The sequence below is a fragment of the Platalea leucorodia genome (assembly GCF_965183815.1).
Source record: "Platalea leucorodia genome assembly, chromosome: 1".
Lineage (NCBI taxonomy): Eukaryota > Metazoa > Chordata > Aves > Pelecaniformes > Threskiornithidae > Platalea > Platalea leucorodia.
In genome coordinates this window covers 46,880,320-47,024,498 of record NC_138823.1, presented here as the reverse complement: position 1 = coordinate 47,024,498, position 144,179 = coordinate 46,880,320, and the positions used below count along the sequence as shown (strand labels likewise).

At 41.6% G+C, this 144,179-nt stretch overlaps 1 protein-coding gene across 4 annotated transcripts; it reads left to right on the top strand.

Annotated features, from left to right (window-relative positions):
• Positions 1 to 37,495: 37,495 nt before the first annotated feature.
• DTNA (dystrobrevin alpha) lies at positions 37,496 to 135,348 on the top strand (the record flags this gene model as incomplete). 4 transcript variants are annotated; one of them, XM_082306282.1, is made up of 22 exons in its annotated part: positions 37,496 to 37,562; positions 42,619 to 42,699; positions 67,865 to 68,078; positions 75,963 to 76,048; positions 77,622 to 77,776; positions 82,218 to 82,323; positions 82,885 to 83,051; positions 85,525 to 85,649; positions 90,984 to 91,064; positions 93,792 to 93,881; positions 99,486 to 99,563; positions 100,192 to 100,284; positions 107,249 to 107,336; positions 109,842 to 109,939; positions 111,298 to 111,411; positions 114,708 to 114,804; positions 116,292 to 116,309; positions 120,348 to 120,507; positions 123,325 to 123,414; positions 123,971 to 124,139; positions 124,886 to 125,018; positions 135,193 to 135,348. In XM_082306282.1, 22 exons carry the CDS (start codon positions 37,496 to 37,498, stop codon positions 135,346 to 135,348), a joined length of 2,466 nt encoding a protein of 821 aa, XP_082162408.1. The 4 variants fall into 4 exon arrangements, with proteins under 4 accessions (XP_082162408.1, XP_082162407.1, XP_082162409.1 ...); XM_082306281.1 differs by having other exon boundaries at positions 107,249 to 107,340; positions 109,822 to 109,939; positions 116,292 to 116,312; XM_082306283.1 differs by lacking the exon at positions 93,792 to 93,881 and having other exon boundaries at positions 107,249 to 107,340; positions 109,822 to 109,939; positions 116,292 to 116,312.
• Between the last annotated feature and the right edge of the window lie 8,831 nt (positions 135,349 to 144,179).

Here is a 144,179-nt window from a genome sequence, read left to right as displayed (position 1 = left end):
TCTGTCAATGCAAGATTTATTGGTTTCCAGTCCTCCCAAGGCTTATGAATGTGCTTAATTGGACTCACTGGATTCAAAAGCAGGGTTTCTTCCACGCTGTGGAGCAGGGGCACAGGAGCTGGCTAAGTTTCAGCACGTCCTGTGAGCCTCACTTGTGTCCACATCACCAGCTTTGGCTTCCCCTGCGCCGGGGCACAGTGACCTCCGGCAGTGTGTCTGTTCGGAGACACTTGCTTTGCTAGATGTGATGCTGGGCCTGTTAAAGAGGGAGTTTACACCTGATTTGCCTGCTTGAAGTCAACCAGGTGATGGAGATGTACTCTGCAAAATATGATGGGTCAAATGGCGGAAATTTAGGCTGGTACACATGGCCTTACATGTGCTTGGCTTGTCCGTGATGCAGGTGGAGACTGCCTTGGGCCAGCACAAGCAGCAGGCTGGTGGACCAGGTAAGGCAAGGTCCAGTCTGTGTTTCTCTAAAGTCCATGCCTGAGTGTAGGTCTGGATCCACTCCATAATGGTGGCAGCAATGAAATCCTGTGAGCCCCATAGTCAACGGGGCTCTTCTCCCGGTGTTAGGGCAAACCCACAGGGCAACGGTTGGCTCTGGGAAAGCAGTGAGGGGATGGAAGTATCATCTCAGACATGTTACTGCCTCCTACTGATTTTCCAGACTTCCGAAGGCAAGTTGCTATAAAGGACAGAAGGCAGCTATTGGCAAAGCACTATAAGTAAAAGCATTTGGGGTAAGATTATGAAGCAATAGGTAAAACTGTAGCAAAATCTTGCTCTTTTTCTCCCTTCAAAAATGTACATGGGCCATGAAGTGCAATCAAATATTAAAGTAAGAGTTAAAAATAGTTTCACTTAGTTCACTTCCCTTAATCTCTTGGCCATGTTTTTATTTCAAGATTACTTTTATTCTATTACTGCTTTCTCTCTCCTATGCTGTTATATTGAAAAGCTGCACAAACAGAAGTACAAAGTGCTGTTCAAACCACAAAGCAAACAAAAGAAATAAAAAATTATTTATTTATAGAATTGTTTTATTTGAAGTCATTCTAAGTATCACGTAATAATAGCATATTTGAAAGTCAGAGAAGTGATTTTTTTAAAAAAAAGGTTGATTTTATCTTTGGAGGACTGTTCATATAAATACTGTGGTTCTTTATAGTAAGAAGCTTTATAGTAGTCAAACAAAATCCTGTGCAGATTACTGTTGCTTGAGGGCAAAATAACTTTCATAGCATTCAGGAAGGCACGCTGTTGCAGCCCCACAGCAGAATGCACACGCTGCCTGGCAGCACGGTAACACGGCAGCAAGCTTGAGAGGACATGTATAAAAGCAGATAGGTAGGAATTTGTTCTCGTTGCCATGGTGTTTGGACACTGTTTACTTCACCTGTCAGCCGAGTCTGGTTCTTTCCCTCTCTTTTGGAAACCTGCAGCCCTAACCTGTAGCCAGGTTCAGCCCTAGATAGGCAGTCAGGTCCCAGTAGCATATGGACAAAAATTTTACTGATTTTTTTTTTTTTAATAATGTTTCTGGCATTTGTGGCCAAGGAGAAAAACTCCAGGCAGTGAAGTGTGCGCTATCTGTTCAGTGGTGCTCCAGGTAGCCTAAACCCTGCCTAAGCTCACTGCAAGCCGGCTGCTGGGGCTCACAGCCCCGGGTTAGCAGCAGGAGCCCCACAGAGATGGGTGCTGCTCCCTGCTTGGTCCTGGCAGGACCAAGTGGTGAAGGGTCTGGAGCACAAGTCTTATGAGGAGCGGCTGAGGGAGCTGGGGTTGTTTAGTCTGGAGAAGAGGAGGCTGAGGGGAGACCTTATCGCTCTCTACAACTACCTGAAAGGAGGTTGTAGCGAGGTGGGGGTCGGTCTCTTCTCCCTAGTAACAAGCGATAGGACGAGAGGAAACGGCCTCAAGCTGCGCCAGGAGAGGTTTAGGTTGGATATTAGGAAAAACTTCTTCACCGAAAGGGTAGTCAGGCACTGGAACAGGCTGCCCAGGGAAGTGGTTGAGTCTCCATCCCTAGGGGTATTTAAAAGACGGGTAAACGTGGTGCTCGAGGACATGGTTTAGTGGTGGACTTGGCAGTGCTAGGTTAATGATTGGACTCAATGATCTTAAGGGTCTTTTCCAACCTTAAGGATTCTATGACAGCCGCCTGGGAGGGTGGTGCCACTGCTGCTTCCTTTGTCCCCAGGGCCGGGGAGAGGCGGCCGTGATGAGATTCTCTGCTCCTGCGTGCGGTGGGAAGAGGGTTTGGGGGAGCTCAGGGGTGGTCCTGGGGTCTCACCTAGCTGGTGGCCTCTTTGCCCCAGTCCCACTCTACCTGCCAGCCCGCAGAATGGCTCTCAAATAGAGATGCTTAGCTGTTCTGGAATTTGTGGCAGCTTAATCTCAGATAAGGGGTGGGATGAGCTCTCCACATCAGTTTCCCTTGTAGTTTGTGCCAAGCTGTGAATATAAAATGCCAGGTTCTGGTTATAAAAGCACTCTGTCTGGTATATACGGCACATTTCCCTTGATATCCTTAAACTAACTGCAACAAAACAGACCAGACATGCATATCAATTTTAGCTTTTCAACTACTAATGTCATGGTACTATTTTCAGTGACTTTGGTTTTATCATGGTGCCATTACTGCCAGTGAACTATTGTAGTTGAAAGGTTGTTGGCATATCCTTCGTAATTTTGAAAATAAAATATCCTTGTCTCCCTCTGGCTGAGTGGTTAAATCACACTACAGTGGCCCTACTTGATAATTTTCTCATGAAAGACTCAAATCCTAGGGTTAATTAAAGCATGGAATAAGTATCTAGGGAGGCATACATAAATGCTAACAGGATTCCTACCACATATCTACAGAGGCAAACATCACCATGTATAGTTTATGCTAAACTAGGACAGAAAATCCTTAGATCTCTTACAAGGCAGGATTTTTATATTTTGTGACAGATGTAGCCAAAAAAAACCCGAACGATAACAAAACCACACAGAATTTTATAACGACAAGACGTAAACATATCCCTAATAATCACAGGGATTAAACATGCTGGAAGATTGTATAAAGCTTTGTATTTACTGGAATGTTAATACCCGTTGCTATCAGAGGAACCTGGATCTGGGGTCACAAAGCGAGGAAGACTGCTGTGTCCGACTGAAACTGCCGGGGAAACTGTAGCAACCAGAATTACCTACTGATAGCGTAGTCTGGCCAGTGCTGCAGGCCAGAATATTATGGGGAACTGCATGATCCATAATGATAGGTGATCAGAAATACTGTTCGGCTTCTTGCCTAAAAGCCCCGCTTTCAAGAACATCCGCTGGCACTCACCACCTGCCACCAGCACCACCGTGAGTACCGACTCGGAGGGAAGGGTGCCACCTCCTGACTGCCACCCTCCTCCTCGGCTGGCCTCCGTTTTCCCCCGAGGTTTGTTTTTCTGTACTGGCTTGGCCCTCTCTAGTTTATGCTGGTTAGCTGAGGTAAGGGGAAATAAATGGATGAAGTAACCTAGAGCTTTCGGCAGAAGCCCTCATCGCTCTTCTGTCAGCAGCTGTTGGGACCACTCTGGCATAAGGGGATTCTGCAGAGGGTCTCTCCATCCCCTGGATCGCCTGGATTTAGGTCTGCACTCCTGTAACTGATTTTGTTCATTTTTAAAGAGGTTAAGGTTTGTCTACTCGAAGCACAGCCTTAGGAGATGTACTGATACCATCTGCTTTAAGCATCCAACTTGGATGCAATTCAGAGGACAGTGTTAGGAGCAGCAATTCCCTGTAACTTCATTGTAGAGAGGCAGGTGTCTCTACACGGGCAATTCAGGTCATTCACGTTAGATGCTTAAAATAGAAGATATGCAAATTCAGATCGTCTACTCTCTTCACCTAGTCCATTGCTTACATCTATTTATGTCTTAAATGCGATTTATCATCAAGCCGCTGAAAGAAACCTTGCACTCTTTTAAAATTGCCTGCCCAGTGTAAAAAAAATATGCATGCACGTTAGCTGATGACTGCGTGCCCCAGCAGCCACGCACGCCTCACGCCTGAGCTCCCTGGGAGGTGGTGCAGCGGGATTGCCGGGTAGCCGGTGGGGGGGAGCGGGGGAGCAGGAGGCCGCCGGGCAGGACCGGCAGCAGGCACATGGCTTTTGGGTGAGTGGCGAGAGGCCGGTGGTTGGGCTGATTTAGCCCAGATGGTTTTTGAGGTGGTTTGAGCTATTCCCTTTGTAGAAACACGTTAAAATATAAATGAAGAAATGTGTTTTGAATAAACCCCTTTCTGCAGGAGCGTAGAAGTGACTGTAGTGGTAGGGAACCTAATTGCTAATTTCTTTCTTTTATTTATTTTTTTTTTTAAATGTGTTGTTTTGCAAACCATTAGAAAAATGCCGTTTCATCAAACCGCTTCGTGGCCCCTTGTGCTTGCATGTTTGTTCCCATGCTTTGGAAGTGCTCAAGCCATCACTCTGCTGCATAGTTGAGGTCCAGTCTTCAAACATTTGCTCTCCCCAGTGTTGTATTGCTGCTTCATGCGGCGATCGCTAGCCTTGTGTTCAGTGCCATAGTAACCGTTCCCTGGAAGGGCAGCAGGACGAGGCGAGGAAACATGTCAGGCATCCGAGAGAGAGAGAAAAAGCGAAGCCAGACCTGACAAAGTCTTGACATGGGTGGCAAATACTTGACAACGCTTTGTGGCAGCCAGTGAGTTGTCCTTAACTAAAGGAGAAGTAAATAAGCAATTCAGAATAGTAAGCCAAAAATTACGAGCAGCTCACCAGTATTTAACAAGGGATTGCACAGACCAGTCCTGTGTGGGAAATCAAGATGCTTGTGGCAGCACGGGGAATACAGGTCAAACCTCCCTGATCCTAGGTTGTTCACAGCCAGCGCATTCCTCTTGGGGAAGAGGTAGGAATGATGGTAGAGGCTGGAAATGATGTATATCCTTCTTGCTCGTCCCTGGTAGGTGAAACGCAAGGCTGAGCCCAGTCTCCAGATGGCAGAGTGTTTGTTCATTCTGACCAGTTTTGGTGAAAGTACTTTATTTTGCATTCAGAGTTTAATCACAACCAGAGGCATGCACGAAGCGAGAAATCCCACTCATCAGATAATTGAAGTAATTTTTCGGGGCACTGTGGGTTCTCGCACCATAGGTTCTCACACCGTAGGGCTTGCCTGGCCTTTTGGCTGCCACTGGCATGCACTGCCGACTACAGGATTCTTGGATCTTCAGGGAGAAGGGAGTAGGGGGAAGGAGGGGCTGTAAAGACTTCAGTTGTCATGACCCTTTTTCGGCTATTAGGAGATTAAGGCCACAGTTTTGTAGCACAAACTCTCTGCCTGCCTCAGTGCAAGGTCTCCCCCCATGCCAACCCCGCGGCCGCTTGCTCCTGTCTCTGCACGCCACCTCCCCAGCACTGCCAGAACAAAATATTTGCGGTGCCTTGAAGTGGCTCAGCCACGGAGATGTTTCTGCATTGCTTTTCCACCGCTCCAGACTGAAGCGTTGTTAATTTGAGAAGGGCACCCAAGTCAGTTTGAGTCCAGACGGGTTTGTTAGCGCGGGCGCAGCTGCAGCCATGCCAGGCGGAGGCTGGGCTGTGCAGAGCCCTCTGGCTGTCTCTGCCCCGCCGTGCTCCAGCTTGCGGGGGACCTCATGGGTTCTCCAAAGCCATGCTGGACCCAGGCTGTCCAGGGTTGGGTCTTGCAGGACCCAGATCTCTGAGGAGCACCTGGTGGTGACGTCCAAGCAGCTGTACGAGGACTTGCCTGGGTCCAGCACGGCAGGCTGGGAGCCAGAGCTGGCACAGCATCTTGCTGACACCCTCGGGAGCCAGCTGGGTGCCCCTGCACCGAGCCCACCAGCCCTGCTGAGACACAGAGGCTGGCTCTGCCAGGATGTGGCTTGAATCAATGGGGCTTAATAGTTCTGGCTCCTTGTGAAAGCAATTACATGAGGAAAAAAGAGTGAGTGCTGACCTCTATATAAAGGAAAGCCTGAACCTGTGATCATCTGTGGCTCAGAAATCAGACAGTGAACAGACCCAACCACAGGTGTTTGCTTTTAATATCTTGCAGTCTCCTGTGGTCTGCAGCCTGACCTTCGGCCATTTGGGCAGCACTAGGGAGGCCTTTTCTACTCACTGACCGGAGCAGCTGCCCGGCACATGGGGCAGGGGTCCTGCAAAGGCAGCGCGAGGGGAGTCATGCTGTCCGTCAGGCAAGTGGGGACGGCGAGATGTGATTCCCTATGCCGGTTTCTGCTCAGCTTCGGAAGTGCTGGAGCAGTGCTGGAGCAGTGCTGCTACTCCGTCTCTTGTGCTCACACCGCGTTTTAAAGGGAGAGTCAAGTCTTGATGGCTGCTGCAGGCTGAGTTCCTCCAGAGGGAGTCAGTTCTCATAGGATCCAGGCTTTACCTTCATTTTGTGTGGCTTGAGTGTTGCGTGAGAGGATCGGTTATCCCACAGCAATAGGAAGACAGCCCTCTAGAAGGCTCAGTAGCATTTCTGATGAGAAAATACTTTGATGGAAAAGTGGCCATTTGTCTTGCAAGTCCAATTAGGCTTGATGCCATCTGTGTAAGGTAGCCCCTGGCCAACAGGTGTTTAAAGAAGGGCAGAATAACCTTCCTTTGAGTTCATTTGACATTGGCTCAATCGCCTGTTGCATTTTCCCAGGTAGTGTATTAACTGACTCTGTTCCAGAACAGTAAGTACGCGACGATGCTTCAAGCCATGCTCGCCTCTCTCCATACAAAACTAAGTGCCACCTGGAAGCTGGTTCTCACCTTCCTTAGGAGCATGTTCCAGGTGCCTCCCTGTGTTACAGAAGAGTTCAGGGCTGTTCCCTATTACTGACAAGCACAATTTCTAAAACTGGCATGCTTTTCCTGCAGGTCCCCTGAAGTTCGCTACAAACCCATAGGACTGAAGGAGAACTGGGTTTGGGGGGTAACACAGCAGAAGAAATAAAGACTGTGAAAGCGTGAAATCGTGAGTGATACAGGAGTCTGCTTTTAGCCTTGGGACACCAGAGCAGACATGAATTATTGAAATTATGGCTCTGTTCATCTTTGTGTTGTCAGCCCTTCTCTAAACAGCGAGCAGGTGCTGTACGTCCGCAGGTCCTGTTGAGTGGGAAAGCCCTCTGGTCAGGGAGCGGGGAGGCTTCTGCTGGGGCTCCAGCCTGCAGCTTCAGCTGCGTGACCTGGATCATTTGTTGGTTCAGACAGAGGGATATTGCTCTTCAAAAGCCTGTGTTCATTTCTTTTAAAACAGGTGACATCCTTTAATAGTCCATTAGGATCCCTCAATGCATTTTCTTTTTTTCTTGTTTACTCTACACGCAATTAGAGTGAAGTCACTAAAAGTGTACAAGACAGACAGTAACATTAATAGACGTGCATGGAAGGTTTGCTTGCCTTTCAGCTTTTGGGGTTTTTTGCAATTGTTTGTGTGTGAAGTACTTATCACAGAGTTTGCAAATGACTGTGTAACAACTGAAACTCAATCACATTATACAACTTCAGGATGTGCTTTATGGCCTATCTGTTCTTCTGATAGTCAGTATTTGAGGAAGAAAATTCATCGTGTGGTAACAATTAAGGGGATACGCATTGAGTAATTGTAGAAGTTGTTTTGAGGAGAATTCTCTTGCACCATGTTTTGTCCCTGTATTCAGAATGCCAGACAGAATTTTAAAAGGGAATAAATGAATAAATACCTACTTCAAGGCAGGTGACTCTTCCAGGAGCCTGCATTGCTGTTTTCCATCTTCAGAGGTCTCTTAGAACAGCTGCAGCTCTGAACATCTACAAAACCCCAAAGCCAGCCTTCGCTGGCAGTTACAGTAGTATACAGATTCCACAAACAGCTTTGCAGATCCTGTATGAAAATAGGGTAAAATATTAACTTGGACAGAGTTTAACTCTACTCGTACAGCAGTAAGACAGAATGAATAAGTAGTTATCATTTTATTTTTATTTTTATTTTGGACTCTCTTAACAGGGTGGGTCGAGATCTGTGATAGGAGAGGCTGTTTTTTATGCATCTTCCATCACATTCAGGCAGATGGAAAACTGAGTAGGAAAGTTGACCTTTTGATGATACAGCTGCAGGACTACATTCTTATTTAAGATGCTCCTGGAGCAATAGTATCTTTCACAACTTGAACAGACTTATTATCTTGGAAACAAGAAGCAGTTATTCTGACTCAAAACACCCAGCAGGTTTTGGGGAAGGCTGGTTGCTGGGAAAACCCCATGAGGACCACTTCAGAAAAGCCTGGCACAGTTCGTGTGGCATGTATCAGGTTGCTGCCAGCGCAGTCCCTGCTCTTGAAGAAGCTTCCTACAGGTGAAATGCCTGGCTCCATGTTACGTTCAGTGCTTTTCTGTCTGCTGAAGCTGCTGGAGGAAGGCTATGGCCCTGCTTTGCAGGAAGAATTTGTTCTCAAAGATGCAGTTGCAAGACTGGGACCTTAGAGGTGGTAATTCCTGTATTCTAGTACACTTCCCAAGGCAGACTTTGAATTGTATTACTAAGACATCTCAGCAGTGCGAGAATTCATTTGAAGCTGTAAAGCATCAATATTTAACTCAAAAGGCTCTGCTATGGTTAGTACTCGTGTTTAATGCAGTAAGGCAGTGTTAATAATGATTATTTAGCATTTTCCAGGTAAATACAATTCTGTTCCACAAGCAAATAATTTTGTAAAAGTTTTTTTCTAGGCCAGGAGGGTGGAAGTATGTGGCCGTTTTGTTTCTGAAGGTGTAAATCTGGTGTTTGTCTGCGGCTATACCATTGCATTTTTGTCTGCCAAGCATGATTATGTGATTGCAATTCCTATGGAGATAGGGACCTAAATTTTGAACCTAGTGAATGCAGGAGCAGAAGAATAATGATCAGCTATTTAAGAGATTGGTGGTGATTTCATACTATTAACTCATTTGTTTTCTTAAAAATCAACCCCAAGCCCCCCAAAGCAAAACATATAGTTTGTGTCTTTCTTTTTAGACTTTGCCACAACTTAGCTCTCGCAGGTGGCATGAGTCTATCTGGATTAGATTTGCTGCACAAAAAACAACTCTGACTTTTACCGGGTGGGTGGACAGGAAAAAAAAAAAACAAAACCACAACTTTTTGTCAGTCTTTTGTGTGGCAGCAACTGGATTCATTGCTGCTATGGCAACACACCACATGATGAGGTGTATTAGATTGCTCTGCGCGGAGCACGAGGGGGAAAATGAGCACAGCTCCTTGCTGAAGGTAAAGGTTATGCTGGAGTTTCTGCCGGAGAGCTGGGGAAGGTCAAATGCTGCAGCTCCCAGCACACGTTGTGCTCAGCGGAAAGAAGTAGGGGCACGTGGCGGTATTAAACTGCAGAACCAGGTAAGGTACAACTGCATCGGTTAACCTGAGATCTTGCCCTCCTCGGTGTGGCAGCACAACTTCCCAGAGAGTTTTTTCTTAGTTTTTCCAAGTGTTTTTTTTTCATAAGTTACTCTGCTAATGTGGCAATGTGAATACATTGACAGTGGTTTAACCTGTTAGAGAGACTGTCTTACTGCAGAGGCCAGTCTTACAGATTAGGAGGTGATTGCCCTCGAATCAATGCAAAAGTGTATGTAGATTTTTGCTGTTGTTTCAGCTTTACTTCAAGGTATTTGTACAAGTTTTGGTTTTGTTACTCTCTGCACAGTGGTTCAGACCATCTCTCTTGTCAGTCAGAATCCAGGGCTTTACCTACTTAGTGATTTTTGTTATCAGTACTTTCTAACGATCCGCTGTCTTTAGCATTTATTAACATTTCTTCCTCCCTCTCTCCCTCTTGATCAGCTTCATCAGTGTGCCTGAGTCTTCTTGGAAATGAATTTTCATGTCATTTCCTTCTTCAGATTTCATGCTGTCTTCCTAAGTCTGGCGGTTTTGTTAATACAGTTAAGCAAACTTCAGTGCACCTGTAAAGACACGAAAGTGGAAACAGTGCCACAGGACGTTATGTTTTTTACCCTGTTAACCGTTCATCCACATACAGGTAAATAGAAATAATTAATGTCAGCATTGAATTTATCTGTTAATTCAGACTCATATCAAACTCAAAAAACTATTTACTCCCCCATGTTCTCTATGCACCTTTTTTTTTTGTTTTTACACATCACTAGGTTAAATGTGACAGGCTTTCAGGTAGCATTCATTAGGTGGAGGAAGACAACAGTACTTTAGAAAGGGAAAAACTGAGGGACCAAAACGGTAGTGGAGAGGGTGGAGAGCATGCCTGAAATTAAAGTTAGATGGTTCAGTACTTTTCCTGCTTCCCATGAGGTGCTTCCAGCATTTTGAATACTTTCTATTATCTGCACCTTAGAACATATTTCTTCCTTACCACTGGGCTTCTGTTTATTTCATCAAATAGTTGCTTTTCTCTCCTGACAGAATAAGAGGTGGTTAAGAGCCTCAAACTTTTGCTCCATTCTGCTTACACAAATAACAAGAATCAGAGGCAGAAATCCAAGCGCCTTTCATGCCGGTTTAGGAACAGTGGTGAGGCTAAAGCCTCATCTACTCCCTGGTTCTGTGAGAAAGCACAAGACGCACGGTATGGGTGTGTGCGCAAAGCCAGTCCACGGGAAAGGCTCCAGCGTGTTTCATGGTAGACAGATACAAAATACAAGGAAAAAGTGGCCTGGCCCACTACTTTTACATAGGGCATGGCAAGGGTTTGCAAATCTGCAGTCCTTTTCCACCGCTCTAAGTAAAAGATTTCAAGCAACCTTTCTCCAGATACATTTATATCTGTGGTAATCCAGTGTTTGAAAGCCCTCATTGCCACTGTAGGCAAATTGGAAGCATTCCTATGGAAGCTGAGGACTGGTGCGAAGGTCAGCCTTTCACCCCCACTCACCCCTTTTAGCGGCAAGAAGCGACAGCCTGAGTTACGGTATAACTAGACCAAGTCTGAGTGGTAGGCAGCTGTGCCACAAGCAAAGAGCATGGATGTTTTATGCGACACTGTCGGGACTGCGTGGTCAGAGCTCAGATTTAAATGAGGCTTCTCCGGCTGTAATGAGGCGACTTTAACAGAGCTGAAGAAAGAAGCAGCCGTCCTGCCCCTCAGCTTCCAGGAGAGAATTTGTGAAATAAAGAAATATGTAAATGAGCAGCCCGTTAATGATCCCAGAACAAGACAGGTTTGCAAGGAGTTGAGTTGGGATTCTTGAAAATAAGGGTTTGGATAGGGTGAAAATCTTTGAAGGGGAAGATTAGCTGCACAAGGAAAAAGTCAAGCAAAGTAGGATCGTGATTTAGCTCTGATTCCACCAGTTCAAGCAGAGCAAGGAAAATCCAGATCGAATTATCTAAGCAATCAAAGAAGCTTAATCTATCTAGATTTAGGGACCCTGTTCAATTGGGTGAATGAGAAATCTAATTCAAACGCCCAAGAGCTCTTTATCACTAATACAACACCTCCATTGTGGCCCAAAGCATAACGCACCAGGGATGCAAGTGATTCATAGCATAGTAGCACTAACATACTATCTAACTGACACTCACAGGGATGCATTAGGGGGGAATTTGTCCAGGGAATTAAAAATTAAGGAATCTAGAAAAAAGGAGACAAAGCACACTCTAATAAGTGCTTCCCTCTCCATGAGTTTCATTTGTCTTTGGAATCAGAGCTGTGATAACTTACTGCAAGCAAGGGAGAAAAGGAAGTAAGAGTCTTAGGGGCTTCGTTATTAAGCAATAACATCAAAACGAGATAGAAAAGAGTGTCTAGCTAGTTATCTTTGCTAGAGCAGCAAAAAGGTAAGAGATTATGGAAATATGGGTATGGAAAATCATATTCTCGGTGAAGCCTGGTGAACAGAAGGGACATGAGCACTATCAGCAAAAGTTAGTTTCCTTTACCAAGGGGTGTTCCTTTGCATGGTTTTTCTAGGACCATATTAGACTCTACAAATGTTCTTAAATATGACAATCCTGGTCATGATTTGGTGAAGAATACTGTGTTTTCAATACTGTATTTGCATATTCAATGGACATTTTGTCCATTTTTAGGATCTGTGAGTATATATGAACCTTCCCGCTTGGACTTGTACTTTCTACTGTCTCATTAATCCCATTGAATCTTTTATAAATCCTTCTAAACAAGGGACAGTGTCTTATATGTCTATAGACTGCTCGATGTATTAATACCCAGCGCTAACTGAAACCTCTGAAAGATGCAATAAAACAAATAATAATTCTTTATAACATATGGGTGCCTCTTGTACATGGACCAGCTGAGAAAGTCATGGAAGACTGCTAAAATGTACTACTGTACCATCAGAATAATGTCACTGCACCATTTTGCTATTCTGATTTTAACCAGCATTAAAACTATAACTCACTAATAATGTCAACAAATTTATGAAAGATCTCATCTGCCCACTCCTGCAGATTAAAATCATACAATGTATTAATATAATAATTTTTTTACTCATTTTGGATTCATGGAAAACAGCAGAAAAGCCAAACTGACTCCACTGGAAATAAAAAAAATGAATCCATTGGACTGACATGACTGTGTGTCAGCCTCTGAGAAAACAGAAATCTGGGATCTTGATTACGAGGAATCAAAACAGACACAAAATTTTAAGGCTACGTAATACGATGTGTATATGCCTTGTATGCAAATAATAACGTAGGCAAAATTCCAGTACGGAACAACTTGCACTGACTAATTGATGTAGGAATATGTGCACTAGTAGGAGCAGGCCGGTCCCTCACTCAGCTATCAGATGGCTGAGATGTTTTTCTAGGGATAAATATGTACAAGGATGATTACAGTAGCAGATGCTAACTCTAGGATCTTGGGCTCCACATCCAAATGTTCATCTGGCTCAAATCAAAATGGACAAAAGCATTTCCAAAAGGGAGTGCTAACATCTCCAGGGCCACATCTCGGAAGAAGAGTGGGTGTATTAACAGCAGTCCAGGGTGTCTTCTTCACCAGTTACCTCCAAAAGGTCCAGCCACTTAAAGCATTCAGCATGGAGAATTAAAGTATGTTCGCTTTGGAAGGAAGTCGGCTGTGAAATCATCCCAGTAGAACTTGATCCAGTTTTTCATAGAGCACAAGAGCATCAGGGTGTTTATCTTGGATGCCTGTAGGTCTAGCTCCGGTACCCATTTCAGCTTCAACGGTGTGCTGAAAAAGGTCAAACACACATAACAACTTGCGGAAAATGAGGCTGTGGCTCCCGGACTGCCATGGCCACTGAGCGAGGAAGGGAGGTGTGTATATGAATGCCTCAGGGAGAGATGTAAAGCTGCCACCTGGCCACATTTGCCTGTGGTCAAACTTCCTATAATTCTTCCTCCGAGGAACTTGCCGTCAATATTGCCAAGTCCCAAGTGCTCACAGATCACGAGTCCATGCTGCAGAACAGTCATGAGATGTTAGAGCTACCCTGCTTTCTGGCTCGTTGCATGTTCTCTTCTGCAGCTGTGAACTGTGGAGAACCTTTAAGTTCACTGCAGAGCAAAGGAGTCTGTTCAGCCTCCTGTTTCCAGTAGCACAGTCTCTTAAGGAAAAAACACCAAATGCTGTGACGCTCTGAGAAGAGACCCTCTTTTCCTGATGGAGCAGTAGAGATACAGCCAAAAGGAGACCTCTCGGAGGTGGGCAAGGTGGGCATATAGTGCAGAGACCCTAAAACCTAGAGACTCATTTTGGAATATGCGCAGATGATTACTTTCAGTGACAAATTAACATCCTGTGAAAGAAGGAGAAAACAACTCCTTTAACCAACAGCTCAGGGCATCTGGTTGGCCTTAGAGACATTAGCGCTTTGAGTGGAAAGGGAGCATAGCTTCTTCCTACAGATTTGTCCGTCAATAAACCTGCACTGAGATAGTCTCTGGCTCTGAACATCGACGACTAAAGCTGCTATCCAGATCCTGTGCTAAGGAAAAGCTCCTCTCTGTGATTCCACTACCTTCTCCATCAGCTTCAGGCTATACTAATTAATTAATCTATGATGAGAATCCTTCTCCCTCCCTGCCTGTCCCAGGGAACCTAACCCTCATATATATGCTTTTGTGTGTGCATATACACGCAGACGCACACACGGACACACTTAAAGTGAGCCGTGTATGCTTGCTGTATGTCATTAGACACAAACCATTGAATTTGGGTTGAATTACTTTGGTTTTCATGATTTCGAAAAAGAAAAATGACTGAAGAAAAGATTAAGTGCCATGAGATCTTTTATTAAAGATAAGTGACATAAGAAGTGCTATCACACTGGGTCAAGGAGAGTAAAACAGGCACAAACTGCAAGTCTCCCCTTTCTTTTACCGAGCAGGTGGCCACTAATTGTGCCAAATCGTGTCCTGATCTCCTAAGATGCTGAAGTAACTCTGGCTGGCTCTGAGGCTGACCGTCCCACACGCGTTGCAAGTTGCAGCTGAAAACTGAATTGAAAGCAACTGGATTTGCAGGGCTGAGAGGCACAGTGCCACCTACCTACAAACTGTAATTAAGAATGTTATTTCTCACACATTTATGTCACGAGGTGAAGACTAAAAGCCTGTTAGCTGCCTTCAGTTACGGGTATTTTTGTGTGGAGTGCTGCTTAGAATGAAAAGTGGCAGATTAGACTTTCAAGCACCCTTTAACAACGGCAGTGAAGCTGAGGGTGTGCTGAGGAATGCTAATACTGGAAAACTAGGAACATCTTGATTGTTAATTCTGCTGAAGTTAGCAGAGAAAAGCAGAAAAAGAAGTTGTTTTTTTTTTTCTTTTTCATAACCCCCAGACTTCATGAATGGATCACACTTCCTTATTGTCAATTTGCTCAGGAAATCGCTGCTGACATCTCACCTAAGAATTTATTATTATTCCAGTCAGACTATCTTTCACTTACATTGAAGATTTCTTGGATTTTTACCAGCTTTAAATTATATTGAAAGTAGGCAGATGAACATTTAAATTAAAAGGTTAATTGAAACTGAAATATTGCACTGGCACAGTTAATTTGTTTCAGTTAAAATGTTTATTAGCTTAATTGAATATTTACAGAACCAAGGCAAAAAAAGTTGTGCATGTGTTTCCACACACACAAAAGTAAATGTACTTGTATTCAAAAGTTAAATAACCACTAATAACCCTTAAAACCAATAGTCTATAAGAGTATATTTCCAAAACAAGGAACGTTTTTCTGTAGCCAAAGGCCAAATTTCTTATGGTTTCCTATCAGTCACCAGTTTCTTTTAGGATTCTTTAGAATTTCTGAGCACACTGAAGTCTTCAAAGGTGGCAAGAGAAAGAGCTTATGTTGCACAAATGCTTGGGCCAGCAAACGCTGGTAAGGTCTTCTGCCTGAGAGAAGATGACCAAATATATGATTCTCTTGTCTTCTTTGTGGACTCTTTGAGACTGACCAGCAAGATCCTCGTGAGGAAGAGTTGTTAGAGAAATCTGTCTGCTTTTCTTTTCCCTAATTGGAGAGGGGTCAGGCCCTGCTGGTGGCAGGAGAGGGAAACACTGATTCATTCCGGCTTTCCTGGAAGAAACCAGATTTCAGTTAGTTGGCTTTTCTAGTGTGCCTAATTTAACAGCACGGTCAAGTGAAGATTTTTTTTTTTCATTTGAAAGAACTGTATTCCCAATCTAGGGGGCAAATTCAACAGCAGTAGTAACACCAAAATTAAACTAATCAGATTATGTCTGTATGAACACAAATGGTTTTTTAGACAGAGTAAGTGCTTGCAGTATGTTCCAAAATAAGGAGTAACACATGTTATTTGGAATATGTTTAAACATGAAAAATGTGCTTTAATTGGATTATTTTAAAGAAGTTTATATTTGAAAACATCTAAGCTTAATAAAAATGATATTGTGTAATTTCCTATTCAAAGAAATGTTATGGCCCTAAATAGCAACACAAATGGATTATTCTTTTTTTTTTCAATATCTAATAGATGGACTATTTTAATTTCTACTTTATCCCCCGTATTAGTTTTCTGACAGGGTTTCCATCATCAGGCTTTAGGGAATACATTTAAGCACTGAGGTCTTGAAAATATGGTAATTTTTAATCTTTAGCAAGTAGCCAGTTAGACCTCATTGGCTTTATAGCATTCAAACCTCTCTTCAGATTTGACTAGGTATTTTGCCCATTGTAGCATCTGCCTCAGTTATACAGATGGATATGCTGGGACAGTATCATACCAAAACACCAGATTGTGACAAGTGGGAAGGGTGCTTTTACCCTCCAACATGATTTTGTGAGTCTGTGCATCTTAGTGGCACTGCAGCAGAGGAGACAGTAGGTAGTCTTGGGCAACGAGGTGGATGCGAAGGTCAGGATGCCTCCTGTTTTGCTGGAAGTGTGGCCGTAACTCTCTTCAAAGAGTATTATCCCACCCTATAACTAACTGCGTCAGTTCTGAGCAACTTAAACGTGCTGCTTTGTGCAGCTTAAGAAACAAAACCTAGTCCTTTGGCCTCTAATCAAAAGAGCTACTGTTTGATTTTGATCACCTTTTGTCAGCCGTTCATTGTTTTCCTCGCGCAGTGCACGCACGGCTCCCGCATCAGCAGCCACCCTGCAGATGCGAGGTGCCCAAATGCTCCTCTGGTGCCCTGCTTCGAACTGATGCGCCGTTCACGAGTAGGCTGACCAAAAACGCCTGTTGTTCAGGTTTGATTCTGTGAGCCCGGTGTGTTTGTTCCTTGTTAGAAATGTAACTGTTGACCTCTGAAAACTCTGTATGCAACAGTACAATTTAGTGTCTTCAGTGGGCTTTGAAAACACTTCCAACGCCTTAGCATGAAGGGCACTGAGAGGTGCCCCTTAGCTTCCAGGCTGTATGCTCATTGTATTTCCCTGCTCCTCCCTTATTCTTACTGCCGTCCCCTCCCTTCTCTCCCCCATCTCTCCTGGTCTTCCTCCATCCTCACTACGTGTGCGTGCAACTTTCTGCCTCTGTTGCACTGTTCCTTGGAGCAGACTCACAGTTTCTAACAGCCAGATGCTCTTCCTTCAAATCCGTTCTCTAACATTTAGGCAAGGAGTCTCTTTTTCTAGCTCTCATCACTGATAATCCGTGCTCCTTTTCATTCCCTTTGTTGCCCTATGTCTTGTCTTCTGTTTGTCCTGTCTTTGGTGGAAAGTTTTTCCTGTGTTCGTGAAGCACTGGTTGCCTGTACAATTCTCTGTGAATGCTGATTGTTACCAGCATCGTGGCTGCAGTTATGTTTACACTTCGCACAGGGCCGATTGCTGATGTTATTTCAGAGATATTAACTGGACTTCACCCACACTCTTCCATATTGTTGCTTTGTTGCCTGATAAAACAACCTATTTGGTGTCCTGCGTATCTTGATTGAAACGAGGCGTTGCTGGAGCACAGCACCTACTTACTGTCAGTTAGGGGAAAAGTACTGAAACCGAGGAGCTTTCCCTCTGGTAGACCTTTCCCATAACGAAGCCCACGTCACTCCTGGAGACAAGCTGTTCTCAGGAGAGGCTTTGAGCAAAGTCTGCGCCTTGATCCGCCTGCCTCTAGTTTACATGGCTGCCTTGTGTGCGCCGCCGGGCTGCCTAGGGGTAACAGCTTCTCCAGGTGGCCCACTGGGCACCAAGCGAGTTTGGAGCTGTCAGCATCGCTGGCCTTCCCTCCTGATCTGGAGGGTGACCTTTGGAGGTGCTGGGGGCTGTGGCACCACGTCTGGGCTCTTGCCTATAGGGCAGCCTCAGGAAGGCTGTCAAAGGGTGGTAGAGGCATACCCTAAAAATGCATAATACTTACTTCTGATGTACCCCTATGTGCTAGAAGAGACTTGGAAACTCCTGCCTTAACTGCTGAGATAAGGTGAAACAGGGAAGCAGGTGTGGTTTCTGCCCCTTGCACAGTGAACAATGATCTTTGGAAAGGAAAGGACATGGTGTAGTGGTGGACTTGGCAGTGCTAGGTTAACGGTTGGACTCGATGATCTTAAGGGTCTTTTTCAACCTAAACGATTCTATGATTCTGTGAAAATCTGTGGGTGAATGAGAGAAGGCGGGGGGGATCGTGGGCACAAGGGACTACCTGCTTGTAAAAGAAGAAACCTCTTACAGCTGCGCCATGTGTCAGGATATGAAGCCAGCTCTTGCCGTGCCTTCTTTTTCATGTTGTTGCTGCACCTCACTGCTGAGTCTCCTTTTCAGAGTGATTTTATTACAGTGATCTATTAAATGCAGGAAAATGGAGTAATCCTGAGCCATGATTAGAAGCTGAAGAAGGAGGATGTTTTAAGCTAGCCATTAGTAGTTTTTTTTTTTTCTCCCAGTTGACAATGTAAAAATCTGTAAATCGCATAAATAACTTAAAAGACTAAAAGCAGAATGAAATAATTATTCATTTTGGGTCAGGTTTTGATTTTTAAGAGCCTAAGTGTAATTATTCTGGCACAAGGGACCTTCTAATGGTTTTAACGCCAACAGAGCTGGCTGCAATGAGAAACCTTGAGCACACTGGGCTGGGCAAAGCGGTGAGGCAGAGTCCCATGAGCTGGAGCAGCACCAGCTCAGACCTGCGCCGGGGCTGGGTGGTTGCAGGCTTGGGTGGGTAAGTGTAACAGCCTTCCAGTTGGCAGGGGAAAAAAGATTATTCACCTCCATTTTCTTTAAGTGCCTGGGTTTATGACGAATATACGCTAAACTGCCATGTTTTACAACAGAAATAAGAGTTCTAAGTCAAAAGCTGAGGAGGGGGATCTTCCTTGCAGGAGAAATTGTGGCTCACCGCTCTCAGACCGTGTATGGCCAACAGTGAAGCATGTACTTTGTGGGGCTCTTTTTCCAGCCCACTCTCTGCTCCTTCTCAGTTAAACAAGGGGCAAATCTCAGCACATTTAACTGAGCTGCATGGTGAAAGAGAAGTGGTTTAAAACTCCTGAAATTGTAGGAGTCTTTTCTTGTAAGGCAGAGAATGTGTCAGGTAGGTGCAGAAATAGATCTTGCAGTTCAGAAATAGGTTTTGAATAGCAGAACATCCCAGGCCCTTAAGTTTTGGGCAAAGGTCAAAGAAATCCTTCCAGAAAGCCAATTCAGTATTCAGCCAGGCCATTCTGTTCCCATTTCTCTCTCTAAAGCCTAGGAAATAAGAAGGAGTTTAATCAGCAGTCCACCAGTACAATTAGTATTAGCTCAGAAAATTTTCCTCAGTTTGGAGTGTGACTTGGCAATGTAGAGAACAGCTACAGATCTGAAAATAGCAAGACAAGGAGCAGAAAGAGTTTTGCTCCCTTTTGCTAAGCTCACATCTATATGTTTTGAATTCTGACGAAAACCCAGGATCAGACAAAGTTGTAAACAGAATAAGGACAACGTTGCAATGATCTCAACAGTTTGTAAAAAAAAAAAAAAAAAAAAATTAAATTTTCTGTTTACCTGAAATGTCCTGCCCTTGTCCATAAAACCAAAGTTTTATGTGTAAATTATAATCTCTAATAGAAATAAAATACTCTACATAGTGTATTTTAAATTGAGTGCTACCATGTGAGAGAATATATGTCTTCATAATGATGTCTCTGATCCTGAGTTAACTGTCAACCCAGGACATTAATATTGTGCAATTGCAACTGTTGGAAGGGGATAGTAAAAATCTGAAGTCCCATTGCAGTTTCTGAAACTCTGATCTTTTTACCAGGGCTGTAAGTGCATTCTACCTGGGAAAATGCTGATCCATCTTCCCTTCTACTGCAGCTGGTCAGATGCGAACAGAAAGGTCCCACTGGTGTGCTGGAGGCAGAACAGACCATGACTCTGCTGTCTTCAAGATATTCCGCCTGGCTTTTGCTGCTCTTTGCAAAGGGCAGGACTTTCTGAGCTACTGCTAATTAGAGTCCTGTCCCTTTAAATTCCTGTTGTGTCAGATGAAAAATTGTCATGTGAAAACACCTGCCTGCATTTTAAAATAACTTTTTTTCCTCCCACCATGATTTATTGCATAAAAATAGCCAATATTTTAAACCTCTCTCTTCTGGGAGTGTCCCATGCAATCTCTGTGTCTTTTCTTCCCTCTTTTCTATATTCACTGTTTGGTAGATACACTTTTCCTATCAGCTAACGATAGACAGCTAAGGGATAGATTACTTTCTTTGGAATCAGTGACTGAAATTATTACATGAAGGTCATTAGGTTAATTTCCTATCTTTGTAAAACAGCATATAATTTTAAATCCAAAATTATCTAAAGTGGATAAAGATGTGGAAAAAATGAGCTGATATAATGATGCATAAAATCTCCCATCAGTGAGTATTTCACATCTGCCACTTAAGGATGAACAAGACTGTGTCATTTATAACAAATGCCACCTTTTTCATTGAGAATTTTACAGTAATTAAAGAAGAGAAGTGACTGTTGATCCACACATTGCCGTCATTCATTGCTTATCAATTGTTATTTCTGATGTTGCTGTTCTGTTGTCTTGGCTCCCCCTTGATTGTGAATCTGTTCACATTACAATTTAACCTTGCAGCATTCTAATTTTAACACTGCAACACTACAAAATAGACAAACATACACACTAGACTCCATTTTCAAAAGATGATGTTTATTTTTGTTGTCCAGCTTGATTTTTGAGGGGAGAATGAGAACTCTTCCTTTGTGAAAGGCAGACACCTAATGGATGTCTTACAATATATCCAGAAATAGAGGTATCCTAAATCACAGGTTACTTCTGAAAACAAGCCATTATGGCTAAAATTAAACATAGGTAAAATCCTGGCAAAATTTACTTCATTGTCATTGAAGTCAATGAAAGCCTTTCCACTGATTTAAGTGCAACTGGGATTAAACTCTGTGTTTTATATAGAAGATTAAGAGCTTTTACTTTTTTCACATGCAGACGTATGCACCCTTTCTGTTCCCCTTTCTGTTCCCTTTTCTGATCTAAATGTATGGTGCTGGAAAAGAGCCACTTGAAAGTTCACAACCTTTAGGAAAGATGGCGTGCCAGCAGCGGGGAAGCATTAATCGGTGCAGGCCGAGCATGGCTGAGCACCTCTGCCGGTGCCTTTAGTTCCCAAATGAAAGGGTATGTCACTTGACAGGGCTGCAGCAAAAAACTCCAGGTAGATTTCAACAGGCGTCAACTCCCAGTGTAAAAAGGAGAAATTTCAGATATATTTACTGAGGCTTTCGAGTTCAGTGCAAGACATTTTCTGTAAGACGGTGTGCAGGCTGCACTTGTGAAAGTATATTCGTGTAGCAACTTAAAACAATTCATTGGATTCATCAAAGCAAGGAAAAGTTGGGATGATTTCCCTTTCTGTAATAAAGAAGTCGCCCCTTGCCACAGATTATTTACACATCTTGCTCATAATACTACTACTGAAGAGAAAGTGTTTCATCTCTGAAGTCGACAAAATGTTTCCTTATGGCCAGGGTCCAAAACAATGCAGGATGGAGGAGAACTTGCAACCATATCCTCCCATTCTTCTGACATTCAGATTTCCTCAGCAAGTTTTTCAGGAACAAGATAATGTTGGGGTCCAACAAGGACACCAACAATACTTTTTGCTAAATACTGTTCCTTTTTTCAGTGTGAGGAAACAAATACATATCAAGGGAGTAGGTCTGCAGTGAGCTAAGCCATAGCAATACTCAGAGTAAATGGCTTCTGACTTTTAAAAGTGTTTGTTTCCACGGACAGATGTTAGTTTTGCCCTTTCTCTGCGTGGCAGAAATCTGAGGAGCAGGGACCAGTGTCAGGTCTGTCTTGTTCCAGGTGTTGATCCTGAGGAAGGGTGCCTGGGGGCCTGCAAGCAATGGAACAACTACTGTTGCATTTTACAGTGGACATCCTTAAGGGAGAAGCAGGGGTTGTACCAGAACGCCATGTTTTCAAAATAAAATCTGCAGTGTTTGTTCCAGCCAAGAGAACTTTGCCACAATATTTTGCTCCAGTACTCATGGTAACTCTGGCCAGGAGCCCTCAAATGCAAATCTCTCTCAGCGTCTGCTCTTCATCCTTCAGGGCAAAACTTTGGCCCAGCTCCTGAAAAAACCTAAAACCTTATTTTAAAGAACAAACATTTACTTTCCTACATGATTACCTGAGTGGAATATAAGATAATTGTTTACGGAGAAAAACAAAAAAGAAAGACCTTTTTTAAAGTCACCCTGTAAAAAGGATGGGAAGTGTATGCTAAAGTCCCTTTCTTTCCAAATCTGTATTTTTCCCCATAAATATCAGCATAAACTGATGCACATACTGAAGTTCATGTTTGTTGCAGATAGATCCATGACTTCAAGAACAAGTAAAACACCTTTGTACCAGGACGGAGATGTTCCAGATGCTGTATCTTGCCTGGAAGGACAGGAAATCTGTGTAGAAATCTTTTTCATGGATAGGGATATAGCAGAAAAGATTATTCTGAGTAGCTGTTGCTCGCGGGAAGCTTAAAAAGTTTAATTTTAAAAGGTTTTGTATCCCATATACATTCAGGTGTTACCTGTTTTGCAGTCAGTGTTTGCAATACTAGGGAAACATATAAAACAAACTCACCTTTATCCTGATGTAACCAAATGTGTGCAGATGTGATCTCTGTTTGTTTGGTGTGCATGAGGAGAATGGGAACATCTTTTCTTTGGACATTTGAGAGAGTACTGTATTTGCTTTTTTCCTAATCCTTTGCCATATCAAAAACTGAGCAGTCAGGACAAAGATTATGTGATGTGTCCTTTTGATCCTAGCAAATACATTATTCAGGTCTGATAAGGTGCCTTTTTTTTAAAAAAAATGTTTGTACCTAGCTTTTCTGTTGCAATTTTAGAGGTGAACAGAAAGCATTCACATATGAAGCCCTGGCTTTGGTGCTCAGTATTCTTCCTCTTCAGAGTAGCTCACGTAAAACTGTTCCAGGATCTGAGTTTTTGGCACTGTTCAAGAATTCAGCTGATGTCATGAGCTGTTGCTGGCAGATACAGCAACTTCCAGGGGCTTAAAAATGTTGATTCTCCAACTCGTTCTATTTTAAGTGTATTAGTTTATCATTTTTATGTGTACGTATTTTTACAGTTTTATAAATTTATAATCTTACAAAATTCTAAAGCTTTTTAATGATTTCTAGTCCCTCCCCCCTCAAGACAGTGACACCATTTCAGTCAGTACAATTTCAGCAGATCATTTCGGAATGATCTACTGAAATTTAGCTATTTGGGTCTCAACCTTGAGTATTTTTCTTATATAGCTAACATGATTATCAGAAATGCATATTGGTTTTCTTCCTAATGCGAGATCTTAGATGAAAATGAAGTTTGAAGGGATCCTGTTATGGTTTTTTTGCCCTCATTATTTTGACCTTGTTAATGCTGTGGGTTATTTATAGCTCCATGACTGCTATGTTAAAACCTTCGCAGGCAGACTGACTCTATCAGAAACTCCGTATTTGAAAGACTTTCAGGACTGCTGCTACTTTGGAGTAGGATCTGCTCCACCCTGGCTTCTCAGGGACCCTTTAGGGCTTCTGCTCTGGGAAGCCCTGCTGATGTAGCCAGCTCATACAACTGACACACAAAAGCTACCTCCAGAAGTGCTGTCCTGTAGTATTTTTCTACCTCACCCTCTCTGTGATATTGTGTATTAGATGATACAACCTTAAATAGCCTGTTGCTGATATAGCAAGGAATGACTGGCACTGGGTACAAACACATCTCCTGGCATTGGAGATTGCCGGTGGAAATCCTTTCAGTGCTTCTCCTCAGCTGCAGAAAAATGAGATGTACGCAAGGAACACCACCAAAAGGCCTTTCTTTGCCAAACATTTCAACACTTTACAACATGTAAGTCTCTTCCAAGCAAAGGTATTTGTCCTCTCTAGCTGCTCTACAAATAGGATTGAGTGGCAAAATTGTAAATAAAATAAATAAGTAAAATAAAATTGTAAGCAACTGGAGGAAAAAAAGCCTCTCTGGCTCTCTCAAGTCCCCTTTTCAACTAATTTGTGTTGTAAAAGCACACTTACACAGGCTTGCTTAGAACCAGGCCTGCAGCTAAATATTTACCCAATAGATTTTGTTAAATCTGTTCCAGTGCCTCTGGAAATGAATTCACACCTCTGATTCCTAAGTACCCTTTCCCTCTGGGCATCTGTAGTGAAATGCAGGTATTAGAAGAGCTGAAATTGAGTTGAGATAACTGATAACCTGAGTCAATAAGCAATGGATTGAGAAGAGAGAATGATCTTTTGTTTCTTCAGGGTTTGAAAATGGAAATTTTCAAGCTGAAAAGCCGAGCTGAATGGGGGTATTTCAGGTCCTTCAGGTGATGCTTAAGAAGTATTTTAGGTGCCTGTTGTCAGGCTTCCTGCGCCCTCCAGGTCAGCTCCAGCCCTTCCCAGGCTGGATCTCCTGGAGAGAAGGCCATGCGGGTGGGGAGGTGCCACCACCCCCTGCGGCAGCGGGAGAGGTGAAGAGGAAGGGCAAGCTCTTCTGTAGGAAATCAGCAGCAGCACACGGTGACAGCCCGCACGGCTGGCCCTACAGCTGGAGGATGAAGGACACTCTCCTGGAAGTGCCTTGGTCAGGGGACAAGGAAGAGCCCTGGTCAGCTCAGACAGCCGCTCCAAGACCCTCAGCCCTGCAATGGGTTGTATTCAGTCTCCTTGGCAGAACAGTTCCCTGAAGGCCGGACACAGGTTCGGAGGAGCTAAAGGTTGTCCACTCACCCCACCAGAAAGTGTATCAGATAACCACACCAGTTTTCTTGGCTGCTCGGTGTATTATGCTTTGTTAATTCATCTCACCTGTTCGTCCTGCCCCTTAGAAAAGGGACATAGTCCTGGTTCTCCTCTGCCAAGAAATTTTTGCTCTTCCCACCGACTTTGCTGCAGCTCTGTCTTGCTCTTGCCCAGGATCCTGGTACACAGGATGCACCTGATTTCCTGATGCGAGCCCCACCTCTGACCGTGTCCGCCCCTAGACCTGGGCTTGTTCTGTTCCTGCTTCTCAGGTTTCTGATCCTGAATGGTTTTGACTTGGCTACCTGGCTTTAATTTGGTCCCTAGCTCTTTGAAGTCGATACCTCGTAACAGTGCCCTGTGACAGCAGAGCAAGGCTGACCATTGCTTCTCCTTCCATCACGTAGGTTTGCCTTTCCCCTTTGCACATTGCAAAGGCCTTCACCAAAGGCCAAGGTGGGAGGGCGGGCGGCATTCTCTCGCAGAGCACTGAGCAAATGGGCAAATGTAGCCTCATCCATGGGCAGGTTTATAATTTGAGAAGTGGAAGAATTTGCTCCAGGATGTTCTCCTATGTTGGGATTCTGCATGTAGCTCAGGCACCTTGTAAAAAGTACCAGTTAATTTAGCCCAGTCCAAAAAAATCACCAGCCAGAACTTCTTTTAGTAGAAGGTGAAGAATATCTGAGGAGGCACTTGTGCCAAAAGGCTTTATCTGCTCCCTTTTCTAAGGGAGGGGCAGCTTCTTCACAACACTAGCACTGCTCCTAGTCACCTTATGGCTTTAGTACACTTCACTGATGTATAGGGTGCTGTGTTATTGTCATCTTTCTCACAGGTAGAACAGGAGTTTGGCATTTCTTTCATCTTTTTCATGTTTCAGCCTTTGGCGTCTGTTCACCACAAGGGAGAGATCTCCAGTGCCCAAAATCCAGCTGTGCGGTTTGCTCCCTTCCTTTGCTCTCTGTTTACACTGGAGGCTAAGGCAAGAAGCAAAGTCACTCAGCTGTCACTGAGCCGTCTGCTGTAGGACATCACAACTCCATGATACAACACAGGGGAAGCCTGAGAAACCAGAAGTCAGTAGAGGTGAATGGATGGTTTAGGAAAGAAGGGATAAAAGAAAAGTAATAGTGAAGGCAGAAAGAGCAATGAGAGAATAGGATGTGGCTGCTGAGCTAGTCTGTTTTAAAGGCTGCATGTCTAAGAAACTAAATTATGAAATATGTAAGAGGAAGAAACATATAAACAACTGGGGAATGGAAGATGATCCTCTGCTGATAAAACTTATTTTATACCGTCTGAGAGTCTGGCCCAGAAACACTTCTGGAGTCTCCATTTCACCTCATTGAAAATACCCTGTTGGGCCTACAATATATATTTCAAAGATTTATGGGGATAGTTTTAAAAGCCACAGACTGTAGGGCATTCACCACATCTCTTGAGAGACTGTCCACAGCCTCATACATCTTTCACTTCAGAGTTCCCCTGTCGAGATCAGACATTTTCTGTGTTTAAATATCATTCCTTTTATTGCTAATTAAACCCTGTGTATCAAACCTAATAATTCTCTCCTCAACATGAACAGCGGATAGCTCTTTTATTCCCAGCTCATCAGCATTTAACAAAACTGTACAGATTTGATGTTATTCTCTTCCAAGAAATCAGACCCTCCAAGTCTCCGCCCTCTGAGTATTCCCCCATCTCTCCTTCTCGCTCCTTCCGCTCTGTCAATAGCCTGCAGACAACTTGGTGCCTAAACCTGAACGTAATGGTGGAGTGTGGTTGAAGCAGAGCCAAACGAAGGGAGAAGGTATCTTGCTTCCTGCTCTGATGTGATGTGTTCGATAAGGCAGACCAGAAATACACTGCTGCTTTTTTGCCAGAATACTCAGAATTTTAGGCATGGTCTCAGAATTAAGCAAATGACACCTGAGGTGCAAATGCACTTATTCTTCTTTGCAAATATCATTAAGCAGTTTAGCTCAAATCTGCTTATTACCAACTTAAACAACTTCCATTTAGATGCCTCTGGACCAAGTTTTCGGTGGAAGATGACAGAAGCGCATACAGACGTAAAGTGCTGTGTGACTGTGTCTTGACTGTTTTGGCACCTCTTGTAACCCATCGTTAATGTTACAAAAGTCATTTTTCCATGCAAGTTGAAGCATTCTGTGCATCTTAGGGCAGTGCTTGCATAGGAGCATGTCTTCTGTCTTGACTACCCTTAGATGAGTGTTTCTAAGAAGCTATCTACTTCATTTTACGTGAAAAAAAATCTCTTTTACCAACCATTTGGGGATTTCATAGCACGTCAGGAGTCTTTGCAGCCATAGCTGCCAGTTTGATGAGCTGTGCTTCTTTTGGGCTTTCCTGTGCTGCCCTTGGCTTTCTTCACATTCTCTCCTCGCCACGGGAAGGGTAAATTCAGGACACTGAAATTTCTCCAGACAAAAGTCTGCTTACAAGTATATTTCTACTAGCTGAAATGTTTATGCTTCATTGGAGGGATTTTTATAACCTAAATGTTCTTTCACAATATAATTAATACTGTTTTATTAAAAATGTTCCTCTTCAAGCATATTTTGCATATACAACAGTAACTCGAGTTTAGCAGGTTCGATGTAATGTGCGTATCTGAGAGGAAAGAACAGGATCAGTGCATCATAGGTAGCAGCCTGTTTCTGCTGTGTCCGTTTACAAGCATCACCAGCCATTATCTTTGCATTCAATATTTCAGGCATTAGCTTTCTGTTCTGGCTTAGTGTATGAGCCTATTTGCTACATAATTATATTGTATTTCATTTTCTTTTGTATGCTATTGTAATAATGATATTGCCTAATAAAATAATGTCAGATTTTAATTAGGTTAAAAGTAATTTGGTATATTAGGTTTTTTATTTGAGAAAATAAACTAGCCGATAGTGCATATCAAGCTGTCCATTTTTTTTGTTTGCATTCGCTTTCATTTCCTGTTGTCCTTTACCTGTTGAAATAAGGGTGGTGTTTCTCTTCAGTTGTGTTAAGTTATTACAGCCCTTCACAGCCTTATGTCTAACATATTGATGTTGTAGTGAGGACATAAGATGCCTGACTAACTGTTTATTAAATGGATAGTTTTGCAAAAATTCCTGCTCCTAATAAATAGCTGCAGCTTATTACTCACTGAAATGAATTAGCTAGACTAATGTGAAAGGGTATGGTAATATTGTATGAAAGTAGTCCAGCAATGGGAGGCCTAAATTTGCTGGGAGGCAAAGACAGAATACATTTGCATCAAAGACAGTTCTATAAGAGAAAAGCTTATGCTAACCTTCTGTGGTGAGATACTTGAGGAATAACCAGTGATGTACGAACCGACATAAAATGTAGTTCTCTTCGCAGTTCACTTTTATAAGAGTGTCCTCAATAGCATCTCAACATACATCCAAATAACGGAGAGGAGAAGGATGAAAGGGGGAAAGATTCTTCTTGTGGTTCTTACACCCTTCTCTTTAATTCTTTAATTCCTTTTGCTTTCCCAGTGACCTTAGTACTCGGCAAGCTTCCACATCACATGTGGAGGAGGTGTGTTCTCTGTTAGATATATCACTGCATGTGACTAAAGCTTATCTTGTGTTGGGAGATATTCCGACTCCTCCTTGAAGTGCCGTTTCCAAGCACATTCCCTTTTATATACGCTGTTTGTAGGCTGTCCTTTTTGTTAGTCATTTATTAGGGAATAAATAGAAAAAACCTTTGAGCCTCGTTCAGCAGTCCATTCTTCTTCAGCTAAGTAGTCAGTCAGCACAGTGGAATTCAAGCATATGCTTTGAGTCCCGTGTGTGTGTAAAGGCTTTGCAGAATGAGGACAGATTGAAGACAGCTTTTGTTGAACTGGAGCCCATCTGAGTGTGCCTTTCCTATGCATTCACCATTCGAGGACTCGGAAATGTTTGTATTGGCCTCTGTTTTCTTGTCACTTAAATTTTTACAAGTTTAGACATCTCATTGCTTGGATTTTTTTTCTGCTGTTTCTTCTGTTATCACACGGTACTGCCAGCCTACCTGTTCTGTTCCTGTTGGATGTAGTGATTGTGTTGCTGTACTGCTTAGGTGATTCTTCATGGGTGTGCAGGCAGACAGTTGCAGAATGGGAGTGTACAATTGCTGATTTTAATCATTCTGACTTTGGCATAGTTGGTATCTTACCTGAATATCTTGAGCACTGAACTATTACAGCTAAGGCTGCCAGTTGAAATCATTTTAACAATGCACGTGGAACTTCTTTTCCCACCACAAACTTAGACTTAGATGTGTGTCCTTCAATGTGATCTGGTACTTGAAAACAGAATTAAAAGGAAGAAGTTGGCATCTACTTCAAAGAGTCCTCAGCTGAATGCAGCCACTGAAATGATCAAGTTGTATCATTTTTCCCCAAGCCATCAGGCCACTCACAGAAAGGATATGGCCAGGTATAAAAGAGAAAATCTCCTATTTCCTTATTCCCTGACAATAGCTAATTGCTAAAAATGCCTTCTTCAGCTACTAATTAGATCATCCTGTAGGCCTCTCTTACTTGCATTAAGGATCTGATTTCTCTCTGCATGAGATTCATACAGACTCAGTAATCAAAGCTTTTTTTGTCTCAGAAGGTATACTTAACCCAAATATGCTCATAAATTCGTTAATTCCCATCCTAGTGCCATTCTTCTGTCCTAGTGCCCGCTCTCACTGACTTTAAGACAAATTAACAGCTACCGCTGTGAAAGAACACATGTGAACAATTTCACATCATTCTTTCTTTTGTAATTTATTTTCCACCTTTCCCCCCATTAGATCTGGAGAGACTGGGATTTCCATGGGAATGTTTTTAAAGATTCTTTTTTTTTAGCTGTGTTGTTTAAATATAATTCGGACTACTTTTTCATGGATCTATTTGTTACAATATTTCAGAAAATTACTATGTAGAAAAAGGCCAAAGGGGTCTATTTCAGGCATAAAGGTGAAAAAGTTTAACTTCTTCTTGGTTCTCAGTTGAATAACGGAAGACTCTTCTTAGCTGATAAGGTCTTTTCAACTTCTCTAAAGCAATGGCTATTCAGTTAATTGTTTGGATGCTGAAACTTTTGATCAGGTAAGGTGACAAAACCAACAGCCTCTCTATTACCTAGTTTGTTTGACTACCCAACAATACTTAATTTTAGTGAAAGATTATCACAGTTCACACAAAGGAGCTCAATAATTTCAACTGCCTGGGAATGTATCTTCTCCCACAGCTACCATTTGGTTTATTTAGGTGTTTTTATAATTCTAAGGAGATGAAAGTACCTGCTATCCTACAGCAAATAATCATCAAATCCCTATTTACAAAAACTGACAACTTGTATTATTAAAATTGGCAGAAGCCAGGAAATGCTTCCCAACACAATTGTATCACTGACAGCTTACTCAAATGAATTTGGGTTTAATTATGGCAGCACAAGAAGAACTGAAAGGTCCCTTTGACTAAGTAGTTTAATTATATGTTAAATCCTGCAACCTCCTTTGTGTCTCTACAATGGCAAATAAAAAGACCTGAGAGAGGACCAGAGTACCAAAGTATCAGAGTATCAATTACATGCTTCCTGTGATAAAGTCCGTATAACTTTTTATCCCTTGAGTTTCATTACCATTTTCCCTATGAATTATTCTTTGCCTAGCCAACTGAAAGCAGTAGAATTGCAAATTTGAGTGTTTAAAGGTGATTGATACTTTATTGATCATGTTTTTTAGAAAAATAACAAAAAAAACCCCCACATATGTTGACAGAAAAACTATAGTTTGGGTGAAATCCAGGTCCCTGATGAGGGCATGACAAAATTCCATTAACAGATTAACGCATCAGACAATCAGATTTGGCATTGTATATCATCAGCTTTTGTGTCTGAGTTTTGGCGTTTTCTTCGTTTTCTGGAATGTGTTTTAAGTGTAAAAAAAAAAGAAATTACTGGTAGCAGAGGTTATTTCTAACTACCCCTCAGCTGAACTAGGGCTGTGAAACATTGTGCTTGTGTATAAAGGAAATCAATATCTCCTTTATTTGTTTTAAAATATTTAATAAAACTTAGGTGAAATATAATTTTAAAATAGCATTTGAATAGAACTTTGAGAAGCTGTACTTAAATCTGGACCAGTTAGCTAGAATCAATCCCTACTGTTAATCAGACCTGTTCATCAGAAGTGATGGCAACGAAGCACTAGAGAAAAGTTTTATGGAGCTGACCAAAATGATTTTATTGGATCATTTTATGCGCTCAAAGGATGACAACGTATTTGAAGCACTGAACGTTAGTTTTCTTTTTGTGTTTAATCCAATAGAGTAATTTCTTGTAGTGCCAGGAAGGCTGACTCTAAAAGAGCATGGTTGGAAATATATATCTAAGGAACTCTTCTAAGACAGTTTTGTAGAGTTTCACATATATATTGTAAGTAAGTCTCAAGTATTGGTTTTCTTAAATATCTTTCGTGTCTGGAGTAGTAAAATTCTCTGTTATACAAGAGAAGTCCTTTGTATTGCAGAGGAAAGCTGAAAATTGTACTCTACAAGCACCCATGAAAAGCAGAAAAACAATGATTTTGGAGTATACTTTGGCCTAGTTACTAACAGTTTGAATTCCTAGACTTGATAATGCCTAGTGCACATGGAAAATGACTGGTGGTTCCTTGTTCCCTGAAGCCAAACAGTCACGGCATCCTCTGTTAAAGGTCTAATTCTGTACAGAATTAAATATGAAATTAGTCTATTTTGACTCTCATGTTTTCTATCTTCAAATTGCCCTTTCTTTCTTTAGGGATTAACCTCTTCACAATTTGGTTTTTTAGACCTCACAGATAAGATTTGCATAGCATTCAGACTTCCTTGAAGACTGAGTGTTATGAAAATGAGTTGCAGTGGGTGCCTTATTAGGCATTTTTGACAGTTTTCTACTAAGGATACAAAGCTCCCAAAAGGGGAACTGATTAAAAATCTGTTGGAAAATTCTGTCTGAAAAACAAGAGACATATTTCTCTAAAGGAATAAATCAAGAGAGAATTTCAGTTTTTTGGTAATATTAAAATTGGAAAATACGACAAAAATAAGAAGAGGCAGACTTGCTGCGGCTCATGTTGGAGATAAGCTAAGCAACAGCTTTTATTTTCCTCCTTCACTGTAAATGCTCATCTAGATAAAATACAAACAAGCACTGTAAGTGCAATGCAATTATACCTAGCCTCAGGAAAGAGGATTGAACAATTTTATTATAGTGCCAAAGATTAGTCCTGGAATGCGAAGCTGAGAGAGACCTATTAGGGACCTGCTTCATTAAAAGATGTGGAACAGGACATTCATAAGGCACCAATAAATCCATTAAGGGGAAGAGGGCTCTGAAATGGCCTTTCATGATTCTCGTTATTAACTTCAAGGATTGCTGAGGTTGGTGACTTTGCAAATATGGTTTTAGCTAGCACTCACTGTGCCTTTTAACTCTCTATTCTCCAGTCCAAATTCTCTTTGGAATAAGCATCCGTAACTCTGCTCCAGTTGGCTGAGCAGCATCCACCTACCAGGCCTGAACTTGGACAAAATAGAAGAGGAAAAATCTATGGGAAACCTCCTGTTTCATATTGCTATGAATCCTGCATGAACAGCACTCCAAACCTAGCTGTTGACTACAGCTTTTAAGTTCCTCATAAAGTCACTGTAAGCTAGACCCTAGCAGGCGCTTTCATTTTCATAAGTCAAAATTTCTGGTGGTGGTAAATCCTGAAAAGGAATAGCAGTTTGTTATGTATGGAGGGCATTTTGATAAAACTGTCCGAAGCAATGGCAGACAAGAAGCCCGCGTAGCTGGAAAATGTTACTGTTGTCTGCTCAAAGCTGGATTTAAATATTGACCAGCTGCATAGAAAACAGCATCTGATTTGCCAACAGGATGAAAGTAGCCACTGAGAAACCAGCACATTTCTCTGCATCCTAATGCTTCCATTTCCCAGAGATACCAAAGCGAATATCTAACATTTGACATTTCACAGAAGAAAAAAAATAGCTGTTTATGTCAGGAGCTGAAGATTTCCTCGCTAGGGAAATCCAGACTGCTCAGAATAAAGGATGCTTGAGCCTGGGTGGTATTTTCTACCAGACGATGGTACTGTTTCCAAAAGTGATGTCAAGATACTCACTGTTGGTTTTACCAGTCTTCTGGAGCAAAACTTCCAGCTAGAAGTTGCGTCCCAGAACACTCCCAAGCGCTTCAGAGCTGCAGCGAGCACAACTTGGACAAGACTCGGGCAGAGTCAAGTGTTTCTCTTTTTCCTCTGTGCCTGCTGCGATGGAAAAAATGACTTTTTTCCAACCTGAGAGACTGTCAGGAATGTCACCGGTCAGGATTCGGAGCCTCTTTTGTCAAACACATGGCTGCATCACAGCCATCACATGGGACTTGATAAATTTTTCATGTCACAATTAATCAATTTCAGCAGACGATTTTCCTCACTGGTGTGCTTCCCACCACTCCGGGGCACTTCATCCGTCACGGATGAACGGAATGGGGATTTGTGGAAGTATTAATGGGGTGGCTTTTCTCAGAGCCATCAAACTGTGTGCGTGCGTGTGTCAGGTTGGGAATTTTTGACAGTCTCCTGGGAAGTGTATGGAACTCTCCAGAGGGGAGCTCCTTCTCCAGGTATACAGGCAATTACTTCTTTTGATGTTTTTTTGGAGCTAATGATTTAATTGTGGCAGCTATTGGTTTTACCATGCATAGAGATAGCTCAAGAAATGGAAACATACTAATTACAAGAAGGATGATGTAAAACAGGGGTTAATAAAATACGCTATTTACCCTATAAATACTTAAACAAGAAAAACACTTATGTGTGAGAGAGATTATTACAGTACTCATAAATCAAAGCAGCACAACAGCAAAGGAAAGAAAAATGAGGCATTTAGTTCTCACTTTATGTATATTATATGATATTCCCTCCCAGATTTTATAAACAAATAAAGTATATTAAAAAATAGACCAACTTTGCTTCTGATACATGATAAGCATGAAGATGAAATTATAATCAAAAGAGTTCAAATCAAACTAAATTATTTCTTTATTTATTATAGATAAATAGCACTTCTAACTAACTAACTTCAAGCGCTACTAATGTCATAAAAGTTTTCAGCTTGAAACACTGGTAGAAATGAAACATTCACGGTATCTTTTTTAGAGGCTGGAAACGTTATGCTTGGATTGGTTTCTGCTGTGGAATGTCTGTAATATATTGAAGCCATAATACCTTGCTAATTGGTACCTTACTAATTAGCCCGTGACAAGAATTTTAATTAGATTCACAGTAGGTGTTCTCCCTACCTGCAGTGGAGGAGCTGTTTCCTGGGGACAAAAGTGAAGGGAAAAAGATAGTGGAAGGGATCAATGGAAGACAAATATAATCTAATCCCTGGTATGGAAAGAGTGTACATTAATTAATATTTTTCAAAATTATGTCTCTGATAATTTATTCTGTTTTTTTAAAGTACATTAAAGTTCACTTTGTGATTTGCTCTTTTCCCCTGTAGAACAAATTGTACTTTTTTTTCTGTGACTTGACATGTGTTATAAGCAAAATGAGAAACATTGGAAGATGACTGTAGTCAGTTATGCTCATGGCCAGCCTGAGGGACTGAGCTGAGCACATCCAAGGCTCAAGCGTGAGTCTCTGTAATCTGAGTTAAAGAGCTGAGCTGTGTACCTGTGAGCTGGATCAAGGTGAATAAGTGTGAAAAGGGAGATGCCGGACACCCAGGAGCAATGGCATTAGTTGAGCCTGGGCTGTAGCATATTCCAGAGTTAAAAATGCATACAAAAAGCTTGGAAGACGCAGTTGAGTGAATTCCTATCAATGGCAACTCAAAAATAACAATACTGATGAGCATCATCTATCATTTTTCTTCTATCAGGAAAAGATGCGAAGGAGGGATAGAAGATACCTGTCTGAAAAGACTGCCACCGCTAATGTTCTCGTTAGCTTAATGGCATATATCCCATTGCAGAGGATTTTGGGATGAAGGCTATTTCAAAATCTGCCAAATATCTAGTGAAATGAGAGTCTTTTAAATATAAATACAAAGCTTCTTCCCTCTCCAAGGAAGCCTGAATTGTGTGTGTATAAAGTTATTTGTCAGGCCTGGTAATCCCCATAAGCCCCAGCAGTGCAAAGGGTGATTCAGTTTAAGTAGATAATGGGACATTGTGAAAAATGATGATCAGGTCCAGGGAACATTTTATATAAGGAGGTAAAAACATCAGTAAAAGTAAGGGGAGGATGAATTGCACAAAAGGGAAAACCAGTTAATGATTTTTACCCCACTGAAAGGACACTTTAGGAATGGGCTCTCTGAAGGAAGTGGAGAACTTGCTGTACAATTTGCATTATTTGCAAAATACCTTTTTTTTACTGAATTTTGACTGGGAAAATTCTTCCGCATGGCGAATAAGGTCTCAGGTGAGCCACGTTACAGTGGATGTGATATTTAGATATTTAAAAGCAATAGCTAAGGAATATTTTTATCCAAGAGGCAGTATGAGGGAAGGGAGAATAAAGTTGCACCCCTTTTGGTTTCGATAAAGTTTGCAGCAATCACTGTGAAACCAGTGATTATTTCATGAATGTTAGAGAACATGGATGGAATGAAAACAGCAAATTAATAAATGGAGAAAAATCTGTAGGATTTAAGTGTAAATTGTATCAAGACACTGAAAGAAGATGATGTAATCCTTGTGCCAAAATCAAAATAACCCAATCTCAGTCAATTAATACGAACAGTATATAGTCTGAAAACCAGTTGCACATTGTTTGTAGAATGATTCTGAATACAGGGAAAGTCAGAAAAAAGTACGATGGTCTGTGACCCACTCTACAAATAATAAAAGTTAATCTAAAATTGTATTTGCTCTGAAGTATTCACTCAGCTGCCCTGCCTGGTAAAAGATGCTATCATTTGAAAGGGCTTTATTAACCCACGTGTCCTACGAGATCTGGTCATTTGCCATGGCAAATTTGTCTCCTACTATGAGTTTGATTAGATACAGGAAGGAGTGGGGAACTCAAACTGGGGTTAGTGGGATTACATTGTTTTTCATCTTTTATGGGCAGAGATTTAAGGCTGATCCAGGTACAAAAGATATTACTACTTGCTGTATAATTAGGATGCGGGTTGGGTCTGGCGTATCTTGAGGTATATCTCATCTTGCAGGTAGGTGTGAGTCTTCCCTGACACCTCTAAGCTAGCAAGGCGCCAACTACCTCCAGGTCAGAGCCTGTGTGGCGGCTTCTGTAAAGCACTGTACTGAAAGCTGTTATCTCTGCAGAAAGGCAGTATATGTTAGCTCAGACTTAATGCCATGCTACGCACGTCTGTATCACTCCCGGCCAAATTAGAGTGTAAGGATGAACTTGAATATCCCTGCAAACAGGCTGCAGCCGTACCCTCTGTCCGCTTCCTAGTGGGACTGCTGCTCACATCACAAAGTGTCCACCCTCGACAGCACTTTAGCAGAGCCTTTATCAGCACTCTGAGAATTGAATAGGCTATTTGGAAAAGGCCTATTTGTAAATGTACCACCGCTTCATTTGAACAGTGCATTTTGGAAGGAAAAAAACCCCACACAACAGAACACCTCTTATGTGATTGCCTTTCTTTCTCTGAGAAATTAAAGGAAACTGGTTTTCTATCCTGAGTCCTTTGGTGATGGTAGACTTCAGCATCCAGTACTTTTATCCTTCCTGTTATATACATAGGTGAGTTTGCCATGGGATACGGTAGAATATTTGGGATTGTGGGCCCCTACGGAGCGTCTCCTTTATATCCCAGGTGGTCCAATGTTATTTCACACAGTCTAGTTGAGATAAGGATGTGGATTAAAATACAGGTCAGAAGCCCTAACCAGACTTGGTAGGGAGGAAAGGATATTGGTTTGCTGGAGTAATTACCCACAGGAAGTGGTGATGCTGACACTGGTTTCATTTTTTGAGTGCTGCTAAAGATGTTTATCTTTGCTCTGAAGGCTTTAGTCTTTTATGGTTTGAAAGCTGGCTGTGAAGGAAGCTGTCTCTTTTCTCTATGCTCTATCCAGCAGTAGCGGTCTTCAAAATATTCTGGAGATTTTTATATCTGAAAACTGAAGGAAAATATATTCTTACTTCTGAGCCTTTTACTGGAACTCATTTAATCAGAGACATACTGTCTTGAATTTGAATGAATATTTGGAGTGTATTTGCTTGAGTAAATAGAGGATATTATGTTGTAGAGTAGAGATTTAGTTGCTGTTGTGTTATTTTTTTGCCTCCTCCAGCCAGAATTGGCTACAAAGGCATTTTCTAAACTATAAAATAATATCCGAATCTTTTATGATTTCTTCTCTCTTACATAATTTAAACTGAAGATTCCTTATTTAAGAAAACCAAAAATGAATTTCAGAGCTTGTGTTATGTAAGTCAGTTAGTTACATCAAGCAGAAAAACTGAACATTGCCTTTGGGAGAGAGAGAGAGGGGGAAAACAAATGCTTGAAAGCAGAGTTTAGGGAATGGAGGACAATTTGGGGACCAGCTTCTCCTCAAACCATGCCACAGAGAGGCTGGCAAAAGGCACCGGGTACACATGGAGCACCAGTCAACCTCAAAGGTTCCCCAAGGTCGATTATGGATGCTTGTGTACGTATGCTCAGTCTGGGAATAATACTCAAAATTTTCACATGATTTTGTCTTCCAGAATGATTGAAGATTGTGGGAAGAGAGGAAATACCATGGCAGAAAGAAGGCAGCTGTTTGCAGAGATGCGTAAGTACTTCCTAGAAATGTTTTGCTGTGATAGACCAAGCCAGTTGCATTGCAGTGTCAGTAAAATTTATGCAAGCTTTCCACCTCGAGTAACTGATATCTCCATTTCACAAATGGTTTAATGTCGTGAGACCAAAACTACAGGAAAATGGGCTGATACGACCAAATAGCAGGAGAGAGGGATTTTCTACATCAGATTTTGTGACTGTATTATTTTAATCAGTAGCTTTTTGAGACAAAAATGCTGCAATACACAGGTAGGAATGAAGAGGGATAAAGGTCTCCGAAAGACAATATCTTTTAGTGGGGGTATCTGTAGTGGGTTGACCCCAGCCAGCTGCTAAGCACCCACACAATCACTTGCTTAATCCCCAAGCAGCCCCCAGCGGGATGGGAGAGAATATAGGGAGAGCAAAAGCAAGAAACCTTGTGGCTTGAGATAAGGACAATTGATTAAGTGACAGAAAGAGAGAAAAAAGATGACAACAAGAACCAACAACAAGAAGCGATGGAAAGGCAGTCACTCACCACCTCCCAAAAGCAGACCAATGCCCAGCCAGTCTCTGAGCAATGTCCACCTTGGAAGACAAAACTCCCCACCCCCTTCTTTCCCTACCCCAGTTTTATTGCTGAGCATGACATTATATGGTATGAACTATCCTTTTGGCCAGGTGGGGTCATCTGTCCTGGCTGTGTCCCCTCCCAACCTCTTGCCTACCCCCAGCCAACTCTGAGAGGGGACAGAGCAGGGAACAAAAAGGCCTGGATGCTGTGGAAGCGCTGTTCAGCAATAGCTAAAACATCGGTGTGTTATCAACACTTCTTTAGCCACAAATCTAAAACATAGCATCATGCAAGCTGCTATAAAGAAAGGTAACTCCATCCCAGCCAGACACAGTACAGGGACTCATATACTACATACCGCACTTCAGCACATTTTTTATAGTTTCTAGTGAAGCTTTGTGTTCCCTGCAGAATAGTGTGTCAGGGATGTACTATGCTAACAATGCTCCTGCAGTTCTCTTGACAGTCAGATCTTATTTCTCTTACAACCAATCCACCATTTCTCAAGGAAATTCTATTACGTATGAAGTCTGAGACTGTCACCCTGTTACTAGATGTACTTAAGTTCTGTCTGTACTTACTAGGTTTCCTATTATTTGTCCCCTGCACCATAGTAAAAAATGACAGAACATCTCCCCCATCTTCTGGGGGAGACTAAGATGAGGATTACTGGGACTTGAGCAACTGTGCACACTGAAAGGCCAGGTCTGTGCTGGTGAATTAAGTGTGCTCGGGACTGTTCTCCAGGGGTGAGCCCAGGGGTGACCGAATGCCCTACATCTGCCCTCCTGAGCTCTCCAAATTAAGGACTTTTCATTCAGATGGCCTACTGAGAACGGTCTTGGCTCGTTCCACTGTGTCCACTGGCTCTGCTGTGCCCTCTAATTATTTCAATATCACAGAAGGCTTGCTGTTGTAACTCCAATGGATATTTCTCTTGTTTCTTGTGTACAACATCTTGGACCTGTGGAGGGAGGCATTGTTCTTTGGCCAGAAGGAAAAAAAAAGAAAAACAAGAAAAAAGGATGATGCATTTGTCCGTTATAAGAACATACTATACTTCTAATTAGAGTTATAGAGAGGACTTGAGCTTGTATCAGATAAAGTCAATAGCACAACTTCCATTAACTTCAGTTAGTTTGAAATATTCCTAAAATGGAAGATAATTGCTTAAGTCTTTGCTGTGAGGATTTATGGTTTGTTCCCACAGTTCTGAAGGCTGGTTTGCTGTTGGGTTGTTTTGGAGGAGTTAAGGAGGTGTTGCGAAAATTTAGAGTTGGTAGTTGGAGGCGGAGGAGGGACTATTTTCCTGTGCTGTACACAAATAGTTATTGTCTACTATTTTTTCTTTCACATTTTAGTATTTTGACATATTTACTTGAGTCTCGTTTATCTCACATGTGCTTCCCTTTTCTATTTGCCTGCCTCCCTTCCTCCTCCTCCTACACATGCACGCAGAGAACTGGGTTCCAACGAGGTAAAAAGAGGGGAAAATATTATGTCTTTGTGAAAAACTAAATATATTTTAGGCAAAGAAATGTCCATATTCATAAAACACTGAATTTTGCATTTTGAGAGTCCCTTGGATTCCTGTGTGTGTAAAGGGCGTGCTTCACTGAAACAGAAGCTCAACCTGGCATTGCATTCAGGTGGCCTCAGCTGTGGGCAAGCCCAGACAACCCATCTTTAACAAAAACCATGTGCTCCACACGCCCTACATACTGCGTGCCATGTGAAGCTTCTTAACATTATAACAAATATAAGCTTCTGGTAAAAAGTTAAACTCCACAACCCGCCGATGTTAGAGGAAGAAAATTCATAATATAAAGGACTTTGCCAGTGGTTTAGGTTCTTGCAGTCATATCTGCAAGTCTGTGATTAAAACCCCACAATGCTTTTAAAAAGTGGGTCATGTTCCAGACTAGACAAGACAGCAAAAAAAAATACCAACTTTTCCTGCCTTTTTAGGTAGGAAATTTGTTCTGAACAAGGAATAGATGGATTTGACTCTCACTTTAGATTTGGGCCACTATGTGATTTTCTTTGTGTTTAAAGAAGTTTATTTTGACTTTTTTTGTTTCCTTTTCTTCAGAAGAGGCATCTTTCTAGTTCCAAATTACAAACTTCTGTGAATTAGTATCATAATCAATATAATCTTCTGGAGAGTCCTGTGGTTAAAACTTATATTGTATCTTGTATCTCAAAATGCACCATTGGACATCAAACCACTTGGCTACCTGTAGTCTTACCTGACATGCTCAGGTGTATCCAGACTGATGAAGAGAGGTCAAAATGTACATCACTTGTGCTGCCAGCACATATCATCCAGCAAGAAAACAGCAGCCAAAGCTTGCAATGTATCCCTTCATTATTTTTGCAAACTGCGAACAGTGTTGACATGAGATGAGTATATTCAGAGGAAACAGAGTGAAACACTGCCAGCGGGCGAAAGCAAGGAGAGGCCACTGGCAATCCTGTAGGCAAGTTACAAATTCACAGTCTCATTTGCCGTGCTCAGTCCCGCACATCTTTCCACTTGTTTTTCAGGACTGCCCATGCAAGTGAAGTCACTTTTCTACAGAAGTTATTTGACAAATACATCTCTGGCTGTGGCAAAATGTGAATCATGGTAAAATTAAATTGTCTGTTCCAGGGATTTATCAGTGAAAACACCTACTCCCAAAACAATATCAAAAGTGGATGGTACCATCCACTGTGTGTGTAAATAGTAAAGAAACAAGCAACATCATTGCCTACGAATTTGTTTATTATTTAGATTAATACTGCAACCTAGGAAGCTCAATGAGCCAGAGTCTCACTTTGCTTTGAATCTTTACATCGTGTTAAAAGGCTGAAGTTTTATAAAGGAGCACTGGAAGCTTTTATTAGTAGCTTTCGCTAAAGTTAAGAGGGAAGAAGTGAAATTCATTTCAGTCATTGGTCCTATTAAAAAAGGAAAGACTTAGTGTTATAAGCATTATCCTTCCCTTTACCAGTAAAGAAGTTTTCCAAAAGCTGTCAATAAAGTATATGATGAAAAAAAATTTAAAAAACTTTCCAGACCTGATGTTAAGTAGTTAAGGGTAGCTTCTCCCAGGAACAGATGGTGTTGAGACAACCCACTTGCAAAAGGGAGTAGCTGGGAGCCCTGGGAAGATGGTGTGGGAGAATCCGGTCAGGAAAAGAGCAGAGTCTGGGGAGAGGGGAGAGTATCATCCTCATTTTCATCTCACAGGTCAGAGCACATTTGAAAAATTTGGGTCCAAAGGATGGCAGATTGCTTAAGGAAATGTGGGTGAGCAATGCCAACATGGCCGTATGTACAGCAGTGCAGCTGAGTGGCCAATGTAATAATGTCAAGATGAATCTTAAAGAAGGCATTCTGGAAGCATGTGTAAAAGCAGAATAGGGCCACATTCCACTCCACTTCTCTTACAGCCTGATTGTACCTTGTTTGGATGTGCTTCACGCGGGCAGTTCCTTCAGAAACTCTGGGTTTTGTAACTTGGTACCTTGCTCAACTGAATAGAACAGGTTTTACTCCTGTTACAGGGCCAACCGCAGTGAAAAAGCAAATACACAAAAATTAATTGAATGTGTTTCTGTGAAATGTGTGGTAAAATCAATAAGCAGTCTTCTATTTCATAGGCCGTATTGTAACTATGAGGCAACACTTCCTTATGTAAGATACCAGCTAAGAAGGAGAAAGATTTAAATCAGAATCTCCTCATCTACTTTTTGAGGGTTTGGGGAAGTGTTATGAGTGGTACGCAGCAGCAGGAGGCGTAAAGACACTGTGCCACGTTCTGCCCCCATCCTGGTCCCTCTCTGCCATGCTGTATGTGAAGTAGCTACCAGCCAGTTTATACCCATCTCCTGGACAGCTGCTTTGGAAATGTTGCCAGATCTTTAAGTCGGAGCAGCCAGGGCCAAGCTATGTGTGAAGCAGAGCGCTGACCCTTTGAGGTCTCTGTTGCAGAGAACATACCTCTGCAAAATGGAGAAGGGCCTCACAGCCTTTGCATTGTTTTTGCCACCTTCTGCAGACTGCTGTCGGTCTTTTCATTACGGCATGATATTTTTTATAATTTGGTTTGCTGGCAGTACCTTCTTCTGATCTGGCATGTCAGCCAAAGATATTTCTTATGAGCCTTGTTGTTAAATGTTAAAATTAGATGGAGGTTTTCCCTGCTGTTGGGGCCTGGCCAGTGTGTCTTTTAGCCTGCAGCTTGACCAGATTGTTTTTCAAAGTGACAGACACAGTGGGCTGACTGTTCCTTGCCTTCCTCTATAAAAGTCTTTTAACACTGTAGCTCCTGCCATTCCCCTTCTTTCTCCTCACCCCTCTCTACTCTCCCTGCAAAGGAGAGAGCCTTGAAAATTATTAAACAGAGTCAGCTCATGTGTCCTCTTTGTTCCCTGGCTTCCCTGCTAGCAAAGATACGCACAGGTCATATTCCATAGAAATGTCACTGTTCTTCTCTTCCACTAGGGGCTCAAGATCTGGATCGCATTCGTTTGTCCACCTACCGAACAGCGTGCAAGCTTCGATTTGTTCAGAAGAAATGCAACTGTAAGTATGTCAGTGCTTCTTTCGTATCCCATTGTAACTAGCTTCCCACTGCACTCCCCGGTCTGTCCTTCAGATCAGTCACAAATGGGGACTGGTTGATTTGGCGTTGCAAAGGACACTAACCAGAGTGCCTGGGCAGATTTTAAATATTAACCAGTTTATGTAAGGAACTTACCTCAAACATGCCAGTGATTCAGTCATAGAAGGATGGGTCGTGATGCAGGTCACAGCTTTATTTAATAAGTCTGTTAACTAGATTCTCCAGTTTTCTTGTAAAGTAACATTTGGGGGTTCCAGCAAGATCCTGCAAATTAAATGCTTTTATAGCAACTCCTTGGAGAAGAAATGGTGGTTCCAGTCCTCGCCTATTTGGGGTGCAGCAAAGTAAGTGCAATGTCAGTCAGCCCCCTTTGTTCCAGAAGGCCAGCTAGAGGCATCTCTCCTAAGAGGGTAAACCTGCTTGTAATCTCTGTATGTCTGTCTTCCTCCGTTTAGGCTTCATTCTTGAGATATTTCCTACTTGATTAGTGACTTTTTTAACGTTTCTTTTGAGATTCAGTCTTTCTTCCTTTAGAGCTACAGTTTCTGTTAACAAAGTCATGAGAAAAGCTGTGAACTTTGAAAGGGAAATACTTATAAAATCTGTAATGGACTGTATCCTGTCTTCGTTATCAATGATTTGGATGAGGGGATTGAGTGCACCCTCAGTAAGTTTGCAGATGACACCAAGTTGGGTGGCAGTGTTGATCTGCTAGAGGGTAGGAAGGCCCTACAGAGGGACCTGGACAGGCTGGATCGATGGGCTGAGGCCAACTGTGTGAGGTTCAACAAGGCTCAGTGCCAGGTCCTGCACTTCGGTCACAACAACCCCATGCAATGCTACAGGCTTGGGGAGGAGTGGCTGGAGAGCTGTCTGGCGGAAAAGGACCTGGGGGTGTTGGTTGACAGCTGGCTGAACATGAGCCAGCAGTGTGCCCAGGTGGCCAAGAAGGCCAATAGCATCCTGGCTTGTATCAGAAATAGTGTGGCCAGCAGGGCCAGGGAAGTGATCATCCCCTTGTTCTCAGGACTAGTGAGGCTGCACCTCGAGTACTGGGTTCAGTTTTGGGCCCCTCGCTACAAGAAGGACATGGAGGTGGTGGAGCGTGTCCAGAGAAGGGCAGTGAAGCTGGTCAAGGGTCTCTAGCACAAGTCTTATGAGGAGCGGCTGAGAGAACTGGGGTTGTTTATCCTGGAGACAAAGAGGCTGAGGGGAGACCTTATTGCTCTCTACAACTACCCGAAAGGAGGTTGTAGCGAGGTGGGGGTTGGTCTCTTCTCCCAAGTGACAAGCGATAGGACAAGAGGAAATGGCCTCAAGTTGCGCCAGGGCGGGTTTAGGTTGGGTATTAGGAAAAACTTCTTCACTGAAAGGTAGTCAGGCACTGGAACAGGCTGCCCAGGGAAGTGATTGAGTCCCCATCCCTGGAAGAATTCAAAAGACGTGTAGGTGTGGTGCTTAGGGACATGGTTTAGTGGTGGAGTTGGCAGTGCTAGGTTGATGGTTGGACTTGATGATCTTAAAAGTCTTTTCCAACCTAAACAATTCTATGATTCTGCGATTCTATGATTCTCCATCCAAAATACTTAGAATGGTGGGGTTTGGTTTATGTGTTTTACCAGGCCTTTCCACAGTAAATGAAAAAAAAAAAAAATCCTAACCAGGGGAACTCTTGCCAGCAGTAGCAGTAGGGAGAGGACTAATGCAGAAAAAACATGTTTTTCAGTCTTCATATCTAAACTAGAATGACAGCGTGGCTATGCTTGTGCTACACACAGTGGTAAGTATGTTAAGAAATGCTCATTGCAGATAGAGATTAACCGCCCAGGAGAGAGTTCCTAGTTTTGAGGCTACATGTATCTGCGCTACAGAAATGTTTAGCTTATACTGTGCAAACATGCTGGAGAGGCCGAGTTGTGGTGGAAAAGACTTTGGAGAGTATTTGTTGGGTTGTTAGCTACGGAGCTAGTCTTTCAATCACTTCTGCAGCACATTTCTCATGTTTTTAATATGTGAAGTATGAATTGAAGGATTAGTATCACGTTATAAGCAGGCTGCCAGACACAAAACCCAGGAGGAGTTTAGTACCTGCCCAGCAGCTGTCTTCTGCCATTCAAAAGGAAATGCGTTGAAAGACACTATTATGTTGCATTCAGTTGTTTATTTTAATTTTTTAAATTTTATGTTTAAGAGGCTAAAATCTTCATTTTTTTCATGGTAGCTGAATACAATAGTCTGAGGTGACAAAAGTATCCAATTAAGTTGACAGTGATAGCAAAGTCATAACACTAATTGCTTTGATAACTGTATACAAAGCAAATGAAAAAACTTAAGGGTGCAGTAGCCTCATTGCTGGGAGTGGCTGACTGGCTAAAAACACTGGTTGTTAATCTTAACTTTGTTCCTCTTATTTATCAACTGTGATCTGCTTTTGTGGGACTATTGCTTCTCTTCATAGAGAACCAATACACATGCCCTTCAGTTTGCCAGCTTGTGCAGTCACTCATGGACCGTGCTTGCCTTCTGGTTGCCGTTGGTAACCTAGGAGAGGTGATTTGCTGATCTTACATCAAGAGTTATACTCTATCAACCTCTTCTGAAGAAATAAAAAGGGGGGGGACTTAAACAAAAATGTCATCCTAAGAATTAGGTTCTGTGCAACTTAAGGAATAATGTTTGTTGCTCTGGAATGGGCTGAATTGCGTGTGTCTTTTCACTGTCAAGTACAGTTTTCTTCTGGTTGTTTCTGGTAGACTGCTGGTCTCCCATATTGCTTTCTCTTATTAGTGGGAAAAGAAGTCATTCATTGACCTGATGTGATGTCAAGCAATGGCTGTCGAAGGCAGAGCTTCTAAACATAGAGCTGCTGAACCGAGCACTGCCCTGAAATGGTTAATATCAGACTTCTGGCTCATGTCAGCTACTCTTTTTTGGTTTTTTTCTCCTACAGAAATTGCCATTATGCACCACCCAATAGTAAGTTCAGGAGAGTTCAGGAGAAGAAAAAACAGGGACATGGGAAAAAAAAACCCTTTCTGTTGCATCTGAGCTGCTTCATTTAGGGGAGAATATAAAAAGAAAAAGCTCAAAGGCAGTTCTGCTCCACTCCCAGTGCATAGCACCTCCTGTCACTGAAGCCGTCCCTGTCTCCTCTCAGCTGTGCTCTCCTGCCCTGCCCTGGCACACTGGTCCAGACTTACTAGGAAAAAATTGCTCGGAAAGAGTGTATTTAAGGCGTTCTTTTAAAGAGCTCATTTAATAAATTGCAGGGAGCTGCTCTTGGCTACAGGCTGAAGGTGTATGAGGATGGAAGCAGAGAGCTGCTTTGAGTGCCAGAAGTGGCTGTTCCAAGAAAAGCAGAGCAGAGGTTTTATTAACACCATCTTTTTTTACCCGAAGGTGCCCATTAGCGTAGACAGTCAGGGGATATCATTTAGCGGGCAGCTACGGTTATCACAAACAATGCACTGTTTGTTTCTGCCGTCTTTAACGCAGACACAGGCACAGGTTCATCTCCTGGCCTCCCTTTGTGAATTCTTCTCTCAGTACAAAATGGTGTTTTGCTGAAGCCTTCAGCAGCCGGCTGGGTTTTACTGGTGAAGTAGGCAGTGTGCGATGGGCAAAGGTGCCTTCATATTGTAAAAGCCGTTCTCTCTTGCAGCATTTCTCCTTAAACTAGTGAAACTATCTGGCCAAAGATTATAGAGGAGGTGACAGTTTACCCCCATTTACCAGAATACTACTACCGATGTTGCACTTTGAGTACTAACACTGTTGGTCAAATTAATTGCTCCATGGAATTATTTCATTTTCAGAAAGAGAAGACTACTTTAAAGATATTTAGCAAAGAGTCTTCAAAATTGCAAATATATGTCTTTCTGATAATCCCATAAAACTTTAGGAAAACTACTAAGCATGTGAAAAGTATATTTCTTTTATAAAAATCTTTCTGAGCATTTAAACCAACAGGCAGTTTAAATAAAATCAGCAAAGTGAGAAAAATCAGTATCAGTCATTGCAATTATTTGTCAAACAGAATAGAATTGAATCCAGTTCAGCCTCATTCTTCAGAAAAGCAAGAAATTCTTAGGAACTCAGAAAATGGTAAGTAGATAAATTTGAAAAAGCTGTAATGTTATCTTTCAAACAAAAATTCCTTCAAATTTAAGCATTCCCCTTTGCCTATGTTAATGCCACAAATAAATAACAATAACATTTACAGATTATTGTTGGCACACCTCGGAATCTGCTAAGTGCCCAAACATGGGATGCAATATGTGACAAAAATCCCAAAAGCGAGAGACCCACAAAATTCTACATGCAGGAATCCTAAAGGCTGGGAAGCTTTGTTAGTGCACCATGAATATAAACTCATTTGATGCTTCTCTGTTTCTGCTGACAATTTCTAAAATTGGAAATAATGAAAAGAGCAACTCTGCAGGTAATATAGGTACCTTTGAGGATGTGGTGGGTTTAGAAAGAGATGATTGCAGGCTACTTGCTTATTACTTTGCAGAACTCCTGTAGCAATAGACCTGCTGTAAGAGCAATAGTCTTCTTTTAGTCATAAATACTAACACAAGATGTAGATACCGTTTCTGTAAAAAAAGAAAAAAATCAAAGAAATACTAAAGAAGTCTTGAGAAGATCTTGAGATTTGGGCATGAATATTCCAAATGAATGCCAAGAGACTTGGGCAGACAGACCCCAGAGAAGACGCTGCTGGTGGTTATGTCATCTTCAGATCTCAGAATATAAAGCAGGAGTGTGTGAGCCGACTGTGGCTGCTCTGCTGGATCATGGTGTTGGATATAGTCTCGGAAATAGCAGCACCCTAATCATTTGAGGTTAAATTTCATTATTTGGGATAATAAAAGCAGATAGGAAGCAGGTGCAGAAACATGATCAAACATGCTACATGTTTATTCCGGTCTGTACTGTACAAAATGTACAAAATGCAAGTAGCTGACTGCTTCATCATCTAAATTTTCTAAATGTGCTTTTAAGGTGGCCCTAAATAGTGCACACTGCAAGAATCAAGGAGGGAGATGGAAAAACTACAGACAAGCACCATGAGGTCTGCAGCAGTCGCAGAACTTGAAAACCCTACAAACCAATGTTGCTCTGACAAAGTCAAACATTAGGGTGTTGCCCTTCACTTCACCTCCAGTGCATCAGAGTGGGTTGTGGAGCACCCGACATACATTCTCACCATACAGACTCCTGCTCAGCTCCCCTTACTGCCAGGAAAATGCCACCTTGACAAGGCTGATTTACAGCTGTTTATCCATAGCATTCAGACCCAGAAGCGTAGTAGGCTTTCCTAAAACAAGACATGAAGGACCAATGACAGCAGTTGCACATCTCTCTTAACGTTCACCAGTATTCAGGAACCACCAAAAAGCACAATTTATAGTTATCCCCAGTGATTGTTGTGCAGTTGGTTTATTTTAATATTTGGTTTTCAGTGAATTTATTAAAACCCAATTGTTTATACAGAAAAACAAGATGAAATATCATGTTCACGTGCAAATTCCCTCTGGGCTATGGTGGCAGCAGGAGTAAAACATAACAACATATCGTAATCAAAACCATTACACAATTAAACATCGCTCACTAATACAGAACTGTACAGCTGGAAAACTACTGCTGTCCTCGATGAACTTTCCTGAATGTGTTGTGAGATTATTCTATGACTCTGGCTGCAAAGAGCAGATTTTTGTGATTTCCCTAGATCGGAATAAATCATTGGCAGTTGAAAGCTTGAATTTAAGCCATGCTGGTGGTAGTAATATGGGGCTTAATTAATACAGATGAAAAAGGAACTTGTTTCTCTGGCAATTTAATCCCAGCACTTTAGGGTTTCAGTGTCTTTGTTTCTCCCTTCAATATTCTTCTGCATGAGTGATTTGGGGGGTTTTTTTGCATTGTTTTGTCTAATCCAAGTTGTAGTACAGCTCTTTCCACATAGGGAGTGCAGATGCCATGACTGTGATGGAGACCTTGTGAATGTCTAAGGCAGTCTCCTCCACCTCCACCCTGCTCTTCCTCCTACCTCCTCTGGGCTTGAGTAGTCACAGCTGAGGCATGTAGGCATGTCAGCTTAATTTCCATACATGCTCTTGGGTGCCTCTCTGATCTGATCTGCCTTTTTACTTTTGTTTTAAGTTAGAAAGATTTCTCACCCTCCTGAAATATAATAATTTCCCACTGAAAATGAATGACAGCTATTGTAAACACTTTTTTTAGATGCTTTTCTTAAAGCTTTTTTCCATCTGTACTCTTATACCTCCTGTAACGCTACAGCAAGCTGCTGAAACTGGTTTTATCCTAGAAACTGACAATTTGGGTATCAAATGATGAGATCAGCCTGTGTGAGCTACTGGCTCCCTTCAGGATGGCAAGCACTTTTTAAAAATTATTTGATTAAACCTAAATAAAATTACTAGGGTTTGGATTTGTTTGGTTTTTTTTTTTTCTATACTGGGCTGACACTTAAAATATCATTTTATCCCATCCCATTCAACATGCCATTTATCACAAAATGAAAAGTCATGGTATCTGGTACTTGTAGTAAAAGGAAGGGATATGAAAGTCTTGATTCCACACTGGAAATGACGCTGTGACCTTTGTGTTACCAGTGGCTGAGGAAGTCAACAAGAGATCCAGGTTCAACTTTCTCTTCTGCATGACAAAATGTGCGCTGATCTTACATATCCAAAAAAGTTCCCTAAACACAAAGCTAGAGGATGTTCAGAAGTGTTCCACTCCGTCCTGTTGATGCTTAACCACCAAATCTTCATCTTTATACATTAATTGATTTAGGAACTGACAACTGCTTCTCCTTACTTAAATGAGACCTCTTGCCACCATAGTATAAAGCCATTCTTTCTTTGACTCAGCGAGTATTTATTTCCTCTGAAGGGAAATGGAGTGCACAAGAAATGCTCGATGGTGGTATCCTCATTGTGCAAGAATCCCGTGAAAATCCCTGCCGTGGCAGGAGGCATTCATTCTCAGTGTCCTGCCTTTTACTTCTCAAGGACTGTATAGCTATTTTGTGTTTGCCCCTTATCCTTTTTTTCTCAGGATGACCATCAGAAACAGAGCCACCAAATTATCATGATTACAGAATTGTTTAGATTAAATAACTTAATGCTTCATCACTGTAGGTTTCCATGGTTAGTGCTTTGTTCTCGTTGTTTTTTATCATGTTTTTCATTCCATCTTGGAAGCAATAAAGCACAAGATAGATTCAGGCTGGGTCAGAGAGCAATCAAACTGAATGACAAGCCATGTTGCCTACTCGAGAAGTGCAAAAGGTCTGCTTGGCTGCAATTTGAAACATTATTTCCTGGGAAAACAATCTGCCTCTTGAATTTGTGATCATGGCATTCTCATATTCTTCTAAACCTTCAGTGATCAGTCTTCTAATGAGATTTGCTTAATAATCCTATAATTTGGGGGGGAAACCCACATTTTTAGTTCTTAGTTTTATTCTTCTCTGTTGACCATCTTGGATATTCTATGATCTGATTATTATTATTATTATTATTATTATTATTATTATTATTATTATTATTATTATTATTATTATTATATAAAGGCTGAAAATATTAGGTGTGTTCTTTGTTTTCTGTTTTAACAGAAGCTGAGACTTATAGTCATTCACATGACTCCAAGAGATATAGCTTTAAAAAAGAAAAAGAAAAAAGCACTCTATATTACAAGAGTCATGATACCATTGTGTAAGTAAGTTACTAATTTGGGTATTCTGCAGTACTCAAATAATGGAAAGAAGGATGAGTTAATGATTTTAAAAACTTTTTTGTTCCTTTGTCTTTACCAGCGACTTAGAGACTAAATGCTCCTGGAACTGCTAGTACCGTTCCATACGGGTTTCCAGGCAACTATGGGGAAAGGACGCATATATTATACATTCTGCATTATGCATCAATTATTTAATCAAAAGTTCAAAAGGGCTTGATTTAGCATATTCCCTGCAGACAAATCCTTCCTAAGGATTTTAGTCTGTAAGTGTTCACTCGCAGCACAATATCCCGAAAATGGGTTCAGATTTTCTTTTCCTTTTAACTGTAGAAGTTTATTAATATACTTGACAGATCATAATGGCTGTTAGAGAGCTGACATATAACCTGTATATTTGGCATGTTCATTGAGGGACTACTATTCAGCCTTTTCTTCAATGTTAGCACAAAGTGGACTGTTACTACCTAAAGGTATCTCAGATGTCCCTGAGTATTTGCTCTTAAAGGCTACCACTGCAAGTCTGTCTCGTACAAGATTGATACAAGAACTATCAGTGGACATTTGGAATTCATTTTAATGTCAAAAAGAGTGAACCAAACAAGGACATGTATCTTAAACTCTCACATTTTCATTTGCTTAGAGATTTATTTTTTCAAACATACCCATGATTCCAAGTGGCTCCTGTTAAAAACTGAGTTGCAGAAGTTTGTTGGCTAATATTATTTTGCCCTTTACAAAGGAAAATGACTGAATTGGCTTCCTTTGAGTCAGAAGTTGACGGGCATACAGACTAGGCCACGTCCCAAGTATACCTACACACTGCCCTCTGCTACACAGGTGGCTCAGCCCTGCCTTAATGCAGACAGCTTTCGTAATTGGATCATGGCTCAAAATCTCTTCTTACTGACTTCCTGAACTCTGCTATAACTGCCATTCACTGTGCTATTTCTGATGGCTTTTCTGATGCAGGTTTAAGGTTGAACAGGCTGTGCAGTTCCCCACTGATGTCTCTGAACATCTGCTCCTGGTAACAGGCGGCAGTCACCTTTGGTCTGGCAGGCTTTCGATTAGTTACCCAAACCCAGAAAGTTTATGCATCTTCTTTCACGTCGGTCCTCCTAATGAACACCTCAAGCAAAATAAAATAAATGATTATTAGTTTAGTACTTTTCTAGACAGTCTAAAAATGGCAAAATATACGCAGACATACAGTCTCATGCAAACAAACTGATACCTTGGTGATAACAGGATCACCGTATCTTCTGAGGGATGCTGCTTCTTCATGTGAGAGCTTTTTCTTCTTTCACCCTCTTGTTTTTTTCCCCTCAAACTGTAACTGTGTTTTTAAGTCTCCTCTTTCATCATTTCCCTGTCCCTTCTTCAACTTCATGTCATTATCTGTGGCATTTGCTTTATCTCTGACTTCTCTGCAACCCTCATTCTCTTGGCTGCACTCTCCTTTCCTGTTATCCTCTTGGCTCCAAGCACCTTTCTTCAGGCAAACCCTCTCTTACACTCGAGCCTTTCTTCCCTTTCCCTGGGCTGTTCTGGTCTGTCCCGTTTGGGTATTTTGCTGGGCCTGTCCTGATGTCACGTGAGCACCTGCATAATGTGCCAGAGTGCATTAAGCAGCGTGACTTAATGCCTGTTGCATGTTGGTCATTCTCTTAGTTTTTTGCTGCATGACAACATATTTATGTGAAAAAGAGGAAAAAAGTAAGAAGTCTTCCTTGGAGCAGATATCCGTGAGTTTGGCGATCATGGTTCTTCGTTCCTAGGGAGCTTCAGTCCATCTTCTTGAACCAGCCCTGCCTCCATTCTGAACTCAAAAGCAATAAGTCTTAAGGAGTCATACATGAGCTCAGTCCATATGTGCTTTCTGTAGAGAGTGAAGACATCTGTTTTGATGTCCTTGCAGAAAACTGTTTTCCTAAGAAGGTAAGCTGCAGCATTTTGCCCTATCTGTGTGCTGTAGCATTGCATTCAAAGTGTCCTCCTCCACTGCGTCTGCTGAGTTGGAATTTTTGCTGAGGATCTTTTGCCTTTTCTGGGTTTTGATGCTGTCATTCGGCTCTGGAGAATGAGTAGGGACTACGCAGCTTTCCTCCACCTTAACCGCACAGACTGCACCATCTTCCTGCCTAAACTGCGATCTCTGCTGCAGCCTCCCATAGATGGTCTGAAATGTCTCCAGCCTTTCCTTGTTCCCTTTCAGTATCCATCTCCAGTAACTTTTACAAATAAAACTGCTGTGGAGCCAGCAAGGATGCTGGCTGTCCATGTTCTCGACAATTATGGGCTTCTACAGGGTGAAGACAGCAAGTAGTCCACAGAAGGACAGTCAGAGTGTGGGGCCTGAGATAATTTTTGGTCTAATTCTGTCCTTCTGTAATATCCAAAGAGTGTTTTTTTCCATATCCATTTGTTTTAAGAGTTACATCGAAAGTCAGTCTGTGTACCTCTAACAGTATAGATCAACTTCATAACACCCAGAATATTCAAACAGAAGCTTTAGCTTAACTGTTAATCTCCTATTTTTACCCCCCAGCTGCACGTAGGATTATTTTCTGTAAGTCTTGGTGGAAGATTTCATACAGCATGTATCTGGTATGCTAGGACAAATTGTGAGAACAGAAGATGTTGGCCATAAAAATAATTTCCTGCTTTTATAAGTGTGAAGACACCACACAATGTAATGTGCTCAGTGTGCGTTGCTATTAATACAGTTCTGGGACTCTACACAATGAACGTTCAGCTTCCTGGCGTTAATGTTGGTGATATACAATAGCTTTACAGCGGCAGTTTTCCATGTGCTGAATGAAGGCATTTCTAGGCTGAATTCAGACTGAATTATATCTGTGATGTTGTTGTTGGCTGCAATGGATTTCTAGCAGGGTATTTGCAAGCAGTCTTTGGCCCTTTACTGTGTGAAGTGTGGGCTAATTCCAGGAGGAGTTCTGTGTATACTCAGCCTTTTCTTTGGTCCATGTGGATGGATAGATGGATGTCTCCTTTCCTGACAGAAAGTAAATTGAAAGTAACTCTGTTGAACTCACTGACATTACTATGGCATGAAGGAAGGAATGAATCAGTCTCTCAGTGTATATTGTTTGAGGAGGTTGAACTCAATTTCTGATAAATGAAGGCAACACTAGTATCGTACTGCATCTCTTGTAAAGGTGCTGATCTTCCCTAGGTTTAATTTTCCACATTTCATTCATCTATATTTTGCCTTGAAACTCTTATTTTGTCTTGGATTTGCAGGATATCTTTAAGAATTGCATGTGTAAAATAAAGGATGACAGATAAGTGGCCATGTACATCGAGACTCTTACTCCATCTAGGGGCCCTGACAACATCATTAAAGAGCTTCTGTCACACAGAGGAGGAAGGATAGATATGTGGGACTGCACCTAAATCCTATTTATCTGTCATTTCGCATTCTGCAGTCTTGTTTCCTTTCTCGCTGTTGCTGATTGTTGAGCTATGTTTGTGGCAGCTGGAGCCTTTCTCCTTTTCTTGGCTTATTCCTCATACCTGTTTCCCTAAGAGATGTGAAGTTTCAGTGCGTGATATTGCAAACTGCTGCAGTGGGAGCCACTGCAGTTGCCTCCTGGTACTGGTGTTCTGGTTACTGAGCAAATCAGCCGGGGAACTGGAGCATGGTGCAGCTCTTGCAGAAGACATTGCTTTGAATATGAGTAACGGCAGGAGGGCAGATGTGGAAAGATTGTATGAACACTAAGCCAGAGTTTAGTCAAATATTCTCTACGGTTTGTCTGAATGAGATGTTTTCTACTCAAATGAATTTGATACAAAAAACCCAAATCTCCCAGATACCAGGATCCATCTCTCCCTATCTCAAAGCTGATTATAGCTCAGATCCCAAAAGACTTTTGGGCAAATAAATCCTGTTGTTTTCAATGTAATAGGTCTTTAAATACCTATGAAAGCTTGAACCTGTGGCAGTAATTAGCACCTCCATTACCAATCTCAGCAAAAGGTTAAATAAGATTAGAGTCTGAACTGTCTTTATGACTTCAGGCATAAGATGCTTTTTCACCAAAGTCCTGTGTGTCACATGAATGTCCTACTTCATAGCAATGCTCTTGCTGTCAACAGCTGAGGTTGATATTGGGATTTTGTCCCAGAAACACTCTGGATTGACCCAAACTCGTCAGAAGAGAGCAGCATATGCCATCATTCTTTAGTGTGTCTCTTCTGTTCTGGGGTGAAAAATGCAATTCTAGTATCAGGCAGCTTACCCAAGCATTAAGTTCAGGGTAAGTATTTCTCTAATTATTTTCAGTTGATGAAAACGTTATGGGCCAAACTCAGTCCACATTACATAAGAAATTATTTAAATTAATAGAATAAGGATCAGCTTAAGAATATGCATATGTGTAAAATATTACATCTTTTATATTGAAGGAAATACACAATTCATGTTTCATTGGTATTCTCTACCTTGTGTTGCTGTTTACAGTCTTGCCAACCCTAAATGATTAAAAAGAAAATTACAGAAGACAAAACAACCACGGGTCAAACTCTGAAAAATGAGATGGGCCAAGGAGGGTTTTTGTCTTCAAGGATTTCTAAATGTATATAATACGTGCTTATTCTTTTTCATTGACCTTAATGATATGACTGAACCTTAAAGGTTGAGAATGTAATCTCAACTTGTTTTCTGTAGCCATGAGGGAAGAAATTGTTATGAAGAACTGTTAAATCGCGTATTCTCTTGTCATCGTGAGCTATTTTTAAAAGAAAACAGCAGTTAATATGAGATAGGGATAATACCCTATATGCTTAGAGCTGGTAACACATACTACTTCAAAATTAATGAAAAATACACATGACCCAATTTATTAACATTCGCATTTGCTTTACACTTGCTTTTTGCTGGTAACAGTGCCAAAGCAAGCTGTAGTCCTCCTGTGGCATGGGGAGGTTTTTAGGGGCGTTAGAGGGAGCTGGCAGTGGTTGTATCAAAGGAAAAAACCTCAAGTTCTTTAAGAGAGAAAGATGTAGTATTAGTCAGACTTGGCATTTGAAGGAACATACTTCTGGAGGAGATTTTATCACTGTAATAAGGACATTCAACATGAAGACATTCTGCCCTTTCCACCTCATGGCTTTGTTGTCATTTGCCTATCACACGTGATCGCCTGTATAGGAGATCCAGACCTCCAGATCTCCAAGCACGTAGCCTTTATTCAACCAAATACATAGACAAGGCCGTTTTCTGGCGAGAGCAGTGCGGATGCACAGACTTTCATTTGTGTTAGCTCACTTGACATTGTGCCAGTAGAGAGTTAAAATGTTATAGCAAATGTGTGCTGCGTTTACTAAAATATACCTAGTAGTGCCATCCTGTGGTCAGGACTGTGGCTACCAGAAGGCTTGTGCACCGTGTCCCGCCTGTTTTCTACAAGCTGGTTTGTCTTGGGTTGTTACACACAATCTGAGTTGTGCCAGGCTCTAAAATTATGGTTTTCTTCTCATATGTTCCGTCATTTCTGAACTTCTAGTTTAATCTGCTAAATAGGAGGGCTGGAATATGGCTTTTTCTTTTCTCTGGAAACACTTTTTTGAAAGTCTCCATAATTCAGTTTCTGTCACCAGATCTTTAACAGAGAAGACAGATACATTGAAAATCAACTCCAGATACAGTATGACCCGGCCTTAGAGATTTTTTTGCCATCTTTTGGGAGTGCAAAAGTTTTTCCCTAATATACTCTTTGCTGTAATATAGTACAGAAGAGTTATATTTAATTAAAAATTTGAAATGCTGTAACTTTACTAATTGAAATATGAGCTCAGTTGTAAGGCAAATCGATCTTATTTTAAGAGAAATGAGAAAGCTGTTGTGTATCAATCATATGTGTTTACTGACCAAGTTTTGTTGCCTCATGTCCCCATGAATTCTTTGGCTAATTTAAAGCTGACACTTGCAAAACCCATTTGAAGGAACTATTTAGTCAGACTGAGGCCTGATCGCACAATGGCTCAAATAAAGCCTTTCTCATTAAAATAATATTATGGTGGGATAGCAAGAATAATAGAGATGCATAATCTAGGAATACCATTGTCTGTTTGGGGAGGGGATTTATAAAGTTTCTGGCTATGGAATACGGGTACCAACAGGTCTGCTATTTACACATTGGTCTTTAATTCATAAATATGTTTTAAGTCTTAAAACAGAAACTCTATGTATAATCAATGGATTTAAGCTGTGTGACTTATTAGCAACAGTGCAGAGTTTTAATTGAGTGGTAGTCATCAAAATATTAAGAAGCTTAGAGTTAGATTTTTGAAATTATTTTATTTTATGTATGTCAGACTTCATTCAGCATTTCAAATAAATGATTTCAAAATGTGTTTAAAAAAAGGAAACACTTTCCCAGCATCGGGGTGACAAGTAGATGACAGCAGTTTCCCAGCCCAGCACTGCAGGGTGCGTCGCCCACCGTTGCCTTGTGCAGAATCGGCTGTCATTAGTGCTGCTCCTTGGGGAGAGTGACGGCCTCTTCTGCCACCCGCAGAGAGCCCTTCAGGCTTCGCTTAAATATAGGTGAGGCAAAATAGGCAGGAAATGACAGCAGGGGGAGAAGGAACTTCTATTGTGAATTAAATTAATGTAAAAGAGAAGAATTTTACTGGAGATCTTTACATACTCTTACACCTTGGTGGATTTGTCAGGTACCATATTAAAAGTAAAAAGATCACATTTCAGTGTATTGTTATCCTAGTGGTTATTCCTCATTAGTACCACTTGGCCAAGTTGACAGACACTTCCAACAGGCCACCTTTGTTTAATATGCTGTAGTGATCAGAATCTCGGAAGGTTTTAGAATAACTCATTTTTTCCTTCTGGGTAGGACAGTAGGTGAGGATGCAAGGGTGCAAGCCCAGGTAAGTGGATGGCAGAACGTTTAAAACTTCTCCCCAAAAAGTTCAGTGCCTCGGTTCAACACAGCACGTCCTGCAGATTTCCAGACACCCAGCAGCCAGGTTTGGCAGCCGCTCAGAAATGTCTCCTGTGCATGCGGTGTGCAGCTGGCCGGCACGTGCACCGAGAGCCCAGCTCCTGATGGGCAGGACATTGCTTGTGCAGACTGATTGATTCCACACACCGTTTTGCACAAAGTCCAGCACGTCCTGTGTGGTGTGTGCCACATGGACAGGTGATCTGCGTGAATTCAGTGAGTCCAAACACAGCTGACTTACTCCACGTGCACAGTAGTTTGGAAGAAGGATGTTTGCTGGGCCAGTGCGTACCACACGCCTGCACAGTCGCACGCCACAGGCAAAGAGGTAACGAGGAGGAGGAATGCATGCAGTTGACAGGGGACTAAATGAAACCACGACCTCCCTCTGAGATCCCTTGGCATTTAAAGGTAAGCTTGAGGGAGTGTTTGAGTATGCAGAGTGCCGTGAAGGCCCTCTGTACACCTCACACAAAACCTCTTGAGGATATGGAAGACTCTTTCCCAAGCATTCAAGGGGCCTCAGAGCGAGCTCTGTGTTTGTTTGTTTGTTGCATGTGTCAGAAAAGGGACTTGGAGCATAGCTAACTTGAGCGGTGGCTTTAGACAAAAATCAGTGGGGCAACACTGATTCCTTCCCAGTAAGAGTCATTATATATTTTTGCAGTGTAAGTTAATGACTAGACAAGGACATCACAGAATCACTGAGGTTGGCAGGGACCTCTGGAGAGAGCAGGGTCAGCTAGAACAGGTTGCTCAGAGCTGTGTCCAGTTTGGTTTTGAATATCTTCAAGGATGGAGCCTCCACAGCCTGTCTGGGCAACCTGTCAAGTGTTTGACAGCCCTCACAGGGAAATTTTTTTTCTTACGTTTAAATACTTTCCCATATTTTAATTTGTGCCCATTGCCTTCTGTGCTTTCACTGTCCTTTCCCTGAGAAGAGTCTGGCTCCATCTTCTTTACTCGCTTGCATCAGATGTTTATACACACTTACTTACAGAGTCCCCCTGAGCCTTCTCTCCTCCAGGCTGAACAGTCCCAGCTCTCTCAGCCTCTCCCCATATGACAGTTGCTCCAGTCCCTTCATCATCTTCATGGCCCTTTGCTGGACTTTGGACCCAGCACTCCAGATGTGTCACCAGTGCTGAGTAGAGGGGAAGGATCCCCTTCCTCCACCTGCTGGCAATGCACTGCCCGGTGCAGCGCAGGAGGATGTTGGCTGCCTTTGCTGAAAAGGCGTATTGCCAGTCGGCACCCAGCCTGTACTGGTACATGGGGTTATTGCTTTCCACCTTCAGGACTTTATATTTCCATTTGTTGCACTTCATGAAGTTCCTGTTTGCATATTTCTCCAGCCCGTTGAGGTCCCTCTGAATGGCAGCCCAGCCCTCTGGTGCATCAGTCACTCTTCCCAGTTTTGCGTCAGCTGCAAACTTGCTGAGAGTGCACTCTGTCCCATCATCCAGGTCATTAATGAAGGTGTTTGTCTTGGTTTAACCCCAGCCAACAACTAAGCCCCACACAGCCACTCGCTAACTCCCCCCGGGTGGGATGGGGGAGGGAATCGGAAGGGTAAAAGTGAGAAAACTCATGGGTTGAGATAAAAACAGTTTAATAGGTAAAGCAAAAGCCACGTGCACAAGCAAAGCAAAACAAGGAATTCATTCACTGCTTCCCACCGGCAGGCAGGTGTTCAGCCATCCCCAGGAAAGCAGGGCTCCATCATGCGTAACGGTTACTTGGGAAGACAAACGTCATCACTCCAAATGTCCCCCCCTTCCTTCTTCTTCCCCCAGCTTTATATGCTGAGCATGATGTCATGGGTATGGAATATCCCTTTGGTCAGTTGGGGTCAGCTGTCCCAGCTGTGTCCCCTCCCAACTTCTTGTGCACCCCCAGCCAGCTCGCTGGTGGGGTGGGGTGAGAAGCAGAAAAAGCCTCGACTCTGTGTAAGCACTGCTCAGCAATAACTAAAACATCCCTGTGTTATCAACACTGTTTCCAGCACAAATCCAAAACAGAGCCTCATACCAGCTACTATGAAGAAATTTAACTATCATCTATCGCAGCCAAAACCAGCAGTGTTAAACAGTTTTGGCCCCAATATCGGGCCTGGAGGTATACCACTAGTGACTGGCCTCCAACTGGATTTGGTCCCTCTGATCACAAGATTTTCAGCTAACCTGTTCAGTCAGTTTTCAGTCCACCTCACTGTCTGCTCATGCAGCCCACACTTATTAGTTTGCCAATGAGGATATTATGGGACACAGTGTTGAAAGCCTTGCTAAAGTCAGAGTAAAGAACATCCACTATCCCTTGTCCTGTGAGCTAGTCATTTCATTGTGGAAGGCAAAGAGGTTGGTCGAGCATGATTTTTCTCTCATAAATCCATGTGGACTGCTTCGAATCACTTTCTTGTCCTTAATATGCTTGGAAATGGCTTCTAGGAGGATTCGCTCCATCCCCTTTCCAGGGAATGGGGTGACGTTTTAGTTCACTGGATCCTTCTTCTTGCTGCTCTTGGAAATAGGAGAGACAGTGGCTTTCTCACAGCCCTCAGGAACCTTCCCCAATTGCCACAACCTTTGAAAGACAATCGAGTGGCCTCGCATTGACATCAGCCAGCTCCCTCAGCACTTGTGGGAGCATTCCCCATCAGGTCCTATGGACCTGATTAAACATCTCCTAACTGGATCCTCCTCCGCTGAGGCTGTCTTCCGCTGTCCCACTTGGTGCAGGGGCCTTCATCCTGAAGACGAAGCTTACCAGTAAGCCTTGCCAAGTTCAATTCCAGGTGGGCAGTCTTTGACAAGGCTTTGATTTTTGTGAAGAAAGAAGTAGATTTTGTCTGTGGTTACTCTTAGTTATCAATATGTCATCCTTTTACAACTTCTCATAATATTGTATGGGTCTAATACAGACATCTCTAAAAATTAAAGCATTTGGGGATCAGAATAACATGGCAGTAAATATTCTGAATGTTTTGTTAATTTCTTTTTTAAGCTTGCAGTATTTACTCACCAATCTCTGCATCTACAAAACCTAGAAATCAAGTGAAATAGCAAGAAGATGCAATGAAATGCATTTTGACATTAACACATGCAAATATGTGCTGACAAGCTTTTGGAAAACAGTGATGACCATCCCAAGAGCTGTTGATGGCCTGCAGAGCATTCAGAAGCGGCCCAACGCACACCAGGCTTATTGGATCAGCTGCCTAGCAGGTGCCCAACTATGCTAGAAGTCACTGTGCTGTATGAACTGTGTCTGGCAGCAGAGGTAGGCAAGGGAGGTAGATGAGGAGCCCAAGAGACGTGGGAGCAGCAATAGGAACGTACAGGACATTTCCATTTCTGAGCGGAGATTCAGATATTTGGGCAATGAGTAGCCTGGGTGTGCCAGGCCATGTAGGGTGACAGCTGTCACCAGACGTACCCAGCCAAAGAGCCGGGTACCTCATTTTAGCCCTGAGCAGAAGCAATGTCCTGGTACATTTTCTTTTTCATGTAGTTTGGCACAAGAGAGCGTAAAAGACTGGAAGCCATCGTAGCTGGCATGTCAGTGTGCATAGTGGTGGGATGTGCAGATAAAGCTTTTGGTGATCATGCTACAGCTGACTGCTTTGAGGGGCAGCTTGGCCACAGACAGGTGTAGTTTAGAGGGAAAACACGCCTCGCTCAGACCCCCATTACCCTCCCGGCATCAGGAGAGAGGGAGACAAACAGAAAGAGTGAGTGACTTCCCAGGGCTTCATAGCAATGACTATGACAAATGGCTACAATACCCTAATTTGTGATGGGTTCATAGATTCTAATCAAAAAAAGAAGAATCATCTAACATATGTTATAATATTTTTAAGGTTGTTAGACAAGGGAGCATAAATCTTTCCCTTTTAATGAAATCCACCTGAAATACCTGACATACATTCAAGTGCCATTGATTTCAAATGACAGTACTAGTATGTTTAAACTGAAGCATGTCTGTAAGACCTTTGCTGGACTAAAATCTTAGTGAAGTGTATACTGAAATTTTGAAAATAATTTAAATTAATACTTCTTTAAAAGTTTTTCCTGTATTCACCAACAAAGGAAAATCTGTCAAGGAGGAATTCTGTCCTAACTATCAATTGGGCATGTTTAACCTAGATTTAGTTAGACCTAGTGTATGTTAAGTAAATTTGCATTGATTATTAAAGCCCTAATTTAGTCGCTTTCCTTGTTTGATTAAATGTAATCTCCTCTTCCATGTTCATTTAGTAATAAATGGAAAGATAACATTGTAGAGTTCATGGTTCAGGTGGAATATAAAAAATGCAGTAGAACAGATGAGGGGTTTTGCATAAGTAGATCTGTTTCATGGTAAGAAAGCTTAAGCACAGACTGTTTTTAATTTTTTTTTTTTTTTTTTTACTACTTAGAAGATAAACTTCCACTACAGTTTTCTTTTTTATGCTTGCTTAGGGCAACATCATTTCTTGACAACTGATGTTTGAAGTAATCTGCCTCCTTTGAGATTAGTGATATATCCAAGATTATCTATATCTCACGGCCTTTCAATAATTCTAAATAAACTGCATGGTAGAAAGAAGACTTCATTTTTCACTGCATAAATAAATTCTAATTTCTTTGCTTTGAGTTGAAAAAAATTGAGTGTAGTCCATCTCTTCTCTCATATTTTGGCTACTAAGATACCTTTGTCTACCAAACAGAAAATTACTAGCTGCAAGTAAATTAAAGTTACTAGTTACAATAAATTGAAAATACATTGGTTTCCTCCTAATGAAGAGACTAAAAAGCTCTTGAAGTAAAGAGAGAGGATCAAGGTCAATAGAATTGACAGATGCGTTTATAGTAAGGAACATATAACATAATTTTCTCCTAAATTCTGCTTTCTCCAAATGTGTCCAGAGTACACCTCTTCCGCAAAGTAACCTGTTGACAGAGTTGTAGGTGATGGAATTCTGCACTGTAACTACTAATTACTCTTTTTCATTATCAAAGTAGTAAAAGGCAATAGGAAAAGATGTTCTGAACACAAGTAAAGGCAGAAGGGCAGGATGTAAAACTTAAAGGGTGTCTGAAAACTTTTTAGTTTGAGGAAGATATAGAACTCCTTTCAAACTGAGCCAGCCATCTTTCATTCACCCTTACATCATGCAGAGGGAGACTGATCAACTCAGTTACGATGTGCTGGCAACAGGCACTCTCCAAATGTTGTTTTAACAGGTGAAGGAGTCCACTGAAGGAAATAACATTTGTTATTTGGAGTATATTTTCATGCATTATTCTTAATTCTCTGCAGTTCAGCCAGGGTCTCCTCAAAGGATGCATTTGTTGGTAATGATTGCTGTGGGGTGAACGGCAGCCACCTGTAATGCTGCTCATCTGCGTCGTCCCACTTCTGTCCGGATACCGAACTTTATTTACATTTGATAATCACTGTCTGTTACGGAACGTGCTCAAATATGAAACCCTCTATGACAGTGTTTAAATATTACTTAATCTCATAAAAGTTAAATTAGCAGACAGCGTTTGCCATAGAAGATCTAATAATGCAGATGTTTAGCTTAGCTGTGACTTCAGAAATCACTTAACAGGAAATCTAAAGGGAAATGTATAGTTTAGCAATTGCTTGTGGAAATCATCTACATTTTTCTCAGACATCAGGCAAATGAGGGAGATCTACACCTGGATAGCTGTGCTGTTTACAGAGTGCGAGGCCTTGCTGAAGGGTCCATGAAGATTGGCTGGGCTGCATCATTTTGGATTGCCTTATACCACACAGCTGCTAGATACGAGCAGCTTTTACTCCTACTGCCTAGTGATCATCTGCTGACACTGAAGAAACAAGTGGCAGATTGCTATAGCTTTAAAGATCCATTTCAGAAAGGGCATCTTTCTCACGTTGAGGGATAATTCCCTTTTCAGAGGGAATCGTGGGTATGGCAACAAAAGCAGCAACAGCAATGAGAAGTTAAGAACAAACTTGTAGAGTTTGGCTTTGTTGGGGGAATTTAAGGCAGGTTTTAGGAGAGAGAAAGCTCTCCTGCATCTGTAAGCTGTTTGTTACACTGCAAACTCTTCTTGTTAGGATCATAGTAATAGTAGAAATTAGATTCAGGTTTTATTGCCCTACATGTTGTGCAAACAAAGTAAGGAGACATGCCTTCTTCAGCGAGATTAAAACAATCATCTCAGGGATGGATAAAAAAATAAATGGGCATAGCAGGTAGTATAGAAAATGGGTAGCAGAGAGGATGAAAATTAAAATGAGAGGAATGTAAGCTTATGCAAAGTTTGCGAGGTTGACATCCTGTTAGTACGTTGAAAAGACTACAGATATCATATTAGCTGTAGGCATAAATTTCTAATAGTGCAAATGAATAGAGTGGAGCTTGCAGAGGCCTGCGTTTTTCTCTGCCTTTTCCCAGTGATGATAGGTTGACTTGGCAGCATGATACAATATGTAAGAGTCTGCTTACTATGTGAATAAACTTTAAAAAATAGGACTTGAAGTTATCATCAGTAGGGCACTACACCCAGATGTAATCTGCGCAAGGTTAAGCGATGCAGCATAAGAGGCTGTGACTATGTCAGGATCTGGTAGCTGTTCATACAGATTAAAGTATTTATTATTCATATTTTATATAAAACCTGAATTATTCTAGGCCATGTACTAGTCAGAACAGAAAAGACATCTTTTCTTAATGTTTAAAGAGCAAGGTGTGGGATTCATCTCAGTTAACTTTACCAGCTCTGAGGTTACATGTCTCATGTAAACTTGTCACTTTAGGCTTTGTCTGTAGTCAATGAAGAAATAGGGGCATCTTCAAAGCATTGTTCATCCCACCTGTCTCCAGACAGCTGCTCTAAGCTGCCTTTTTCTTCCACTGACGTTAGAGGGAGCCTTGATCACCAGCTGCCAGTAGACACCTAATTTTTGACATTTAAATTTAGGTGGGTGAATTCTTGTCCGTAACAACTGACTTGAGTAAAGGCCAGAGACTTCAGTCCTCTGTACAGCAGTCTAACAAACTCTCCTTGTGATTTTGAGCCAGACATTTCAACAGATATTTGCAAAATTAGCAGATCTTGTTGAAAAGTCTGGCTCTTGTCCATCTTCCGTTTCCTCCTCCAGGAAGTATTACTTTCCAGCCTCTGTAGAGAGATTTGAAATTCATGAATAAAATGCAAAATAAAATGGTGCAGTAGGATTGTTGTTTATTCAGCTTCAAGTGGAACCAAAGTGTTTCTGGGGGAAAAAAAAAAGGCCAAGTAAAATTATTTATAGTACAAATGCACAGCAGTTCCTTGAGACTAATAGTTTGTGGTGGGTGGGGACTGTTACTGCTGTGTAATTTCCAATAAGTCATTTTCTTACTGTTGTGCCCTACCTTTCTGACATACCAATGAATATCAGGATAGCTTATGAGGCTTTCAGGTTAGTGTTAACACTAAAAACAATATTTTTCTCTCAGATGTGTTACTGTACTGATATTATTAGTCCCACATCTGCTAGCCTCTGGATATTTCTCTTCCCAGGACCATCATCAAAACTAACTCTAGATATGACTATGTTATGAAAAATATAATATCAGTGGGAAAAGAAAAAAAAAAAAAACAGACATGAAAATCTGACAGCCACATAGTATCAGTACTGGATCATGTGAAGAATAAAGACACCAAGCCCCATTTCAGCCTCATTCCTTGTGGCAGCTGTTTTCCTCCATGCTCTCTTACTCAAGAGTTTTCCACTACCAGGCTATAGCAATTAAAATTAAATTGCTGTGCGAAATTCTCACTGTTAGGGAGTCCAGATGTCTGGTTCATCCTCCTTGGATGTCCTTTTATCAATGCTAGGGAAACCACGGTAGTTCCCCCTGACTGCAGAAGTGAACTAGGTACATGTACAGTCTAAGCAACAGGCTTATTGCTGTGTTCATTCCTCTGCGCTGATCAGGTGCAGGGCTGCTTAAGAGGTACCCACAAGCAGTTCTGATGATACGATTTGTTACCGTTTAATTCCCGTTTTCCACCCCCATGCATTTTCCTCTACCATGCTCATGCACTCCCAAATAAACAACCTGTCCCTGTTTATTCTTTTCCCGCTAGCTTCAGTGTTGCTGATTTTACATCCTTATTCAGTATTTATGATAGGGTTGCCCTAGTCATTTTTGCTTTGGTCAGCAGTGCTGTTAAGCTAGGACCTCTATTTGTACTGTTTCTCGGGTAGCTATCTTGTAAGTGCAGCCTCAAGTCAAGGTTAGCCATCTGCATACGCATTACTCCCTTTTTGCTCTTTGTTTTGCCTGGTAATTTCTCATGTTGTTATCTTGTTAGCGTAGCTACAGTTCAGGTTCAACAGTTTGCACACATACCCTCGCAACCAGAAGCCAGCCTGGTGAAACTGCTGGTGGAAGCACCTTCTCCTTCATCTCCTTGGTCTGAATTACCAGAGGCAGCCCTCATGGCCAGCGACAGCCATGGGACTTCAGGGAAACATCACACAACCTGCTTTCTGCCTGCTCTTCCCGTCTTAATAAGGTCACAGAATAGATGCACATGATCCAGCCTGTTGCTGTGTCTTCTGGCATATTGCGATGTATTTCTTCCTTGGCTGCCTTACAGTGGTGACCTAGGGTGCAAAATGCTCATTAATCCTTCTGTCCTGGACCAGATGATGGCCTGCTTTCTGGTGACCTCTTCCATTCTCTGCCTAGTCTGGCCCCTGAGCCATGTGGAGAAGCTGCCCAGAAAGGGTCAGTTATTACGTGTAAGCCATCTTCCTGGAGATCGTTCATCTCCCATTTACCCAGATTACCTCTGTAGCAACTTGATCGTGAAAACTGGTTGAATGGGAATGGCTGCATTAAAAGGATCTGAGACCTATACTAGATTTTCTACGGGGAAGATGCTCTTCCCCAAACTAGAAGACAAAAAGGAAGAGTTCAGAGAGGTTGTACGCTTCATCCGCCTGGCTTAATTCAGAACGAATTCCCCATTATTTGCTCAGGAACAGCAAGGAGGGGAAAAGTGCCTTGTCTAGTGCCTGAAGTAGTTGCTGCTGCTGTGGCTGCTCACCTGCATGGTGTATCTTCCTCCTTGGGCTTACACAGGCGGTCGTAGGGTGTTAGAGAAACCCAATCATAGGGAAAAATTCTAGACTAAGTAAAATGACAGTGTATCTGGTTTCATTTGTCTGGTATCAGCTTACATTTCCCTGCTGTCAGACCATCGTGTCACATTGCAGTCAGGTGAGGCTTAGAATTAAATTTCTCTATCCACAAAAAAAAAAGCATCTCCTTCCACATACAGATGGCTCTTGATATGTCATAAGACATATTGCTATGCCAAGTAATAAGAACTACACAGTAGCTTCTCTGGAAAAAAAAAAGAGAACTTGCACCCTGAACCTCGTGATTTATTTCATATTGACAGTTTAGTAGGACAATAAGTAATACTAAGATAAAAAAGGGATGATTCTTTGAGTTCATGTTTGAACTAAATCCAGATTTTGAATGAGTGTAGGGGTTTTTTTATTTTTGGCATGGTCCACCGCTTCTGGAAATGCCAATCTGCGGCAAGATCATACTGCCACAATAACAGTGCTATGCAAACAAGATTTCTGTTTGGGTACAATATGAAGGGTGAACAGAGATTGTCCTTTAAGCTGTCCTTGTAGGTAAAAACAGCCCCCATGTAATTCAGCTTAGACCGGGACTTTATCAAAGAGACAGATTTAACAAATTGTTTGGCCAATATATTTAGAAGATACAAAATATGACTTTGGGATCACTTCATTACGTGTTCTTTGTTTAAATGTAGCTTGTCTACCCTGACTCAATTGCTATTCTGTTTCTGTAAAATATTTTGCTTTCCATACAAATTGCTGAAAAGACTTTTCAAAATGTCAGTACGTGCTAAGCACTTAGTATTCGTAGGATCTTCTGAAAAGCCCATCTGCTATGCAAATAAATATCTAAGAGTAATTTCTGAATGGGTATTCATAGAGGCATGGTTCAGAAAAACAGTTAGCATGTGTTTACCTTCCAGTGATTTCCATAAAATACAGATTTTCACTTGAATACTTTATACAGTGAGGAATGATTTCCCGAGCTGAAGTTGTACGCATTACAACTAACAATATCAATATATTGTTTGCTTATTAACAGATTTGAATTTTATTTGCTTGTTCCTCCACCAAGTTCAATTCTCAGGGATGGAAAATACATTTATTTGTTTAATTATTCGTGAAGCGTGTCCTGTGCGATTGTGTTATTCCCCACCCGGTGGGACGAGGTGACGTTTTTTCTCACTTGCTTTCAGGAGCGCGTGTCCCCGCTGACTCTTTCTGTCCTGTCCCCTAGTGCACCTGGTGGACATCTGGAACGTGATAGAAGCCTTGCGGGAGAACGCACTGAACAACCTGGATCCCAACATCGAACTGAACGTGGCTCGCCTGGAAGCTGTGATTTCAACTATCTTCTACCAGCTCAACAAACGGATGCCGACGACCCACCAGATCAATGTGGAGCAGTCCATCAGCTTGCTGCTCAACTTCTTGCTAGCAGCCTTTGATCCGTAAGTCTGCCTTTCTTAGCCGTGTGTGCTTCCCTCCTCTCCCGACTGGTGAAAGGATTTTACTTGCTCCGGAAATATCTTTGGAAAACAATTGAACAAGCTAGATTGTGACCCAAATAATGAGCATGTGAATAGTGCTAACTAGGGAGAGAACCTAAATTAAGGACCTCTGCTTTCCTTTCTGTTGAGCCAAATTCAGCACAACTGTGTTTTCATCCAGTTACTCAGGCTTGTTCCAGTTTATACCAAAGAAGAATTATCTACAGAAACAAATTTACATCCACTTCTAATTTGCCTTGTTATTTATTGACACACCAGTGGCTGACACCACTGCAATGCCTCTGCAGCAGTGCCATGGGTTAATAGCTCATTATTTTGAAAGAGCTCATTTTCCTGCAAGTTCTTGCAGCTGTAAGCAATTTTTTTTTCTGGCTCATGCCAGTGCAGCATGATTTTGAGACCATGACAGAAATAGGATAAAGACCTGGAGGTGATGAAATTCATGTTGTTTGTTACTACGTGGCACCCGTGTTACAAAAAGGACAAGTTTGAGATAGAGCGAGCCACCTACCTTAACGAGTATACTGTGTATACATATTACAGTTTCTGAATACGTAGTCATCAACCTGTACTGCAATATTTGCAGTCCTCAAAACTGACTTTTTGGAGAACAGTGGTTAATTCTGACAGATGCAGGTGAGCTATTGCCTCTTTATGGCTTATATTTTGAAAATTCACCGGCTGAAAACACTGGCTGTGACACATTAAAATAAGGATGCTGCCCCCCTCCCCCTTTCCCGTCCTCTCGCTTGAGGGCCCTGGTGCTGGGTGTTATCAAGCACCTTTGGAGCCAGACCAGCCGGTGGCTCAGTTGCCATGGCAACGGGGAGAAAAAGTAGATGTTCCACATGAGGAGGCTGCACCCAACCTGCCCTCCGGCCCCTCCGAGGGGAAGAAAAAGAAGCCAATCCATTGCGAAACTGTAGCCTTCAGGAATATTTTTCTCCCCTCAAGGGCAGTAAAAGAAGGAACAGGCATTTTAATTTATACCATTGTGGCTGCAACAAGAACACTAAAGGACGATGAAAATGGCCAGACGTATGCATTGCTGCATGCCGCAAGCAAACTGCTTCCCGGCTGGTAAACACAGGGAAAGACCCAGGACTGTGGAAGAAAGACCTGCGATAACGTGCTCGTTTTATAGCTCAGTGTAAAGGGGTAAAGATCTCAGCTAGACATCAAGGCTACTTGCAGCACAACGGAGGAGAGGAATTCACTCTCCTGTAGGGAAACAGAGAATGTGCTTAAAGGGGTAAGGTTTTGCTTTCCCTGAAAATATCCCATGTGCTGTGGGTCGTGACCTGTTTCTGGGCTCCCATCAGGCCCACCAGGGGTGAGGAGGCTGTGACCCTCACTGCATTTGCCAAACAGCAACTCGGTCTGTCGTCCTGCCTCCAAGCGGGGTGCGCAGGATGCATTTCCCAGAAGGACAGAGACACCCAAAGGACCCCCAGGACGAGGCTCCCAGCTCTGGAGTCCGAGATAGGGACTGGCTGCCTATCACACTGTTTTAAATACACCAAACATCTGGGATGAGGTTCAGGTGCAATGTGAGATATCTAAGTTCAGGTTTCATGGAGATCTGTGTAAGCTAGATCTCTCTTTACTGTAATGGGAGTTTGGATGCCTATCACAGATATAGACATACAGGTTAAGTGTCTGATTCTCAAAATATGCCCTACCCTCTAGTATGGTTCAGATTACTGAAGTTTTGGGTCAGGTGTTGGTTTAGCAACTGCTGGTGGTCCAGATTTCCCTGTTTCTGGGAGACAGAGGGAGGGAGGTGGCTCTGCAAGCTACAGGGATGGTGTGAGAGCTGCTGGGCTCTAACCAGAGCTGATGTCTCTGCTTCCCATGTTGCTCCCTCCCCTCCCTTCCCCTGCAGTGCAGCAGAAAAGTCCTTCTCTGCGGAAGGCTACAAGTTGGTAGAAGGCGGAGCGAGGTCTTTTTTTGTGGTCCCATGCTCAGAGGGAAGCAATGCATTGCATAAAGGGGGAGCAGGGGTGGGACTGGGAGGCGGGATGAAGTCTTTTTCTCACTCTGTCCCCATTTATAGAAACTGGACAGTTAAACTAAATTGCATGCAGTCTTCTCTGATGAAAAAAGAGGTTTTACTAGGTGCATGAATCATACTGAAATCACGACAGTCACCGCTAAAATAATCCTGTTATCTTTGATCTGGATTCACTCCTCTATTTCTTAGCCTTGTGTTTCAGGGAAACAGTTGGCCTGCAGAAATGCTATCCAGATTTCTAGGTGGCTACTGAGGAATTATTTTTCGTGTTTATTAATGAATGTTAATGTGATCACATTTGATTCTATGAATGCAGAAAACAACAAAAAAAAACCCAAAACCCTAAAAAACCCGGAACAGCTTTCTAAGACCAAAACAGTAGACCAAGACCAAATAGCTCTTCAGTATAAATGAGAAGGCTGTTCTACGTGATCATGGATGTTTTTGGTGTTTGTGGCTATGCAGAGTGATGGCTGCTCCTGCTGTACTGTGGGCAGGTCCAGAAGAGGTTGTGCGGTTTCTCCTGTCCCATTTGAAAGGCAAAGAAAGAGAGTGGAGAAATGGAGTCTGTGACTTAACATATATGAAGGGACCACAAGGGACAAATTAATGTGTGATTTAAAATCTAATAAGCCTACCAAAGTCTCATTTATTTAGTTCTAGTTAATATGTACTGCCCCGCATGTACTGTGCTGGCTGAAGATCCTCCAAGCTTTAAACAGAGCTTCTTCCTTCGTTTATAGCCTGCTGAAAACCTGGCAGGTTTCTCTGCCCTCTGGCAGGGAGTATTTCCCTAGGCCTGCGATACAGATGTCTTCTCAGGAGCTGGAACCTGGCTAGCAAAACTTAAGAGGAACTTCGGTGCAATGCCGTGGCACGTGGGCCAGCTTGCCCATTGCCTGTGCTGAACTTTCATCCCAGCTTTTTTATTATTTTTTCATGGCCTTGGGGATTCATTAGGCCTACGGGTAATTATATTTCCCTGCTGGGGAAATATTTCACCCTGAAGGGAGGAAAAAGTGGGGAAAAACTATAATGTGTAAGATTTCACATGATGCTGAGTGTGATGCTCCTTCAGGCTAAGCCAAAACTGAAGTTCAACCTTATAAAACTGCAAGTCAACAAAATCAGAATTCACAAACAGAAATGCTGCTCCAATTAATTTGCCATTAGTGTGTGAAAGTCAGCATCATGTGGTAGAGGACCCTGACAGACCAAAAACAGTGAGCAGAATGAGGCGGTCAGACTTTAAAAAATCTGGACAACAAAATGCCTGATTTACATTTTTAACCGCACATTAAAATTGGGCAGTAGCTTTTGCTTCAAGGTCTAAGGTGAATAATTGGCTTTATGAAATAATAGCATACTTCCTTCACTGGCATGCAAGTACTATATAAAAAGATGACAAGTTCAAACCTCTCTGAAAAATTCATCCCAGGCCAGTGTCAAAGCCTAGGCAGCTACATGGAATCTCAGCCTCATTCAATTGAGCCATTCCCAAAAAGACTCTTTTTAAACAGACTGTAAAATACTCTGTGCTAGATCCTCTTCAGCACTGACTCAGTATTACAATACAGCTATTCCTGCTGCAAAGTTTAACTGACAAGAAAACAGCCGATTTTTATCTGTCCCTTGACATACCTGTCCTACGAATGGAGCTGTGAGCTCTGGGCTATGAAACAGACCCAATCTGGCTTGACTTCTACAAAGAAAAGAGGAAATATTCATGCCCTTGTTTAATCAAATGCACATTTGAATCATACTGAGTTCCATACATAAAGATGTTTAGTATCTGTTTTGGAAGTATAATTTCTTGCTCATCCATCTATTCAGAGTTGTAAAGTGTTTAATTCCCTCTCTTCTCCACCTTCGCTAATCGTTGAAAGCCATACAGGCCAGCTAGCTTTTGTGAAGGAAGTACAGCAAAAAGATGCATTTCAGAGATTTGGTCATTATGCATTTTGCTCTCCTAAATTAAAGAATTTTGCTTGATTCCAATAAAATTTCCTCTCTGAAACCTGTTTGTGAAAATAGGAATTTGTAATTACAGCCTCTGATATTTCAGAATTGGCTGCCTTGATTAAGGTGGGCAGTAGGAGACTGACAAGTAATCGAAGAAATTTTGTTACTTTTGGAAAAGATAACTTAAACCGCTTCATGCCTAGTTAATGAGAAAAGTCATATTTTCTCAATGTCCATTTCATGAGACACATTTGCTGTTTCTAAAGATGTGATATTATTTCTTTATAGCTTTTATGGCTGTCTCAGGATGAGTATTGCTAGAGATCCTGACAAAAGCCAGTGTCATCCATTTGGTACCGCTCTCCTTGCTGACCCAAAAGACAAAATCAGGCCCTGGAGCTGGACTTAGCCTTGTACGGTGTGTGGATTTTATCAGGCAGTCTGTGGGGCTTCCTTGCTCTAGGGAGAGGCTGTCTCTCTCTGCAGCCATGCATTTGAAGAGGAAACCTCCTGCTCTGCTCTGGTGTCTACAAGCATGTATTATTTTTTGCCCTTTTTTCCCCAAGCAGCAGGAGATAACCTTAAGCCCTGGCCATCATTCCCTTACCCCAAGTACTCCATCCTGTGCTGTTGCTAAGTGCATATCAGCTCCAAGGTTTGCCTTTGCCATCATTTATGGTGCTTTTCTGTAGGGATCTGAAGAGTAACCTCAGTAAGAGAGGTGCTGTATAAAATGAAAATATTTTCTGTCCTCTCCTATTTCCACTAGTAAAATTTATATCTCTTCGCATTAGCCAGCCTAAAGCTTCTTTCAGGGAGCACCGACTTCAGTAGAGATCTTCATGCTGCTGTGAGCCACTGCTTCAGCATTGCTTTTACGCAGCAAACACTGCGAGGCCCCAGTGCTGCCAGTCAAGGGCATCTGTAGTGCTTAGACATAGCTTAGGGCGATTCTGGATCCAAATGATATTGGCAAGTCTTAGACCCCATTATCGTGTCCATTCATCAGTCATATATATTTATATATGCATGTGGGTATATGTATGCACACACACACGCACACATATATATTTGGAGGGCAAATTGAATTTATTCTGGCTCTAGTGATGCTTTTATGAATACAAATGACTGATACAAAATACAGTGTCAAAACTAATCAACTCAGACGGAGAGATTGAAGAGATAAATGAAATCTTTTCTTTCTCTGTTCCTCTGTTCCATAACCATTTGAATATGGGAAAAGCCGATGGCTCTGGGGTGGAAAGCTGAAGGCGAGTTGATATGTGTCTGTCATTCAAGAGTATAATCCTGTTAGTAAATGTAACCAAACCTACTGGGAAAAATGATCTAAATCTGAAGCACTTCCACATGGGCTTTATTTTTTCCTCTGATTCTTCCCTTGCTTCGTAGTAATGCCATTGCTTCCACTTAGCATTTATTTTTCTTAAGTATAACAACTCTTTTAAAGGCAGATGAGAACCTCATGATGAAACAGTGCAGAAAAAAAAAATTCCCAAAGGTCTGAAGGGTAGCACACACAAAAAGAACACAAAATGGACAAATTCTCAGCCATAGCTGCAGCAGCGCTAGGTCCTGGTTTACACAAAATAGAATCCAGGCAACAAAGGATGGAAACACAGAAGACTGGAAATTCGTATACTGTGATTTTAATCTTATGAAGCCATTCAAAGAGAACACAAAGCCATGAAAAAGAAAATGTGCACGAAAGTCAGCATTAAAGAACATAATAAAGATTTATTTCTGAAATACTTTTACTTAAATTACTTAATTTACTTACATTTAAATTTACTTAAATTACTTAAATACTTAGATAATTTTTTTTCTACATCTCTGGTTGATTTTCTGACTAAAAGCAGACTCTTAAATGCATATAAAGAATATGTAGAATTCATATTTAGAATCATGGTTTATGTTGAACTAGAACTAAATCCAGTTCACCAAACTGTATAGGTTATTAGCTAGCCAAGCTTAGGGAATAGACTCATTTTGTAAAGTCTGAATGACTTAGTAATGAACATAGCAGTGAAGCATGTAGCATGCTTTAATGTACTCATATGAGTATGCCATTCATGTCTACTATATATGTTTATGTTACTGTATAAGTCTGGCTTGGGGTGAGCAGAGAGAGAGAGACACAGTCACAGGCTCTGTGTCTTTCCAGAATCAGTTATCTTTTGGTTCGGATCACACACAATTTTCTTCGTTAAAATTGTGAGTGACAATCAACAGAGTAATTTCATAAATATTGATGGAGAGCTCAATTTCTATATATTGCTATTGCCAGTGCAGTTAGACTATCTTATGTAAGAGATAATTCTATATATTTTAACAGGCAATCCCTTATAAGCATAAAGTTCCCTGATACAGTAAAGACTGCAGGTCACATAACCTCCATTTCCAAAAAATGACATAAAACTTTATTATCTGATCCGATCATTAGCCCTATCAGTAGAATTTAGAAAGAGACACGGGTGCCATTTTGCTGAGCTCACAAATATTGGCTGACTGTCTCTTCTTTAAAGCGTGATGACAACATGCTCTCACTGATGTCATTAAACAGACATATAGGAAGATATTAAGTAATGCTAAGGACTTTGGATGACAGATAAAAGTTGCTTCAGTGCAACTGTGGACTCTGACTGCCTTATAGTAAAACTTGGAGAATTTCAAGAAAAAACACACATTTCAGTATTTGGATGCCCAAACAATGAACATTAAAAAGGAGATGACCTTAAGAGGGCATGTTCATTCTCATCTGTGGAAAGGGACCGAACATTACAGCAACTTTGTTCTGGCATTCCTGTGAACACTCTCAACTTAGTTTTGCCTAAACTGGGGGGATAGGTCTTTCAGGAGTTAAGAGTGCCTTGCAGTGTGTGAGGTCATGCATTACTCAGGCAGCTCAAATATACCAAGGTTTCTATAATGGCAGGTAATCATCAGGGACCATCGTGCCTCTGGAGGGAAAATGAGGATAGTAAGAAGAGCAATAAAATTAAGCCATTGCATGCTTCAAGACAGTTGAAGGAGGAGTTGGCGATGTGCTAAAGGTGAACACAGCATCCTGAGAGTACAGTGTATGGTCTGATCCTTCCAGGGAGAAAAAAAAAGTCTTGTATTTTCACCTGGAAGTGACCAGATTTACAGAAAAAAAAAAAAAAAAATTGGGATTTAATAGCATTATTCATTTTAAGTTGAAAACAAGAGAGCCAGACATAGCCTCAACTTGAACAAACCAGTGACAAGACTGTTCTATATATGACAACAAACATCCTTTGCTCATTCTGGACGCAGATTTATTCCTCATTTTTCAGCAAAGTCTTTCTTAAAGGTTCATGGGGATCAGGTGCCTCATTTAAAAGGCAATTGTCAGGACTTACTAGCAGGTACAATACACAGCTCGCGCAATCATGTGGTCCTTTTCTGCTTTTTCACTTTTGTTCCCAGTGTTGATTTTTGCACTTCCTTGCAATCTTCTAGGAACAGAAGATACACAGTGCACTTAGGATAGGGAGGCCATGAGTGGGATAGGTGCCTTCCAGTGCTACTGTAGCACAAATAGCAGTAATAATCATGACCTTAATGTATAATGAGATAATCATTTTAGTACTGAGATTTACATACATAATAAATCTGTTCTGAGGTCTTTATGGAACAATGTACTGATGTGTGTTCCCACAAAACAAACTTTGATTTTAAAATTCAATTATTTCTTCATATGTGAATCCATATATAGTGTGCATTACAATATGTCATGTCAATGATATACATTTTAAGTGGAAGGAAGTCCATATTATAAAATATGTCTACTTTCTACTTTTGAACAGGGAAGGGCATGGTAAAATTTCTGTTTTTGCTGTCAAAATGGCCTTGGCAACTCTTTGTGGAGGAAAGATCATGGACAAATTAAGATGTAAGTCTTTTGGGTGACATTTTTTACCTGTTAATTATTGTTGTACTTTGAGAGATAACAGTACAGGTAGGAAAAGAGGGAATTAGAATAAGATATACTTTCATGGCTGGGTTTGGGATTTGCACTGTATTCCCCTCCAAGTAATTCCCACTAAAGGTTTGACTGAACTTCACACCAAACTTCATATTTTTGAATCCAAATTGCGTATATTGAGGTTCTGATTAGTGGTGGTTTGTTTATTTTTTTTTCCTTTGAGATGATTGAATTCAGAAGTAGGTGCCTCAAATGTTCAACATCATGAAGCGTCATTTAACAATTTCTTCAGACTTTTTTTTAGTAACATCTCTCTCATTTCACACTTAGAAGTACAATGTATTTATACACTATTTATATTTCTTCCCATAGGGCACATACTAATTCCATCTACTTTGGAAAATAGATTCTCATTTCACAGGATTTATTCCCAGTTCCCCAGTAGCCAAGGCATAGTTTATTTGCAGCCTCAATGAAAGATTTTCTTTTTAGTGCTGTGATATCTGTATCCCAGGTCCGAAACACCATTTTCCAGACTTTTTGACCAAAGGATTAATGTCAACCTTCAGTTTCCTCTGAGCCTCCTACCACAGCCAAAGAAAACTGGGTTTACAAACTGTTGTTGTTTAGAGTAGACAAGTAGAAGTCGCAGGTGATAATTTAGTCTTCCAGATTTGGTGCCATATTTTAATATATTATTTCTATGTCGAAACTCAAGTGTAGACTGAACTTAAATTATAAGTTGAACACTGTTATAAATTGAACGCTGTTTGTTCCTTAGGCTGCTTTAAGAATAAGGAGCAGGGTCCATCCAGTGGAAGGCTGGAGTACGTTGCTGATTTTTTGGGTCAGCAGTCCCAGGGTCCTGTTGTCAGAAAATCCCTTCCAGGTTCCTGGAAATTAAGCAGCTGATGTGATATAGCCTGAAAAATGATAAATGGTCCTTAGTCTGTGATCCCCTGCTAAGCTTAGGATACTTCTAAACAAGGGGAAAAGTAAAGGCTGAGAAACATGCATCTCTGGAGAAATAAAACTTTACAGTCTTTTTATACATTAACAAAAAAGCAAAAAAGGAGAAGAGTCAAAAGTAATGCATTTGAAAGACCTTCAGTGCTTTGTGTGTCCAAAACAATAATAACTGACTTAATGATCTCATTGTCAAGATTTAGATTTGACATGGTAAGCTGGCAGTAGGCAAAAGCTGATGTTGCGTATCTTGTCAAATTAGATCCTTCTTATCTGATTAAATTACTGCCTCATGCCATGCATCAGGCTTCACTTAAAAAAATGACCACACACAATGAGAAAAAAAGCAGGAATATTTTAATATCAAAATCAGCTACTTTTTTATATGTAAATCATTCTCTTTGTTTTCTGTTGGGTGGGATTATAATTAAAGATGCAGTAATAGTGGATGTTTCCATAAGCAGAACATGGTGCTTAGTACTCCTTAGTTCAAATCAGATGGTACTGAATTGAGAGCAAATCTGTAGCTCACACTGAAGCTGCTGTGTCCTTTTCTTGTCTTTTCCACCCTCAGATATTTTCTCAATGATTTCCGACTCCAGTGGAGTGATGGTTTATGGCAGATACGACATGTTTCTGCGGGAGGTTCTCAAGCTGCCCACCGCTGTTTTCGAAGGGCCTTCATTTGGTTATACTGAGCAATCAGCAAAATCCTGTTTCTCACAACAGGTAAATGAAGCATGAGCATCCTAGACACAGGATCTCAATCACCCCTCTGAGCAGGCCAAGACTTTCTTCCTTTCTTACACATATGTGCATATTTGCCCAGGAAATGGATGGCTGGGTGGAGGGGAAGTCCACTTTGCTAATTTCTGGCATGTAGGTTAGGTGCCTTCAATAGAAAGCTAGTCTCTATAGGTTCCCCATATAACCATGGAGGAGAGAGAGGCTTAGTGAAAAAAAAAGTGATTCAGAGCAGGATCTTAACTTACATCTTCCTAAATTAGGGAGCCTGAGGAGACTAACTTCCTAATTTAAGCACCTAAGTTAGATACTTACATTTAGGTGATATAAATACCCGAAGACATGCAATCCTTCACTCCAGTTAGTTGTTGTTGCTCTAAGCTTATATGAGAATTTATCTTCTCCATACAAAGCTCAACTCCCACCGAAAAATCAAACTACGTGTTTTCCAAGTGACAGTGTACACACATGAGAAGTTTACAAGTAAGGAGAAACCTTTATTGAAAATGGGAGTCAGTAGATGTTAGAAAATGCCTAGTCTTTTACAGATAACATCAATGAGGTAGGGTCAGGAAAGCAATGAATTTATTCTGAAGAAAATACGAGATTTTTCCACAACTCACCAGACTCTGTAGGTGCACTGAGTGCAGTACATTGGCTGCAGTTAATACCTGGCACTTCAAAAGATCCCATAATTGGGGCTGGTTGTCCACTTCTTCAATGGAGAAAGAGAGAATTCCTCTGGCTGTTGCCACACATCACACTGTATAATTCCATAAATATAAAGTAAGGGAAGATGCTGAAACTGGGAAAATGTTAGAACTAAAGTGGTATTTTCCTTCTCTTTATCCTTCCATTCGCTAACTGAATACTGTTGAGCAAATAAGTTGAATGGAGCATGAATAGTGTCATTTTAATGCAAAATAGAGTCTCATTTTTTGTTTTCCCTCAGTTTCATCACTAATCAATAGGCACTCCAGTCAACTGAAAGGCATTGTTGAAATTCATTTCTTGAATCATCTCCCAAATCATTTACAATGGTAACGTTTGCATATGTGAAACTAGTCTTGTTTCACAGAGGGAGACTTAAGACAGCACTTCATCTTGTGTTGAAGAATTTCCATAGTGAAGTGACTTTTGGTAGTTTTGTGTTAAAAAATGAAAGAGCACGCCTGCATGGCAACAGGGCATTCAAGCTTTGCATGTTGGACATGGTATTATTAAAGATGAAAAAAGCAATTTCTTTTCTTGAAAAAATGTCATTCAGGTCTCATTTTCTATCTAAGCAGCCATCAGAAATGGCACTTTCATTGATATTGCATCCAAATGAGTGGACCAGATGTACTAACTACCCTGAAGAAACAAAGTCTCCAAACAAGCTTTAGATGGTTTAGTTCACAATCTCCACTTAAAGCTAACAAGAGTTAGGTCTCTGACTGATGTAGGTACGCAGCAGATTTACAAAGCTGCTGTTTTGCATCTGTAGGCAGCAAAGTGCTCTTGTAAATCCAGTCTAATATTTCACTTAAATTCACTTTATGTAATTCTCATTACGCCTTCACCAGGGATGAACCAGAGTTTTGAAATGAGACTCAAAACAAAATATCCCTATGACACTATGATAAATGGTACTCACAGTCTTAGTCACACCGCAGGTTGGTCTTTCACTCTCTCATATTGCGCTTAGCGTTATCAAAAGTGGGATAAGTTTGGCACTCTCTCTGTTGTTCTCAGTATGGATCACTTTTGCTTACCAGAAGCCTTTCAGCACCCTGATACATAGATTCCGCAATTTCAGGGAAAGAAAAAATTCCGGGAATGATCTTCTGCTCACGGTGTCAAATCTGTTTCAGTTTGCATCTGAAAGGATTTTTCCTATTGCAGAAATGTGTTGTTATTCCCCATTGTACTGGTTTACTTGATCAAACCATGTATTTTCCTCCGTCTGTGAACCACTGCTAGATTGAATGGGTATTCAATTTAGAAACAACAGTGTTTCATCGTCAGCAAATTTATGGAATAGAAATGCCAGAGCAAGTGTCTTAATGTTTCAGAATACAAATCTGTGGCTCATAAAGGGTTTTTTTCACCACCACTTTCCCCCATAGGTAGGATGAATGTGATGTTATACTGTATTTGTATTAAAGAGTGTTGTTATTATTATAAAAAACACTTTTTATTTCTCTTTTTTTATCCCAAACTAAAAAGACAGACACTAACTTCATTTTCTTAGCACTTGGCTAAGTGTTATTCCACAAACGTAGACTCCATCTGCATGTAGCATATATTTAGAAAACAGCTTTCAGTTTCAACTTTCCCAGCAGCTGAAAAAAAAATGCAGGAGGAAAATATGCCTTTTAAAATGTATGGAAATTGCTCTGCTGGTGTCCTTTTAAGGGACACTGCCCTCTCTAATTCATAAAATCAGTGACCACCAGAGGAGTTTGGCCATAAAGCTGTCAGTGAAGCTAAGTTGCTTTATTTGGTGGAAATCAGGTTTTAAATTATAGCTGCATTCAAAAGCCTGTTCCATTGTGGAAGAGCTGTTCTTGTCTCCCCATCTATTTGCTTGTTTAGACGAGTTGTGTGTTTGCTGCCAACTTATCTACCTTTAAGAGCAGAGGAAAGACTTAAGGCTACTCAGCTCTGCAGTATGGGGCACTGGAGGACCCTTCTTTTCGTCGACTTAGTTCTGCCTTTTCTCCTCCTCTTCTCAGTTCTGCTGCAGACAGCACAGACATTTGCTGGCGGCATTGGTCAGCAAAGCCATGCCAAACATCCACAGCAGATCTCCAAAAGAAAGATCCTTTCCTGTGAGCTGATGCTTATAGTGTAGAAAGCCTATTTGAGAAGTGGTTATCCACTCTTCATGGGTGGGAAGATCATTCGTACAGCAAGCAGGTGGTAGCTGTTTGTTTGGACTTTCATACTGGACGTATTGTGCGAATAGGTAGTATTTCAATGAGATTTAAGCTCATATTCTGGCTATTTCTGTTCATTAAAGAATCAAGACCATTTTCACAACTAGCCTGAAGTATTCCCTCTTCTTTTAGAGACAAATACCTTTATATATTTCCGAATATCTTGCAATATTTCAGCCCTGAGACTGTTACACAGAGTGAGATGTTTTCCACCGATCACTCAATGTATAAAAGAAATAATGATTTTCTTTACATCTGGTGGCAATTGTATATAAACGCAGCACAGACACTCCATCTGGAACTCTCAGCTCTTAAAAGCACTCCACAACACACGGAGATGATACATGTCACTGCATAGCTGTTGTTTTGCTTCCTCACGGGGTAACCACAGTTCTTCAGCAAGTTAAAGCAGTAGCTTATGCAATCAGATATGAAAATTTAGCAATCCCTTTGGATAGGGGGATGCTGCTTAAATATGTATGTCTATAAATTACATCTGCACACATTCTCAACAGGGCTCAATATTTTTGCATCTTAATTGTATTTTAAAGGAAGGATCAGTTCCTGATTTCTTAAGGACTCTCTGTCCTTGACCATTCAGTAGCTGTGTAGTTTACTACACACTTACGTAGCCAGTATACTAGGTAGGAAAGAGCAGGTATTTACGGTGGAGATATCTCAGGCTGAATTATCAACTCTAGGTCTGAAAAAAGCAAATGAACTAAGATTTGTGCTGACTTTTTCCAGATGCCTAAGAAATTTAAGGGCCTAGATAGATAACATTTTTTAAATCAACAGGGATATTTTAGAGTTTAAATCTCTTTGAGAGATAAAGGGGCATAGGCCTTTAAGTGCTTACAGGTGTGGAGAGTTTAGGAACAGTGGCAGTCCCCGAGTGTATGCAAACACAACATCCCACAGTCAGAGCTCCCCCATAACTAGTTGCCATCGCTCAACAGACAAGCCTAGTTTCTTAAATTACAGTAACACAATTGCCTGTGATGGTCCGTCCTTACCCTATATTTTCTGAAATTGTACTCCCTTGTCGTTATTTTCTTTCATTTTCTTTGTTGGAGTACCATCAGTCGTTCTCTACAGTGGCTTTTCATGTGAAAATTGGTAGTACATAGTGATACCCTACATGCACTTGTACTTGTTATGGGGTACTCAGAACACATGAGAACATGAAGAGTTGAATGCCAACCTTATTCACAAAACATCTTCAGGCAATGACTTTAGAAGAGAGTCTTGAAGTGAATGGGAGCTAGGTGTCTCCAACCCAGCCTTGTGAAAAGGACTGCTGGTCATCAGTAGTATATATTGTAACTACTAAAAATAGTCCAGAAAATCTTTGCTAGTATCACTTGTTCTTTTTAGTAAATCAGGGCTACGAGCAAAAAGTGTCTGAAACTAGTTCCCAAGTGTTTCTGTAAGGACAAGATAAAATCATTTCAATATGTCTAATTACTGATTCTTTTTGCATGTTTGTTTGCTTGTTTGAGCAGAAAAAAGTCACATTAAACACTTTCTTGGATACTCTCATGTCTGATCCCCCGCCACAGTGTCTGGTGTGGTTACCACTTCTGCATCGACTGGCAAATGTTGAAAATGGTAAGTAAGAGCTGCTGCCAAAAAAGAGTTACAAGACCAAACTTCTGTGTGATGATTTTCTCACTCTGTGGATGGTTGTACAGATGCGACAACAGTAATTAAGAGACAACGACATGCCTAAGTACATTTTTGTGCTTCCAGTAAGCAGACAGCCGAGTTTGACTTTTCCTTTAGGTCCTCATGGCACAGCAGAACATTCATCGTCCCCCAGTGATGCAGCTGAAGGGTGCAGGGGATTTTCACACATATGAATTTCCTCTATCATGTATTCTGTTAGACACCAAGCACATTTTTCGCTGCTGCAAGCAGGAGGTGCAGGCATCAGCCTAGAAGGGCTGAGGGGTTTGGTGCCCAGCGCAGGAAGCGCTGGCCGTGGCTCAGCACAGGTTGCTGGGCAGCTACTCGAGTTTTCACGCGTCAAAGCTGCAGGCAGCATCCGACGCTGCAGATTGCTAGAAACAAAGAAGGGATTCACCCTTCAGTTCGGGACTTTGTCTGTAAACTTTTGCTGGGGGTTTCTCTGCTTTGGTTTACGGCTCGGTGTTTCTCCCTCCTGCGCAGTCTTCCACCCTGTCGAGTGTTCCTACTGCCACAGCGAGAGCATGATGGGGTTTCGCTACCGCTGCCAGCAGTGTCACAATTACCAGCTCTGTCAGGACTGCTTCTGGAGGGGCCATGCCAGCGGTTCCCACAGCAACCAGCACCAAATGAAAGAGTACACGTCATGGGTAAGGGAAGGCTCGCGCCTTGCTGCAGACTGCTTTGCCCTCCAGCTGGTGGAGAAGCCCCCGGCCGCAGCTCCGGGCAGCTGTCCGGCACGAGGAGGCTCGAAGCCGGGCTGCCGGTTCAAACCGGCAACCCCGACAGGGAGGCTCCGGCCTTGGGAGCCGTCGGGAGAGCGCAGAGGTGGGAATGGTCTTTTCTGGGTGAGGATCTGGGGCGCCTGTGAGGGTGCGTGCCGCGGGGAGGGCAGCGCAGGGGGGGCTGGCAGCAGGGCGCCAGGCGCACGGCAGCGTCTCCCGTTCCCACAGGACTCACGGTAAAATCATCATTGGCTTGCTCTGTTTGGCTGTGTGTAAATGAAGTGATGAATACTTAACGCTCATTCATCGATATTTTCAGTCGAGTGGCTGTGGCATATGCGTAGCATTTGGGATGGTCCTGGCACTGTAGATTTGAGCATGGTCACAGGCTTAGATCCACAGTCATGTTTACTGTAGAGAAAAACATACTTCAGTCTTTTCGTTGTTAAACAAAATAATTCAATGCTTTTTCTGAGCTGAAAGGGAAGTATCAACAGCTACATTAACCTTCTCAGAAGGGCATCAGACCTGGGGGCTAAGCTCTCCACGGACTGGAGCAAAGCCCCAACAGAAGCCCTTGGTCACAGAGCAGCCCAGTCCTTCAGGGTTCAAATCTAGAGACCAGCAGAAAAATCCTAACTAATCTCAAATATTACAAAAGTATATTGTTACAAAAAAAAAGAAAATTATGCATATAGCAACAACTCACATTTGTACAGCACTTTGTGTGTATTTTTTAACAAAGTTCTGAAGCTTAACACTTCTCAAATGTCTGGTTTTCTGTTGATGGAGCAGGCAGGGGTTAAATTTGATGTGGTTTGCTCTGTATGCCAGTCACACAGCCCCGCGCTGCATCCCAGCAGATCTGGGTCTGTAATTGTTTTTGTGGGTCCTAATTGCTGCTTGTTGCATAGACATGAATGGTTTGAGTTTGGTCTCTGAATAGGAGAGTGCCCACTACGTAGCTCTGCTCTTCCTAACAGCAATTTGTGATATAAAATCATTTTTTGCTGTAGCCAGGGAGCTATAATTATAGGTAGGAAGTAATTGGAAAACTTAAGATTCCTGCTCAGCAGAAGACAAAAACGTGACTACATGCCTAGTGATTTCAAATGTTTCCTTGTCAGAAACAAATGTTTCGCTTCAAGTTTGAAATTGCCTTTCTGTTAGCATTCATTAGCATTCTTTCAAACCTGGTTAGCATTCTCCATAACACATCTGTATCGAGCTCCACATGCAGATTAAAGGTGTTCATGGGTGCAGTGGAACTCAACTGTTCTCAATTCAGAGTGAAATCGCATTTATAATGAAAGAGAAAAAGCCTGACCTTTACATATTTAGGTTGAATTTCTGTAATAGAAATATTTCATTCTTATCTTGATTACAGTCATAAGTTGATGCAGGATGTGTGTGCACAAATACAATGCCACTCCTGTTAAGTTCCAAAAAGATTTTTAAATTTCAGCGTGTAGAGCTGTGTTTTGGCGGGAGGAGACAGTGTAAGGATATGTTTTACTGGCAGAGAAGCTGAATCACAGAGAGGTTGGCTGGATTCCCTGAGAATCTCACACAGCCTAAAAGACATCCTAGATCTCCGAGCCCTTCCTTAGAAAAGTGTTCAATTGCAAAGAGTGTCCAAAGATAACTAGAAAGCAGAAAATACTTTTTTTTTTTTTTTTTAGACTTGCTGATGGGATTTCAGGGTGAAAAGCATGCTTCTTGCGCAGAGCCTCCCCATCTTTTGGTGACAGTAACAGTACGTCAGCCTCTTCTGGTGCGCTGTCGCCATGGTGGGGCAATTCCTGCCATGCATGTGTCCCAAATTTCTCATTCCCTGGTGTGGCAGGGGCTGCAGCAGCCACGGGAGGTGGAAGAGGAGCTTTATAGCAGCAGCTAAACAGTACAGGGTGCTGGAGCTGAGGCGGGAAATACTAGCGAGGGGAAAGAATATAGCAGCCTTGTGCCTGGCCCACAACTAGGAAGGAAACGGTGTCCCATACAGTGTATCTACATGGACAGGCATGCACAGATTTGTTCTGCTTGCACTCCCAAGATGGTGAGGTACGAGCCAGCTCCAGTCCAGGCGACACTAACTTTTTGCTGTCCTTCATTCAATACTACCTAAGTGCAGTGTTGCAAAGAAGCCATGGCAACTGCATCTGTCCATATAGATATACCCCCCGAGCCTACTCTAAAGGCCCCTGAAGGTAAGAGTAATCTTTCTTCCAAACTGAGCAGCCTTTGCCTTACCAGACTCTCCGGGTGGGAGGGGGGCAAGGGGGATGTCAGTCAATAGGTACGTAAGCTGTAGAGCTTCCTGTTGTTTTGTGCTTCCGATAGCAGAAACAGTATGCACCTTACTTGTCCAGATTACCTCTACCTTCCTTGTTCCTCCCAGAAATCACCTGCTAAGAAGCTAACTAATGCACTTAGCAAGTCTTTAAGCTGTGCTTCCAGCCGTGAACCTTTGCACCCAATGTTCCCTGACCAGCCTGAAAAACCTCTAAACCTGGCTCATATTGTGTAAGTATCTGTGTGCTGTAGAGAAAGTAAGCTTTGTTGTAGGAGTTGCTTACACCGGGTGTAGATACTATAGCTCTGAACAAAATGGGAGGCAGCTGTGGCGTATCAAGCTCAATGCATCACAAGTGCAAATTTGCTGATAGGGGTATTTAGTCTAAAAATGTTCTTCTGGTATGACTGCACTTGGAAAGTCAGTGGGATATGTACGTATAACCAAATACTGGGACACAATGTTGGTACGTCCCCGTTCTCCTCAAGAGATATCCATGCAGTTGCATAGAGTTTCAGCATTTTGGGATGTATTCATGCTGAGAACATTAGGTTTGTCATCTAGAGACTCTCAACTTCAGTGTATCACAGGTATGTCTTGACATGAGGCACCAGAGAAAAGTGAAGTCTGACCAAGTTTGCTGAAATCAGTGCAGAGTTCTCGCTGACTTTAATGGAGCTGTGGCTTCACCCAGCCCTGAAGAGTTATATGAGTCTGCGTAAGAAGTGTGTCTTTAGTTGCTAAGTCACTTGAAGAGAGACTATTATCTTTACGTTCTGATGTTTTGGGAAAGCAAAGTTATTTTTTGGTATAGTAGTTTGTGTCACTAGTTCTTCTCTGCAGGAGCGAAGAAACTTAAAGCAGAGAGAAAATGTATTTGTGCAGGGTGGGGAAATTATCACTTTGGATTTTTTGTTTCTAAAGGGTGTCCACCATCCATAGTGGCAGTTGGTCAGATTTTCTCATTTATCAGTTTGTTTTACCTTTGCTTCCTGGGTCCTCAAAAGAAAAAGTTAAACTTTCCACAGAATTCAGGAAAAATCAAGACATTGGTTGGAAGAAAGTTACAAAGAAATTAACTTGGAAAAATTATTCAAAAAACACTCTTTGAAGTATTTCTCTTATTCTGATATATTTCTTAAGAAAATATCTTTTTTTAACCATCTTCCCAGGATCCCTGACTGAAACATTTCAAGCAGCAGCCATTAAAATTGTATTTGCATGCTGCGTATCTGTGGTACTGGCTGCTGGAACTATTCTGGTCTGTAATTATTATACATATTTACTTTTGTCAGTACTGAATGTTTGTATGTAGCATCTTTAAGGGCAAGTGCACGTCGGCTGTTGTGGGCTGTGCGACACCTGGGAAGTTCACCTAACCTACCTGACATTTTAAGGATAAATCACGCTGATGTGGTTATATCATCCTCATGTGGTTATAGCAGAACTTGTTCAAGGTGTAAAAGAGTGCTCTGCTCTTCAGACACAAGGTGCCTCTGACAGATACATAGTGCCAAATCCCTGTTACACTCGACTGCCAGTTAAAACCCCTGCACCTCTTTTTGGAGATGTAGTGGGAGGATGTTGGTTTTTGGAAGAAATCATCCAGAGCTGGATCTGCTGAGCTACCCCACTGCTGTGCATGGTATAAAAGCCTGGCTCTGCTGGCAAGTCAGTGATAATTTCACAGGGCAGATTTGGGCCATCCTTAAGAGAAATGGAAAGAGACAGGGAGCGCGAAACTGAAAGAGAAGGCTCTGTTCCCTGTTGGCTGGAGGCCCTCGAAGGCCTGGGGGTATGTCAGAAGATAACGGGTAGTGAAAACTGGGCTATTGTGCGTTTAGGCAAGGCAAGGGGAAGGTACCATAATTGAGTAGGATCTGTTCCAAATCTTTGCTGTGAAATTAACACCTTCCCTTCTTCCTAACTATACAGACATAATTTAGAGTGATTGGATGTGAGAACAAACCGCCATCTATTTTGTTTTATGATAGAGTTTCTCTTTATTCATAGATTGAAGGCAATATAACTTGGCAATATATATTGGCTATAATGATACATGAGTGAAAAACCTTTAAGTTGTGGAGGTAGCATGATCTACAGCGTAATTCACATAAATTAACTGAGGGGAGAGATATGCTACAGTACCTCATTGAGAATATCTTCTCGCTGATGTGATTTTTATTTTTAAACATAATGGAAGTTGAGAGAAACAGCTCTGGGCAGGAATCCAGGTGAAAAGGGTTTTATATGTGCATTAAGTGGAAGAATTTTGGCAACAAAACAGTATCCTTTTCTTAGCTTCTAAAATGGGGACAAGTACTCTCCGCATTACTATACAGCCTTTCCTCTTCATCGTTCTTCCACCTTTGAGTGGTACCAGACAGGAAGACTGCATGGGTTTTTTGTTTTACTTGTGCCACACAAAATTTTCAGTTAAGCAAGAAACACATCTCTAAGGCTTGTCTAGAGAAATAGTTATAAAGGTATCAGTAACCTGATGGAGGAACTCCCCCCACCATTGGAGGGGTCATTTTCCCTTTCTATACATAAGATTGGCAACAAAAAAGAAACACCAGACTGAAGAGATGGCAAATGGCATGGCCAGTGCATCATGGAGGTATTTTTCAAATGCATTCTGCACTGGCCTGACTTCGTTTCCATCTAAGCCTGTGGGAGCATTATTTTTTACATCAGTGTGAAGAGGTTAGACCAGCATGGAGCACTTTGGAAAATTCCTCTTGTTTAATTTGGGTTATTACTGTGAGTATGTTATGCCATAACATGCATTTATTACATAGCATATTTCAATAGTATTAAGTGTTTTCTGCCTCCTTGAGGAAAGCTGATTGACTATCATCAGCTCACTTTTATCAGAAAGCTTAATCACTCACTTCCAGAAGTTTAGAAATAACCTCAGAAAGATACACATTTGTATTCAATAGCTGAGTTTTCCTTTTCTTTACCATAAAGTCTGCTGTTCTTGTCTTATCCCATCACACAACTGTACATGTGTGTTTGAACATCCATTTGATATTCAAGCTGAACCTGAGGAATGTGACAGTGGGCATCAGCCTTTTAGAAACTTGCTTTTGGAAAACTCAGATTAATTTAATATATTTTTCTTCATATAAGAATTGACAAACTAATGCTAATCACAAAACCTTAGCAAAGCATTTGAGTTTATAGACATAGGTCTACAAGAGTAACTCTGCATATGTAAATAGATCAATGACCTTTTACGTGTAGAGGCTCTCATGCTTTTTGCAGAATCAGGGTTGTAAGAATAGAGTGTGTCCAATGCACTACTTAGACCTCATACATATTAAACTGACAATTTAATTAATGATCTCTTTTCCATTTCATTTTGGCTGCAAAAGAGATACTTGGTGAGTATTTTTCTTCTTTGGTACACTTATTGGAGGAAGAAGATTGGAAAAGATGTGATAATCTCAGTATTACCAATCCTTAACTTTTTTAAGAGTCCAGAGCCAAATAAGTAATTGTCTTTGAATACAGAGACAGTAAAAGGGAAGAGCTCTTTTGGGGGTTAGAAACTTTCTCTTCCACCCCTATTTTGAGATAAAGCTCAGAGAAGACATGAACCTGAAGTGTGTATGTGGTGATCTGCTGAAGCCCATGGGTGCCACACACCCCCTTCCTGCTCAGTCAGCAGAGGCGGACTGGGTGCAAGGCAAAGGAGAGCCCAAGCTTTGCCAAGGGAGCACTCCTCCTGCCTCCTTCTCTGGGACAGGGTTGAGAACCAGCCTGTCCTCCCTTCTCCTCTGCTGTTTAGGACTCCACAGCCCAGGGTTGGACCCATCTTTCAGAAACCCCAGCCTGTGCCCAGTTAGTTTTTGAATATGTTCACTGGCCAGTGATTGCATTGAGAAAAGGAAAAATGCAGTAGTCACATCTAGTTGGGTTGAACTATTTCTCCTTACATCAATCACCAGTTTACAATTCCCAGGCAACAAAATACTCGTTGCTTACCCATTAAATAAAATTAGTTTCTAAGTATTCTCTTGAAGTTTATTCTCTCATCTCTGTATTTCAAGACTCATACCACAATGGCCTTTCCAGTGGATTGGCTCTGGTCATGGCCTCATCCAAGCTCTTCCTAGCTTTGATGAAGGAGTCCATGAAAAATAATATTAAACACTTCTCCATAAATAAATAGAGCACAAAGTGCTGCTTCTCAAATTCGTGACTGACCAGAACTGGAGTCTTTCATGTGGGTCTGCGGGCACAGGGTTAGGCTAAAACTATATTTTCATACAAATAAACAACATGCTAAATCCTACATCTTTCTATTCCCAGTTTTCAACTTCTTAAAATCAGTGGGGTATTGTCAGGCTGAGAAATCCATTTGGACTTATCAAAGACCACATTTATGCTTGTTTTCTAACAGTTACAAAATAAGAAAGAAAACATATAGTAATAGTTCACTTCGGTGCAGAACTGGCTTTCTTCATTTCTTACAAATGGTTTGGATGACCAGTTGTCTTGCACAATTGGGTTGTCTTGCACAATTGGATCCCAGTGAATATTTTGCAGATGGCTACTCTGTTTTCATTTGCACATCTGCAGAATTCAGGAAGCCAGACAGATCTTTCACAGAGCTTAAAGGGGATATTGACCAACTTGAAATCTAGGCAATTTGAATTACATATGGCTTCAGGTTCTGCTCATATCTGATTGAAACCCCTGTGACTTTAATAACATATTTTTTAGTTTTTCCAGGGTGTCTATATCTTTTGCCCAATGTTGCATAAGAAGTCCATTAAGAAGGGGAAATTTCTCCTTAATGGATACAGAAGGAAAAATTATGCACAAAATATTTTTTAAGAGTAGACAATAAAAGGAAGCAGAGGAAATATTCCTTCTCATTTCATTTTTAGTAAGAGCAGGAAATAAAGAATGTAATCATAAAACCATCATTATTAATGGGTCCTCTTAAACTAAATACTTATTTTAAATTTTGATTTGGGTGTTTGATATACCACTTGAAAAGCTTTGCAGTTAAACCAGTTTAGTTCTACATGTATTTTATGGGATACTGAGGGCTATAGGTATGCTGTGGTCACTATGTGGGTATGGTAGCATGGAGCTTAGCGCCAGGGATAACGTAATGAAAATATGTGTAATTTATTGGCAGTTATGCCCTGCAGACCTCCATGCTGCCACAGCGAACCTGCTACCCATGCTCAGCCTAGCTGGTTGAAAGCAGTGACTGCACCCTGGACTACAGGCTCTGGAAAGGAAAAATGACATAGTGGTTATTTTGCCAAAGCAGGGAAAAAAATGAAGCAAGTTGCTTAAAACTCACCTCAGAACACACAAAAGCATTATTTCCTTCCAGGACTAAGTAACAGGGTGTTTTTATCAACTTCTGCTTAAATACACAGCATCTTTAATTTGGAACTGTTGCTACTTAAAGCAGAAGATGCCAGTAGTAACATTACTTTATAGAAGAAGCTCATTCAATTCTCTGTAAATACTGTTGCCGATGGAGGGTGTTTTTGTGCAAAATTAATGCAGCTGGATATTTTGCCTTCTTCTAGGCCCCCTCGACCTGTAACCAGCATGAACGACACACTCTTCTCCCACTCTGTTCCCTCAGGAAGTCCTTTTGCAAACAGAAGGTGAGTTCTTATCCTTATTTGTGTTAGATAGTGGTGGAGGTTTCAATTTTCAATTCCCTCTCTGGAAAAAAAACAAAACCAAAACACCACCCACAAAATGAAATTAACAGACATGAGCAGAGAAATGCCTTGGTTATTTTGGACTGATACCCAGACAACTGGATGGAGAGCTGGAGTTAGGGCACCCCAAGCTCCTCACAGTAGAGCACAGAACTTCAGTTCTCATTTGAACCATTACATCCCACTAAAATGTGCTCACATGCAACCTAGGCACCCTCCTATAGGGGCTGAAAATGGGCTGCTGGTGAGAAGCCATTTTGTAGCAGCACTGTGGGAATAGGAACTGGGACATGGCATTGCCTACTGGGAATGCCTACATCGTACTGCAAGATATGATATGAACAAAGAGAAAATGTGTTCATAGTTGCAGGATATAGCAAGACATCCTTACTCCTGTTAAACCATTCAGATTTTCATTAAAGGCTACAAGAGAGAAGTAGTAGTCTTGGAATAAGATAATAAATAAAGTAGTCTTAGAGTAAAAGACCTGGACAAGCTGGAGAAATGGGCCTGTGTGAACCTCGTGAGGTTCAACAAGAACAAGTGCAAGGTCCTGCACCTGGGTCGGGGCAAGCCCCAGTATCAATACAGGCTGGGGGATGAAGGGATTGTGTGCAGCCCTGCCAAGAAGGACTTGGGGGTACTGAGAGACGAAAAGGTGGACGTGAGCCAGCAACGTGCTCTCGCAGCCCAGAAAGCCAACCATATCCTGGGCTGCATCAAAAGAAGCGTGGCCAGCAGATCGAGGGAGGTGATTCTATTCTGCTCTGGTGAGACCCCACCTGGAGTACTGCATCCAGCTCTGGGGTCCCCAGCACAAGAAGGACATAGACCTGTTGGAGTGGGTCCAGAGGAGGGCCACAAAAATGATCAGAGGGATGGAGCACTTCTGCTATGAGGAAAGACTGAAAGAGCTGGCGTTGTTCAGCCTGGAGAAGAGAAGGCTCCAGGAAGACCTTATTGCAGCCTTTCAGTACTTAAAGGGGGCTTATAAGAAAGATGGGGACAGACTTTTTAGCAGGGCCAGTAGCGATAGGACAAGGGGTAATGGTTTTAAACTAAAAGAGGGTAGATTCAGCCTAGATATAAGGACGACGTTTTGTACAATGAGGGTGGTGAAACACTGGAAGGGGTTGCCCAGAGTGGTGATGCCCCATCCTTGGAAACATTGAAGGCCAAGCTGGATGGGGCTCTGAGCAACCTGATCTAGTTGTAGATGTCCCTGCCCATTGCAGGGGGGATGGACTAGATGACCTTTAAAGGTCCCTTCCATCCCACACTATTCTGTGATTCTATTAATATAGTGACCCTTCAGCAAACAAACTGGAGAAGAGTTGTCAGAAACATTAATCCCAAAGAGAAGGTGCTTGCAGCTGACTCTGTACGTTTTGGCTCAATATTTTGGCTCATACAGCCAAAATATGTGCGTAGCATTTGCTAGCTGTCTCACCCAATCTATGTAAGCCTACCAATGCACATAGATGAGAAGGTGGCAGAAAAATAACTTCCTGCTGTATTGGGGAAGATGAGCGAGATGTCTTCCTTGGGTGCATTTTATTGCTTGGCTCCTGCTGTATGTGTCAGTGCTTCAGCGTTCCCAAATAACCAAACACAATCTCTGGGTATGCATGACTACGTGTTTTAACACCAAAATGAAAAGGCAGTGTACCACAGTGCAATGTCAGAGTAAAGATGGTTTACTACTACTTTGATTTATGAACTTTGTTACCAGGAGCTATAAACTGTATACTCTCAGTGTTATCTTAGTGCAGGTAGCTGCTGGGTGTGACTGAGATGCTTTTTGAAAGCCAATCCCAAAGCAGCCCCCAAGACCAGATCTGCTGTCTATGCAAATTCATTTCTGTTGTTGGAATATATGGGATTTTATGTGGAAGGCAGAATAATCTATTTGTGGCCTCTCCAGGACAGGTTATTAAGAGCAATGCTCTTTAAGAGTATAGCTGTTGCTTCTGTTTATCCCTAAGAAGTCCCTGTGCTCATTCAACAAAAGTATGCTTTGCCATTTAGGCCAGGGACCTGCAGTAATAATCAAAGCACTACCTACTGTGCCGCTTGTTTTTCTTTACATATGAAAAATTTCTGATTATTTTACTTTTGTGTTCTTCAGTAATTCAACTGTCTGTCTTTAACTATCAGAATTAAACGTACATGATTCCTGAGCCATTGGAATTCCTCTTCTCCTAGAGTAAGAACTCCTTCATGGAGAATCCCCTGAAGGCAGGAGGCAATAAACCCCTCCAACTGTAGGTACCCAGACTTCCATAGAAGTGGATAGTACAACATCCTTACACAGCAAAAAGTTTCCATGATGCAGCAGTCAGTTCTGGCTTTTTTAGAGTTAACGGTACCCTGATATGTAAAGCAATTACATTGCATGTATACTAAAAGTTTTGTAACTTTGGTTTCATTGACCTAGCAGGATTTTAAGTGTTTGACAGCTTATTCTCATTATTTTTGTTTTCATGTCTTATAAATTTAATTTGCATCTTTTTATTCAAAGGAAAAAGCACTGTACAAACTGTCAAGTCAGTATCCTTTCTAAATGGCTGCAAATTGTATTTATGTTAATGAACCCACTCTGAACACACTGCTCTCTATGTATACTTTTTGGGGTATTAACAAGGTTTCGTTGTTTGAATCATTCAGGTTACTTGGGGGTATAAATGCAGCCAGTCCTGTGGCTGATGAGCATTCTCTTATAAAGCTGTATGTAAATCAGCTTCACAACAATTCACGGTCAGTATGAGAGCACTAACCCACTAATCGCCATAGTTCTGTAGCTCATGCACTAAATCATTAGCGATTCTGCTAAACTACTAAATATATTCTTTAAGGAAGGCTCTGATGGGCTGGAGGGTTTCTGTGGCTCTAATTAGTCTTTTGAATAGACTTCCTGCTGGCTGTGGGCTTTGCCAACTTCTCTTGCTTCTGCACAGCACAAATCTTTCATTTTACCCTTTCACGTAGGATTAATATTAATGTACCTAGTGGAAGTTAGAAACATTGTTTTTGAAAAGCGAAAAAACGACACCTTTATGGTTTCATCGTCAGCATATGACTTGCCTGTTGCGTTCTTGACTGAGGAACAAAAGAGGCTTTCACAAGAGCCTGGAAATGACTCCAGATCTCACAGCCAGCCTCCTCTTCCTCTTCCACGGCTCTTGCTGCTGATGGCCGCTGTTCTACAGTTAGCACCACTTGCCAGTAACCTTCCCCAGACCCCTTTGCTTTGCTTTTCAAAATGGCCACAGAAAAGGTGGATCTAAATCCTGCTGAAGCTAATGAAGACTTCCCATTTACGTAGTGAGCACTGGATTTGGATCGATGCCTCTGGTTGCTGCACCCGTTTTCCAGTATTCCCTCTCATCTTAGTGACCTAAAGGAAGAGCCTATTTCATTCTGCATAAAAGAAATATGCAGTTGGATAAGAACAGATTCCCCATTTTTTTTTTTACTGTGGAGTGTAATGACCTTTCTTTTTTTCTTTTTTGTTTAATCCATGAGCATTAGCTATAATTCAGTCAGAAAGTACTGAGACCAAGGTACTTTTCTGCTAAATGCCAAGTTCTTCAATCTGTAGTAGACTAATAACAGTATCTTAATTCATTCTTTTAGATTTTATTATTATTATTGCCCTGGGAAAATCAGGCCTCATTAGTGGAAGCTCATCCTCTCGTACATCAGAGAAACACACTTTGACAGCTCTGTTTGCAATTGTGCTGATTTTATATTAAATGCTCCATGATTCATATTATAATAAAAATTGTACAAACTCAGGGTAAAATTTCTAGCTGAACGTAATCAACACTAAAAGCTCTGCTGGCTGTGTTTTCACTGCAGATAACTTATGGTTGCTTTAATCTGTGTTGCAATCTAGTCCAGAGGTTTCAGATAGCTTTAAAGAAAGTTTTTATGTAATTAGAATTTTTATTCAAAGGAGAATTGGCACAGACTGTCATTTGTAGCATTCCCATGGTACTTATTTCAGCTAGTTGTGTTCACATAAGAACATAACCATTTGCAACCAGTTTCTCCCTGTAGCAGCAAATGCCGAATTTAGCACACCAACTCAGTCTGCTGCTGGAAATGGATATGGTCTCATAAGTTCAGCACAATATCATCTTCACTTCTGGATTCATGGGTGAAAAAGGGAAATGAACTGGGAAGAAAAAGAATCTTATTAGAGGAAAGAGCTTTGATAACTAGTAAATACAATGACAAATTGTGGGGAACGGATGAAAGGAGATTGAACATTACATGCTATTTGCAGTTTAGTTGCATCTGAAGCACTGGTTTTGGGTGGGTACGCAATTACTCCAAAGCTCAAAGGAGGTCGGATTTGGGCTTTCCCTGAGATGCTTCTTAGTTTCTTCAAGCCACTTCAGAATCAAAGTCTGTTTAAAATTTCTCTGCTTGCTTTGGTTAGTTTGAGCCACCAAGCCCATAAGAGAGCTTTAATCAGGAGGCTGGCATAACAGTTATAAGCACCTTTCTTCTAAATGTATACAGTGTGGAAACTGATATTAGCAATATGCTCTGTACAGCTCAACAACTTTAAAGCACTTATATTAGAAAGAAGAAACAAAAAATTTGTGATCTTCTCCCAAATACCAAATCTCACTCATTTGCTGTGATGACAGCTAGTATGTGATTAAAACCACAAGTCCTGTAATTTTTTTACTGTAGCTAATATTCAGTTTTTAATCTCACGTTTGTTTTTGTGATCTCAAATTACTTAGAGGGCAGCAGAGCAAAGGAATATTGCTGCAGAGTAGGTAATGCCCTTGCAAACCCAATGAATTGGATATGTTATGTCAAAACAGGTAAATTGAGCATTATAGAAACTTCTGTCCAGTCAAGAGAAATAACTCTGTACCCTGAATTAATGTTTTCTTCCTTATTTGGATTCTTTTGTTCCCCAGCTGCAGTCTGTCAGTGCTGCCTTAAAGTACATAGCTACCATAGTAATGGATACAATCTCTTTCTCTTTCTTAATAAATGTCTTCTTTAAGCTATCGAATTATAGGCCTAAGGTGGGATAAGATGAAACAGGACGTTTTTTCTTGTACTTTTCTCAGCCGCCCCTCACAGCTAATACATTTAGTTCTTCTAAAGGAGTAATAAACTGGAATAAATGGAGTGATGCAGCACATTCTACTGAACTTGCAAATACTGGGCAGTTCTGTGGTACATATAGATAGAACGAATGCACTATGGTATCGAATGCCCATAGCCAAGGAAAAATTGAGTCTCATTTAATGCTGGGTCAGAGTAGCTGGTGCCTTGTTTTGAACTCCACATAATAGCTAAAAAGAATTGGATATTCTGCCTGGGCATAGCAAGAGATTAGGCCAACTTTCTGGACAACAGCTAACTTTGGAGCAAAACATACTGGTTGCTGCTATTGTCCATGTTTCTGTCTTTAAGGAGTGTGGTAGACTTGAACTGCATGTTGCCTTCGTATGTTGTTTTCAGAACAAGATGAGAATCCTCCTTATTTCATCAGCAATATACTACGTGCTAAAGGAAGAGTTTATATGTCTGATTGTTTAGTAGCCAGGTAGACACTAAAGAGGGTATAACATTTGCACCAGTATTGTTAAGTGTACATCTTCGTAGACATCTGCTCAGAGTTGGAGGTTTTATCTCTTAATTTGGATGGGGAAGCATTCTTTGGCATCTTACAAAATGTTCCATTTTAACAGGGATATATCTTTAAAATATATATTCCAGTTGGTAGGACCCAGAGAAAATCACGGTGGCCAAAACAATCTGAAGTATTAGCTGTATTTTGGGGAATATGTGGAGGATGCAGGAATATGTGGAAGAACAAGAAGGACAAATGTCAGCTCTTCCAAATGAAGGAAGGTTGAAGGCAGAAACAGGGACAAAGATTGAAGGGATTATACAAGAGACAGCCTAACCTTGGTATCCGAAGATACTGAAATTATGAAAGAATTAGTAAGCACCTGGAGAAACCAATGAGAAATAAGCAGCATGGATTTGTCAAGAACAAATTATGTCAAACCAAACTAATTTATTTCATTGACAGGATAGCTGGTCCAGCGGGTAAAAAAGAAGCAACAGATACGATACAGGTTGACCTTAAAAGGACTTTTGACATAGTCCCAGATGACACATAGGTACCCAAAGGAAATAGGGACTAGGGGAAATTAGTATAAGAGCAACATTGAGAATCAGTAATTACATTTTCAAAAGTTTGCTGTCGTTCTAGGAGGAGGTCATATCAGCTGGGATTCTTGAAGGCTATCCTAAGTCAGCCACTATGCACTGTTTCTTGTAATGACCTAGTGGGAGCAACAGAGTGAGTGTACTCAATTTGTAGCTGGTACAAAGGTTGAAATAGTTATGGGAAGGAGTGCTTGGAGAGCAGTTTCTAAATTAAAAAATGAGCTCAGTTGCAATGGTAGTAATTGATGTCCAAATGATCTGAAATAAGTTAGAGGAAACTCAGTAATTATAAGTGAAAAGTGCTGTAGCAAGGAAGCAAATAATCAAATAAAAGATGGAACATAATTGGATGGACAGAAATATTTTAACAGAGGACCTAGCAGTTGCAGTGAACCACAAACTAATTGAAGTCAGCAATACGATTGCATCTGACCCTGGGACATCATGTGGAAAGCCATTAAAACTCATTCCCTGGAGGAGGAGACATCTGCCTGGAGGCTTGCACCCAGTGTAGGGCAACAGCACGGGGACAAATATGCTAACCAGCATGACAGAGTCCAGAGGAGATGCCCAAGCATCAGGAAAGCTTAGAAAACATAACCCGTCAGAAGAGGTTGGAAGATACAAGTTTGCTTAATCAACTAAGAAGGAAATGGACATTGATAGACATGATACCAATTGCTCAATGAGTAATGTTTGCTTGCCTGTCCCTCCACCCTAACTGTGTTGCTGCTGGAGCGTAGGAGAGGAGAACTTACGGTTGGTAGAGGGGGCACCACGCTGCACTGTTAGAAAGCAAAGCACAAAATCTGCCCTGGGGTCTTTGGGCTCCCGTTGTGGCAACATATTTATCTTTACTTTAAGAGCCAAAAGCCTCATTTTTGGCGGAAATGGCACGCCCTGTACCCCTTGGATGCATTTCCCTTCTTTAACTGGGAAGAAAACATGGGTGGAAAACATATCCTTCTAGATGGCATGGAGCGGGTTTATCTGCGTGGATATTGCTTCAGTGGAAGCACAACACACATAAGTAGCATGCCGATGGGTGTAGAAATGTGAAGTAAGCATTTTTTCTTGCTGTGCAGTACAGCATTTCATTCAGCTATCTTCCACTTTATTATAAATCAATAGGGCTTGGGTTCTTAGGACACCCTTCGGTACCATGCTTTTCAGAACCCCACTGCCAACCTTGACCTCCCAGCAGGAGGGGAATGGCACACACCTCATCTTACTGAATTCCTTCTTTGTCCTAATATTAAAGGTTTTGATCTTTAGTCCATCAGAGCCACATCTGCTCAGATTTATCATGCATCACATTTGTGCAACATCATCTGCCTATATACACACACGCACACCTGGATGCACAGGTGCATGTATGCTCATGCACCCATCTTTTGATCAAAGACATTTACAGTATCAGTAGCCAAACCAAAAAATAAAGGTGAATAATTTTTAAAAAGAAGAAAGTAAAATATATTTTTGTTTGGCTTTGTCATTTTTTAAATCAAAAATGTGGCAGCATGAAAGAAAAACTAACATTTCAATCTCTTAATTTTTAGCCGGTATTATCTTATTAACATGGATACTTTAGCACTGGGAAAGCATGCAGTTACTGCAATCCATTAAATACTGTAATTACAAAAAAAAAAAGGTGGGTTTGATAAACTATATATTCTTTAAATCAACAGAAGAACAGTAGTTCTAAAAATTAAACTGGTGTATCCCATCACTGGATCTAAATAAGCACATTTCCATAGATTATTGAAACTATCTTACGGCAAGTGTGGAGAAAAGCAATTTAGCTGTTATGGTGAAGCTTTCCCAGCTTGAAAGTTGCATTTAAGATGACATTTATCTCAGACTCCACCTGGAAACTATACAAGCCTTCAGCTCTCCATTTGTGAGAGAAGCACATTTTGTTTGTCTTTTCTGTAGTGAAGGCTTTATAGTTTGCTTTTGGAGAACAGGAAGGAAAACTCTAATTCCTGACTTTGCATTTCCTGAAGTTTTCAAAAATTTCTTTAAAGCTTCTGTTGTTCTTTTTATTCAGTCCAGGGCACTTGAATGAGTTTTTCCAAACTCTGTTCTGTAATGAATTTCAGACATCGCTGTTTACCCTCTTCTTAGTTTTCCTGTCTTATTAACTAGCTCTCCTTCCAAGAATACTGAAGTAGAGCAGAGCAAACTGCTGGCTAGGGCTGCTCCAGCTTTCTTGAAAGGCAAAGGGTAAGTTGAAGAGAGAGTATGTTCGCAGCTTGCACTAACACAGCTAAACCAAAACCTTTTCCTCTATTCCTCCTGCATTTAGTGTATTCTATAAACATCTTTTCTGAGAAAATTGTGATAACCCATTAACCCAGCGAGTTAAGTAGGGCATGTTTAAATATATTTATGTGCACCTGGATGCGTGAGGTCTTGATCAGATAGTTCCAAGCAAATCCAACTTGTGATTTCAGTACGTTAATCATGTGTGTAACATATGTATACTTAATGTATATATGCAATACATAGTATATCAAAGCAAATAGTGCCGACCTCACAATCTGCTATATTTTGAAATAAATGGTACTGTACAGCTCCAGTCCCTGGCCCGATCTGGCACCTCACTGATTTCTGAGGCTGGCTCTGTAATCGAACGGGATTCTACCATCCAAAGCCGTTAAATACTTAACATATAAATTACAATAATAACAAAATAATTTCTGCACTTGGGGTTTTTTTTTCTGTTTTCTAAGAACACTTAAGTATTCGTTCCTAAATTCCCATTTCACAATCTTACTTGCTCCTGCTTTCTCTGTTTATTTCCCTCTGTCTGTCCGGACCGCACCCTCTCTCCCCTCCGACCCCGTTTCAGGTTACAGTACAGCCTCGATGTTGCAGACAGGCTGGCCGATGAACATGTACTCATCGGGTTGTATGTCAACATGCTGCAGAGCAACCCCGCACGGTTAGTGCAGGTTTGGCACCTTTGGGGAACCCAGGAAAGGGACGTTGGTCGGCCAAATGCTCTCACTGTTTCCTCCTGGCTACAAGCTGAAGCAGCTCTTTATGAGCACTAACCTAAAGGGAATGCCTATGAATATGGGGTATGTCCTCCCAGAGTTGGTGGATTGTGGCAATTGCTGTTATTCTGTCTAGTGATGTTAAGTAGCAAGGTATTGCAAATAGTTGCTTAGTTAAGAATGGCTATACAAATGGATTTGGCATACCATGCTCTAGTCAGTGCAGGACTTGGTGATGGTACAGAAATCTTCATAGAACGATGACTAACAAGTCCGTGTTTTCAAGATGATAATTTTTGAGGTGATATGTAATTTGTAGATTCACCTTACCTTGAAAGTTAGAAGTGGTAATAGTATGTAAACAATGATAATAATAATAATAGGAATTTGCTTATTAGCCTAGTGAAGGAAGGAGTTCATTTCAACTTTTACATACATCAGGCGTTGTTTTTAAATCTGCCTGATTTCTGCATTGCTTGAATCTAGTATATAAATTCACCCTTATCTTTCATTCAGACTCAAGTATGACAAGTTTTTAAACACCTGTCTTGAACATAGTTCATTATTTCGGCTGGAGTGAGTATGGAGCTTTGTCTACTAAACCCACCTGCTGTCCCAGCACTTGCGGACGGTGGCATCGCAGCAGGCCACCCCGGGGAAGGGAACCACTGGCTCGCCTCTCCAAGTGCAACAAAACTCTAGACTTTGCAGCCCTGTACCAGGCAGGTGGTGAGCGGTGTAGTATATGGCCCTAGAAAATGTGTCGAAGAACAGAAAACTGTACAGTGTTTCTAACAAAACTATGCTCATGAGGTTTCTTTTGCTCATAACAAACCCTTTGGTTTCCCATACTGCTATTGCAGAATATTTCCCAGGTTAGGAGAAACTCCATTTACTCTTATATGTAGATAAGGCAACAAGCAACTTTTTGGGAGGGTGAATGCAATGGTTCTCCGCAGTCTTACAAAATTCACTTCAGTGTGTAGCTCCAGTTGAAAATGGGGGTGATTTGCCATGTAATTTGCTGTGCCCAGTGGAGAAAAGAATCTGCCTTCATTGGTCTGGGTCTGCTTCTCTACTCTGCATCCCGCTGGAATGTGCCAGTGGGGGAAAAAAAGGCAAACTGGTTTTTAATGAGGAAAATGAAAACCATTTCTTCAAAACAAAAACATTTTGAAGGGGAATTTCATTCCTGGAGCAGCACTTCCAGAAAGCATGCTTACTTAGTAATATTTACACTGTGCCTGTGAAACCAAGCTGTTGGGGGCCTGTGTTTAGACCAGTCATTGCCCACCCATAATTGAAGAGGACAGGAGTACGCTACCACTCGGCCTAGTTTGACAGGGAGAAGGAAATGCGGCCCGGCCTGCCACAAGCGACTTACTTGATACAGTTGTTCAAGAGGCCAGCAAAGACTGGACCTGGTTTAGAGTCATTTTTGGTGCGAGGCTACTGATGCTATGTCTGTAATTCATTTAGCTTCAGTGAGGACCACCAGTTAGATCCCCTTAGCCTCATCTTTACCATCTTCATCCTCTAAATTTTATCCATTATATCCCAACCTGTTCCTTTTAGCTTTTGAGCCGGCCTCACTAAGTCATAGTACATTTGTATCCAAATACGCACGTACAAATTATGTGCCATAACATCCTTCAAATTGAATGTTTTTGAGGGATGAATGGAGACTGACTGATAATGGCCTTAATTGTTTAAATAACCAATGCAAAGTGTATTACATAACATCTGATTACTGACATTAAATCAACACAGTCACGGCATCCTCAACGAGAAACAATCATCATCTCAGTTATTTATTAGATTAGGCTTTGACAGATGTAACCGAGAGGGACAGCAGTCTTAGTCATGCATCAAACCACGCTGCATTGCCATTTTCTGCTTTGCTGCAATGAGACTGGTAGTAGAGAAGGTGAATAGTTATATTTTGGTGAAGACAAAAAGAACAAGGTGTTGCCATTCTGAAGCTCCTGTGTGAAGCCAGTTTCTAGGAGAGGTAGGTGAGGCTCCTGCAGGAGGCTGAGCTGCTGCATCTCCTATAGCCTGGGGAGGCATCTTCAGGCAAAGGTGAGCTCCTTCTGCCCACACCCCGAAGTGGCTGGATGCAGTTTGCTCAAAACCCACACAGCTGTGTTAGGACAGTACTGAGTTCAAGTAATTTCACCCTGCAGCTCAACAAGATTTGGTAACGTGAGTAAAGCACGTAGTTAACCTTAACCAGGTAGCTTCTGATTTAAGGGAGGCTGCAGTTAGCCAGCTCCGCTGTTGTATCTGCCTGCAAAATACCACATGTACATAAGCATACGTGCCATCACATATTTTCAAGTGCTGCTGGCAGCCAAAGATGAAAAGAGGAATGATTGTAGCTGGACCTTCATCTGAAAGAAAAACCTACAGAAATACTTTGTGAGCATAATACAAAACATTATCTTGAGAGCTATATAGTAGCATTTCAAAACAAAACCAGGTTTTTTTGTTAGATATTGAGTCAGGCTAATTTATAGTGGCTAATGATCAGTCCAATGTAGCCCAGTATACCTTTTTTTCTGTTTTAAGTGTAGCTAGTATTTATATTTTGGGGTTTTTTTTTAATTAATTTAATTAATTTTCACTGCTTATCTTTATTTTTCATCCGCAGTTATTTGATACCGCAACTAGACGTACAAGTTTTCCTTTCTATCCCTCACAGGCTGATAAGCTACCTGAGGGTTTTTTAGACTCCAGTACTCCAGGGCAAATTAAGAAACAAGAGAAAGACTTAATTCATTATTTATAGTAACAGTATGGGTAGAAAAAGTATCCCTTAGCCAGATATTTTGGTTAGTATAATCATATAGTGTGTTTTAGCACATAAAACCAATACTTGATATTTAATTTAGTTCATCTTTAGTGTCTGATTCTAAAAAAGAGCTTTTATCTGCAAATAATTTTCCATTTTGTTCATATAAGCTAGAGATATTACCTAGTTTTGAATATTAATTCCACATATTTCAGTCTTTTTCTTTTCAGGTGCAGAAGAAAATAAGATAAAATATATTATAAGTAGGAGACTATTTTTGTTCCATAGAAAGTTACTTTCTGATTTTTTTATGTTACACTGTGTAGTACTGTGGTGAGTCATATTTCTGTACTATAAAAGTGCCATGCTATTCTATGGTATTTTTAAAAATGTTTATTAAGGGGGTGTGCACAATAACTAACTGTAGCTAGGAAGGTTGGTCGAATCTTCCCTAGAAAGAGGAAAAACATTGAGGGACCCACTGATTACAGAGGAAATATATAGACGCTTGGCTCCCTTGCACGGAGTTAGTTTTTATGATTATACGCACATACCCTAGTGGCATTAACATTTTGATGGTAAAATCTTGGTGATTGTAAAGTACATGGCAAATTAACAATAGCAGAGGTCTCAGATGATGTGTCTCAGTTTAAACTGCCTTAAAACCAGGACAATTTTGAAAGTGTCCCAGATAAACAATCCTCAGAATACATTTGGGGGGTTGCTGTTAGGGCATTGCTCTTACAGCCCTGAGGCTTAGAAACATACTCTTTAATTTGTCAGTATTTTCTGTAGTAAATTATTTATTAAGTGAAGGTTTGTAGAATAAGAGCATGTCATGAAGACCACACTGATACCTCTATTGCAAAAATTTCGCGAGAGACTGGCATTTTTGAGAGTTTTCTAACCAGTGGTGACATAATTTTAAGACCATCAGGGGACATCCATATCACCTATTGCAGGGTGCCTACTGCAGAACAGGCTGATTTGACACATCTAAAGCCTGAGAAATAGCAAAGATCCTCTGGTGTCACTCCTCTGTTCACAGGCTATCATATTTTTTCATCCTTTGCCTGGAGTTTTGAGATCCTTTTTTTTTATGGATCTGCTTTAGACTGTGGAATATTACACAGATCAGCTAAAGCCTAAAAAAGAAGTCCTATTGTACAGGCAGTAAGACTCGATATTCACTCTACATCTGCATGCTAATAATTCTGCCAGACCCATTATTGCTAATAATTATAAGGTCTTTACAGAAAGGGTCACTAATGGAGAAGCAGTATTAAAACCATTGTTTAACTTTTTTAGAAAAGAAGGATCATCAGCAGGATATTTGTATGCAAAATGTTCATTTTCTTTCAAAAGGATGGCTGAATCATTCTCTTGAGGGTCTCGAATTCTGCACACAATTCATAATATTTTAAAGCTTGTGTGTATTTCACTGCATCATTGTCCGTGAAGTTGCTGGAGTAAAACAGAAGTGAATTACGGCAAATCAGAACTCTGAGACATAAAAGTCTTGGCAGTCGAGGCTAATGCTGCTGTGCATACCTCTGTGCTTAATGATCACATAGAATAGGTACATTGCAGAATTAAATTTATCTCAGACATTGGAATTTAATTTACAAAGCTTTGGGGCCAGTGATTTGTGGCATTCATAGGCCAAATCTGACGTCCTGCTACATCTGTTTTATGACATCCACCTACACATAAATATATATCAAAGATATATTAAATAGCAAGTAAGAATCAAAAAGCTGCAGTGGCTTGGTTTATTCAGTAAAGTTGTCGTCTCAGGGGTTAACTCACATCTCAGAACAATGTTGCAGATTGTATTATGCCAACAAGTGGAACCATAATCCATTATTTTTCCAGGATGGATAATATGGTTGCACATTGCTGTAAAAAGGAGAATTGATGCTGAATGCTTGCTGTTTTCACAGCCATCTGTTAGGATGTGATGTTTTAGTCATTATGGAAAAATTAAAGATGAATTATACTGTCATGAAAGTAACCCTTATTACCTGGTTTGCATAATGTTATGTGTCTGCAAGAGTTGCTTCCCCCTTTCTTTGGATGACATATCAGGACAGTAAGCATGAGCATGTAAGAAGCAGAACTGTAAATTTTGAAAAATACCTTTAGCTTGGGTCTTTTCAGAAAGTAAATCAGTTATCCCACAAGAAATGAGTAAGCATAGAATTAAGCTGTATGTGTAAAAAAAATAAATTAAACATAACCAAAACCAAAAAATCAGTGTTCATCTACCACCGGAAGTCTTATATGTGGTCTGCCACACAGGCTTAGCTTACACAGAACCCCTCCGGGTCTGACTTTTCATAGCTTTACTGTTTTTCTAAACTTCATGTTTGTGGGCTCACAGGTTATTGTCAGAATGAGAGAAAAATGGTGTTTGTCTCTTTTCCCTTACCTTAGCAAGCCCTAACAAAATCACATGAGTCCCAGCTTTAGTTTAATGATCAATTGATATCAACCACTACTCATCTTTGAAACATAACTTCTAAGTCCCAGTGGACTTAATCAAGCCAACCAAAAGATACACATTGTTGTTCCCTGAGGTACCTGGGGATATGAACTCACTGAGAAATTTTGGAGAAATATTTCCTTTTCCTTTTAAAGATGCCAATTCTTCAAAAGCAGAACTTTTTGCACAAGTGCCATTTTCGTCTGGAAGGCTTTTCAAGTTCAAGATATGATTTCTGGCAAAAATCAGAATAAGATTCCCATGCCCAAAATAACCCTTGTTTTGTGCACTCTTTTGAAACGTGGAGCTCATTCGCCAGCAACCAGTTGCGTGCCCTGAAGAGCCCATGGGTAGGGAGGTGTGTGCCTGTCTCCCTTCAGCGAAAACATCAGGCAGTTGCCAAAGCATAAGAAAAGAGGTCAGAGTTATTTCTCTCTGGGATAGTCTGCAGGCTGTCTTGTATTCCACACAGCAAAGCATTCTGCTCACCTCTTCTTAGGGGCTTCATTTTTTTTCTCTTGTATATACTAAAAGTAATGCAATATAGGATTCTAAATCCCGGGATTATCCAGGATCAACTAAGTCCTCTTCAGATTGCATTTTTTGTCAGTTTATTAGTTTTGATGGTTCTCTGCAAACTTCTGAATGTTTAGAAATAGTAAAGGTTCTCACTATATTACCTTTTTCCTGCTCATCTGACTAAGTAATAGCCTCCATTTAAACTAAGGACAGCTGGCAAGGGATTAACCTGAGAGAAATATTTGCCTTTTATATTCTTAGGGAAAAAAAAAGTAGTAAGATGCAATATTTTAAAGGAATTCAGCATATTTGCTGTTTAGTTCTTACACTTTCTGAGTAATTTTTATGGAGATTCTGCTCTTGTGACCAAAGCTCTTCATAGCTGGTGCTAGTAGACTCCTGAGTTGGCTCCAAGTTAAAGTGAGTCCAGGTTTGGGATCAGTGGTGATATATAAGTAGTAAGTTGCAATAATTTAAAGGAATTCAACGTATTTGCTGTTTAGTTCTTACACTTTCTGGTCACCATTATGTGATACTCTGAAATCTTACTCCCAAATATCAAGAAACCAAGAATAAAAGAGAAAGTGAATTCCTAGATCAGTGGTTCCAAACTGTGGGCCTTGGTAAGTGCCCTGCAAAACTGTCCTAAATATTGTTTTCAGTTGCAAATCTGACAAAACTTCTAAAGTTTTTCTCAACAAACACTGAGGTTCCCGCTAATCCGCTGTCCAAAAAGTAATTACTCTTCTAGGTGAGACAACAAAGCTGAGAAGGAAAAACAAAAGCTGACTGGTGGCCCTAGCCACCTCCCACCCCTTTTTGGACAGAGTTGTCTGCGAGTTGCATCTTGCGTGTCCCTGTCCAGGGTTTGCAGACCACTGCTGTTTCCCCCTAAGGGAAGGTGCTGCCTGGCCCCTAGAGCTCTTCCTTCCAGAGAAATTACCCTCCTGGTTCTCCCCTTCGCTCAGTTAACGTCTGCCATTGTTAATTTGGCGACATTTTGCTTCTAAATTCTGTAATGAGGGTGTGTGAGTGGACAGTGTGACAGAGCACTGGTTTATTTTACCCTGTATTAACATGTCTTCCCTCCTTCCCCTCCAACCCTGAGCAGCGTGCTCGACAGCGCAAGTCGCCTGGATGAAGAGCATAAGCTGATCGCCAGGTATGCAGCAAGGCTGGCAGCAGAAACTTCTTCATCAGTAAGTGTTTTAATTAAAGGAAGGTACTTTCCTTCTGTCATGTTCCAGGGTCTTGGCAAGATCAGGGAAATTACATCTGACAGTCTTAATGATTAATGGATTATTTTTCCCTATCCTTTTCATCAGACGCTGTTATGCCTTAGTAACAACACTTTTATGCAGTCCATTTAAACCGAAGAATCCACGTACTAATGCATATAATCTATATACTAATGCAATGGTATTTAAACAATTACAGCAAAGTGAAGCTGACATCTTGAACTCAGGAAAGACTAGAAAATATTGTCTGGACTAGCTTTGGTTAAAGGTTAATGATTTATTGCAGTGGAAAAATGAGGTGGTGAATCCGTTTTACTCTTTAGTTCAAATATCACGGCCACAAGGGCCCTAAGTGCTGAGGATTTTAAAGAATGATCTTCAGCAGGATGACTGTAATGACCCCCTGCATTAGCCCCGGCTCCCATTTTCATTTCAGAGTAATGATTATTCTGCTCTATGTATCCCAAGATAGAAGGTGATGACAGGCTAAAACCTCACTAACTATATTCAGGAATAAGAGAGAATGAAGCAGGAACCTAATCAAAGTATATAAAATCTTAAATGGCACAAATAAGGTCAGCCTAGTTACTTTTTTTCCATCTCAGCACATTTGATAGAACAAGGGACCATAAATGATGGTTAAGTGAAAAGCAGCCAGTCCGGAGTGCCAGGAAGCATATTTTCACACAGAGATTTACACTGCAGGGTCAATTGAAAGGGTGAAATCAGGCACCACTCTTCATGTAAAAACATTGAGTCACGTTCATCCCAAGTGAAGGCGGTGAAGATGAACCTGCCGCCCCATGCAGCCGTCTGTCATGGAAGATTTCACACTGCCTGCAGCTGCAGGGGATGAGGAGGGTGCATGGGTGCTCCTGGTCTGCCAGCCCAACCCAAATCAATCCCTTCCAGAGGTGTGACAGAGTGTTTCAAATTTAAGGCAACCTGTAGGTGATGGTCTGTTTCTGAAGGACAGTAATTCTTTATGGAAACAAGATTTCCCATTAATAATGTCTCTGGGAAGAAACTGGTAGAAATCAGTTGTATATAACATGTCCATGACATGGGGGAAAACTTAGGAAACAATAGTTAAGGAGCTTCTAAATAGAGCTGGGTTGAACGAAAATACTGAATTTCTCGTTGCCGTCCATCTGTGCTCTTTGAACAAAAGAGGCAGAAGGAAAAGAGAAGGTTTCTGCATACAGAAATCTTTCTGAGCACAAGAGTGGCACCACATTAGGAGCACAGTGGAAATTTTTAAAGCTTTGCTGGTGGTCATTCTGTTTTTTAAGCAACAAAATGTATTAATAACACTGGGCATTCAGGATAAAGATCCTGGTTCTCCCTGTGTCAGTCGTGACATCTGCCAGCATGTATCAGTTCTTTATGCACTGCTCTGCTTCCCTATGGTTGGAGTGTTAATGGGAAAATGTACCTGTAGCAGAAAAAACAGTAAACGGTTACAGGCGTAAAGTACTGTCCTTTCCCCACCGACAGTGCTAACAAAGGTCAGCACTGAGATGTATCTTCATCCTTTTTGAGGGTCCACCTCCTGGAGGAGGAGGTGCCTGGCATCACATCAAGTTGGGCTCCAGAGTCACACTTCACAGGGCTTTTACAGTGAGAAACACTCAGATTACAGCAGTAACTCAGCAGAGTATTGTTTTAATGTCTGACTCTTTCAGGTTGGAGTTAGAAATAAATGGATATCTTTGATAGCTGTGAAACTTTAAATGTCTTGCTCTGCATTGCCATTGATACAGTACTGAAATACAGGAGTGTAAACAAGAAAAATGATATTTGGTTGTTGCTGATGAACATGAAAAAAGAGCATAGTCCAATGATGCTGTAGTGAGCAGTGCCTAGTTTGGTAAGAAATACTTTAATTCCCACTTCATTTTATTTGGGAAAAAAAGATTGTGCTGTACCTGAAGGACTGAGGAAAGAAGTTTTCTGCAGTATCATCAGAGTGTAAAAACTTGGCCAAATGGGCCACACAGCCAGACTGAAAACTGAGTACAGCTTTCAAACTGAAAGTAAAACCGTACTTTCAAGAGAACAAAGCATCGCCGCACTGGAAACACATCCCCTTCTTTTTGGAGAGAGACACTGGGTTTTGCTTCAGTGTATGCCTCTGGTCTGTAGTATCAAAATTAAGAGCCATGTCACAGCAATTGCCTGCGGCAGTGCCGTTGCCTTTGACGATTGGTTCAGGGGAAGCTCCTTGAAGAAGCAATGAATGACAGGATGGTAAACACTGAGTCTTATTTACTCTAGCACTTACCCTGCTTTTACTAGCAATGGAGCCATACTGGTACGAGCACAACATGGATGCTCTTTTTTTAGTGTAGGCAAGCCTGGTACTGCATTTTCTGTTAGCAGATTTCGCAGAACAGATCTGTGTTGAACTCATGGGTGCATGCTGGCTATTCCTCCTTCAGTGCAGCCTTCTCTTTTTTACAACAGCAGCAGGGTCAGCAGAGAGGGGCATCAGATATCTCCTTCACCATTGATGCAAACAAGCAACAAAGGCAGCTGATTGCAGAGCTTGAAAATAAAAACCGGTAAGCATCCACGAAGCACCTGGTTTTGTTCAGTCCCATATATTGTGTATGTTTGTTTCTTAACATTTTTTACCGCCTACTTCGGTGCAATGTGCTTATACATACACATACCTCCCCCTACAAAAAGCACAGAGCACAAAAAGGTCCACAGAATATGACAAAGGCTTTGAAATTCGTAACTACCCTGTGTTTTAATGAGTGTACTGTTCAATGACATGATATAATCATTGATACTTTACTTTTTGCAGCTGCTGTTTGTTAAGAGTTAAAAAAAAAAGCCTGTCCTGTTTCAAAACCAGATTAACTTTGAGTTGGATCCTCTGTAGCGCTATAACATGAAATGATAAAAGGATCAATCACACTGGTAATGTTATGCTCCCCTGCTTTTATTTGTGAAAAAGATGATTAAAGCTCTCCAGAACACAGTGCGCCTGGGAAAGGTTAGCAGCAAGTTAGGCTGCTGATCAAATGAGACACTAGGTACGAATGTGACTGAGACTGAGAGAGGGTGGCCAGGAGAAATAGGCTGGTCGGTCCCAAAAAGGAGTGACGCCTGTTTGTTAGCAGCAGAGGATCTGGCCCTGGGCATCAGACTGCCTGATGCCATGAAATGTATGGCAGCAGAGCTCTGCTTTTACTGCCGGACTGTAAAACAGAGGCCAGCCCAGACCAGATGGTTTCCTATTCCAAACTCTGCACTGCCTTCTGTCACCGTGTAATGAGCCACCAGCTCCAGTCTCGATTTGTCTTTCATAGTTCGAGGCTGCCTCCTGACCGTCTGCTATCCAGCACGTTGTGAAGAAGAGGCAAAATTCACAAAGGTTTCCACCTTCTGCTGCGAAGCTTTGTAGTAGCCTTTTAACAGCACTCCAGGGCTGGCAAGCCAGTCTTAACAAGTCCTATTAAAGTGCTTCTCCATGAATTGTAGACTGCTCTCACACCTCTACCTACACTAAAAGTATTTTTTTAAGTGCTAAATATTTTCTCTGATACTCAAGAAGGGCCAGATAGGTTATTTCAATTTTTGTTAAGTTCATGTGGTGCTTGAAATGTTCATAGGGAAGAATTAGAAGGGAACAATTTAATTAAGCAAAGAGCTATTTCATGTCTACCTCTGATTTTTGAGGGTCTTGAAGAAATATTTCCCTTTATGGTGAAATACTAAAAGTTTATTTAAAAAATATCCAGAGCCCTCTCCCATTGCTGAGGGCTTCTTTTGTTGGTTGGAGCCCAGGCATTATATCTACATCGATGACGAGCTACATACAATCAAACTTTTTCTCCTCTTGCAATGTCCAGTGAGCTGGTTTTGTGGAAAACTACTGACTTGTAGTCTTCTGCTTATTCTCCTCCCCAAGAGAAATCCTACAGGAGATCCAGAGGCTGCGACTTGAACATGAGCAAGCATCTCAGCCCACACCGGAGAAGGCACAACAAAATCCCACTCTCCTTGCAGAGCTCCGGCTTCTGAGGTAAGTCCACAGCAGTAAAACCTCTGGCCGTGACTGGGGCCAGCCAGTCATTCTCAATAAGAAAAGAAATAAGAGATAAGCCTGGATTATGGTTTTGGGGGCTTTTTAAAGTAAATAACAAAATGCTTTTTTCCATTTTTGGTGCAGGCTGTAGTGCTAGAAGTAATTAAGCTTATGCTTTTAACAGCATGCATGGCGAATCTCACATATTACTCGTCTACATTAAATTAAGCATGTGCATTAGTGTTTGCATAGTTAGGCCCTTAGGTCATTTGGAATAGGTCCCCACAGCCCTGTCCAAATGCCATTAATTATATGGGGAAAGATGTTGTTCTGTCAGAACAAATGCTTCTACAAAGACTTCTCATTTATGCTAAAGTAAATACAGAGCTACATGAAAATACAGCCAGAATTAGATGTTAATTTTTGGAAATTTCCCCCATGTGTTGACCTCTAAGGCGAGGTCGGTTCTCTTCACGGTGCAACACCAGGCTGCAGAATGATCCTTCTTGTCACGTGGGAAGGGAGGAGTAATGGCATCTGCAGCAGCTGAAGATTTAGAGAATCATTTCTCCAATTATCCCACCAAACTAAAAACATTGATATGGATGTGTCTGCATGTTAATTAGGATACTCTACATGGATTTACTAATTGCCATGTATATCACATTGAAGAAGAACAATTGCCATTGGCCCAGATCTGTAGGCTCCCTGCAAGTCCTGAAGTTCATGTTGTGAGAGCCACACAGAGAATCCAATAAGAACTATTCAAAACACTTCATGTGAACAAAGAATAGAGTGTAAACACTTTCTGTCTAGTGAAACAATGCTAGATTAAATTTTATCCCCCGCCCCGAGCAGTTCTCTCATGAGAAGACTAAAGAACATTTTTGGCCACTTAGCCTCTCCTCACACAAGTAATATTTTAGTGGTCTGATTCATAACCAAAGGAAATTACTGTAAGAAATTGTGCTAAATTTTTTTCTTTACAAATATTGTATAGTTTTATTATTGAGTTTTCCACACTAAAATATATTTCTGTTCCACAAATAATTACATTTGCTTTCCAATCTGAAGGCAAATTAGCTTCTTCATTTCTATGAGTGATTTTAGTCTGTAATTACTTCTAGATATCTACAGGCAAGTGACATTCTGTGAGACACATAAAACTGACTGATGAAAATGTGTACACTGCATAAAATATACCAATAATGTAGCTCCCGTACATCAAGCCAAAAGTCTATTTTAAGCAGGTTTAGGAGATCAGCTTTCTATGTTGTTGGCAAATAAAATTCATTATCCTTAAAAAAAAAAATCAAATGATTGTGCGGTGTTAGTGGACTGACTACTTAATTTTTCCCTCTTTTCAATTTTGCTACACATATTAAAAGCATAATATCCTTATTTGAATTTCCTGACACGGGATGTCCCTAGGGCAGTGATGCTGAGTTCCTCAATTATGATATCGTTTCTGATTTAATATGCAGTGTCAGACTCAGAAAATAAGTTTTAATCTGTCGGTCTGTACTGCTTTGCACACCTCCTGAAATGTTCACCATTTGAAAGCAAAAGATTGGCTTTTGATTTACTGTGGAATTTTGACACCGCCTCCAATTCCTAGACACTTAAGATGTCACAAGGCTGTTCTTATCATGTGTAAAACAGCAGGACTCAGAACAGCAGCATTGATTTACATCTGTTACCCCACAGATTTTGGGGGCTTGAAGCAATTAGGGCAGTAGGGCAATTTAGTTCATATACTATTAAGAAATGCTGGGATCTGTATATTGTGTTATGGGTACCTGTCCCACTATCTTTCACTAGCTGCTGTAGTGTTGCAGACTCAATGAAATGAGGTTCTGAGCACAGCATTCCTTCACATTACCAGTGCTGTCTTGGAGACAGGTTGGAAAGCTCCTTACTTCCAATAGCTTGCTCTGGAATACAGCGGGAGAAAAAAGTCAGAGGAGCGGTCTGTACGTTGCACGCTGCTTAGATCCTCTCTCCCTGTAGAATGCATCTAAAACCCAGCAGAGGTCTGTGCTAGGACCTGCCACTTCAAATTATATGGATAGGGTATCTTATTTTTGTTAACAGTTTCTTAAACTCAGTTGCCTTTGTACAGTTCATAGCATTTCCAGCCATTACATGCCTGGAAAAGAAAAGCCAGCACAGGCAATTTGTAGCAGAAAATAGATTAATCCTCCAGAAGAGTAAATGCAACCTGGCAGTGTTACTATATGATCCTATTATATAGGTGAGAGAGAGCACACATGAGCAATCCTGTAGAAATCAGTGTTGCTTGTATCAGTAACTGCTCACTTACAGAGAAGGCTCCAAATCAGGGTTTCATATTTCCCCAAATACAGGAAATGTACTTAGTCGTGTTAGCTCTGGTGCTTTTCCATTTAGGATTAAATTGTCGTATTTTGTAGGTAGTACAAAGCTAACAACATAGTGGTTTATGTTATTTGCAACACTGTAGTGTATAAAATGTACCTAATATGTATATTTTTCAACAGTAATGTTGTTAATTATGTCATAGCTTCTAGGAGGCAACAGTTTTGTGTTTATGTGGGAACCTCTCAGGCAGTTTAGTGATTGAACATGTGCAAGTGCTGAACCCCCGTCCTGTGCAGTGGAGCCGTGCAGAATCAAAGCTGTTCCCATTTATATGGGCACAAACTGGCTGTCACACTTGGAGTGGCTCAGTATTCGCACTGCCACAGGACCAGCACTGGACTCCGAGTCCTAAGAGCTGTTTTCAAGCAGTTATATCTCCACTATGTGATAGTCTTACTCTTGCTTTCAGAAAAAAAATAGAAACAAAAGCAGATAGCTGTGGTCTTCTGGATGAATTTCTGAACTCTCTTAGCTTCTCTCATATCTCGCTCTGTTCAGTGCCCCTGCTATAATTTCCTGTCCTTCAGGGCATGGCTTTAATTTCTTCTGACAGCTAGTGAGGTTATTGACTAGAGATATCCAGAGACAAAAACTGCCAGGCATTCCCACAAGGGAATATAACACAAATTTTTTTGAACCTCATTTGTTCTTTGGAGAAGGGTCTATGTCAGTGTCTGTCTTTTTCCTAATCACTGCATTCAGTCCTATGAATATTCTCAGTATGAGGGAACTCCCTAGGTTTCATGTAGCGCCATTTCTATGCACTATGCTGAATTCCTACAGTGTGTTTGCTTTCCTGCGGTCTATAGGCATATACCTCATAGTCGGGCTGGGGAAACAATGCAGTTAAAAGCTGTGGGGGTAAGCTCTGATCGCATCTGTTTGTTTCTCAGACAGCGGAAGGATGAGCTGGAACAGAGGATGTCTGCTCTCCAGGAAAGCCGGAGGGAGCTTATGGTTCAGTTAGAAAGCCTCATGAAACTGCTGAAGGTAAGGAGCTCCACCTGATACTACCAAGGAGAACGGGGAGAGTGAAGCAAGAGAGGAGAGGGAGGAGATACGACCACAGAACTCTGCAGAACTTGACTATTTCCACCCATAAAATTTGGCTTTGTTTCCTTCCCTTTCTATTTTTTGGCTTGGTCTTTGTATTCAGGGGTTTCAAATGATGCTCAGAGGATGTTGTTCCTGTAGTAACACTGCATCATCATTGTCACCTACTGCTAAGAGGATGGAACATTAGAGACAGGCTCTGAACTATTGAAGAATTAATACAATCCTTTAAATAATACTGCAGCACGATGCAATATAGTGCTGTTTTGCTCTTTTGTAGAAGGATTTGGCCACATCTCTGGATTTCAGGCTAGCCATCTCTGGATTGGCCATTCAACAATGTCCAAACACAAAATATTTTGTGCTCCAGTTTCAGGTGTTTTTAGAGGTTTCAGTTGAGGACATGGAATACAAAAAAAATAAGAAAAGAAACAAAGCGACATGTAAAATAAGTTAACTAATAACTGTGAGAAAAACAACTGAGCACTGTACACGATTACCTACTCCAGCTGACAGTACAGAATTGCTTTTGCTAGTCCTTTAACTTTGCCCATTCAGTTGCTAGTTCTGTCAGACATGCCATTTGACAACTGCATCTAACTGTCTGATCCTAGAGATGCTTTCCCAACAACACTTGGTCATTTTCAAAAATACAGAAATAAGCCCTTGTTAAACAGATGAAACATGCCACAACGAAAGATCTCAGTTAAAAATGGAGATATCAAAAAGCACGTGCATTTTTAAGACAGACTAGGGTAAGATGGAAAACGTGTCTTTATTTGCAGAGTCCAGCCCTGTTTCACCTGATGTGCCTCAGGACAGATGATGCCAGAAATTCGTATTGGGAGAAAGTGCTCTGAATAGCATAAGAGTCTGTTTTGTTGTTGGCCATGCCAGATAAAATGAGTGCATGGAAATTCAGTGCAACTTTGGTCAAATATGGCTCTGATAAAAGCAGAAAGAATTTCACTTGAAATCCATTTAGCAACACATATTTGCATCAAAGGATGAGTTTGATCCCTTATGTCATTTGCATCTCCTGAGGCACAGGCTTCTGCAGCCACGATGCAGGAATTGGTGGCGCCTGAGCAGCAGAGTCACTGAGTAGCCAGCAGACTTTTGGGAGCTGGGAGTAGACAGGATACTTTTTGCTCTGCCTATGAAGTGCTACAACACAGTCAGGGCTGCCTGCTGTCATAGCACTGCCTGGACAAAGAGAATGTGGGGTACGAAATGATAGTAGCTTTCCGCACGCTTTGCACTGTTCTGATATTTCAAAGTGTGCAGAGGTGGGACCATAACTTGGTCACATACCATCAACTATCTCGACTGTACCTTTAACCCTGTACTCCCAATTTGGCTTTGTTTTCTGTTCTTCACTTACATCCTGGCTAATCTCATGTGCTGATCCTCTTTTTCTTTAGGAAGAAGAATTGAAACAGGTAGTAAGTTACCTCCTTATTGGAGGCCTCACTAACTCCTAAATGTGATTGTGTTCCTGTGATTTATTTTACTTCCTTTGCTTGAAATGTGTGTGTGTTCTTTTGACTAAAATGAATATTTTGCAATTCTTTCACACGTTATTTTCAAGTATCTTGGAGCAGTTTTCACAATTAAACATCTTAGCCCTCTAGAAAGTGAGTCATGGCTACAAGGAGTCTTGATCTTTTTCTCACTCCTCTAAATAAGAATACATAAGATATGGAAACCACCACCCAAATGTAGTGAAACCAACCTAGAATTAAAGAACACTCCTACCACAGATAACATTTTGCAAATGTAATGAGAATTGTGGAACTTTAAGAAAAATATAACTGAGTTTAAATTAGACCAGGACAATGAGTTTGAAATCCCACTTTATCCAGAAAAAGTAAAGGCATTGTGTGCACATCTTCTAAAGTCAGCACTGATACTAACAGTCCCACGAGTCTTCAGGAAAATAATGTAGTTTCTAAATGGCTTCTGCAACCTAGATCAAAAAGGGCAAGTGTTTATATTACTAATGGTAAATTTTAGAAGATTTAATTGTTTTGGAGCTTTTTAGTATTGAAATGGATCTTGGAAAGATATTAGGCTAGAAAAAAAGCACTTTTCAGACAGTCTGATTTATGAGTCCAATAAAAATGTTTCATTTTAACAAAATACGCTTCCTCCTGCTTTCATCAGCAGAAGTACAGTCACAAGTCTGATGTGTTCTGTCTGTGGTAGAAAATGCAGAGTTTGTAGGTAATGCTCGCCTTCATAAAACTAATATTTTGGCTAATTTTTGTAAAGCATCAATCTGTTGCACCAAAAAAAAAACCTGACCAAACATTGCCTCTGTATAAGGGCTGTCTTTTTGATTCTGCATAACAGTATTAAAAGATCTTCCATTCACAAAAGAGAAGTTTCCAACATGACAAGAGTTTCCCTACCATATAAAATGTTCAATGGACAGTGTAAGTGAAAGCACATTTTCAGGCTATTATGAGATATGATTTTTTTCTTGCGAGAGTAATAGCCTCGCTGAATACCAGGTGATGACGCTAAGGAATTACTCTCACAGTTTCCATGAAATGATCCCCATTACACTATGCCATTTCGTGATCTGTTGAGAGAAACAGGATTAAATTAGTTTCTGGAGGAATTCAATTGGAATGAGCAGCCTGGCAACTCGTCTGATGCTTATGAACTTTCTATTTCTCTCCTGCCCTTCCTTGAGAAAGGATAATGAGTTCTTCACATCCGCGTGGTTTGATGCGGCTGTGAGACCCGCTCTCCCCATATGTCATCCCCGTTCAGTTCCGGCAGAGGGAGCAGTGGGCTAAAGCTCCTGTAAAGCCAGTTTTCATTTCAAGCATTTTATCCTAAGCCTGCGTGACAGTTGATAGTGGGAAATCTTTTCCTGTCTAGCAAGGGTTAACTTACAATCCATAGCAGGTTGACTAGGGATGTTGAATTAAATAAAGTACATGGAAGTTCTCCTAAAAGGCATGAGAACACTGATAGCTGCAGCCAAGGACAACATAAAAGCTGAAGCCGTCCACATAGCCGTGGTGGATGTGGTAGCTCCCTTTTCAGCATGCCTTACTCCTCAGCTGGTTGCGCCGCTGAGGTCTGGGAGCAATTCGGTGCTCCATTTCTCTGCCGAGACTACCAAGAAGTCACTAGTGATTATCGTAGCAGGTTTCAGGCCGTTGGCTCTAGCCTGTGAAAACCACATTTCTCCTGATAACCATTAAGCAGGAATCCAATCCTAATAGCACTCCATTCCCAGAAACTTGGGCTGAGGTGGATCTAGATGAGTAAAATGTAATGAAAGTGTTCACTTCTCTGAAATCAGGCATTCCCTAATACCCTCCTATTTCAACTTGCTGTTTATCAGTTCTGCCTGATACTGCCCAACTAGTATAAAGAGGGGAATTTTTTACTGGACAGGGGACTCCAAATGCTTCGTCTCCCTGTGCTGCCCAAACAGTTTGTTCCAACACTGAAAGCTACAGATAAGAGAGCACTGTTTATCATAAACACAGGATCTCAGTCATAGCTGCAAAGCAGACACAAGGGTAAGCACTGGTGTGCAGCAGCTTTTACATTTCTCTTGTGGGAAAATTCCAGTGAAGAAGTACTGGCAGGCGTCTGTTATTTTTAGTAAATAAAATGCCTATTCTGAAGTTCATTCCTTAAATGTGACTTGACTATAGGAAGCAAATTTTGTCCATTTTTTTCTCATCTTCTCTGAAAGTTTCCGCTGTTGTTGGTGTTCCGCAGAACCGAGAACAACAGGGAGCTGAGGAGAAAGGGCAAGTGAAAGACAGAGCTGGGAACCAGAAATTCTTTTGCAAATGACAGGAGATAGCTGTAGATCCCAGATCCCCCGCCTGGTGTGCTGGGGGTGCGACCTCCAAGGACCTTGGAGCATCTCCAGGTTGCTCTGTGCCCTGCCTCTGGGGGACTAGAGATCTGCATTTCTGCTGGAGCGGGTATGGATGATTCCAGAAACAGGAGAGCATCTGGCCTTTATATATTCATCTTCCCTTTCATCCATCATTTAAATGTTCTAAAACCGATCATTAAAGAAATTATAAGTATTAAATCCTCCGTTCTCTCATCAGTAATGTGCTTATTCCTCATAAACCTAATTTGCCCTTGATGTCTCTCTGGTGATAATGTCTCTTAGAAAGGGGTGATAGGAGAAAAGAACAAATAGCTTAGTATTCCGTTACATTATTTATGGTCCAGGGCAGGAATTTATAAAAATCTCAAGGGCAATGCTGCACTCCTCCTGCAATGGGCTGCTATTGTCTTTTTTAGAACATATTTGGCAAACCGTATCAGGGCTGCAGTGGCAGCCACTGCAGGAGTCAAAACAAATGCCATGGGAAGAGTTAAGAAATCCTGCTGAACTCTCAAAATGAAGCCAGGGTGAGGGAAACACCAGCCCTCAGGTTACTTTTCACTGTAAACAACCAGGCGCATGTGTTGCAGTTCCCCTTTAACAGCACTCAAGCCACCTCCATCCTTGGCACCTACCAAACACTGGTTTTCAGTCAAAAGCCGTCTGCACTTTGGTATGGGCTCCAGCATTTTTTTTCCTTACGTCAATACACGTTCCCAGGGGGTTTGAAACAGTCAAGGAAAAGGGCACCGTGTCTCCTGGTATCTCTCAGCCAGCTGCATTTGTAAAAATGACTATTTTGTAAAGTCTGCTTGAATTTCAGCTAAGTGATACTAACCGTGAGGTGCTAACAGCATGACATTTTATATGACTGGTGTTAAAACATTTTCACTTCCAGCAGCTGAACCCATGGCAGGAATTTATATTGCCCTATCCCCACAGTGTTTTGGGGAGTGCCTGAGTATATCCTGTAGAGTGAACAATTTAATAGCGTATGATTTAATAGCGGCTTAAAATAGTTCTCTAGCTCTGAATAAAAAGCATAAAGCTCTATTATTTATTGCGAGTGTCAGACTTATGTGACTGAGAGGTTGCATGTACCATGAACTTCTCCTGCAGGGAGGCGGAGGGCAGGGCTGTGATCAGCTCTCACGGCAGCGCTCTGATGAAAGGGGCCGTTTCAGTCCCTTGCCCAGGCTGAAAGCCACGTCGGTGCCAGCATCTTTCCCCTTCTCCCAGCCTGAATGGGTTATGTTTTATCAAACATGCATGCGAACTGGGTGGGTGAGAGTGGGAAGAGAGCAGAGAGAAGGTCTATACTTTGGTGCTTATTAACTTGGGTTTTTTTTAATTTAGCTGCCTGACATTTTCCCATGCTTAAAGGAAGTCAGATCTTGACTCATATTTTCCTACTTTATATTTTTCTACACGGAAGCCTTGCTGTCTGCTAACAACTGACTTCAGTACATTTCTTTTAGCAAAGTTAACGTTACCCAACTCATCTACAAACAGCATGATGCCTTTAAGCCGAGGGATGGGTGACAAGGACAGGAGGCGAGGGCTCTTGCGAAGACCCGTTTAACCCCTTGTGACTGTTTTGCAGACCCAAGGGGCAGGCTCCCCGCGTTCCTCTCCCAGCCACACTATCAGTCGACCGATTCCAATGCCCATCAGGTCTGCCTCTGCTTGCTCCACCCCAACCCACGCACCTCAGGACTCTCTGACCGGGGTGGGAGGAGATGTGCAGGAAGCCTTCGCACAAAGTAAGTCTTATTACTAGCTTGTCTGAGGTACTCAAGAGACTCTTTGAAGAATCATTATTTCTGTGGTTAATGACTAAATGAACTTGACCTTCTGAGTTGCATGCAATGAAACAAAAAACAAAATCTGCAACAACTGTGGTTTTGTTTGTGTTTTGATTGAAAATCAACTTTTTCAGCCATCAGACTTTGTTGTCAAAGCGAGCAGGCAAGCAGAAACTGGACAATGAGGCCAATTAATGGATTTTGTGGTAAGAGGGAGTTTTAATGCAAGATGGTCAGACCAGTTATCAGTGCTCTGTTAACCAGAAGAAGAAGAATTGCTGTTGACCTCAGCAAGGCGTTGTCAGTGTGTTTGGTTTTAAATAAAGACTTTGCTAGGAATAGATGATACAATCATAGAATTAGTTCAGGTGGAAACATCTCTTGTAAGTCACCATGTCCTCCTGCTCCAAGAAAGAGGGCTTCAGAGTGAGATCAGACTGTCCAGGACCTTAACCAGTTGAGTTCTGGATGGCTCCTGGTACGCATTTTCCACAGCCTCTGTTCCAGTGTTTGACCATGCTTACAGTGTAAATTTTTGTCCTTGTATCTGGTTGGAACATTCCTTGATGCAACTTGTAACTGTTGTCCCTTTTGCTTGGGTCCAGCTAGACTAGACAGGAATTGAGTCTGGAAGTCTAGGTGAACCCTTCCTTTGTGTTTCCAGAAAACTGCCGTAGTCTGCACCGTGTTTCTCACTCGTTTTTCCACTTTTTTCAAGTAACAATACATTTCAAACTGTTTTGAATTTCTGAGGCCACAAATTAAATTATTATGTTGAATACTAAAGAAAGTAAATAGTGTATGTGATCTAAATGAAGAAATATTTCTTCTTTTTCTAATCAGCTCTCTCCTAAAATATTTTCATCACTGCAATTCTTTTATTTGAATAATTTTTCTCCCTGTTTCCCTAGTACAAATCAAATATAAGTGGAGCTCTGGAGTCCCTCTGCTACAGTGGAAGCGCGTTTGTTCCCAGGAGCCCAGTTCAGCCCTGTCATGCACCCTTCCCCTTGATTTTCATGGGAATTGTGTCTGTGCGTGCATCTTAAGACAAGGTTGAATCTATAATGCAATCAAGAACTTTCTACTAAAGTGCTAGTCAATTCATGTATTGGACATAGGCATAATTCCTAGTCCCAACATAACAGGTTGCTGGATATCTCGTTTTCTGTGGCAAAAGAAATAGGCAAGATATATTTTTCTTCTTTCTGGTGTGAAAAAAATCAAGACAGGCAAAAATATGGACCACTAACCCCTATGCTGTTGCAGGACAGTTTCTTCCAGAGCTAAGAGTAAGAGAAATAATGTAGTGGCCACAATAAAATATCCATAAATAATACTAAGGCTGCCTCAGGCAAATGCTTTTTAAGTATATAAATGTGTTCTGTTCAAGATAAAAAGCAATATAAAAAGGTAAGCGATCACATTTTAAAACTGCTGCATTTGATAAATATCTAGCTTTATGTCATTATTTACTATATTCTCTAGATGGGAAGGTCAAACCCAAAGAACTTGAAGCCAGCCATTCTGTCACATCTTGACATATGACTTTGGGGGCAGGAGGGTGGGCTGAGATTTTACGGCTCCATTCTGTGCTGCACCAACAGAGATCTGCCTATATATACACATCATGCAGACAAGCCATGGTTAAAGCAAGGTTTCTCTTTTTTTTTTTTTTTTTTCCTCTTTCATAGTGTTTGCAATAGTTCAGAGATACACAATTGAGAAGACTTTAGAGAGGGAGTGGCTGTCTGAGTGTTTGTGTGTATGTAAGGAAGAGAGAGATTAACTACTTTAATTTACATTCCAGTAACCATTTGCTAATGGATATATTTAAAAAAACTCTTTAGGATTTGGGGAACTTTTTTAAATGAATTGTTTTACATTCAGCCAGTTTTAAAGAATCTACAGCAGTCAAATCCTGCCAATTCCTGTGAATAATCCAGTCTGGAAGATTAGAGATTCTGTGGGATATATCGATTATTCAGCTACAATAGGAGCTATGTTTGGGATTTGGGGGAGTTAAGCACGCATTACCCCCAGCCCGCTCCTAGGGAAGGAGTATTTCATGCAGCTCACAAGAATCTTTCATGATTGATGGGTAAGGGAATATTGCCAGGTTCAGCAGGGAAGCGCTTCTAGATCCATTATTAGAAAGAGTTTAAAAGCAGCCTGGGGCTGTTTAGAGAGGCAATAGTGCTTCCTTTATTAGGAAAAAAAAAAGAGAGAGAAAGTAAATTATGGAATATACAAGAAAGTCCTTGAGCTACAGGAGAGGCTGAGAGGGAGCTAAGAAGAAAAATCCCTATCAGTCTTGATGAGGTCAAGTATGTTTCTTCAACATTTGCCATAATTATCTGGCAAATACCTGGCAATAATGGTGTCATTAAACAGAGCTGTGGGAACTTAGAGAAAACACTTCATTTCTTCCCTCCTCCCCCACAGACATTGTAAATGAGTTCATGCTGGATTTAATCTTTCAGGCCTGGTCTGCTGGTGTCACCACACAAATGCAAGCTTGATGGCAATGAATAACCTCCACATATCTGGTATTGTGATTAAATGAAGCATGAGGATAGGCTTCTGCTCTTGCATACAGCATAAGTAAATGAGGCCATTCTGCAAAGAACTCTTCTGCACGCGTCCCTCGTAAGGACTTTGATACCCTGAGTTATCACAATGGCAGTTTTCAACAGGGTTAAACCTGCTTTCAAAAGGAAAACACATGTCTTGTGAAGAGTAGTAACGCTGTGCTTTGTCTGTCTCTTATTTCAGGTGCAAGACGAAATTTAAGAAATGATTTGCTGGTGGCAGCAGATTCAATCACCAACACCATGTCTTCTTTGGTAAAAGAACTAAATTCTGGTGAGTGAGGCTAATGAGGGCAGATAGTCACCACATTGACATTTCACATATATTTGAAAAAATGGAGGGTAGGAAAATATAAACCAACAAAAAGGCAGTATAATGTATCTTCAAAGCTTTTTATGCTTTTAGCAAAAAAATCCCTAAATAACAGCTTCAGGAATACAGCAGTCCTGAAAGCCGTGGACGTAGAGGTGCAGCTGGATACAGTGAAAACTTTGGGAAGTTTGTTTGTGATTCCATGTGGAGAGGGATTTCACTCTTAGAAATTTCATTCAGTATAGAACATACAGACCTGTTGTAAAATGCAGTCGTAGTGTTCTCATTAAAATATCCTACCTAATAACCGAGATAGGCAAACGCTTCACTATTCTGTCCCACCACAAGAAGAAAACTATTATTAGCTCTGCAGGTATATGTAGGATAATGTACTGTTATTTGCTATGAGGAGGTGGCAGTCTAAGCTGGGAAGGCAGAGAAAGGCTTAGAGAAATAGGCAAGTATACTTACTCTTGTGAAAGTTAAATGGAACCATGTGTCGCCTTTTGCTTCACAGAAGTGGGCAGTGAGACAGAAAGCAATGTGGATTCCGAATTTGGACGGACTCATTTTGATGACCTTGTTCCGTCCCCAACGTCTGAGAAGGCTTTCCTCGCCCAGATCCATGCGCGGAAGCCAGGGTACATCCACAGCGCTGCTGCCACCGGCTCCATCCGCAGTGACATGTGGGTACCTGTTTGATTCGCCTTCTTCATCTCATTCTTCTTCTGTTGAAAACAATATGCAGCATGTAATATTTTTTCTCCCTCTCAACTATATGATTACCAAAAAACGTGCCTAAATCCAAATGAGGACAGCTTCATGGTTAGATAGTAGTGAGCTCTGTAAACAATAAAGGCCAAAACTTAGGATGCCCTCAGGAGTGAGCTGTCTCATATCCAGTCTGGTACAGTCGGGCAGCATGGAGCCTGTGGGACAGCTGTGTTCCCTCCTATGCCCTGCAGTCCTGTTCCCTGCTTATGTAGACTGAGGGGCCTGTTGGAGCCCACTGGGAGAAGAGAACTTTTTAAATGGAAGAGACAGAATGCTTTTTATTGACCAACTCAATTGATCAACAAACTGATATATTTTTAGAACCTGAATCTTCCTATCCAAGGCAATAGGCATCTTCCAGTTATTTTTTGTTCAACCTCTGTATCAAGTTACTGAGAACTTTTGTTACTCGTTTCTATAGGGCTGTACGCCCAAAATGCCTTCAGCAGAATATGCCCTTTGGTCTACTTCATCAATACCAGACCACTGGAGAGGGGAAATAGCAGAAGTGTTTTCCACTGCCAGAAAAATATTAACCAATGGAGCATGTGGTTGGACTAAAAGTATCCGCTCTCCTCATAGCTTACAATAAGGGGAAGTTTTATTGACTCTGAATGTCATTCATCTCAAGAGGCTATTTATTAATAATTGTCTTTAGGGTTACAGAAGATGGAGACCCGTATGTCAGAGCAGATGATGAAAATTATGAGAATGACTCTGTCCGCCAGCTGGAGAACGAACTGAAAATGGAGGAGTACCTGAAGCAGAAGCTGCAGGATGAGGCATACCAGGTGGGAGAAGGACACCAGCTGCCCATACGTCTCCATAAGGGAGGAACAATAATGCGCCATTGCTGCCCAGTGCCCTTCTTAACCTGTCCTGGGCCCTGGGGTGCAATCTCTTCTCAGTTACTAGAGCAGCCACATTCCAAAAACTGCTCTTGTTCTCTTCCACAGACACGCATGCATCTAGCCTTTGTGCATATCCAGGAAGACCACACTGCCTGCGGCACACAACAGTAGTCCTTAAGCTTACCAGGGCGTCAGGTGGGACAGAATTGCTTCTGAGCTTGTTCTCCAGTGCCTACCAAGTCACTTAGACCTCATTCCCCTGTACCATAGAGGCTGGCTGGTGATGTCAAGCTGAGTTCTTGCAACATTTAGATTATTTTTTTTTCTCCAGTAGCAAAAGACATTCATAATGGTTTTTCCAGTGTGAACGGAAGCTCAAGCGTAGTCTGTGTGTTATTGTCATTGTCAGAATCTGGAAGGAGAGGAAAGGGTCTGAAATGAATTGTATCCCAGAGGACCAAGTATTCAACAAGCATCTAGTATAGAGAAGCCTGGGGATTTGTCATTAAACACCCCCTGAGGAATTTTTCAAAGGGCATTTGTTTAAGAGTCTGAGTAAAACAAATTTGCCAGGGGGAGCTGAAATTCTGCAGATACCCTGTCCTGTCTGCATAGTGGTCTCCACTTCTGCCTGGTGTAATGGACTTTCACCAGTTTTTAAGTTATGCCGACTTGGATCATCCTAATATAAAATTCATTACTTCTTATGATGTTGGTAGTAATGTCAGTAGGAGGCCACACCCAGTTCAGTTATTTGGGAGTGGAGCTGAAGCAAGCAAAAGTAACTATTTTCCCACATGGTGATCAATTAAAATTTGGAACTCACCACTACAGAATATAACAGAGACCAAAAGTATAAATGGTCTAAAAAAAAGGATTAATCAGGTACTGAGAGATCAAGTGTATGGAAATGAGGTTCAAAAGCACCTTCTGGGCAGGAATTCTTTAAAATGCTGATTGCTGGGAGCTAACAAAATCTAGCCTTTTTTTCTGGTAGTTTTTCTCTAGTGTCCACTGCTAGTCACTTTGGAGACAAGAATCTGGGACTGATAGGCTCGTGATCTAATGAAGAATGACTGCTCTTTTGGCCTTCTTTTCTGTAAAGCTGCTAGGATAAGTTAGTCTTGTAAAAGTTCATTGACTCTCATCAAAATTGCGGGTAGTTTTGAGGTTGATGTGAGTGTCTTTTTTTCTTTTGTTGTTTACCTAGGTCTGCTACATGCCCATGGTCAAAAGTCATTTCATTGCAAAGGTCTTTAAGGACATGACAACAGGAGCAGAATTGTTATAGACTACCTACTAAGGCAACAGTGGGTGACGTGGGGTTTTTTGTCACAATTTTTTATTCAAGATAGGAAATGGCAAAAATGACAGCCTTTAAAATTCTGAACAGGATGAGGAGCTACTGCTGATGTAATGGAAAGTAATTGTCAGTTATAAAGAAGGAATACCTCAATGGTGACAGCTGTCACGCATCAAATAATAAATGTTATTATTGCTGGTAAAAATTCCATTTTCTCCAGAAAGAAGGATAGACCAATTTGACTGTACTTTGATTACAGTATGGAAGTACAATATATGTGGCAACAGTGCTACATGAGTTTCACAGGTTACAACAGGATTTCGTACATGCACAAAATCGAGTATGCATGTGCACTGCAAAATAAGGGCATTCATTGTGCAGTAGGAGTTATACATGTTGTTCAATAGAACGGGGTGTTACTCTTGCTTCAGTCAAAACAGAGCTTTTCTACTGTCTTCCAACAACAGTCCCAGAAGAAGGGGAGGAAATCTTCTCCCTATCAATGTCAGAATAAAACTCCTTTTGAATTTAGGTCAGCCAGGACTACACCCAGGTGAACTTTGTTCCCCATTGTTTTATGCAATTTGTTTCCACTGGGGGGAAAAAAAAACAAAAAGAAAAAGGCTTTTTTCTTTCAAAAATGTATTCGCTGAGGGAGCAGAAAGTCTTCATTCTAGACAAGTTCTGTTTAATAGCATTTTTCCAAAAGAAATTTCATTATGTGCTTTACTATCTGTGAGATTGTCAGCTCCTATCAGGCAATGATTTGACAGTAGTGACTTCTAAGTAGAAACTATTTTTAGTTGATAACCACGGACCCAAAGCATGCAATGTGTGATAAGTCCTTCTCAGTATGGCTGATGCCCTTTCAGTTAGGGAACGCGCTTAAAGCAAGCAAGAATAGCGATTAAGTTAGTAGGGACCACTAGGATGATTAGGAGATGGTTGGATAGTGTTATGTATTGGTCCTGAGGCATGTGCTTTGGCTCATTCTCTGCACTTTGCAGTTAATTTGTGATATTTTGCTATTCTATTCCTTTTTCTACTAGTATCACTGAGTAGCCTCTAAAGATAAAGACACAACTTTCCTTCTACTTGCCAAAACAAAGGAAAATTGGGAAATTTCTGTTTAGGGTATCCTATTGAACAGCGGCCAGGTCAACTATTCTCATTTTGCATCCAACCATTGGAATTTATTACAGGCTATTTTACTCTTTGTACTCACATGTACACTGCATTCATCTGGATAGCCAAAAAAAGCTGGTGGCTGTAGCTATCGTAATGCAATTGTCAGCTGAAAAAATCTGCGAGGAGGAACTCCTACTAAGGTTACAGAATGGTAACCTCAGTAACAATATGGTAACCATTTTTATGTTATTAAATGTCTCACTTTGTGTAAAAGCAGCACATTTAGAAAAATGTGTAGATGTTGTGTAGCATGGAAGATGGTTGGTCAAAACCCACTCTTGTTATTTCATGTCACCTTGTCTCCAAGCAAGATTTTCAAGCTAAACTCTAAATTAGTATTAAACTACGAGCAGAAAACCCAAGATACACAAGGAAATATGGGACAGGGAACCTCAAAGGAGGCTTCTTTCTCTCTCTTTTTTTGAAGCATGTTGTAAATAACAAGTATCTGTACCAGAAAAAAGCACATTTAGTGCACAAGTGTAAATGCTAACAGTGCTTATCCTCCCACATCTGCTACCAGTTGTTTTCTTGTTACAGTCTTTTGCTAGATGTGTTGTGTAAGACACTTTTCATTGGGTTTATTTTCTGGGTCCATAATTGCTCCCTTTATTTCTAGGCTTGTGCATGGCTTTCTTCAGAATAATACACTGCCTGGCTGCTCACTGGCTTAATTTGTCATCTTCTTGTTTTCTATCCTTTGTTATCTACAGGTCAGTTTGCAAAGTTGAGTGCAATATCCTTCTCTCTCTCCTCTCAAGTAAGTACCATTATAATTTAGAAGAATGTTTGGAGTGAATCCTCATAATGTGTATTTCGGTTGCAATGCACCTTGTGCTGCCTGAGTGTATGTGAAGATGCCGTTTCTTTCTTCTTTTAACCCGTGTTAGGATGCCTAGGGATGTCTCTAAATAATTTCTAATAATCTGTTTGAAATATGGTCCTAGTCCTGAGGATTTCTGTTAAGCCACCACATCTTCTTCCTGTGTTGACCGTAAGAGTGAGAACGGGGGCTTTTCATCCCTGGGGATGATGACAAATATATTAGCCAGTACAGAGAAACCTTATCCAGAAGATAAGGAATCAGATTACATTTCAGGAGACCTGAGTTGAATTCCTTACAATGCTTTAGTCTTCCTAGGAGAAGTGAAATAAATCATCTCTGGTGAGACCAGAACATCTACTCTAGTGTGTGAAACAGGAGTTAGGCAAATGTTAAAGAAAGCAATCCACCAGCTGCTTAACCATAGAGGTGTCCTCAGATGTGTTGTGGAAATTTAAAATGCTCCAATTCAAAGCGCAAGGTACTCAGCTAGTAGCTACAGTCTGGCAATTCAGAGATAAGGCAAGAAGGTCTATAAATTCCCTGCTGGCCCATATGCAGGTCACGTTCCTTACACGTGCCAACCTGACAGTTGCAGGGCTGAGTCTAATGCCAAGTTCAGCAATTGTGTTTTTCTTCAGGAACACAGACAATGGCTATTTTTATGAAGTAGCCTGTTACTGTGAACATTTGCCCAGGAAATGGGAGACCACACGTTTCCTTCTTGCCTCATCTGAAGCTGCAGTCTCTGCATTTCTGACTTCCTAGGAGAGTGCCGTGCCCTGCTGTGAAGATGGCAGTGAGACGATGCTGTCCACCCTACCGTGACACTGAACCCCGTGGGGTAACAGGGACAGAAAAGGGGGAGAAATCAAAACAGGGGTCTGACTCTGGTCTGCAAACTGAGTCTCTTCCTCAAAGCCAGAACTAAAGGCAACCAAAGGTCAACTATCAAGTAGGCACTGCAGTTGGGAGCAGGGTCATGTTCAGATTAGCAAAACCAGTGAACTAGCCTGTGCCAACTTTAGCAGGAATTCATGTTGCTAGATTTTGTATGCCATGTTTTATGCTAGACCTCCTTATTTATATGGCAATTTTCATGGCAAAATTTGACCCTGATTCAAGGGGTTTGCAACTTCTGATGACAGTAGAATTTGGATGTTAAAGTGTGGACCTTGTGAAAGCAGCTGCCAGTCTTCAGTGTTAAAAGCTGTTAGGTATTTCTGAAGCATCTGCCTCAGTGTCTCTAGCAGCTAAAGCAGAATAAATGGATATGAAAAACAAATAAACAGCAATACCCAGAGTACTATAAACACCAAATAACTGCTCATAAAAATTCTCCTAACATTGCCCCTCAGGTTACATTCATTTTCTCAGTAGCCTTGTTAAAAACATGAGCTGTGTAGAGTTTCCTAAACATTGACAGCCAGAAAAATAAGTTTTCTTCTTCTGTTTTGTTGCAGTTGTCAGTTATAGATCAGGTCACTTGAAAAGGAAAATAGATCTTTCAACAACAATGTATGTGTCTATAACTATGTGTATAGTGGAAATGTTATATATAACTGAATTTAATTACAGTTACGAATAACTATGACTTTAAAGGGTAGTAGCATTCAGACAAACCATTTGCATTAAGTGGGAAAAAAGTCCTTTTCATTAGAATTATAAACCCCAGGCAATCCCATTTCAGGTTTCTGCTTTTGTTAGGAAGAGTGTTAACAGTGATATGGGGAAACGCATACTGCCATACCACCTAGCTTTCTTGAAAAGATGTATCCTGTCTCAAATTAGCAGAGATCTGAGAGGGAGTTACTATCTCATCTCCTGGATGCTTTTGAAACCTTTTGAAACCCTGTCAAAAAGAAATTTTTTAAAACACTCTGCTCTGGTTAATTCCATAGTGAGGCTCTTTTTAGCTCCCAGGGGAGCACTTCAGCCAGTACCAAAGACTGAAACCTTTCCCCCAGTTGTAAAAGCCTGGCCCTATAGAAATTAGCAACAAAAATCAGTGAACTTGGCTCTTCACCTATATCCACAAAAACAAACTCTGTATTATGGTACATTGTGATAAATACATCTGCGCATGATAAGCATGGCTTAGTCTTCTCAAGATTCACTCTTTTGTGAGTATGAAAGATTGAAGTATATGTTGTGCGTTTTATTTGTTACTAATATTTCATAGCCTTGGAAAATTAAATCCAAAATTGTTCATACCGGTTGCAATGTCTAAAGTGCTTTTTCTGTTTACGTTGGGTTCTTGCTTGAAGCTTAGCAATCGCATCAAGACTTTTGCTTTACAGTGATGTTATTGAATCAATGATGATACAAATACAGTCAGTATTATATTGCCTAGGTGGCCATATGAGGTAGAAGGCCAACAGACTTTCTTATCTTGCAACAGTATTACCTTTGTGCTTATTTAAAAAAAGGTGGGAAAAATAGCATAAGTTTATTATAGCTTCTTTTGAGTGCCATTGCCACTAATGGCCAACCACAGAGGTTTGTTCATTTCCTCATTCATCAGTTGTGGACAAATGGTGTTGATGTCATTTGATTAAGGCTTTTTGCATTCTATTTGCATATGCCTTTTTAAAAGTGCTATGTACAATTCTCTAGAATTGATTTTGAAATAGCATCTAGTATCACAAATTCCCAAGAGACCGAGTGGTTCCAGTAATATATAAAACATAACTTAATCACGTTTTCAGTTTACTTTTTATATTAAACGTACTTTAATAGCACTTGTATTTTTAATAGAGTAACGGAGTGAATTTGACCTTATTTTCAGCAGGCTCTAGGCAAATCTTGAAATTAGGTGAATGTGCACCTTGGATGTTATTTTGCCTTTATCCCCCGATAGCAGTTGCTTTTTTTGCCAAGGGTGGCCAATGGGAGCAGAAAGCCTCCATCTCTGAAAGTGGTTAAAAAGTTGACATTTTCAATGAAGAGCTGTCGACTTCTGCAGTGGCCGTTCCCACGGGACCTACAATTTCCTAGATTTTCTAAAGCAATGCTTTCTTAGTGCTGGCATAGCAACATTTTAGTTGGTCATGTCTAATTCATTTATGTGCATTAGTATAACAGAAAAGGAGGTGTGAAAAGCTAATAAAAATCAGACCTAAACCATCCACTTGAGAGGGAGTACAGGGAGGAGTCTTTATTAGAGGTTTCTCGATTTTTTAACTATGATCACATTTTATCTGTGTTGACAAAAACATGCAATAATTTAAGTTGAACACTCAGTTCCGTTCCCACTCCAAACCCTTTCACTTGCTTTAAACCTTATCACACAAATTGTGGGCTCTGGGGCTTTGGGTGGCCAGGAGTGACATTTTCCATTGCAAAAGTGACTAAAAGACGGGTAGACGTGGTGCTCGAGGACATGGTTTAGTGGTGGACTTGGCAGTGCTAGGTTAATGGTTGGACTCGATGATCTTAAGGGTCTTTTCCAACCTTAACGATTCTATGATTCTATGAATGGTTTGTATTGAAGCAGGTGGAAATTTTTCCAACACAAAAACCCCAAATCTCTTCAACTGTTTTATATGAATGCATTGTCAAATTATTATTTCTCCAACTTGGCTGTTTTTCCAGGACAGAAGTCTCATGGAGTAACACGTTCATGTTTTTCTCATCTTTTCCCTTTTTCTCCAAACTCTGTTTTCATGTTTACGAGCAGAGATTAGAAATATTGCCAAACGTCAGCTGATAAAACCCGTGGGCCAAGGGAGATGGTGTGATCAGTCCAGTCCGCCCAGTGTGCCGCTGTGAGAAGGGCTGTTGGTTAAGCCGAAGGGCACAGACGATTCGTTTAAGTGCTGTGAAGACACAACTGCCCTGCATCTCTGTTTTTTTCTGGGAAGGAAATAAGATTTTAGAGCTAGTGTGCATTTCACTGGCCATTGACATTTTCAGCCCTTTGCAACGTGGACCTGGCTGTTTACTGTTTGGGAAAGATGGGACGCCGGATCCGTAGCCTGGGGCCCAAGTCAAGTTACTGGCCCACCGTTAATGGATGTGTGGGTTTCAGATTTGCTGTGCCCACTGCCTGAGGTCACATTTCCCAGTGGTGCCTTGGCCTCTCTTCGGCTGTAGGGCCCCAAACACTGCTAGTCAGAGTTGACTGGCTGCATCTAAAGCTCATGCACCGTAGTTCATTCCTCGCACAGGCTTCATGCCAGGAGCTCAGGAGATCACAGAGGTGTAGGTGCATTAGTTGGTTGGTCCCTCAGGAGGTCGTCTGGTCTAGTCTCCCATCTGACACAGGTCTAGCTCCAACACGAGACCATGTCAGCCTTGGCTTTGTCTTGGAAAGACTTTAAAACCTCCACGGATGGAAATTTAACCACCTCTCTGGGCACCTCCCTCCGGTGCTGTGCCACCCTCCTCATGGTTTTATTTTTCCCTAATGTCCAACCTGAACCTCCCAAAATGCAATTTGTCCTTTTTTGTGTGCTTCAGCACTGCCAAGAAGATTGTGGCTTTGTTATCCTCGTAACTGCCCCCAAATAGCTGCTAACTGGTCCTCCCAAGTCAGCGATGCAGCGGTGAAGAAGCAGGGTACAGGCACTAGGTGAATTGCTCACATCCATAAGTCATACTCTACTAGCACAACCAAATGATTTTGTGTCTCTTGTTGGTTTTCTCTGAACAAATGCATAAAAAACAACATTCTGTGAACCGTTCCATTTGAGAATTACAGCAGACTGACAGCACAGTCATTTTAAAAAATGTCTGCTACATGCACTCAGCTATATTTTGGTTTTCCTCTTTATTTTTCTCCTTAAGTCCTCCTCTTCTTCGCATTTAGGCATAAAAAAGCTGTAAAAACTGTGACCGAGTTAACTGGGAAGAAACAGCTTTAGTTTTGTGAATGTAATTCTAAAATTACACAAGTGATAGGGATGGTTTTTGAAAATCGCTGAATGATAAGGTAACAGAAAAGAACCCATGGATTAAGTTATAAAAAAGGTCATGTAACAGTTTTATAACATGACAAATCACATGAGTCTTATCTTGGAATTAATTCTGGCATTTCCAAAATGCTGCAATGAATTTAGAGCTCTGAGGTTTGTTAGTACTCATTATTTCTTGTATGAAAATCTCTCTATCCCAATGCTGGCTGTGGAACAGAAAGAAGCCTTGAGAGAATTTAGAATAACCTCTCCGCACTCCACCAAAGAGAAGTAATTTATCCAGAAAATTCAAAGCAAACCCAAATACTTAGCAGTACCATCAATGCATCTTAATGCATTCAGTGTTTCACAAGCCGCTCTTCTTTTGCTCTCGTGGTTTATAGTAATACCATCACGAAATAGGAGATGTACCTATATTTACATAACCCTGAAATCGGTTCAATAAAAGTCAGTCTCAGGCAGCTGAGAACTGACCTCTTTCATGCCTTTCATTTGCATTTCTTGGCTGAATTGTGAAGAGCAAAATGTCGCTTTACTATGATTTCCAAATTAGTTTGCAGACTTCAGCGGTGCAGATGCATGTCTGATTTTTTAAAAATACTCGTGTAAAATGTACCTCAGAAATTTTTTGTGAACCTCTCATTAGACTTGCAGTGCAGGTTTCCTTTCCGTTTATCAACAAAATGTTAATGCTAGGTCTTTTGTAACTGCCTGACACAAGGAGATACTAAATTAAGACCATCGTACCATTTGGCATGCTTAGATATTAAGGAATTGGATGGAAACGTTTGTGCTTGAATAATTAATACAATCAAATGGTGTCAGGAAGGAGAAGCAGCAAGCGAAACTACCTGACCTTTCTTCATTCATCAGTTTTAATTTAACTCTTTTTTGCTGAAGTAATTTGCATTTCATGTCTCCTCTTGTAGACCAGCCTTATGCCTGAAATGAGTAGAAAAGAATTCATGTCAGTAGGGTTTGGTCTTTTATGCTGTTATTATCAGATCTCATGTAATGCAAATTGGTTTTCTGGCTGAGGTAGTTCAAGAGAAGAAGGATGAGTTCCTTAACTTTGAAAGAGTCAAGTGTGTAAACAGTGCCTTTACAATAAATATGCCAGAAGTTTGTAATATTACCTGACCGTAGATCCTGACACAGTTCTGAGAAAGAGCAGCAGTCGTCTGTCATGCATTTTCCATTACGAGCTACAACTTTGATGCCTCCGATAGAGGAATTTAAGATACTTAATTGGTGCTTCAGGATATGGAGGAGCACCAAGGAGAAATTGGTGCACCAGCAGATTAGACTGTTTACGAACTGTAGCACCCAGAATCATCCTTTTAGGTAACTGCATTTCTTTTTAGACATAGGGAAATATACTTGAGCATGTAAATGAAGGGTGAGATGTTTACACATGAGGGGGGGCTCCTGATGGTGAGTGACTCTTCACTGGGTGACTGAACACTGTGCACAAGGGGAATAATCCATGGTTTTGCTACCAATAATCTATTTATAGAGCAACCTGGAAGGGTAAAACGGAAGGGAAAATGGGAACATCTGCAAATCTGTGTTGTGCAGACCCTCTTACCCCAGGGTCCCACAGCAGAGCAGGCAACAGCCTTCTCACCCGTGGTAAGAAGACCTTTCCAACTTCCCAAGTGCCCTGTAAGTTTCTGTTTACAGCTCAGATACCTATGGCTCACCTAGGTAGAATGGCTTCTTCACTTTTTTAACTTTTCCAGGGATAACCACGGGAATTGGCCAGCTCCTCCTTTCTTCTCTCAATAAAGCAGCAGGCAGAGGCTTTACTCGCTCTGCCTGTGTGGGTGCAGCATCTTAAACCAGCACTCCTTTTAAAAACCTTCCCTAAATTTTTCTCAACAGGCCAGCTGCAGTCAGACGGACAATGAAAGCTATGTAAGAACTGATGATGAGGAGAGCTGCTTTCGGACAGACGATGAAGAAAACTCAGCTGCAAACTTGACAGAAGAGTGGAACCAAGAGGTGCAGCGTCTCTTGACAAAAAAATCACATAACTAAGTTCTGAGGACTGTAGCACAGTACTTTTGTTCTAAGAGTTGTAGTTTGTAGATGTGTGTTTTTGACAACAAGACTTTTGTTTAAAGCTAACTTATATTAGCTACATCTTCTGTAACATGGCTCATTACCGGTGAAGAAAACAGACTGACATACATACTGCTGTTACAAAGGATGGCGGTATTAATAACTCACGTAAACCCTTTGCACATGATATTGAACCTGTTCAGTTTACAATGACAGTACTGTTTATAGATAGAAATTTGATTTCTGAATACTTTGAGATTTTAGTAGATCGGTTTACTATACACTGTACATTTTTTCCATGGAAGAAATAAAAAGCTACAATTATGCATTTAACACTGAATGACTATACTCCTGAGTGTATATATCTAGTAGCCCAAAAAACAAAGTACCAGACTATATTTGCAATTTGTTTGCAAGTCTTTAAACTAAGACTTCTACAAAATGTACTAAAATAATAATAATATAATTAATAATAATAATAAAAAACCTCTCTAATTTAGGGCTAATGTGTAACTTAGGAATGTTTCTTTCAAAATAATCTAACAAATCAGCCATAGAAGTTAGTGTAAATATTTTTTTTCCAAATAGATATCATATACAAAAGGTGACATTCAAATGATATAGAATCTAGTTTTTAAATCAGCACAGATCTTCTTAAAACTGTGAACTATGTTTTGAAATACTCGTTGCTAAAGCTGTTTATAAACCACAGGTGCCATAAGATCCCTGAACTGACTGATGTTATGTATAATCCTCCATGGTATTGTTTCATTGATGTTTTAGCTTTAGTAAGCATGTGTTCAACAAACCGGCTCTTTCCATCTCTCTGCCCCTCCTCCTCCCCTCCCTCCATTACGTTATTTTCGAGGCCTTCAGCTTTAAATGTACAGGCTTAAAGTGCGCTTGCAACTGTTTTCTTTTTATTTCCGAATGTGTATTGCCTTAGCCAGCCACCAGATGTTCTGCATGCACTCTTGGAAATGTGTAGTGAGACTCTTTCGGAGCTGGATGGAGAAATAGCTATCAGTGAAAAGCACAAGAGAAGCGGTGGATTTTTTCGAAAGGACGGGCATACAGTTACAGAGTTGGAGTTTTGTCCGATTTAGTATTTTTCAAGTATAAAGGCATTTCAGGAGAAAGGGGACTTACCTGGCCATTTTGGATTAGGCAGTGAGACTGCTAGCTAAACAGCGTTGGCTCTGCTGTGACTACAAAGCCACAGATACTCCTGAGCAGGGATTGACACAAACTAGCTGGCATGTCCTCTCCACAGCATGCTGCTCAGAAATAAAGGTGACACCTGTGTGGCACATAGCGCTGCTGGGCAGAGGAACCCGAGCCAGGCCAGGAGCAGCTAGGCCAGAGGCCGGGCGGTACCCCAGCGCAACGGTACACGCTGGCCGCGCAGCCCTCCTGAGAAGTGTTAGGACAACCTCTGCGCTAATGTCATTTTACTGCCCTACTACAGTATTACAGCTTCTGGCTGACCTGAAGTGACACTGTCGAACAGCCCTGAAAACAGTAGCGTTTCATACAGATATTTCACACCAGCACAGTTTGCCTACGGCAAGTGATGAGATCCCCATCTAAAGCGGGTTAACATGGTTTGTCTGTCCTCGCTTTCATGGTGACGTGGATGTGCGCTGCCCTGTTTACGTGAGATTGCTATGTCGCTCGACCCAGTAAGTCCACTTGTTTGCATGCACTCTCTAGGCTCGTGGCTGTTTCCCTGGGCACTATGTGTTAGGGAATGAGTATCTGTATGAAAGAGCTGCTGCCATTTTTCATTTTCATGTTGTATTATTGCCTATGCAGATCTGTTGTCCGCATCCCCTTGCATATCTGGGCTTGCTCTCAGACGTCCAAATGCATACTAAGGCATCCAGATATCTTCATGTGAGCTTTTCATTTTTGCAGTCACTGGTCTTTGCTCCTGGGGTATGTGCCGTCCTGGCAAGGCAGGCACCATATCCTCCAACGCCCCCCCCCTCCAACCTCCTCTCAGGAATGGGTGAGCCTCCACTAGTGCCTAGCACTCCACGTTTAAAGCTACTCCAGTGAAGCTGTAGATGTTGCTGTCAGCTCAGGATTCCAGACAAGCATTTCCTGAACAGAGAGAAAACAAGCTAGAACACAGCTACATGCAATGGCTGACTAATTCAACCCATGTCATGTTTAACTGTATCCAGAGTAATCGATCCCTCCCGTCATCTTAATGTCTGCGTGCTCGTTATTGCTATGCTTAAAATAGATGCAATAGAATAAATCCATTGCAAGGGCTTCCAGACTAGGAGTTAGGAAAAAAGTTGACGGATCAAGCGCCTTTCTCTCAGGCTGGTGTCCAGAAGGTGATCCCCAGTAGACCTCTGGGTGCCTTATGCCCTGGAGCTCTGAGATGAAGCACCTCTTACTTGGCTCTCGAAATATCTATTTTAAGCATTTTCCAACTGTTAAGCTGGCTGCGTTTTCACCCAGCTGGTCTTTGTCTGCTTGTTGAATATTATTTTGGTTGTGGTTTGCGGTCATTAAAACAGAGTTACAGAAGAGGTCCCTGGCGTGGGCCTTTTCTTAACTACCAATGGCCCACCACAGCAGTCAAAACTCCGGGTGGTTTTACTGTCACTGGAGGGAAGCCAGTGGTTTGGAATCAGGAGACAGGGATGTGAAGATGCATAGGGTCCTCGCATGTCCAAAGCGAAGGTGGAGAATGGGTTGTCTGTAAGTAGTAACGTTAACTAAACTGCATAAAAAGGTGTGTGGCCTTTGTTGTGATATAATATGTATTTTCTTATATGCATGAGCCAAATTGTTGCATCATAATTTATCATAAGTGTGTCCGCCTTTACTTTCAGTCATCTTCTCCCATCCTTATTGGTTCTTGGCAATTGCTGTAGATAGACCTTGTAAATATTGCAACCTCGGGTTGCTGTAATCACGTTGGTTCAATTCAGCAGACGGAGCTGTGAACAACAAGCACTCCACTGTGTCCTGAAGACAAAAGGGCATTTTTACCTTTGAACCAAAAAAAAAAACCTGTATGAAGAGTTACATCTTGAGGCTACTAACCGTAAGACATTTTTAAAACTACTGTACTTGACACCACTTGAGACAGATACAGAGACACTAAAGATGTCACGATATTCATTGGTATTGTAACAGAACTGCTATTGTATGGGTTTTTTGTATTGCTGTTAAGTATTGTTTTGTGTGTGTGTGTTGGAACCTACTGGGGACATGTTATATTTTGAAGTGATTAAACTATTTAATTGTGTGTCTATATTTTGGAATGGAATTATTTCTTCATTAAAAAGATTTTTAAAAGTAATCTATGGAGCATCATGTTTGTGGCTTATTTTGGTTTCGGAAGTCCTGTTCCACAGAGCGGAAGCTCCCTTCGTGAGGAAAGGAAGATGTTTCCCTGTAGCACAGCGAGCAGCCTTTGCTTCACCCACGCTGTCTCCCCCACCTCTGTGCGAGAGATCTCCTTCTACCGCTTTCCCCAGCGCTTTGAGCACGGCACCGAGCAGCCCCTGCGCTCCCCCAGGCCCAAGCACTTTCTGCTCTCTTCCTGGTCCTCAGGAGCCTAAACCAAAGCCCGATCTGCAATACTGTAATTTTTCTTACCCACTGTGTTTCTCTTTGTCCTTAGAAGGAGCAAAACCTTGGAAGAGGTGCATTTTAATGGCTTTGCCATACACGCTCACATGTTATCTTTTATTGCAGAAGGACACGACATCTTTATTTTCCCAGTTATACCTTTAAGATGTCTTTGCATATCTGGTGTTGGTAATTACAACTGGTAGCTAACCTAAAAAAGCGCAGAACTGCAAAGCAAGAGCTCTTACTTACAGCAACAAGTTTGTGTCCTGGTGAAGTACCTCCAGGCATGGCAAAGCCAGCCAGGAGGCGATGCCTGGCTGTGCTTTTTGTGCCCGTGGTGCTGGTGGCCCTCCACGGGGCAGCCTGTTGAGGGTGTGCTGCTGCCCCATGGTGGCAGCCCTTCCAGCGGACAGACGGACGGGTGGCAGCCGGCCATGGCAGAGCGTGTCCCTGGCAGCTCAGCGCAGCCGAAACATCCCTGGCTGTACACGTGACGTTGCTACCTGGCCAATTAATTACACCGGGATGGGGTCATTTAGAAGGAGAGCAGTAGCAGCACACCAAAACCACCCTCTGATATTGCCACGCAGTTAAATATCCCAGTATCTTGGGAAGCAGATAGATAAAACCCAGTCTGCTGCCTCCTCCTTCAACGTTGACTGCTGTGGTAACATATAAATCACCAGGGTTTGTTCGCCCTAATTCCCCTGTCTGCATGGTGACGTTCTTCAATAAAGACAATCATTTCACACTGTAAATTATTTGCCAGATCTGCTGAACTTTGCCTCCACAGTCCCAGTCCAAATTCATATCTGTGGGATTGTAATATATGATGATATATCATCACTTCATGAGGATAACTCTGTTTTATCCGTACGTAATCCCAAATTGCTGTATTTCTTCCCAGCCCACAGTCAGCCTATGGCCTTTGGAGAGCAAAGGAGCTGGTGAAAACTAATTTATAGGCAAAGGCTGTTTTCCTCTTTGCTTCTTGGTTATTCTAGCTACTTTCTGCTCCCCACAAGGAAAATAGACTCATATGGGGAGAAATAACTTCGTTTCATTTGGAAAAAAAAAAAAAAGGTAAAGTAAAATAAAGTAAAGTAAAATAAATTGTCTTTAGATCTGGGAAGCTGGCACCTTGGCTGCATCAGTGCTGAACTAGGTGACTGAAAGCACGTGGAACTTTCTAAAAGCGCCTGGGAGTTTTCGTGCAGCAGCACGCGGATCTGTGGCCGCTCTTCCAAAGTTGGCTTGGGAGGCCTGTTGCTCCGCGGTTGTGTATTCCCTTGCAAGCAGCCTGTAGTTCTGGGTGAAACCTTTTCAGAGAATATCACAGGAATACAAAGCTGAGTCTATCACAGAAATAGGTTAAAGTAGGGTGGGAAGAGAAATCTCCTCTATTGTTCCACAATGGAAAAATGCATTGAAGAATTTCATACGCTTCAGGATCATCCTGTCTAAAACCCCAGATAATCCACAGATTAAGGATTCCCCTTTGCTTTCTCCTGAGTGATTGCCACCGGTTGAGTTGTCTGTGGATTAGGACAGCTGCCAGAACAGCACCAACATGCCTTTGGCTGCAAAAGGCAAAGTGGCAGAATTAGGCTGCGCCTCTCACCGGCTTCCCGTTCCCCCAAGAGAGGTACAAGCCAGACTGGAATAAGCCTTTCTGAGGGCCCACAAGTCTGGAGCTTTCTAGAAAAAAGCTGTTTTGGGGAAACGACCTCCCAGAACAAGGCCAGGGGATGGGCACAGGGGAGCAGGCGAATCGTGCAGCCACATCATGCAAACTTTGAGGTAAGATGGTTAATGCAGCTTGGAGATAATAAAGAAGAAAAAGACGGGCAATGTGAAAGAGTAGTTGCTTTTCCATGTCTTGGAAGGAAATGGAGGAGACCACGGCACATTTCGTCATTGGAATGCGATGCTGCAGAATGCAGTTTGCTATTTAATACAGCATAGTTTACCACTAGCAAATTAATTTCCTCGTGACTTACGTTTTTTACATAACACTCGGCGGTGGCCAGATGGCAGATGTGTTAGGCCTGCTGCTTGTTATGCTAATTGGCAGACGTAAAGGCCTCCCGGTTAACGTTTCTTCTCCACTGCTTGTTATAGCTCAGCATTGCGTGCAGCCTGCATGTTCTTTCAGAAAAGAGGCACCCTGCAAGTACGTGTTTTGAGCAGTTTTCTTATTACTGCTGGGTTTGGTTTTGGCCCCTCTTGGTACGTTCCTGTCTAAAACAATATGGGGCAAAGTGGTTTCCAATCCGGGGAGGTGAGCCTGTGTACCTACGTTTCTCAGCTTTTGGTCTTTGCATCCCCCCGATCTCTGAAAGCCTCCCCTAACCCCAGCCTGGGGCGCGAAGCCTCCCTGCTCCTCCTCCCTCCACCACGGGCACCTTCGTGTGACTGCAGGACCTCCCCTGCACGAACGCTTGTCCTTATACTTCTGCTGTCATTCCAGTCTCACACCAGGGTGAAACCGGATTTGCCAGACACCTCCCCAAAAGCAGGGAGCCGTCCGGCACCACCTCGCGGAGCAGCTCCCGAGGAAGCACGTGTCTCCCCCTCGGTGAGCATGCATCTCTCTCTGCCCTCCTGTCCCATTCCCCACAGGAGCAGCCATGGGGCCCAGACTGGAGTTTCTCCTGCATACAGTCCCTCACTCAGGTCAAAAACTTTCTTTTGGACATCCAAAACTCTTCTCTGGTTTCACCAAAAACGTTTGTACCCCCCAGCTCTGCAGGCTTACCTCTCCTCCTGCACCCCTCACTGTTGCCGAGTCCAATTACACTTGATTTTTTCCCTTTTTTGCTTTGTTGTTTTTTAAGGCCGCTGACAGCAGCCTGAAATCCCCAGCGATGTTATGCACATAACACTGCTGCTATCGCTAGGAATCAGGTGCTTAGCAAGCCTTGAAGACCTGTGCTTTTGTCTCCACACTTCTTTTAGGGCTGTCTTTGTGTGAAAAAACAAGAGCTTACAGGCGCTGTAAGCAGCAGCTTTCATCACCATATCTATAAAGCAGGTGGAACTAAACTCAGAACCCCCCCGAGAGACTTCAGCTCTGAAAAGTCACCCTATTGCCCTCTCTACACGGTAGCAAAGCAGTACTCTGGTATTTTTAAATGGCATTGCGTGATCTCCAGATCTGGTTTTACATTTGCTACCTGTAAATGCGTGCTCGCTCTCAGCTCATTTGCCCCGAGCCCCTGGCAGTCCCCAGTCCCCCCGGCAGCCCAAAGGGTTCGAGCCCTGTTTGTTTCGGCTGCGAGGCTGATATTGGAGCTGTTGCAGATGGTAATTAGCACTCGAGGGAGCGCTGCTTCCAGGGAATCCTCTCATCGCTCGCTCTGAGTCACACGCTTATTGGAGGACACTTCACCAGAAACACATTTTCTGCTACGTTTTGAATCTAAGCTCTCACAAATTAATTGAGTTCATGTATAAATGCAAGAAGGAGGAAGGCGGAACACTCTCCTAAGGTCGTGATTGTGAGAAATGTATGCAGGAAGACACCTGTTCGCCAATTAAGAACCGGTTTTATAGAGGTTATACAAAGTCTGCACAGCTCTAGCATTGGTTGGTTGTCTGGCAAAGCGATAATCAACAGAAAATTTAACTGGATTTGGCTGCAAGTTGGGGATACCGAGGCTGATGGTGCCTGGAAGCAGAAAAATTAAACTGTCTTATGTTTAGTTGGGGATCCATCGCTTAACCTAAAGGGAGCAAACCTGGAGAACTAAAACCAAATGAAAACCAGGTCACTGGTTAAGTAGCTATTCAGTGGCCAGCTACTGCTTTCCTTGGGAAGCAAGTCCTTATTCCCCTTCCGCGTTGCGCTGCTGGCAGCGACGCGGCTCAGCTGCTCGGCTAAGGCTGCTGGGCAGGTGGTTTTCCTGCCGTGAGGAGGCAGCGGGCTCGCTCCCTCACTGGCTGGGCCATTAGGTACAGCCGAGGTACAGCAGGCAGAAGTTTGCCCTGCTAGCTCTCTCGAGTTGATAGCAGGACGGCATCTGGTCAACCCTTTAACAAAACGTGATGAATAACCATGGCGTGTTTTCCCTGGCAGCTGAAATCTTTTCCAAGATGGAAATAAAGTTCATGTCTTCAGCCACCTAAGAGATGAGACAGAAAAGCTAGTGGCCTTGTCCAGAAAGCATGAACCAGCCTAATTCTGGGGTGAGGTTTCCCACAGGGCTGTGTGATAATGCAAAGCGCAAGAACCCTTGTGTCAGGTCCTTGCCCTGTCCTTTGCTATAGACTGTACAGTAATAATATTTATTCTCTCACTTCTGAATATAGAACTTGGCCAACACAACACATTAAAAAAAACTGGGAAAGGCGAAGCTTGAGTTTTGTTGAGTATCTGCGTCATGCCCTGTTGCCTAGGTGTCTGCATTGAAAATTCAGGGGCTTGTTTCTAGGAATTATGAGTTAAAGAGACAAACAAGCTCTTTTAAGGATGCAGAAGAGAAGAGGACTCAAATTTGGTTTGCTATATTTACTTTGTTGTGCTCGTTTGGACATTCACTGTCTAACGATGGCCTAGAAACATAGATACCCTGCAGAAGCGTTTCCCTTCCTCACTTCAGCCAGCTTCATACGCCTAGCCCTGTATAATCCCTGGCACGGACAGGCATACGCACACGTACACTGATGAGTTTGTTCTTGTTGTGTTAAATAAGAAGCAACATTCCAGACTGCACGGGGTAAGTCAGATGAAGTAAGAGGTTATCCTAGCCAGTTTGCATGGATCGGGTTATTCACATTTGCACTGTACAAGAGGATGAACAGTGCCCCACCAGGTAAAGGCGAGAGCCGTGCTGCACGTGTCCTCATGCCAGCCCCCCAAGGCAATGCTGGCCGTACCCTGCCAGAGGTGGTACCCATCCACGCCCCAGGAATTGCCTTTCCTTGGCTCACAGCTCAGGCACCAGCTCTGCTTTTGTGAGATCCCACTGGTGTGAGGGCTTTGATTTTACTGCACAGCAGCCACCAAACCCTCTGGCCTTGGTTTTTTATCTTCGGAGCGTGCAAATGCTGCAGTGGAAACCAGGGTCCCACCGTGCCAAACATGGGCGGGTGCCTCTCCTCCTCCAGAGACGGGATGCTCCAGACTAAGAGGAAAAACGCGTGAGGAAAGTCTAAAAACATGAGGCGACAAGGACGTTGTCCTGGTTTCAGCTGGGATAGAGTTA